General features: G+C 33.3%; 15 protein-coding genes across 23 annotated transcripts in view; 8 read left to right on the forward strand and 7 right to left on the reverse strand.

The window, feature by feature from the left end:
* Nucleotides 1-2,650, reverse strand: part of LOC146942769 (class V chitinase-like) — a 2,876-nt gene extending 226 nt beyond the window's left edge. Inside the window, exons 1-2 of the mRNA XM_085756841.1 lie at nucleotides 1,548-2,650; nucleotides 1-243 (exon numbers count right to left, since the gene is read on the reverse strand). The exon at nucleotides 1-243 is cut by the window's left edge and continues 226 nt beyond it. Coding sequence (XP_085612967.1) covers nucleotides 152-243; nucleotides 1,548-2,625 — 1,170 coding nt within the window. The 5' untranslated portion in view covers nucleotides 2,626-2,650 and the 3' untranslated portion in view covers nucleotides 1-151. The remainder of the gene's footprint in view (nucleotides 244-1,547) is intronic.
* A 5,147-nt stretch (nucleotides 2,651-7,797) lies between these two features.
* On the reverse strand, nucleotides 7,798-10,141 carry LOC146942770 (class V chitinase-like). Its single transcript, XM_085756842.1, has 2 exons — nucleotides 9,048-10,141; nucleotides 7,798-8,023 (listed from the first exon to the last, which is right to left on the reverse strand). Exons 1-2 carry the CDS (start codon nucleotides 10,120-10,122, stop codon nucleotides 8,001-8,003), a joined length of 1,098 nt encoding a protein of 365 aa, XP_085612968.1. The 5' UTR covers nucleotides 10,123-10,141; the 3' UTR covers nucleotides 7,798-8,000.
* An 11,470-nt stretch (nucleotides 10,142-21,611) lies between these two features.
* Nucleotides 21,612-26,402, forward strand: LOC146942771 (NADP-dependent malic enzyme). Its single transcript, XM_085756843.1, has 19 exons — nucleotides 21,612-21,869; nucleotides 22,372-22,492; nucleotides 22,614-22,688; nucleotides 22,781-22,932; nucleotides 23,017-23,122; nucleotides 23,256-23,321; nucleotides 23,433-23,528; nucleotides 23,646-23,717; nucleotides 23,801-23,884; nucleotides 23,978-24,076; nucleotides 24,352-24,399; nucleotides 24,484-24,537; nucleotides 24,787-24,885; nucleotides 24,986-25,075; nucleotides 25,165-25,242; nucleotides 25,333-25,407; nucleotides 25,515-25,605; nucleotides 25,866-25,994; nucleotides 26,084-26,402. The coding sequence occupies exons 1-19, from the start codon at nucleotides 21,757-21,759 to the stop codon at nucleotides 26,170-26,172; spliced, it is 1,737 nt and encodes a 578-aa protein (XP_085612969.1). The 5' UTR covers nucleotides 21,612-21,756; the 3' UTR covers nucleotides 26,173-26,402.
* A 385-nt stretch (nucleotides 26,403-26,787) lies between these two features.
* On the reverse strand, nucleotides 26,788-30,735 carry LOC146942772 (uncharacterized). Of its 2 annotated transcripts, none has more exons than XM_085756845.1 (10): nucleotides 30,508-30,735; nucleotides 30,339-30,415; nucleotides 30,162-30,239; nucleotides 29,704-29,816; nucleotides 29,533-29,598; nucleotides 28,955-29,056; nucleotides 28,366-28,837; nucleotides 27,723-27,928; nucleotides 27,473-27,636; nucleotides 26,788-27,270 (listed from the first exon to the last, which is right to left on the reverse strand). In XM_085756845.1, the coding sequence occupies exons 1-10, from the start codon at nucleotides 30,678-30,680 to the stop codon at nucleotides 27,126-27,128; spliced, it is 1,596 nt and encodes a 531-aa protein (XP_085612971.1). In that variant the 5' UTR covers nucleotides 30,681-30,735; the 3' UTR covers nucleotides 26,788-27,125. The 2 variants fall into 2 exon arrangements, with proteins under 2 accessions (XP_085612971.1, XP_085612970.1); XM_085756844.1 differs by having other exon boundaries at nucleotides 30,336-30,415.
* Nucleotides 30,736-31,445: 710 nt separating this feature from the next.
* On the reverse strand, nucleotides 31,446-33,286 carry LOC146942773 (uncharacterized). The gene is made up of 4 exons (XM_085750058.1): nucleotides 33,057-33,286; nucleotides 32,376-32,900; nucleotides 31,820-32,202; nucleotides 31,446-31,573 (listed from the first exon to the last, which is right to left on the reverse strand). The coding sequence occupies exons 1-4, from the start codon at nucleotides 33,284-33,286 to the stop codon at nucleotides 31,446-31,448; spliced, it is 1,266 nt and encodes a 421-aa protein (XP_085606184.1).
* A 3,249-nt stretch (nucleotides 33,287-36,535) lies between these two features.
* Nucleotides 36,536-48,831, forward strand: OVA4 (Nucleotidylyl transferase superfamily protein). The gene is made up of 15 exons (XM_085756853.1): nucleotides 36,536-36,694; nucleotides 36,779-36,892; nucleotides 36,981-37,068; nucleotides 37,529-37,570; nucleotides 38,256-38,345; nucleotides 38,450-38,572; nucleotides 40,019-40,090; nucleotides 40,325-40,437; nucleotides 40,537-40,558; nucleotides 40,648-40,713; nucleotides 41,766-41,822; nucleotides 43,476-43,522; nucleotides 43,708-43,789; nucleotides 44,921-45,010; nucleotides 48,355-48,831. The coding sequence occupies exons 1-15, from the start codon at nucleotides 36,648-36,650 to the stop codon at nucleotides 48,490-48,492; spliced, it is 1,191 nt and encodes a 396-aa protein (XP_085612979.1). The 5' UTR covers nucleotides 36,536-36,647; the 3' UTR covers nucleotides 48,493-48,831.
* Nucleotides 48,832-49,371: 540 nt separating this feature from the next.
* Nucleotides 49,372-55,823, forward strand: LOC146942775 (amino acid permease 8-like). 7 transcript variants are annotated; one of them, XM_085756849.1, is made up of 8 exons: nucleotides 49,372-49,565; nucleotides 52,808-52,944; nucleotides 53,522-53,755; nucleotides 53,964-54,057; nucleotides 54,357-54,574; nucleotides 54,709-54,848; nucleotides 54,961-55,188; nucleotides 55,293-55,823. In XM_085756849.1, the coding sequence occupies exons 2-8, from the start codon at nucleotides 52,866-52,868 to the stop codon at nucleotides 55,713-55,715; spliced, it is 1,416 nt and encodes a 471-aa protein (XP_085612975.1). In that variant the 5' UTR covers nucleotides 49,372-49,565; nucleotides 52,808-52,865; the 3' UTR covers nucleotides 55,716-55,823. The 7 variants fall into 7 exon arrangements, with proteins under 7 accessions (XP_085612975.1, XP_085612976.1, XP_085612972.1 ...); XM_085756850.1 differs by lacking the exon at nucleotides 49,372-49,565 and adding an exon at nucleotides 50,868-50,994 and having other exon boundaries at nucleotides 52,791-52,944; XM_085756846.1 differs by lacking the exon at nucleotides 49,372-49,565 and adding an exon at nucleotides 50,868-50,994.
* A 3,971-nt stretch (nucleotides 55,824-59,794) lies between these two features.
* LOC146942776 (amino acid permease 1-like) lies at nucleotides 59,795-70,000 on the forward strand. The gene is made up of 6 exons (XM_085756854.1): nucleotides 59,795-59,897; nucleotides 60,039-60,153; nucleotides 64,874-65,201; nucleotides 65,353-65,570; nucleotides 68,270-68,631; nucleotides 69,388-70,000. Exons 2-6 carry the CDS (start codon nucleotides 60,072-60,074, stop codon nucleotides 69,808-69,810), a joined length of 1,413 nt encoding a protein of 470 aa, XP_085612980.1. The 5' UTR covers nucleotides 59,795-59,897; nucleotides 60,039-60,071; the 3' UTR covers nucleotides 69,811-70,000.
* A 1,537-nt stretch (nucleotides 70,001-71,537) lies between these two features.
* On the forward strand, nucleotides 71,538-75,130 carry LOC146942777 (kinase family with leucine-rich repeat domain-containing protein). Its single transcript, XM_085756855.1, has 2 exons — nucleotides 71,538-74,350; nucleotides 74,427-75,130. The coding sequence occupies exons 1-2, from the start codon at nucleotides 71,689-71,691 to the stop codon at nucleotides 74,870-74,872; spliced, it is 3,108 nt and encodes a 1,035-aa protein (XP_085612981.1). The 5' UTR covers nucleotides 71,538-71,688; the 3' UTR covers nucleotides 74,873-75,130.
* Nucleotides 75,131-76,457: 1,327 nt separating this feature from the next.
* NPAP (nuclear poly(a) polymerase) lies at nucleotides 76,458-82,597 on the reverse strand. Its single transcript, XM_085756856.1, is given in 14 exon segments — nucleotides 76,458-76,805; nucleotides 76,808-76,832; nucleotides 76,835-76,891; nucleotides 77,605-77,805; nucleotides 77,900-78,613; nucleotides 78,767-78,931; nucleotides 79,013-79,342; nucleotides 79,439-79,501; nucleotides 79,593-79,706; nucleotides 80,352-80,513; nucleotides 80,600-80,662; nucleotides 81,448-81,555; nucleotides 82,159-82,236; nucleotides 82,330-82,597. Coding segments are annotated over 14 exon segments (2,274 nt in total). The 5' UTR covers nucleotides 82,483-82,597; the 3' UTR covers nucleotides 76,458-76,764.
* Nucleotides 82,598-85,717: 3,120 nt separating this feature from the next.
* On the forward strand, nucleotides 85,718-93,292 carry LOC146942779 (arginine--tRNA ligase, chloroplastic/mitochondrial-like). 2 transcript variants are annotated; one of them, XM_085756858.1, is made up of 16 exons: nucleotides 85,718-85,914; nucleotides 86,004-86,155; nucleotides 86,253-86,430; nucleotides 86,528-86,746; nucleotides 87,236-87,316; nucleotides 87,851-87,934; nucleotides 88,053-88,157; nucleotides 89,624-89,802; nucleotides 90,296-90,380; nucleotides 90,454-90,640; nucleotides 90,781-90,850; nucleotides 91,789-91,858; nucleotides 92,132-92,221; nucleotides 92,485-92,553; nucleotides 92,759-92,860; nucleotides 92,948-93,292. In XM_085756858.1, exons 1-16 carry the CDS (start codon nucleotides 85,906-85,908, stop codon nucleotides 93,056-93,058), a joined length of 1,791 nt encoding a protein of 596 aa, XP_085612984.1. In that variant the 5' UTR covers nucleotides 85,718-85,905; the 3' UTR covers nucleotides 93,059-93,292. The 2 variants fall into 2 exon arrangements, with proteins under 2 accessions (XP_085612984.1, XP_085612986.1); XM_085756860.1 differs by lacking the exon at nucleotides 92,132-92,221.
* A 1,984-nt stretch (nucleotides 93,293-95,276) lies between these two features.
* Nucleotides 95,277-99,268, forward strand: LOC146942780 (uncharacterized). Its single transcript, XM_085756857.1, has 7 exons — nucleotides 95,277-95,525; nucleotides 95,586-96,297; nucleotides 96,381-96,923; nucleotides 97,008-97,323; nucleotides 97,529-98,026; nucleotides 98,623-98,798; nucleotides 98,895-99,268. Exons 1-7 carry the CDS (start codon nucleotides 95,323-95,325, stop codon nucleotides 99,069-99,071), a joined length of 2,625 nt encoding a protein of 874 aa, XP_085612983.1. The 5' UTR covers nucleotides 95,277-95,322; the 3' UTR covers nucleotides 99,072-99,268.
* A 517-nt stretch (nucleotides 99,269-99,785) lies between these two features.
* On the reverse strand, nucleotides 99,786-103,041 carry LOC146942781 (early nodulin-93-like). Its single transcript, XM_085756861.1, has 4 exons — nucleotides 102,726-103,041; nucleotides 102,413-102,474; nucleotides 100,634-100,709; nucleotides 99,786-100,220 (listed from the first exon to the last, which is right to left on the reverse strand). Exons 1-4 carry the CDS (start codon nucleotides 102,838-102,840, stop codon nucleotides 100,120-100,122), a joined length of 354 nt encoding a protein of 117 aa, XP_085612987.1. The 5' UTR covers nucleotides 102,841-103,041; the 3' UTR covers nucleotides 99,786-100,119.
* Nucleotides 103,042-104,690: 1,649 nt separating this feature from the next.
* On the forward strand, nucleotides 104,691-110,770 carry LOC146942782 (ATP-dependent 6-phosphofructokinase 6-like). Its single transcript, XM_085756862.1, has 13 exons — nucleotides 104,691-104,908; nucleotides 104,993-105,039; nucleotides 105,145-105,184; nucleotides 105,691-105,753; nucleotides 105,846-105,983; nucleotides 106,482-106,640; nucleotides 106,796-106,849; nucleotides 108,232-108,300; nucleotides 108,433-108,562; nucleotides 108,730-108,995; nucleotides 109,554-109,602; nucleotides 109,696-109,850; nucleotides 110,163-110,770. The coding sequence occupies exons 1-13, from the start codon at nucleotides 104,804-104,806 to the stop codon at nucleotides 110,445-110,447; spliced, it is 1,560 nt and encodes a 519-aa protein (XP_085612988.1). The 5' UTR covers nucleotides 104,691-104,803; the 3' UTR covers nucleotides 110,448-110,770.
* A 1,620-nt stretch (nucleotides 110,771-112,390) lies between these two features.
* On the reverse strand, nucleotides 112,391-115,173 carry LOC146942783 (serine/threonine-protein kinase Aurora-2). The gene is made up of 9 exons (XM_085756863.1): nucleotides 115,033-115,173; nucleotides 114,514-114,636; nucleotides 114,172-114,318; nucleotides 113,973-114,068; nucleotides 113,675-113,770; nucleotides 113,482-113,578; nucleotides 113,277-113,394; nucleotides 113,038-113,110; nucleotides 112,391-112,904 (listed from the first exon to the last, which is right to left on the reverse strand). The coding sequence occupies exons 1-9, from the start codon at nucleotides 115,081-115,083 to the stop codon at nucleotides 112,803-112,805; spliced, it is 903 nt and encodes a 300-aa protein (XP_085612989.1). The 5' UTR covers nucleotides 115,084-115,173; the 3' UTR covers nucleotides 112,391-112,802.
* Between the last annotated feature and the right edge of the window lie 6,032 nt (nucleotides 115,174-121,205).

A 121,205-nucleotide genomic window follows, 5' to 3' on the forward strand; every position in this document is an offset into this window, starting at 1 on the left:
TATAATAGTGACTGAAGGATGTTTTCATAAACAACATAGTAGCTGCCGCACAACGTACAACAATATTTAACTATTCATTCTCTTTCTCTACTACTATTCTTTTTCTTCAAGTCTTCAATGGAGCTTCAACAATGTACAATAGTGTTCAATTTCAATTAGAACATGAAAAAAAAATTGGGGTAGAACCTGGTGTGATTATAGCCACAACATGCTTTACACTAGATTTGCCCCAGGCTTGAGAAGCTGCAAAAATACAGTAAATTTTTTTTTGTTAGAATGAATCATTATTTGACATACCATTAAAAATAGGTGGTAAAGGTCAAGGTTAAGTTTTGCTTTTTATATCTTTTTTTTATCTCGGCATGGAATTATTTGATATGACGTGTTTTAAACGAACTTTTTAAGCAAATTTTATTACAACTAGTGTCAAGACGAGTACATTCGCTTTTATTGACATAAATAATAAAATAGTAAAAAATACAATAATTGAAGGGCAAAATTGGAATAAAAAATTACACCAAAACACAATATTTTTTAATATAAGATAAAAAATAAGTTATTTTTTACGGTGTCCAATATTGCTTCTATTGTTGTGGATCATTCCATCGATTGTTGTGAGTTCCTATTTTAATGACATTTAATTAAATTTTTAATTGATAATGCAAATCAATATTATAAAAAGTTAAGCACAAGCAGGGGCGGATTTGAGCAGAGCAGGGCAGGGTGTGGCAATAGGCACACCAGCCCAGGCCCAACTGTTTTTATTTTATTTTATAGTGCACTCACTCAACAGTCCAGTCCATACCTTCTCTTTCTGATTTCTATCTGTATGAGCAGGCGTTTTCTTTCTTCTTTCCTACCCTCACGTGTTTTGTTTGTTGATTTTATATTGAATGGGTAGTAATCTTTTTTTTTTGTCGTACAACTGAATTTCACTTTAGGATGAAGAATTTTCTAGTAGTAATCGAAACAAGTTTGGGCAGTAATCTATTTTTTTAACTGGACAAAGAATAATAATCGAAACAAAGAATTTTCTAAGTGGAATTTTTTAGACACACAATCAAGATGAAGAATTTTTGTCCAGTTATGCCTACAAACAAAACTAGTAGTAGTGAGAGTAATAAAATTATTGACTTTGAAATATTTAAAACAAATCCTTCCTGCAGACTTTGAAAAATTGCCCCACTAGTGTTGTGAGTCCAGGTCCGCCCTCAAGGAGAACATCCCCTTTATATATTGGTATAGAATAGATTTTATTGAATTTTTTTCAATATTCAATTAAGCATTGTTCATAGATAAATGTATATTTTTCTGTAGTAAAAATCATATTTGAACCATTGCACATATATTTACTATAAGTGATGTTGGATTTAATTTCAATTCTTTATAAACGAAAATTGTCAAGATTATATAACGAAGCCTCTAAATTATCGAGGATGACCCTTTTAGTAAAAAAACACAAGATAAATAATAAGTGCAACAAAGCTCCTCTTAAAAAAAAAAGGTGCAACAAAGCAGTGTTTAATTAGGAGAACTGATGTACTGACCTGCTTGAGAAAGAGTCCAATTGTTGTCTTGTTCAATATGCCAAGCAAAATATCCAAACAAACCATTTTGCTTGGCATAAGCAACCTTGGCAGATATACTCTGAGTGTCATCATATCCATACCAATCTGTCCCTTTGAAGCAGTAATTCTGAGCGTATGTGGAGTTGTACACAATCTGTGCCCCATCATTTTTTATATCCTTGTACTTCACTGCCCCTAATCCCTGCGTAGCTTTATCATGAATTCTATGTTTATTAGGATCTGCCAAACTCCATTTGTAACCATAGAAGGGTAAACCAAGTGCAAGTTTGCTTTTTGGCACACCTAACCCTACCCATTTTGTGATACCTTCATCTGCACTAAATTGGCCGGTTGGGTTTTTCAAAGGAGCGGGTGGTTGTGTTTGAGTTGGATAACTATCTGAGATAAAAAGGTCATAAGTCATTACATTAACCCAATCCAAGTTGTTTGCAACATCTTGACCTGGGTAGTACTTCAATGGAGTTATCTGATCAGAGCCACCCACTGCAGCAGATAACAACAGTACGGGCTTGCCGGAACTCCTAGACTCTGCGGCCACAGCAGCTCTCCACTCTGTAATGAGTAAACCAAAGTTGGTCTTTTCAACGTCTGAGGATGGATACTGCCAGTCAAGATCAAGGCCATGGAAGTTGTTATTTCTGGCTAGTCGGATTGAAGAATCTATGAACGATTTTCGGCTACTGGCTTGGCTAGCCATGTTGGCAAATTTTTGTGCCAAAGTAGGACCACCACCACCACCACCAATTGATAAAAGCGTTTTCACCGAATTACTCTTTGACTGAATGGTTTCAGTGAAGGTTGAGAAACTAGCTGCGTGTGTAGAAGAAATGGTGACTTGGTTGGTATTAGAATCAAGGTCTGCAAATGCACAAAACAAGTGGGTGAAATAAGAGGGATCAATCTCAGAAACTGCAAGGTCACTATCAGAATACCAATAGCCACCTTTAATGGCAGCGTTTGTAGAGGAAAATTGGAGTTGGAGAATCATGAGGAGAGTGGAAATCAAGAGGAACGAATGCTTTTTGGAGTAAGCCATTTTCTTTGTTGATGTGGCTCGATACAAATTGTTTCGGATACGTGAGGTAGGTATATACATTAAACCACATTTTGTTGACTCTTCTCTTGCTTGTTCAATAATGTTGAAAATATACAGTAAATATATACTTTACTAATGTGTTTGTGTTGTGAGACGAAACTTAAAACATGAAACCAAACAGTGTTTTGAAAAGTATGTATCTTATGAACCATCCAATTCCGACCAGCTTGGGAACGACAGGAGAATAAGCAAATCATCTGAACGAATTTTCTTTGACAAACTTTTTATAATGAAATGAAAAACAATGTTTTTTTTTTTTTTTTGCATTGTTCGTATCAATTGAGCTATACTCATGAGAACTTATCTATCATATCATAAAAAAGTGTTAATGCATTACAATTATATTCAAATAATTAATATTTTTAAACTCGTGTGTGTTAATAATTAATATTTTTTGTGAAAAAGCAATTAACTTTTTTTGTGAGTTATATTCATTACTATCAATTTTTGCAATAATCATTCTATAATTCAAACGACCGTGACCCAAACTTTATGTTCATTCACACCATAGACTTTCATTTTCAGAAGATGGAAAAAGACGTGAAAATTGACTTAATGCATAATACACATTAATAGCAATAAGAAAATAAATATCTATAGGTAGTCAAATGTATCTAATAAAAAATAATATTTGATCATATTTTTTAAAATGTAGTTGGTCACAAAAAACTACGGTGATCATAAACTAGATATTTTTGAGTACTTGCCTCCTTCGATAAACAGGGTCATTTCTGAAATTTTGAAGGCCTAGGACGAACTTACAATTTGGGTTCTAACTAATAAATATATATAAACATCAAACTTGATAAAAAAACTTTTAATTTTTTATTTAATATTCAAATGCTCATACAAAATAATAAATGGATACTAAGTTCATTACTAAAAAGCACACATCCCTTTAAAAGTTAAGCAATTTTTTTGGCCCTGATAGACCCCTAAAAAAATTTGGGGCCCAAATTTCGTACTTATTTTTTGGGACCTAGGGCGGCCGCCCTCTTCACCCTGTCTCAGATACGGCCCTGCCGATAAATAGGATATAGGACTCATAAAATAAAACAAACGGGATATAAGATCATCTTAAATTAGTGTTTATTTTTTATCCTTTTTATAGTATTATTATTATTATAGATTATTAAATTATGCTTATTCATTACTTTAATTTTCAATGTATTGAATACATAATTTTTATAGAAAGAATATTATTCCATCTGGCATAAATTATACTAGTATGTCACTTTGCAACAAAATTTTTTATCATAAATTATAAGTCATTTTACAATATCAATGAAATATTAATGATGTTTTTCTCATCATACTCTTAACTATTTATTACTCAATCTCAAATTATTTTTTTGAAAGAATCTCGATTCTTTTAATCTCTCTTAACAATGCCATAAATGAAGAATAATTTTGTAAAATTACTCATAATTTTTCATTCTCATACAAAATTAACCACATTTCTTTACTTGTATGAAATTGCCAAAAACAACTTATAATTTGAGACTGATGAAGTTTTTAGACTATTAAGTGAGCATCTCCAAATATTATTTATATTTAACGCAATTTAAGTAACATACACAATGATGAATCCTTAAAGGGACATAGGAAGGTCACAACCTTCCCAAAATTCTGAAGTTTTCATTCTTTTTTGTGTGAACCCTCCAATTTCTATGGGAATAAGGTTCTAATAATTCGGAGTTCAGTTACGAGGTAAGTAAAGTTTGGTTATAATATACATATTTTAGTAAATGTTATATTATACATTAGTATACACATGCACATGTATCACAAGTATTCAACGCAATCTAGCGGCAAAATGACGCTACTGCAAAAATCCTGAATTCGATTCGATCCTTGCGGTGTGTATTTTAACCTTATATATCATGATAATATTTCAAGCTCCGTCATTGACCATACACCACTATCAAGTCAGAGAGGCTCTCCTAACAGGGAGGATGTCTAGTGCTGGAATCACAATCCGTATGGGGTGTCCTCTATGAAGTTGGCGTACTCGACTCTTGCTAGGAGCAAGGACGAAACCAAAAATTAAGTAGAGGGCGTATAACTCCTCATTTGATTTAAAGTAAATTAAAAAAAAATGAGAAAATAAAAATGTCACTTTTGAAAAATTTCGACATAGCTTCCTTTCAAATATGTTGCACCTCATAACAATTTTTTTATTTGATAGAACAAATGTTGAATGCAGCTCCTTGCTGATTTTGCAAACAACGTCCAGTAGGCAAAGAGTATAAACCCTTGTATAGTTTTGAAATTAACAATGTTTCAAGTGAAAGCTTTCGGAAAAAAGAAAATGAAGGTATTACAAAATGGTACCATACACAATTCGAAATCCAATGAAAAATAAAAGTGTCCATCAAATTATACAAATTGGTTTCTTTTAATTTGCACCACTAAAACTTTGGGTCCAACTTGGACCCATTGAACCTAAGCCATTGATATATTAATAAAATATTGGAACGCATCAGATTGAATATTGAGAACCTGTCAAGCAAAAAAAATATTTTTCAATATTCAATCTGATGTGTTCAAATATTTTATTAATATTGGAACCAATAATCATGAAAAAATATTTATTCATGTAAGCATGTAATGAATAAAAAATATTTATTCATTACACCCAGGTAAGCATGTAATGAATAAATATTTTTTCTAGGTGTAATGAATAAATATGTATTCCATGCTTACATGAAACTGGGTGTAATATTTTATTCAAAAACTTGCCAGAAAAATATTTCTTGGTCCAACTTGGACCCATTGAACTAAGCCATTGATATATTAATAAAATATTGGAACACATCAGATTGAATATTGAGAACCTGTCAAGCAAGTTTTTTTGGCAGGAAAATATTGGAATGCATCAGATTGAATATTGAAAAATATTTATTCAAAAACCAATTTTTTTATTTGGTTTTTTTCATACTGGTTTTTTTCAATATTGAAAAATATTTATTCAAAAACCACATGCAGCTTTTTGAAACAAAAAAAATCTCTACAATAGAAATCTGAGCAAATCCTTTTAATGCTTAATTCACCAAAAAAAAAAAAACCTTTTAATGCTTCTGCAGCTTCGAAATGCTGAGTAGTGATATATGTACAACTCTTTGGTGCAACTTTTATGACAATTTTGGTTTTCTCTAATTTGATTGGTCAAAAATAATAGAGAGAAAAAAAGGAAGAGAGAGAATAAGAAGATAATGTGAGTATGAGAGAGAAAGTTGTCAAAAAGTTGTTAAAAAATAGTTGCCGAACTACACCCAATTTTCTCTATGATAACTTTAATTTTTTTGCTAATATTTCATCTATGATAATTATACATATCCTCTTTACATGTTTACATAAAAAATTCCTTTCCTCAAATTTAGATTTGATGTTCCAATTTCTTTTTCTGGGTATACAATTTATGTTCTAGAATAAGTTTTGTTTGGACATTGTTATTGGTCCTGCTATAAACGGGTGGAATGTTCAGAAGTTAATGGAGAAGTAAAAGGATGGAATGTTGCATATGATGTCAATAACATACTATAACATGATACACTAACATCGTTGGAAAAAAAAGGTGATACACTGAGATGTTGTTTTTAACAAGGACTTTTCATTTCCGTTTTATGTCTTGTACCCAGCTGGATTTATCGAGCAAATTCCCCATCAATTACGGATCTAGTGGTTTTAATTTCAACAAATTTTTAGAATTATTCTCAAATTCAAGATCTATTGTTTGTTGAATAAAGTTATACTGTGTTTGATGAAAGGAAGAAGAAAGAGTAAATGAATATGTTAAGATATGGGGGGTTGTGAAGAGATTATAAGAATCATTTAAGGGAGAGTTTTTGTTAGAGAAAGAAATAGAAGGAAAATTAATGTGAAAGGTAGGAAGAAGATGAAGGTGATGGAGAGAGGAAGAAAGAGAGAGTCTAATACTATACACAATACAAGGTTGGTCACCTATACTTTTTTATTTAAAATAAAAATTAGAAAAACTGATGAAAACCTTCTATATCGGGTCAATTTAGTGGTGCAAGTTGAACCCAAACTTGCACTGGTCCAAACTAAATGGACCCTAACAAATATGGAACTACAAGTGAATACAAAAATAATATTAATCCGTGTAAGTAAACAACCTAATCTTCAACTCGATCCATAACCAACATAGTATCAACTCTGCTCCACGTTCGATCTCTGTAGGTTGCTACTTACAAAAGAAGAAGGAAAAAAAAGAAACAGATGAAGAAAAATAATATAAAGGACAGATTACACATCAAGTTAAATAGGTAGGTATGTGAATTCACACAACAATATATATATATATATATATATATATATATATATATATATATATATAAAATCAAATAATTGACGAAAATAAATGAATTCACACAACAATATATATAAAAAAAAGAAACAGATGAAGAAAAATAATATAAAGGACAGATTACACATCAAGTTAAATAGGTAGGTATGTGAATTCACACAACAATATACATATATATATATATATATATATATATATATATATATATATATATATATATATATATATATAATCAAATAATTGACGAAAATAAATAGTAGATTTTTATAAAACAGTTGACTCAATGCATGATGACACTTAACCTTAATAGTGCTTCATAGAGACTATTGTTGTCAATGTTCGTAGATATGACAATCAAAGTCACACAACTCATAATTAACAAGGCCTCAAACGGTAGGTATCATCTTAGTACTCTTCGAAATTTTTATTAGAATGTTCTGCATTGATCTTGAAATAGTTCAGTAGAGTGTCGGGATAGTTCGGTTGTCCAGTTGATCATCGACAATCAATGAAACTAATTATTGAGTCATTAACAACATTATGACACCAGTCTCGATTATTTGTTATTTTCTTACCGGTTATGCTGGAAGTAACGGTGAGAGAAACTTCCATTAATTATATGAACATTTGTTTTTGGCATAAGAACGACAGCGAGGCATCAAATGATCAAAACCAGTTATATAAGAGCTGAAAGGATGTATATTTTCGCAGCAATGTATGATTATTGGTCCGTAATTCATATATATGAATATATGATTCCCATGTATGTGAAGCTAAAAATATTGGATAAAACTTCTTATTGATTAGATCAAGAGAAGCAAAGCAAGAGTACCTTTTTTATTACTATAGATCCTTTAATATCTCATTCTTATTTTTTACTATTACATGAGAGAGGATAGAAACTAATATGGTCATAACTTTATTATAGTGTAGATAACCCTCCTTTGCTCTCTTTGCAGCATAGAACTCTGTCTACTTTACATTACTAGGCCCCCCAGTTTCGAGAAGCTGCAAAAAATACAGTAAAAATTTTCATTAGAGTGACTCATTGTTAGTCGGGGATGGATCCAAACCATGTGACTCTTTTTTTGGGTGGTGTTTAGCCGTGTGACCCATTTTAAAACAAACAATAAAATCAGTGGTTTTTTTTTACTCAAGTAATAAGTGGGATGTTTAGGTTTTAAACCTAGTTTTGTTTTTACAATATAAAACGATGCAAAATAAATATTAGATGCAGTTACATGATTGATTAATTTGTTTTTTGAGGGGATGATTGATTAATTTTTTTATTAGTAATTAATTGAGTGAAATTTATTTTTTTGAAAGAATTGAGTGAAATTTATAACTATAAGGAACTAAAAAAAAACTAATAAGGAGTATTAATTAAATAAAAAATAAGTTTGAGTACTAAAAAAATTGACGCCAAAATGACTGGTTTACTTGCAACCTCATGTGCCAGCCCTAGATATAGTGTCGGTTAAGGGGCAGCCAGGCAACTCATCTCTCATCTCTCATAGTATACAAACAACACAACACTTTTGTCGGTGGTTTTTTACTTATTCAACTAAGCAAAAGGCAACGAGTGCTTCCAAGAATGAGTCTTATTTAAGCACAAGCATAATTGAACACATTCATGTAAATAGAGAAAAATAAATGTAATATTTAATCACATCATGCAATTATTTTTTCTTTTAATTTTCTCATTTATGAATGCGTGTCTAAAACATTTTTGTTTGTGACCAAGTAAATAATTCTGGTGCATCTAAATACTTTTCATAAAGATATTAGCAGGGTTTATAATTTTTTTTTGCATTCACTAAATTGAAAACTGAAGTATTTGATTTAAAAAAAAAAAAAAAAAAAACTTTTTTTTTTAATAATCCTTAAAGATTAGCAAGCCTCTTTAACTAATTACTCCTAGTTATATATGCACGAATTATTGTAAAAGATAAATAATTAGTCAAAGAAAGAAGATAAATAATAAGTGCAATGAAACTGTGTTTAATTAGGAGATTAGAACCTATGTACCGACCTGCTTCAGAAAGAGCCCAGTTGCTGTCTTGTTCAATATGCCAAGCAAAATATCCAAACAATCCATTTTGCTTGGCATAAATAACCTTGTTAGCTATACTTTGAGTGTCATCATATCCATACCAATCTGTCCCTATGAAGCAGTAATTTTGAGTATATGTGGAGTTGTACACAATCTGCCCTCCAGTATTTTTTATATCCTTGTACTTCACTGCCCCTAGTCCCTGCGTAGCTTTACTAAAAATTCTACGGTTATTAGGATCTGCCAATCTCCACTTGTAACCATAGTAGGGTAAGCCAAGTGCAAGTTTATTTTTTGGCACACCTAACCCTACCCATTTATTGATACCTTCATCTGCACTGAACAAGCCAGTTGGGTTTTTCAAAGGAGCGGGTGGTTGTGTTTGAGTTGGATAACTATCTGAAATGAAAAGATCATAAGTCATTACATTAACCCAATCCAAGTTGTTTGCAACATCTTGACCTGGGTAGTATTTTAGTGGAGTGATCTGATCAGAGCCACCTACTGCAGCAGATAACAACAGTGCCGGCTTGCCGGAACTCCTAGCCTCTGTGGTCACGGCAGCTCTCCATTCTCTGATTAGTGAACCAAAGTTGGCCTTTTCTGCGTCAGAGGATGGATACTCCCAGTCAAGATCAAGGCCATGAAAGTTGTTATTTCTGGCTACTCGGATTGAAGAATCTATGAATGATTTTCGGCCACCAGGTGTGCTAGCCATGTTGGCATATTTTTGTGCCAAAGTAGGACCACCACCACCACCAATTGATAGAAGGGTTTTCACTGAACTACTCTTTGCCTGAACAGTTTGGGTGAAGGTTGAGAATCTTGCTGCGTTTGCAGAAGAAATGGTCACTGTGTTGGTAGCAGTGTCAAGGTCAGCAAATGCACAGAACAAGTGGGTGAAATAAGAAGGATTAATATCAGAAGCTGCAAGGCCACTATCAGAATACCAATAGCCACCTTTAATGATAGCTTTTGTAGAGGAAAATTGGAGTTGGAGAATCATGAGGAGAGTGGAAACCAAGAGGAACGAATGCTTTTTGGAGTAAGCCATTTTCTTTGTTGCTGTGGATGCAATTTGTGTTGCATAAGTGATATAGATATATAGCAATATAGCAGCACATTTTGTTGACTCTTCTCTTACTTGTTTAATAAGTTGTCTCCTCCAACCTTAGCTTCTCGTATGGAACTGGAACAACTTCGGATCATGATTTCATAGTCAATTTTTTTGACGTGGACAGTTCATATTAAATTTGATATTTTTTTATTTTAATCCAAGACCATAATTATCGTGAACACGTCGGGAATGCGTCAAAAAATGACTACAAGGAATTCAATTTGATGAAACTATGGTACTTTTCGGTGTCTCGAACTGTTCTCCTATACAAAACAAAATAATAATAATAATAATAATAATAATAATAATAATAATAATAATAATAATTAAAATGGAAGATTTTGTTTTTTTTTTCAAAGAAAAGAAGATTTAGTTATTATTATACGAACAAATTTACTATATATTTCTCTGGGTTCTCTATTCATATGAATGAAAATGGATTCTGAATTTTATTGCAAAAACATACGTTTCATTTCATATCATCAAAATCAATTCTAAGTTTAATACAAAATAAAATTATTTTAGGGACAATTTTCCCAAATCATACTTGTATACATCACCAATTTTTACGCATGCATCAAATCAAATCGTTTAATGATACATTTTTGTAGTTCTTAGAATATATTTATATATATATAAATTGCCTAAATAAAATATATCTATAAATATATATAAAATGATTTGATAAAATGCATGTTCAAATTCTTTTTACGCAATCGGTGCATGAAAATTAATCTCATTTCGTTTGCCTCATCATTGACCCATATAGCTATGGCTGGATGGGAATGAGTCAAAATATATTGATAGATTGAGTAGATAAACCTAACTTGCAAAAGTTGAGATGATTAAAAATCTTAACTATTAGTTTCTGTGAGTTTAACTCAAATGATAGGATAGAGTAAATATATTATATATATAGGGGTCGTGGTTCCAACCCCAAGTATCCTGCTTATTTACTTTAAGAGATGAATTTCTAGCAACTAGGTTGAAAATCTCATATATTACGTGTGAACACTTTTTAAAAAATTATTAAAAAATCTCAATTTTTATGGGCTACTCCCTCCCCCATTTCTTTTCAAGTGCCGTTTGAATAGAATTTTATGATCCTATTTAGTTGTCGTTTTGACAATTTAAGGATATAATTTGTTAATTACACCCTTTTTAATTACTGCTACTCGCTCCTTTTCAAGAAAAGTAGTTAATGCGGTAAAAGTGAAAAATTCAAGTTATTTTTTAAAAGAAAATTTTATTACCTATAATAATGGATCAATGAAATGTTAAAATTTTATAAATAAAATCAGTAATATTGTGAATTTTTTTAGGAGAGTAGCATTGTCAAGTTAAAATTGATTAAAGAATCCATGTCATATCAATAATAACAAAATTTCGAAGCATGGTTGAAATCGAAAGATTGATTAAAGGAGTTAGAGGGAAGTTACATTTTGTTTAAGTGAAGATAAGGGTTGAATTTTGATTAATGTGAAGTATGAATAAATTTTATTTTGTTTTACAATTATTAAAAAAAAAATTGTACAACATTTAGACTATTGACGATGGTTTGTTTTGAGAGAGAGAGAGAGAGAGAGAGAGTGTGCGTGCAAAAAAAAAATATTGTTGGATAGAGGGAGTGTCTAGCTTGTTTGTTATGGGAAAGAGATAGAACATCAATCTACCCAAAAAAAAGAAGAGATCGAACATCAAAGTTTATTGAAAATAGAGAGATGTGTGCAAAAAATAGGAATTTATTGGTGGATTAAAAGGATAGTATAATTGAAAGGAAAAAAAACCTCCAAAAATCCACTTTCTCAATTTGAGTGTAAATTTTTATTTTTATTTTTTTAAAAAAGGAACTTAGCAAAGCGCTAGGCTACCAAAAATAATATATAAATATAAAGAAAGGATGGAACAACAACAAAAAGTAGAAACAATCTTCATGGTTAAAAATCTCAATTTTGTTATGTTGAGTTCACATGTCCAAACTTAATTGAAGAAAATGCCTAAATTGTTAGGTCAAACATCATGATTGTGGAGTTCAAACGCTGATTTCTTCATTTGTACATGTGAATTGGCTATTATCATTTCGTCTATCTTTAAAAAAAAAGATTTGCAAACTCGATGGATTAAATCTATATATTAATTGCACTAGTCCTTCGTATCACAAAAAAAATATATACACTTTTTGAGGGAAAAAAAAGAAATCTATACATGCGCTCATATAAAAATCGAATTGTATGGTACACAAGTCCTAACTCAACTGACAAAAATACCAAAATTATTAGGTGAATATCGTAACCAGAGTTCGAATCTCAACTCCTCCACTCGGTGTGTGTGTGTGTGTGTGTGAGAGATTCAATAGTTATTTGTCGATTCGTCTATTAAAAAAACAAATAGAGTTGTATTGTATGTATTCTCTTTATTGTCATTTAATTTCACAGCAAAACTTAATGTGTATTTTAGATTGATATACTATTACCGTGATATTGTGGACCATACAACCCTATTTAATATACCAACTTTTTATTTTAGGCCTCCTAGATTTTTTGTTAGGCTTTTAGTCTCCCAAAAGTTTTTTATCATCACTTTTGATCCATACTTATTAGTAATCTTATGTCTAGCCTTCATATTTTTTTAATGAAAATTTTCAGAAATTGATAGAATATAGAATATTTTTGGAGAGATTGTCAAAATATTTCACACATTTTTGGAAAATTTCATTGAAAATATGAAGGACAGACATGATTTGATTAAAAAGTATTGACCAAAAGTAGTGATGGGATTTTTTGAGGAACTAAAAGTCTAACAAAATTTTTAGGAGCATTAAAACGAAAAATTGGTATATTTATAGGAACCATTTAATTCATATTTTTGTTATCAATTTTATATATAATTTATTGGGTTAAATATGTTTTTATTCCCCACAAAATTATGGATTTTTTAAGTTTAGTCCCTATAAAATTTTAATGGTAATTTTAGTCCTTCAAAATATTTTAGTTTGTAAAAATAGTCCCTATTTTGATAACTTTTTACAAAAAAATGAATAATTTTAGTCCTCCAAAATAGTCCCTATAAAATGTAAATAGGGAGTAAAAACAAATAAAAACTTTGTAGGGACTAACCTTGAAAGCTTATAATTTTATAGGGATTAAAAACATATTTAACCATAATTTATTTGTCTCACAATCATGGACCTATTTATAAACTTTTTTTTTTTTTTACAAAAACAAGACTATTTAACCACCAACTTAACAATGATATATGTTAAATTATATAATTTCTGTCATTTATAATTTTTTAATCTGTTTGAAATACTTTCCCGTCCTTAAATATAAGACCATTTTGGTCAAGAGGACTGCTTTTCACAGCGACAAAAACTATCTTGAGAACTCACGAAAGCAACGTGTCATACTCATATTGGGTGTAAAAACACGTGAGACAGTTTTCAAAAGGAATGGGGCAAAAAACAAGGGTGCGAATAGAAATGGTTTCGGGATAACTTCTCGATGAATAATTCGCTTGATCTAGCATTATTATTTGGTCAAATATCAAGAATTAAAAAAAATATGGTAATAGTATTAAATTTGTTTAGGGTCTTGTTTACGAGTATTCCAATGACACTTTTTAAACATTCTATTTCAAGAAATTATCCACTAAAAAGGTCAATTGTTTCAATTTTCAATGCACAAAATACAATAATTCTCATAAAAATGTACTATTTGAAGGTCTTAAAGAGTGATTCGGGAGCACCCGTTAATTTGTTTATAATCACTATATTTTTACTTATGCTTTTAGTGAGAGAGATAGTTTATGTTTTCCTTTAAAAAAAATAGTTTATGTTTTCAACATAATATTTATTATTAATCGAAGAAAAATATGCAAAATAAATAGATGTCGGTTGATAAAGAAATTAATATAGTTAATAAAAATATACAAGTGATCTTATAGAAGAGGACCATTCGAACACTCATTCGGTTTGACATTTCAAACACTCTTTGACGGATGAAAGATGGCAAAAGTCTTTTTCATGCATTGATTACGGGTACTATTACATTTACATTTGTATGGCCATACACCAACTTTTAGATTTTTTTTTGGTTGCGTGCCTACTTTTAGATTTGAGAAAGAGTTAAAATACGTTTAGATTAGGAGAATTCTTGTATAGATGCAAACATGACAAGTGCTTCAGGAGCATCAAAATTAAACCTTATTCCATTACACACGGTTATATTGATCAAATTATATTATAACGTTGTGTCAAAATATAAAATAATTGAAATTATAATGTTTTCTCTCTCCCGTTCATAATTTTTAGAAGTGGTGAACTTGGACCAATTAAAAAAAAATTGAAAATTAACAAGTGAATCAAAGTAAAAGCAAAAACTAAAATCAAGTCATCAACCACGAGAAGGGAAAAATAATGCTCATTCTTGATGAGAGGGGCGATGATAATCGAAAAAGTCTTATTTTTCAATCCTTCAACGTATCTATCTATGTATGATGCTAACACAAGACGCGTTTCTCTCTTCTCTCATAACCTGTGATTTTTTTTTTTGGTTGGGGGTGGGGTTTCAATGTGCGGTTGGAAGAAGACAAATTAAAAAGATCAAATACATTATATTTTTTTATAATAAGTTTTTTAAGGATTTTTTTATTTTTATAAATTAGTCATGTAGTTAATGTTTTACAGAAAAGAGTAATTTTGAGTTATTTTACAAAAATATCATTCATTAATGGTATAGAAAACATAAAATTAAAAGAATTATAAAATATAATATCATCAATAGTAAATGACATAATGAGAAAACAAATAGTATTAATAATTCATTGATATTGTAAAATGACATATAATTTGGGAGAAGTGAATTTCGATAGAATGACATATAACTTGGATGGAGGGAGTGCCATTTAACATGATTACATACTCACATTTACTATCATTCTTGTTTTTGAATTCAAACCTAATTTAACAGAAACACTTATGAATCACAATTTTGATCAGAGAAGTGAATTTAGACCCACCAACTAAGTATTAAACGTATATATAATCACTTTTTAACTGAGTTGATGAACAAAGGGTAATGGTGAAAATATTTTATGACTTAATTGACTAACTTGTTAAAAAAAAACTTAAATAACTAACTTATTGAAAACATTTAACTAAAAGGATCACATAAGATATTTACCCCGTGAGCATAGCTCAGTTGGCAGGGACATGCATTGTTATATGCAGGGGTTGGGGTTCGAACCTCGAACACCTCACTTATTCACCGTCCGTTTGGTTTGAGAATTAGGAGGGAAGGGGAGCGGAGATATTTTAATTAAAAAAGTGTTTGGTTCGCAGGGGGGAGGGATTTTGAAATTATTTTACTGATTTACCCTTAAACTAAATTAAATAAGGATAATAAAGTAACGAAACAATAACAATGTAATCGATAACAACACGATGTAGATGATGGAATAATGAATTAGTAATAAAAGTTGTTACAAGGATAATATAACCTAATAATAATAAAAGATTTTACAAGATAATATAACATATAACCTAATAATAATAATAATAATAATAATAATAATAATAATAATAATAATAATAATAAAAGTTATTTCAAGGATAATATAACCTAATAATAATAAATGTTACAAGGATAACATTGAGATTTTAAATTAATTTAAGGATAATTTTGGTAGTGCAATACAATTTGCTCCCCTTCTCTTTCCTCCCTTTTTAAAAATTGAACCAAACACTTCAAATTTAAAATATTTCCTCTCTTCCCCTCTCATTCCCTCCAAAACTCTCAAACCAAACAAACCTTAAAAGAGGTGAATTATAGTCACTAGACTACTTGACAAAAAAAATAAAAACTTTCATGCATTGATTATGAGTGCTAAGTACTTTGATTTTTGATAAAAAGTGAAAGAATATGTTAAGATCAATGTTACTTCCATAACCTTATTTACAAGACCATATTTTTCAGCGTATAGTACAAAAAAATCGATGGTGTAATTAATGTGACTAATTTTTGTATGAATATTACCAAATTACTCACCGATTATCGATTCATTCAACTCGTAACTTTTTTTATTACATGACACAATGAATATATCTTTAAAAAATAAGATATATATTTGAAAAATAGAGTAATGAATATATCTAAAAAATTACTCATTCCGTCCTAAGTTATATTGTCGTTTGGAGAATTTTTTTTTACTCAAGTTATAAGTAGTTTTACAATTTCTTTGAAGCATTAATGATGTTTTTCATATTATACCTTTAACTATTTATTACTCTCTTCTTTCAATTTTTTAATTTACTTTTTCCGTATAATTTTAGTTTTACAATTTCTTTGAAGCATTAATGATGTTTTTCATATTATACTCTTAACTATTTATTACTCTCTTCTTTCAATTTTTTAATTTACTTTTTCCATATATTTTTTTTTTGAATGGCAAAATATATTATATATATAAGGAGAATAAATCCCAAGTATTACACCAACATGAGAAAATAAAACACCAAAACAAACCCCAAAGAAAACCACCAGCAACCCTCAAACTGCCGTAACCCCTAACAAAAGCTCCTCAAAAACCACATCACCAAAAGTGAACAATCAAGCACCCGATAATGATTTTGCTTCAAAACGCTCAACTTCGACCACCACTCAAGTTCCGGCCAATCGGAGGAGACATCACAATAATGACCTGAGTAACAAGACTTACTCCCGACCTCGAATCAAAAGCGATCGGCCCACAAGACTCCCAACACAAGTCAAAGAGGCAACCCTCAACTCACGAACCACCAGAGCAGACACCTAAATAGACGGAATAGTAGCGCGAAGTGAACCAACTCGAACACAAAATCAAAACAAGCCACCAAATCACCCTGCATCACCACCACCCGAATTAACTGGCGCACGCCCCAACCCTCGGCTAGACAACCACAAACCCCCACGATCCTTACGACGACGAACGATCCAGGAGTTGCGAAGAAGGAGGATTAATCATGAAGGATCTGCAGCCACCGACAACCGAGTGGCCAGGAGGGCTTAAGGTGCAACAAACGACTACTCCGTCAACACGAAGCATCTGCACATAGCTCTTTCGAACAACAACAGCCAAGCAACCAAATCTTAATCCAAGAGCAGGAGGCCTCCAGTGGCTAGGCTCCAAAGGAACAAAAAGGCAACACAAACAAAACGCAAAGCGAGCAACTCACAGAAAAACGACCCTGAGACAAAAGTGAAACACTAAAAAGCAAGGGGAGATCTAGAAAGTCTCGACCCTAAACCCTAGATGGAACACAACACCTAAAACACAAACACAGACACAACATAAAACAGTTGAACAGAAAACCACCAAGAGACTAAGGGAGATCTAAACAGTCTTAACCTTAGACCCTAGACAAAACACAACACCTGAACCAGGCACAGCAAAGAGAACACAATCAAAACAAAAAAAGCAGAGCAGTTAACTACCAAAGGGCTGAGGGAGATCAAAAGCAGCCTCGACCCTAGCCCTTGACAGAAAACCAGCATAACACACACCCACAACACAACAACCAGCTGAATACATCACAAAAAACGATCCAACGAACACGAACAATACAACAACCCGCAAAAAGGAAGAAAAAGCACAAAAGACCAGCCGAGAAAACACAACAACACCGGAGCAGGAGGGAGAGAGCACACCACCGGAGCGACGACGGACATCCGAGCAAAGGTGGTACAGCCTGGAAACGGCAGTGCACCACCACAGACCACCACTGCCACCGGCTCCACCACCACACATCAAACCACCTGAAACCACCACCGCAAAAAACGTGAACCAAACCCCACCTCAAAAACCACCAACTCGGCTCTGAACAACCACCACCTTCACAGCCAAAACCAGATGGAGAAAGCGCCGGATCTGGAAGAAGAAAACCGTCGGCCGTCGGAAAGCAGATCTGAGAGAATGGTGGTGCGGAGGGCCTAACACCACTCATCGCACCACCCATAGCAGGTTCACATGGTGGGTGGCCGCGAGCGGCGGCTTTGAACACAGGGAGGAAGAAGGCTGATTGTTAGAGAGAAGGTTGAGGATGGGTTTTCTAGAGAGAAGGTACAATAAGGATAATTTTATAAAACAACTCATAATTTCTCTTTCCCATTTAAAATTAATTACATTTCTTAATACATTTAGGATCAAGAGAGTAAAGTATTTTGTATTAAGGGACATAGAAAGGGTGAAAAAGAGTCTTGTAAATTTGCAATAAAGGGAGAAAGCCGGGACGGATCTACATTGATCATGTGGCGTAGCTGCCCCACTATTTATATATTTTGTTTTGTGTTTTTTTAATCATTTTCTCCTTTTTCCTTACTAAAAATTAAGTGATGCCCCCACAAAAAAGTACTAGTAAATAATTTTATTTGTGCATAATCAAACACATAAGAGTTAAATATGTTTTTGGTCCCTATAAATATATCAATTTTTCATTTTAATCTTTCAAAAAATTTCTTCAACTCTTAGTCTCTATAAAATTTTCAATCATCACTTTTGGTCCTTATTTTTAAGTCAATTCATATGTAGCCTATGTATTTTTTAATGAAATTGTGCATAAATGAATATTGTAAACATCTATCCCAAAAAAAATTAGAATTTTTTAACAAAACATGAATTTTAAACCTCCAAAAATATAAAAAAAATTATATTTAATTCATGGTTTGTTAAAAAATTCTATTTTTTTTGGGAGAGATCATTATAATATTAGAAATTTTTCTGCAAAATTTTATTCAAAAATATGAATTCTAATATGAGTTTACTTAAAAGGAGGGACCAAAAGTGAAGTTTGAAAACTTTTGAGGGACTAAATTTTTTTTGGAGGAACTCAAGAGAAAAGTTGATATATCATAGGGACCAAAAACATATTTAACCCAATACACAATAAGATGAGAAATAAGTTGTTGAATGATTACATAGTCACAAATAAAAAAGATATATTTAATAGTGTTAAAAATGAAAAATCCTAAAATAATTTTAAAATATGAATTCATGTAGAAATATAATATAATCCATAAATGTTTAGGTGTCTTTATTTTATCACAAATGCATTGATATGTTGTTTTGGTTGAATTGCATTATTTTATATAATATTGTATATAATATGACATCGCCCTCACTAACCAAAATTCTTGGATCCATCATTAGAAGGAAGAAATATATAGTAGTATTTCAATTTCTGTACAAAATAATGTGTGTGTTGGTAAAAGAATTACCATTGAAACATGTTTAGCTTTTTTGATGTATCAAGTTGGATGAAGAGCTTAAAAAACACAGGGTGGTGGTGTGGTAAATTTTTATCAGTAGTCATCCCAGCTATGTGATGAACTTGAGTACTTCTGTAGAAATTTCGTTTTATGTTCTACCACAAGTAAGAAGTGTCATATCTAGTATTTTAGAAGTTTGAGAATGGTAAATGTCGGCTTGGTTGCATGATGAAGTTGGGTTGGACAATGTTGATCAACTAGGAATTCTCTTTACCCAACCAAAAATGCTCATTCCCAACTGAAATGACTATAATGTCCATGCATGGGTTAACTCACGCTAGTGTGTGAGTTAACTCCCACAGGGGTATTTTTGGAATTTCAGTTGGGAATGAGCAAAATGTACATCTGTGGATCCCACCAAATCATTAAACCTGGCGGCTGCTCGCTTTTTGATCAGTGATATATTCGCCAGCCACTAGATAGCAGAGAACATCTTCCCTCGAGCAAGGAGAGGGTCTCGGAGCACATAGAGGAGCCACCGAGGCCAAGGACGGGGTCGAACCGTCATTCCAGGATAGTATCTTACTCTTTAACGGGCAACGATCAGTTTGTGTCCCTCTCGTACTAGGGTTCGGTTCCAAACCTTGGGTAAAGAGCAAAATTCATCAACTAGAGGTTGTTTGTGTTAAAATCATATGACCCAAATAGAAACGTGGGTGTCTGAATAAACTGATAATGCCCAACATTCAAAGTGGTTAGGGAATGTAATTAGACTGATATCGTATTGATTGAGAACCTGCAAAAATATTCATAACGAGTATTGATTGAGGATATATCTGTCTCTATGTGTGTCTGAATTTTCAAAAATAAAATATTAAAATAATATCTGAAAAATAAACTATAAGATAATGAAATAAGCACTAATGATCAAATGACAATTGTCAAACAAGTTTTTCTTAGTCGTGCGAATTTATTGGTCTTGCCAAACAACCCACAAGTAGAGTCAATATATGAGATTCTCAAATATGATGAAATTAGACATGGAAATGAGGAAAATTTTGAATGCGGTTTTGTTGGATCATCTGATCTTCGAAAAGCGACCTCAACGTCCTGTCCTTACCAGTTCAAGTGATTTTTTAGCGGTTCTTTAATGCTAACAATTTTGAAGATCTCATGGGACGAGAACGGATCTAGGGTCTGTTGGTTTCAGATTTTTTTTTAAAAAAAAAATTATATTTTTTTAAAGCTGAAAGAAACGCACTCCTAATTTAACTAGTCGTCTAATCCGGTTTTAGAAACATATTTTTTTAATCAACAAAATTGTTAAACTCTAATTAATTATGAAAAAGCACGAAATTGAATAGCCAAAATGTGATTCAATGTGAAATCAGTGACGGGTTCTTGAACGTGGCCTAGTATTTGTGAGACGGGTACTACAACGTTGAAACTTAAAACTTGAAAACCAAACAATGTTTGAAAAGTATGTATCATATGATATGAACCATCCAATTCCGACCAGCTTGAGTAGAAATGAACATAACGACAAGAGAATAGGACTTTACTTAAGAAATTTCAATTATTCCTTGAATAAGTAAATCTTCTGAATGAATTTTTTTTGACCAACTTTTTATAAAGAATTGAAAAGCAATAGGATGTAACTAGAATAAGTCATAAAAAAATTGATAATGCATTACTATTAAACTCATTTTTAATCAATTAATACTGCGGTTTCAAAAAAGTTTATGAATTAATCAGTTGAAGATTAGTGTTTGACTTCTCTCCAACGTTTCTTTGCTGTTTGGCTGTTGCCATTTATATTGACTTGACTTTAATAAAACGCGGAAAATCTACAAATCTTCTTCTCCCACCGCCACCACACCAGAATCATTTACAAATTAATTAAGGTGATTTCCATCTTTTATTACTACGTGAAATAAAGGGCAACGAAATAAATAACATTACTGCTTTGTATCATGTCTTCTAGAATGATGTCTCTCCTCTACTGGTCCAACAAACAAAGACAGCACATAACTAGTCGGAAAAGGACATGAAATGTTTTCTTTATTTTGGTCATTACTACACGTGCCTGTCACCATTGAAATAATCAAAATTATGAATGTTTTCCCATCACATATGCAACCAAACCAAACATTATTTAAATAACACAGACATAACACAAGGTTATATATACCAACCAACCTCACATTTTGTTTTCCTCTCATTCTGTCTGCATATTTTCAAAGCTTGTGTTTGGTTTATTATTACTTGGCTTAGGACTTAAGAGATACTATAATATTACTAATACTAATTAACCGTGTTAATTAGCTTAGACATGGCAACTGAGGATTTTGTGAATGGTGTTGGTGGTGGTGTTAAGGACCTTTATGGTGAGGATAGTGCTACAGAGGATCAACTTATCACACCATGGAATTTCTCTGTTGCTAGGTACGTACATATCTCATCCTAATTACGTCACATTACATTGCATCTGAAAAAATATGCAACAACTTACGAACTAATTATGGTAACTAGCTAGCATCAACATTTTTTTAAATGTATAGTTTCTTTGTACAATGTGCAATTTGGATCTATGCCCTGTTTGTTTGTTTTGACGATCTTGTTTTCGATCTATCTGACTTCATTATTATTATTATTTGAACAATTCATCTGTTTCATGGCATTTGCAGATTTAATGTGTTTGTTAATGAAGTATAAGTTTAATGACAAAAGAGGGCCGAATCCCGATAATGATGTCGAATATTATCTGGTCTGATTTTGAAATCTGAACCAAATTATGTATAATTTAATGAAAGCATTAATTTTGGCTAATGGTCTGAGAAGAAAATTCATGATTTTCGTGCATCATTATGGCTTGCTTCTTTCTTAAGTCGTTAATTATTATTTCATGGAGTTTGTGTGTTAATAACTAATAATGACTGTGTTACAGTGGATGCACTTTGCTGAGAGATCCACGCTACAACAAAGGACTTGCCTTCACTGAGAAAGAAAGAGATGCTCATTATGTTCGTGGCCTTTTGCCTCCTGCTGTCTTCACTCAAGAGCTTCAGGTTATTTGAATTTGATTATACTACTTCGATCATTCCATAATGTAACATAATAATAACATTTCATGTATTAAATTATTTATTTACATTCTTGGCCAACTTCGTTGTTGTTATGTGTTTTCAGGAAAAGAGGTTGATGCACAATCTTCGCCAGTATGATGTTCCTCTTCACAAGTACATAGCATTGATGGATCTTCAGGCATGTACTTAATCTGCTTCTTCTGTCTCATATTAACTGTTGTTTCATTTAAGTTTCCTTTTCTCACTGTCTTTGACATTTTTTATTTACAGGAGAGGAATGAAAGGCTGTTTTACAAGCTTATGATCGATAATGTCGAAGAATTGCTACCTGTTGTTTACACTCCAACAGTTGGAGAAGCCTGTCAAAAATATGGAAGCATTTATAGGCGTCCTCAGGGTCTGTATATAAGTTTGAAGGAAAAGTATGTATTTTTTTCTTGCAGCCCTATTTTGTTTGTTAGCTTAGCATTTTAGATGAAAAATTCTAAGTACTTGAATTTTTTCAGAGGCAAAATCCTTGAGGTGCTTAAAAACTGGCCAGAAAAGACTATTCAAGTTATTGTTGTGACTGATGGTGAGCGAATATTGGGACTAGGCGATCTTGGTTGCCAGGTAATTAAATCATCATACCATGGTTTAAAACTACAGAGATGCAGTTACGCTGCAAACCTTTATATCCAAGAAAACACGGCAAAATCCAGTTAAACCTTTATATTAACTTGATTATCTTCAATAATTTTGTTAGGGCATGGGAATTCCTGTTGGGAAACTTTCTCTCTATACTGCATTAGGAGGTGTTCGCCCTTCTTCAGTAAGAACTAAGAACTACTAAATGCTTGTTTTTTCCTTTTTCCCTATGCCTTCGCCTTCCACATATTTGATCAATTAATAAATGGTTTACTATTTGGATCTTTGATTTCAGTGTTTGCCTATAACCATTGATGTTGGCACAAACAATGAGAAGTTGCTGAATGATGAATTCTACATTGGCCTTAGACAGAAGCGTGCAACTGGGAAGGTATGATCATCCTTCACACTCACTGACATGCAAATTAATTCACAATTCCTTTTTTTGCACCATGATGTTTGTTTATTGTGGTTATTTCTAACATAGTGTTTGTTTATTGTGGTTTAGGAATATGCGGAGCTTCTAGAAGAGTTTATGCATGCAGTTAAGCAGAACTATGGGGAGAAAGTTCTTGTACAGGTTATATATCTGATTCAACATCTTCAGTGTCTTTGGTTTGATTGAATCAGCTGTTTTCCTGATTTTATAATTCCTTTTTTCAGTTTGAAGATTTTGCCAATCATAATGCTTTCGATCTTCTGGATAAATACAGCTCATCTCATCTTGTTTTCAATGATGATATACAGGTAAGGTAGCATACTTGAAAGATTTTGACTTATGTAAACAGTTTCTTATTATAACCCATGTTATTGACTCTTATTTTCTTTGGTTTAATTCAGGGTACAGCATCTGTGGTATTAGCAGGATTGCTTGCTTCCCTTAAATTAGTTGGAGGAACTTTAGCTGACCACACATTCTTATTCTTAGGAGCTGGAGAGGTAAGTTCCTAAGGAAGACTAATTTAGTTATTTTTATGAAGTCCTCACTTTTTGCATTTATGCTTTAGAAACTGCGAAACACAGACACATACACCACCGGACACCATACTGATACTAACACATCCACACTAGTAATAATTTGATAAAATAGAATAATTGAATGTAACTACATATCTTGGACACTGGATACACATTCAATGTGAAGTGTTGATCTTACATAGTTTAGAACTCTCTCTCGAAGTAAATTTCTTACTACTATCTTTTGGCTATTGAAGGCTGGAACTGGTATAGCAGAGCTGATAGCTCTTGAGATTTCAAAACAGGTATAATTTGATATTTGTAATTTTTTCTTTCTAAATTTGTTGTTTATCTCAAGTACTTAAATTAAATACTATCTTTTTGGCTAGACAAAAGCTCCGGTTGAAGAGACTCGCAAAAAGATCTGGCTTGTGGACTCCAAGGTAAAAATGCTTGAACTGTCTAGTATTACAATTCTAGATGGAAGTCGTGGATACGAGATAAATGTAGAAAATAATATAGCTAATGAAAATGTTGATTATACAGTGAGACTTATATAGCTAATGAGAACAACTAACTTCTAAGTAGTGTAATTAATTTGCAACTAACTATTATATCTGTAATTCCGATCAAAGATGAAGGGCACAATTTTCTTTTTTCCATAATCTCATAAGATATTTGCTCTATTGCAGGGTCTTATTGTTAGCTCTCGTTTGCAATCCCTTCAACACTTCAAAAAGCCTTGGGCCCATGAGCATGAACCTGTGAAGGAGCTTCTAAATGCTGTCAAGGTGAGTAAAGTGTCTCAATTTTTTTGATTGAATTCAAAAATATATTTGTTACTCTTAATTCTTATAACAAAACACCATATTTCACAATTGATTCCATCAGGCAATCAAGCCAACCGTTTTGATTGGATCATCTGGAGTAGGAAAGACATTTACCAAGGAGGTTGTTGAAGCCATGGCATCCTTGAATGAGGTACATTCATACTTTCTCTAATAATTTTTACAACACTATAAGAAGATTATATCTCTAATGTTTGTGACATTTCTTGGCATGTAATCTAGAAACCACTCATTCTTGCACTTTCCAACCCAACTTCACAATCTGAGTGCACAGCAGAAGAAGCTTATACATGGAGCAAGGTAAAAAAAAAATTATTTTTTATTTGCTTAGCTTAAGAATCATCATTATTTTATTTGACAGTATTGCTATTTTGTCTCTTCTATTTGCAGGGTAAAGCAATTTTCGCTAGTGGAAGCCCATTTGACCCCGTTGAATATGAAGGAAATTTTTTTGTTCCTGGACAGGTTTTAATTCAATACGTAACAAAGCATTTTCTCTTTCAACATACATACATACATTACCAAAATTAGTGACTGACTTTAATATTTTGTTTTGCTGCAATGCAATTTAGGCCAACAATGCTTACATTTTTCCCGGATTTGGTTTGGGTTTGATCATCTCTGGTGCAATCCGCGTGCGTGATGAGATGCTCTTGGCAGCCTGTAAGTACATGCAATTGAGAGATTATATCATTAGAGCATGATGTCGAATTAGAGTTTAATTTTGTTACAGTATCAAGGATTTTAAAAGTCATTATGATTAAAGTCAAACATTTTTAATGATATTACGATGATAATTGATCAATAGTGTAAAAAATCTTTACATTGACAATATATAAATGAGATATATTGATGTTGCAGTTGTGTGTTGTTAAGACATGGTTCTGACTTGAATGCTAACCATTTTATTTTATTTAAAACAGCTGAAGCTTTGGCTGCACAAGTATCGCAGGAGAACTATGATAAGGGACTGATATACCCTCCATTCACAAATATCAGAAAGATATCAGCCAACATTGCTGCTAGTGTTGCAGCTAAGACATACGAACTTGGTGAGTTTCCATGTTAAATGTGTTCAATTCAAACATAACTGTCTTGTTTTTTGTTGTCCTTAATTTTGTCTTCTCTGTTTGGTGTACAGGTCTGGCTTCTCATTTACCTCGACCAAAGGATCTTGTAAAATACGCAGAAAGTTGCATGTACAGCCCAGGCTATCGAAGCTACCGTTGAGAATTTGATCAAATCATATATTTATGTGGACTACATTCTCAATCTGCAGTGTTTTAGGAAGCGAACTGATTTGATTTATTTTATTGCTTACTAGAAGTGTGGTATATAAGGCATTGCCATTTGAACTTTAAATTCTTCAACCTGTTCCACAGTCGACTTTTAGAATTACCAATTTCAAAATATTGGCTTGTAGGAATTATCAATAATATTCACATTCCATTTTCGATTTATGTTGAACATGCTTTTAACATTAGCGTGAGCTATAGTTGTCTGGGGCCGTATGCATTTGTTCATAACACATTTTATTTGTTCTTATTTTTCATCCAATCAGATAAAAAAAATTACTGTTTTTTACTTCATTTTTTTTTTTTGTACAACTTTTTTTACCTCATTTTAATTAAACCAAGCATCACAATTCTATCTATTCTCTCTATTCTTTTTTACCTCATTTTAATTAAACCAAGCATCACAATTCTATCTATTCTCTCTATTCTTTACTCTAATTTTTTTATTCTCTGTTGACTCTCAAACAAAGACAAATATCCCATTCATTCGCTGCTGAAGGGAGAAATCCAATGAAAAATGACAAGGAAATCAAATAAGAAATTCTAACGGTTCACACAAACAAACTAGTTCTCTGTTTATCTTAAAGGTTGCAAAGTAAATTTGACAGATTCATATATACAGTTATTTCAGTTAATTCACCAACCTATTTTAGTTTGCACAACAATTTTTTATTTAAAAAAAATAAAAATTCCTAAAAAAACTCATTAACTTGTTAAACTATTAACATAATATAACCATGCACGTTGCTATATGAGCATTGCACTATAGATTACGTACATAACAGCACCATATAGTGCTTTATGAACACAGGTTTCCACACTAAGCTAGATTAACGCATTCATATGAACCTCATAACTACAAGGCCACTATTAATTACATCAGTAAAACTAAAGGTTTCTGCGTATTTCTTCTGCAACTTGACAGCTCCGAATACCCCAAAATGAATCAGGCCTCAGTTTTTTGTTGGTGGTTGTAAAAAGCCATCCCATTTGGGTTCTACATGTAGCACATTTAGCGATTGTCCATGCATATCTGCCAAAAGTAGCATTTTGACAAATAAGCTTATCAGATTGCACATTAAACAACTCAAGAAAATACCCACTCCCAAATTATGTAACATTCTGAGCTAATTCTCACAAAGCTTCATGGAATGCAATAGTTTCATCCTTGATACATAGTAAACAGCTTGTTACTTCCATAAAATCACAGGACATAAAAATGGACTAAAACTCACCCAGGAAACCAGCTGTATTCTGTAACTGCGTGCCCAACGAGAGATAAGCCATTGGCCTTGTAAAGAGTCATTATCTCGTGGACATAACCACCAGGATTCACATAGGCACCAAGAGGACCCTCATTTGACATCACCAACATATCACTTCGTTTTGCAATTATAGTCTACAACGTATACAAAGTCGTGTAAATTTTGAATATAAGCAATATGATGTGCAAAATTGTGGGGGCTTTGGTGAGAAAATGATTACCTGGCATATTCTACATCGGACAAGATCAATGCCATCTAGTAATTCAATTTCCCTGCGCAACCTATATGTGATGCCATCGATATCCAAAAGCTCCTGCCTTGTAGATTCAGAAACAGGTATTTTACTGGCGATATGAAATGATAAAACATCAGGCTTCTTGACGAGACTATCCATACTAGGTACCCCAACTATTTGCTTCCACATATCTACAGATTATCAACATAACAATTAGTTTTTATACTAATAATAACATTCATTTCACAATAACAAGCCGATATTTAGAGATAAATATAATATTTAAATTATTTATAAAAAACGGAGGATTGTACCAGAAAACAAGAACGTATGAGGAATTGTATTATCTGAAATTTCATTAAGATTAACAATATTTAATAAATAGTAAATGAACAGTGACATAGATTATATAGTATACTCCACATAACCATTTCTGAAATACAAGTAATAATTGCGCATGAATTTTCCATTTAGATTTTTGTTTGAATTTTAAAATCAATAATAAAAGACAAACACCCAAAAGAAAAGCACAACGTCACCAGCCCATAACAGTGATGTCATAACAAAGAAGGGGGGAAAGGCATAAAAAATATATCTAATAGAGTCAGAAGAACAAAAGTGAAACTACCTGCTGCCCTTTGTGCAAGCCAATAGGAGTCGTACATGCGATAAACCCAGTGGGGCCAGAATGCTTTTGAAATCTTATACGATTGTATATTCTTATAGCATCTATTAAGCTCTTCTTTGGATGACTGCTTTCCAGAAGTGGAACATTTTTCAATGCTCAAATCCAAATTGGATCTTATTTCCTGATCTGACTTATGCATGAAGTTAACACCGCTGCTGTTCGCTGATACATCCGCCATACCCGACGCAGAACCGGAACCAGTGGCTGATAGATAGGTTTTCCTTTCCGTTGGTGAAAGCTCACTCTCAAAATCCTCATCTGGATTTGCATCTGAATCGTTTTGTCCATTTTTTAAGCCATGTATCTTAACATGTCTGCAAGGCATATTACTTGATGATGCTGATTTGCCAAAAACGCCCCTTGGAGTTCTCAATGGTAGATCTTCCTCAATAATTTGGATCTCTCCATAAGGCTAAGAAGAACGGCCACAACCAAACAAAGAAAAGGAAGTCGTCAATCTTTAGCTGCACGGCTAAAGCACGAGTGGATAATAATAAAAAGGGAGAAAATGTAGTAATATTGTTCTAACCACTCCGTCAACGTCGTTCCAAGACCGCCTTAGATGAAATCGTTGTTGTCCACGGGTAACCACATTCAGTGAACCATCCTCTAGGCGCCCATACTGTCGAATCTGTAGATATGATATTAGAGAGTAAAATAAGCTAAAAGATATATCGACGCTGATACCTAACTAGAAAAGGACTAAGAATACTGTAACTTGAAAATACAGGGAACCGGTTTATTCATTGCTGTATTGCAAAAGCAGGCATCGTATTAACTAATAGAATGTTATGTTCATAAGAAATTAATTTAACTCTGTTGGTCCCAAGTCCACATCAACAACAATCAAACTTTATCCCACTAGACGCGGTTGACTGCATAGATATAATGGCTTCATAATTCCTAATCATGTATCAAGTTCAAAAACATAACATTATCTCTAAATATGTCTTAATGGTTTGGCCGGTGAATTTTCTCAGTCTCCATTTGCCTCTAACTATTGGACCACTCATTTTTTATTTAAAAATTATACGTGGACTCAACATTTATTAATGCAAATTATTGAGTGTGATAGATGCTATAAGTTGTCCCAATGAGATAGAATACCACAGCAGTTGTCCCAGTGCTTGCCGCTTGCATCGTAAAACTTTCGGTATCCCTGTGAACCCGAACCTGAAATGAAAATGCACATCCATGACACCATGATGGTTTTTTATGAAAAAAACTAAAACAAAATCTCAGTCAACTGCTGTGGTGTAAGGAGTTAAGTTAACCTACCACACCAATGGTGTAAGGAACGTCAACTTGACTCAAAGCTCTCTCAATAGCAGCCACAAAACGGGGAACAGTAACCCTAAGGGGAAGAGTAGCCCCGGGAAAGAGTACAACTCCTGAATATTGCAAGGAATAGTCAAAGTAAGTCATGTAATAAGATAAAAAATTATTAAAAAGGCATGATAAGGATGAGAAGATAAGTCAATCCTCCAAAATACGCAATAATATCGACAGAAGAAAATGCCTATGATTCAAATGATGGATGAAGTCTAAGAGTGTAAGTATGATGAACCCTGAAAGTACAATATCTAATTGTCTACACAGTTTCCTTCCTATCAGAGCGTATGCATGAGTATCTAGATATCATTTTGTGTGTATTGTCTAAACAAAACAGAACAACAACAAGAAGAACAACCAGTGTGGAAGCAAGATAGAAGAAAGTGAAAAATAGTGTTTAGTACCTTGGAGAGAAAAGAGTGGAAGGCTGAATGTAGCACCAGCATCCAAGAAAGCAGTTCTATGGCGCGTGTCTTCAACGTCTGCATTGATTTGATTGAGCTTAGTGAAAACTGAAAACTGAAAACCAAACAACACAATCGCAAAACAATGAATCCATAAAATTATTAATTGCGTACCACCAAGATATGTATGCAAAGAGGCGATACTTGTATTGAAAGTGAATTCATCGGATGAGGCAATGGCAATGCCATTGTTACTGCATAATAAAATTGTTTATTGTTATTTGTTAGTTGCAGAATATTTGAATAGTTCAGAATAGGAAGGTGAGTGAAGGAAAGAATTACGTACGTTTGATCTTGGTTAGTGGGAGAAGTAGATGGAGAGTGAAGAAAGGGGTGATCAAATTCTTCTTCTTCTTCTTCTTCTCCTTCGACTTCGTAGAGGAACTGATCGATCTGAAATCCCTCTATTTCGGGGGCACCCTCAAGTCCCTCCTCAATCTCATCCTCAGTATCATCCATTTTTTCTGCGATATTCGACGATGTTCAGTTTCAGCCTTGTGAGAATGAAGTCGATACGTAGGATTTGAGTGTGATGATGATGATGATGATGATTCTAGCTAGTGTCAGGTTTTGGACTCGGCGGCCCAAAATCCCCAATGCACAGTAAGGGCACTATGGTCATGATTCAATTAGTTTTTTTTTTTTTTTGACCAAATCAAAATTAACTATCATTAATCAACCATATTGTTCAATACAAGAAGGATAAGAATCAAAAATACGGTGACTAGCTCAAGAACAGACCGCCCTAGCTAAAGTATGAGCAACCATGTTCGCTTGTCTCCTAACAAACTTCACCTCGAAGTTGGAATGTAAAGATAACTGATAAATAATACTTGAAACAATAGCACAGAATTCTGAAACACCATGGTCCGGAGACGATAAAGTCTGCACTAAAGAAGCGGAGTCGGACTTGAAAACAACCCGGTCCCATCTGTTCACATCAGCAAAGTGAATGGCATCGAGTAAAGCGACTGCCTCCACCTCCAAAACTGTCATATTTGCCCGCTGCTATTTCGTTTGAGCCCGGATAAATTGTCCACGGGAATCTCTAACACAACACGCAAAAGATGTAAACTGGTTACGATCATGGAACGCGGCATCCACATTACACTTCAGCCACGTCTCGAGCGGTTTCTCCCAAACTAAACTATTACCTTGCACTAGATTCTGTCTGTGTTGCACAACCGGTGGTGAGGGATGTTTATGAACCTCTTGCCATTGTTGTCATGCATCTAGTGTCGTCCTTCTGATGCTTGTTGAAATATGATGAACATCATTCCAAATAACATTATTACGTGCAGCCCAAATTTGCCAAAGAAGTAAAGCCACCCGACCAGCAATATCTCGGCTTTCTGAACGACAAATATCAAAAACAAAATATGCTAAACTACTCATAGTTCCAACTCGCGATTGCAGCACAGTCGAAAGCCCTGCCCAATACCAACTCTCACGCGCCACCGTACAACCCACAAAAGCATGCCAATCATCCTCAACAGCCGTATCACACCAGGGACATATCACCTCGCATTGTACATGTCGTTATTGTAATCGGAGACGCGTCGGAACACACCCCCTGCAAATCCTCCATGACAAATTACGTGCTTTATGAGGGGAATTCACATTCCAAATTTCATGCCACTCTCCTTCAACATGGAACTGATTGCTGTGTAACAACTCCATCATTGCCAGCTTATAACCAGTCTTAACAGTATACCTCCCATTACATTCCATCATCCACGTTATTATATCATTATGAACCTCCGCAAACAAAGGTGTGTTGAGAATAGCTTGCACCATATCATCTGAAAACAAAGATTCAATCTTATCAATGTCCCAAACTCGTTCCTCATCGGCTATCAAATCAGACACACACAAACTATGGACACCTTGACTTTGTGGGGATTGAATCCAACTACCGTGGACACCTCGAACCCACGGATCATTCATCACGCTGACATGTTGTCCATGTCCAATTTTCCACCTACTACCATATAAAAGTAACTGACGCGAATTCCAAATACTCCGCCAAGCAAAGCTCGGGTTATTACCGAGTTTAGCACCCAAAAAAGACGATTGGGGAAAGTACCTCGATTTAAAAACTCTAGCAACCAGAGATTTTGATTTAGATAGAAAACTCCATCCTTGCTTAGCTACCATAGCGAGATTAAAAGCTTTGAAATTTCGAAACCCCATTCCCCCAAACTCTTTGGGGAAGCCACGTGTTCCCAAGCCATCCATTTAATCCCTCGATTGTTACTTCTTCCTCCCCACCAAAAAGCATTGATCATCTTCTCAATATCATCTATAACTGAATTAGGCAGAAGGTAAATACTCATTATGTATGAGGGAATAGATTGTAACACAGATTTGATCATAACTTCCTTTCCTGCCTTCGATAATGCTCGTCCTCTCCATGCATTTATTCGTCTCCAGATACGATCCTTGATAAAAGAAAAAACAGACCTCTTATCTCTACCAATCATCGAAGGTAATCCCAAATACTTTCCGGTACCTATCACACGTCGAACGCCAATAATGCGTGACAAATCCTCCTGCACCGCCCCACTCATATTGCGACTGGAAAAAACCTCAGACTTAGATAAATTAATTTCTTGGCCAGATGATGTTTCATAAGTTTTAAGAATACTGAGTAATTGATGTGCTTCCACCACATTGGCCCTACAAAACAATAAACAATCATCTGCAAACAACAAATGTGACACTACTGGTGCGCCGCGACACACCTGTACCCCATGAATATCACCTCAATTGACTACCTTATGTATAAGGGTCGAGAGGCCCTCAACCACCAAAATGAATAAATATGGTGATAACGGGTCACCTTGGCGCAACCCTCGGCCGGGTACATGGGGCCTGTCAAAGTTCATAAGCACCGAATAAGTAACAGAACTAACACACATCATCATCCACTGGATCCATTTCTCACTGAACCCCATTCGCATAAGCACACCACGAAGAAACCCCCAATCCACTCTATCATAAGCCTTGCTAATATCAATCTTGAGAGCCAGTTCCCCTTTCCAACCCTTTGTCTTCCTCTTCATTGAGTGAATTATCTCGGTAGCTAGTAACGCATTGTCCAATATGGAGTGGCCCTCTGACAAATGTTGACTGCTCCTTTGACAATTAGCTTAATCTAACACAAATTTATGAAAATATTTTATTCCAATTTTAACTTTATTTTTTATTAGTTTAGTTAATATATTCCGTCGGTGAACAATTATTTTACCTTATATACTAATTAAAACGACAAATATTGGATTTGAGAGTCACGAGTTTGAGCTCCGCGCTGAGGCATTTAAAGAGATGTAATTGTAGACTAATCATCATCACTTCATTCTAAATTTTCACTTCATTCTAAATTTTTGTAAACAAATAAAATAAAAGTATATGCATAAATGTTTGAGTATAATGGAGGTACACTATCAGAGTAAAATCGTTTTATATTGTTGTCCAACAAGAACCTATCATCGTGCTATGTAAGCATGTATTAACTGCTTTGCAAAAATAATTGTCAATTTCTCAAGTCTCACACTAATAGTGTATTTTAGTGTATTCTCTTTTTTTTTTTCTTCTTCTTTCTTTCTAAATGTTTATCATGATAGACACTTATACAATAAATTGCAAATTAAAATATTCATCCAAACAAGACTTATATGGTCTAAGGACGCCTCCAAAACAAGGTATCCTTATATGGTCATGGGTTCATTGAACCACATAAAAATCATGTATTTGACCGTTCTGGTATTACCTCAAACGTGCCAACCCACCCACCCACCCACCCCCCCCCCCCCCCCCCCCATACAGGTTTTTACACAATCTATGAATGTTTCAAATGATATAATTTAAACCAATATTAGGCATGATTTTGTGTTATAAAATCCGAAAGCACCTGGACTGTGGACGGTGACTTGGTCAGAAGGGTTGGTCAGTTTCATGCATGTCTCGTGCGTTTTTCAGCTAGTTTGACCGGTTGTTCACATGTTCAAATTTCCATTAATCTTCGTTACAGTCGATGTTTGTCTTTTGTCTACAAATACAACCACTTGTTCTTTCTAGTTTTTATTTCAACTCGCATTCTCTCCTTCTCATTCTTATGTTTCTTCTGGGGGCGATTATTATGCATTGTTTCATTGTTGGTCATTTATGTAATCCCGAAAATGGTTTTGCAGTATTTAAGGGGTTAACACGATTAGGGGTGTTCGCGGTTCGGTATGGATCGGTTTTGAGGTAAAAAATCAACCGATCCAAAAAAAAATCACGCGCGGTTCGGTTCGGTTTGGATGATTATGTTAAAAAAATCCGAACCGATCCAAATATATGCGGTTTAATTTGGATCGGTTTTTGGATATCAAAAGTGCAACATGTAATTTTTTTTATTAATATTAATATTACTCATACATCGTAAAATAATAGGTTTGATACAAAATATGACATAAATTTATTAAAAAAAGTTAACATTATACAATGAAAATGATTGATTATATTTGAAATAGAAGAAATAGTAATAATATAGATTAAATTAATGCAATATATAAGATTAAACACCAATAATAAATATATTAATGCATTATATAATACTAATAAAATAATAAATAAGTATAAAAATTTACTTTTGCGGTTCGGTTTGGTTCGGTTCGGTTTTGAAAAAGCAATCCGAAATCCGATCCGATCATAGCGGTTTTTCCAAAACAACATCCAAACACATCCAAAAATATTCGGTTTTTTGCGATTTTCGGTTTTTTTGGATCGGTTTGGATTTGAACACCCCTAAACACGATTGTTCAATTTAATTACCATCATCTTCACCATCCTGTGTTTCCGTCTTCTTTGGAGGGCGCGCGAGAAGAATAACAAACCTTCTCCCACCATGCAGGGATCATGGTTTCTGTTTCCATTCTCATATGTCTTTTAATCGTTAAATAAATTTGTAGTAGGTATATGTAATAATGATATTTTTGGATTTCTTTGATGTATATACATGCATTTATCTAATGATGATGTTAATGTAAATGTATTATTAAACTGTGGTCAATTAATAAATTTTGTTGAATTAGTAAATTTTGTTGTCGATTTTTAATTATGTCAATCTAAACTATTTCACTTTATTTAATAAATTATGTTGAATTTATAAATTGAATCAAATATGAAGAAACTAGATAAAATAGAGTTTAGATGTTATAATTTGAAATTCGTTAAATATAATAATTCAGATTATACAATTTAAATAAGGAAAACAAGGAAAACGAAGACACACGAGAAAGAAGATGAAGGGTGAAAAAAGAAATTATATTAAATTATATGTAATAAACCTTTGTTATAATTGGGCTAAAAACAATTTAATCTATTTATTTTTCACTATATGTATATATCCTAACTAGGGGTGGGAATAGGCCAGGCCAGGCTAGACTTTGATAGGCCTGAGCCTGGCCTACGAAAAAATTTACAAGCCTAAGTCTGACCTATGACCTATCATAGGCCGTTTTTTTTGGCCTAGCCTGACCTATTTAAAAGCCTGGACTGACCTGAAAGCCTACTTCCATGCCTACTTTACATTAGGGCCATCAAATAGTCATTTGACCTACTAAATATGCTAAACAGGCCTTAAAGCCTACTTAAAAGTCTATTTCACTACAAGTAAATTTTAACTAGATTAAAGCCTACTTAAAAACGTATGACAACAAAGCCTATTAAGGGACTAATAGATAGAAAAAAAATGTGTTTATATTTTTAATGTATGCAATTATTTTAATATAAAAAAACATTTTTTTTATTAAATATGTATTAATAGGCTGACCTATTAGGCTTAACAGGCTTTTCTGGAAGCTTAAGCCTGACCTTTTTAACTAAACAGGCTTTCTAAGAAGCCTAAGCCTAGGCCTATCTACTAAACAGGTCAGGCCAGGCCGTAGGCCGGCCTGACCTATTCCCGACCCTAATCCTAACATATGTATACTACTTCATCCGTTTCAAAATGAGTGTCACTTTAGCAAAAAAAATTGTTTCAAAATGAATGTCACTCTACATTTCCAATACAACTTTAATTTTTTTCTTCCAACTTTACCCTCAATAAATACTCCAACTTTTGTCTCTCACACAATTTTCAATGCAACTTTAAGTTTGTCTTGTTCTTATAAAGTAAGGTTATTTTAGTAAAATTGTTATGACATTTGACTACTTTATTCTATTCCTTAATTCGTGTGCAATTGGTTAAAGGGATGACATTCATTTTAAAACGGAGTGAGTAAATTTTTGTGGCTACGACAAAACCCTAGCCGTTTTTATCGGTCACTTTTGCACTTCTCTTGTTTCACTCTGTATCGTTAGCAACCGGTATATCCAAAGGGAGCACAAAAACAATAAAAGGTTTACACCACGAGTCGACGATAGACGGGGAAGAGTAAGATGGGTGTTTGTCATTACGCGGTTCCGTCATGCTTCGTCCCATCGCTGTACTCACTCGCTCACTTTTTATCTTTATTTCTTATCTCTTATTCTGATTTTCATTACAAGTTAGTTATAATAACAACAAACAGGTCGTGTGCAGCTTCAACTCTCTTTCGCTCTCGCTTCAGACCCACCATTCGATGCTGCACCACTCTATCCGATACCTCTCCACAGACTCCCACTCCTTCCCCGACCTCTGTAAAGTAATTCACAGCATTCGCTGATTCACATTTCAATTTCATCACCTCATCGTTTGTTTATTCAACTTACTAATGCATTCTTTTTCTGCAGGAAACGAGTTGTCTCCGGAGTTCAACCTACCGGTTCAATTCACCTTGGAAACTACTTCGGTGCCATCAAGAATTGGGTTGCCCTTCAGGTTATGCTTGTTTTATTTCATATTTCTCAATTCTCATAAATCACTTGTCAAATAATACTCTGTTTATTGTTAGCTGCTCAAAATTGTTGATAATGAATGATTTTTAGTTTATAAATTGTTATAGCTTATTTCCATAAGCTCTCCACTACAACTTATGAAAACAACTTATAGTTTATATCAAAATAATCTTACTTTACTTTTATCTCTTGCTATTGAAATACCTTATACATTAATAATTACTTATATGATAAGTGTTTATGCTATAAGCGCTTAGTTATTAAGCTGTTTATGGCCTTCTTTCCATTATCAGTGTAGTCGGATATTGCGACTCACACAAACAAGTACGGTTTGCTTATATTATATATTGGAGTTAATTCAGTTGAGTCTGTTCCAGCTCAAATCATCTTTATTCACAAAGTTGCATGACTATTTAAGAATTGACATTGATTTTATTTTGCAGCATGTGTACGATACACTTTACTTCATTGTGGATCTGCATGCGGTATGTCCATTAAATTCCTGATGATGCTTTTCTCGATATTTTTTTGTTGTTTACAGGCCTGAACTCATATAACTAGATCTTTTGGTATGCATTAGAATGTGGAAAGTTAATGGATCTTCTTCAATTTCATAATTTTCCTTCTAATTGTGCTGCTTATGAGCTTTACCGAGTTTACTATTTGGCAAGTGTGAACTTGATATTGGACCGTTCACTATTTATGGGATTAATGTAGTCGGGCTTCGTAACTAGGTCAAATGATTCGAGGTTTCTTGTCAATGAGGCTGAGCAGGCCAATCGAATTCACACATTTGTTTATTACCGAGGATATTGATCCAGAATAGTTTAAGCCACATTTTTGTCAATTTCAATGTACACTTTTGCTTCAAGTTTAAATTTCAACAAGATTTCTCGCAAATGAATTTTGTTTATAATATAAATAGTAGCTCTACTTGGTATCAAACATGGTAACTGAAAATCAAAGGACACAAACTATAGATTTTTTTAAGGGTCATACATCCGGTTACAGCTTAAAACACAATCTGGTTAATTGCATTAGTTTCTGGAGAGGAATTTGAGGACGAATTTTTGCTCTTCACTTTACTTGCTGATTAAAGCCAACTTTCCTGTTTTTTAGTCATTGAATGATAATGTCCCATTTCTCACCACTTCAGATTTTCTTGCACAGATTACATTACCTCATGACTCACAACAATTATCTAAGGATACAAAGTCAACCGCAGCCATTTACCTGGCATGTGGGGTGGATCCTTCAAAGGTTCTTTACACTTTTGCTCAGTTTTTTTAAAGAAATAATATTTATAGTGGAAATGTCAGAACCATTGTCCATTGCGGATAAATGATATTTATTTCTGCAAACAGGCTTCAGTTTTTGTCCAGTCTCATGTCCGTGCACATGTAGAATTGATGTGGCTGCTAAGTTCTGTAACACCAATCGGCTGGCTAAACAGAATGATACAGTTTAAAGAGAAATCTCGCAAGGGGGTGCGTTTATAGCTGTATGCATTTATAATTTCCATTTTTAATTAATTTATCTTTTTATCTATTTTGTATCTAGTCTGCTTTGCCTAAATTTTGTTTTTGTTCTTTCTTTCTTCCTAGAAACAATAAATTTCCTTCTTGACAGTGACCTTCTAAAAGTAAGATGGTTTTAATTAAAATATATACTTAAGACTGACTTTACTTATCTATTTTGATTATTTAGTTATATACATTTTTTAGGAATAGGATTTAAATAAGATATTTACTTCAGACTGACTTTATTTTTTTATGTTGTAAGTTCTGTGATGGTTGTGGATGCGTATTGTGTATCAATACTTACTCCTGCACATAATTTTATGAACAATCATAAAATAAAATAATTATGACACACGCATATATTCAAGTAGGGAATTAAAGCAGTTATTCATAATTCATAATCTTCTATACTATATACAAAGAAAACTGCCCTTTTCAGCACTTTTGGGTTGGATTTTTCATTCCAAAAACACTCTCAATTTTCAATACAAATAACACATGTAACAAATAGATAAGAATAAATTTAAATATTAAAACAAATGTAACAAACACGATATGAATATATATTTTTTTTTGTTTTTTTTCCTTTATCATTTAAAAAGTGTAACAAACTAGATGAATATATTTATACTTACTTTTTCATCATTCCAATTATACCTTTAAACAACTTTTTCTATAATAAAATTGTCGTTGGTGTCATTAAAAAAAGAATTTAGATTATACTATTTTTTTTTGTTATATTATTGGTGTCATTAAAATAAGATAATCATGATTAGTTTGGTTTGTTATAACTTGAAAGCAACAAACATTTATATTTTTAGTCTTAATCAAAATTTCATAAAAAAATACCGTTCATAATTTTCAAACTTTAACATAATAAAAAGAGCGGAAAGACGGGCACGTGAGTGTGCGTCTTTTCGCTAGTTTAATATAAAGAAGATTTCATTTTGAATGGAAAGAACTTGTGTGCATGCCACATTCTTTTTGAGCTTTGTCTATGCTTCAGCTCTCAATACTGCTACTTATTGACCTTTTCATTATTATGAAGCACGGACACTCCTTAGGTTAGGCGTGTCCCGATGTCAGACACGCGTCAGTGTTCGACACCGACACGACACATATGATTCCATTGAATTATGTGATTTTATCAAATTATTGTCGGTATTGGTGTGTTAATGTCCGTGAGTGTCTGTGTCGTGTCTGATTTCCGTGTCCGTATCCGTATCCACACTTCATAGCTATTGCTCTTCAGCTAAAGTAAGGCAAAAACTTATGTTTAGATATTTAGGCCTTGATGGCTGGTGAAGACTTTTATAAATTATTAGTCCGGGCCTTTTTTTTTTCTTATCTTGTCATATTGGCTTGTATTATTTATTCATCGAAATAACTTATTCTTTTGGAATTGGATTTTAGGGAGATGATGAAGTTGGGGTTGCTCTTTTGACTTATCCTGTTCTGATGGCTTCTGATATACTTCTATATCAGGTGGGTTTTGACACTATACCTCATGGAAATTCATAATTAACAGTTTATGTTCTATCTCATATTCCCCCTGATTTATTATGTAATAGACTAATAGTGAAAGTTGAAAAATCCAGGAAATATGCTAATGTTACTTAATTTGATTGTAACCTTTTTGAAACCTCTGTAAATGCATTCTTATATTATATTTACCTTGAGTTAGTATAATTCTTACAAAAATGCAGCTTGCGTCTGCAGTCTGATTTTGTCCCTGTTGGTGAAGATCAAAAGCAACATTTGGAGTTGACCCGTGACTTAGCTGAGCGGGTTAATAATTTATACGGAGGAAGAAAGTGGAAGAAATTAGGCGGGTGAGGATTTATATTGGACATAATAGCCATTCACTATTCAGCTTCATTTTTAGATTTATGTTAGGCTTAACCATTCTTTATTTTGTCCATTTATGACAGGCGAGGAGGTACTATATTTAAGGCAAGTTATATTTCATCCCACCAGAATGAGCTGATTAATTAAAAAGCATCTGAAATGTGTTTTTTCTAACAGAGTTTTATGGGATATAGGTTCCAGAGCCCCTTATACCTCCAACTGGAGCACGGATTATGTCCCTAACCGATGGCCTGTCGAAGGTTTTTTAAATATTTCCTCTTTCCCCGCTTATGTGCACGCGCGCTCACACACACACACACACACTTCTGTATATTAACTCTTCAAAATTAAGCTGCAATGTCATTTTTTTATCAGCTGTAATAAAGATATTCAGAATATGCTGCCTCGTCCCTAAACATTAGTCACATTTCAAATTACTAGACGCATTTAATATTTTATTTCAAATATATCTCCAATTAGTACTAGTAAGTGTCTTGAGAGATGAGAAGTCATAGTTCAGCACATGTATATACAAAAGATATTTCAGGAATATCCATACATAAAATAGATACATTAAATAAACTACCTACTCCCTCTGTTCTCTATTAAGCAAATTTAACTAACTTCACACGTATTAAGGAAATCAGTTAAAGTCAATTAATATTTTTGATTTAATAAAAAACATAGACATTTTCAAAAATAACCTTTCATGAATAAATATAAAAAAAAAAAAAAACTGCATCTGGTGTGCACCTCCTTTTATTGTTCTTGCCTTTACATGTTCACTCCTCAAAAACAGAAATCTCCCACTATTCTTTTTCTTTCTACTTAATTATTCTTTGCCAATTTTTCATTGAAAATTTTGATTTGTCCGTGCTAGAAGTCTTTTATATTGAACTTGAAATGATCTTTTTATCTCTCTTTTTATTCCATTGCTGCCTACTCTAGAGCTATTCGGTGCTGTAGCATGGGGAATTGTTACAACTAAAGGTGGTATTGGAAAATCAAACTCTAATTTAATGAAGGGTATTATGGGAATAATAACATAAAAAATTGTGAAGGTATTTAAAATTGTGTATATTAGAGAGAAAAAAAGTTGATGTCTTTTTTGCTTATAATAGGGAACGGAGGGCTCTTTAATATATGTGAAAATGACAAAAGGAGCTTACAATAAGGGACACACGTAGTATCATATGATAGTAACATTGCATGCTATGGATGGCATTTGCCTGGGAATTGAACTGAAGAACATTATTGTTTTTATTTGAACTTATAAATTTATTCTGACAGTGTTGCGGGTTCAATTTTATAGATGTCAAAGTCTGCACCTTCTGATCAATCCAGAATCAATATTCTTGATCCTAAAGATGTAAGTAATTATATTCACTAGAAACAATTTGCTTATGTTGTTTATTTATTTTTGTAGCTCTTGTTGCATGGTGTATAAGTTTTTTTTTTTCCTGAACTGTTTGCATTTGATCTATGTTAGAATTTTTTGTTGCTTGTAATGGTTAATGTTAGAGACATCAATTGTGATTTTTACTGCATATGGCATATCTGAGCAAGTGTGGTATCTGATCATAATCTTTGTTTTGCAGTCCGTACTCTGTAGCATTCAACTGTGAAAAAGTATTGAATTTACATTAGTATAATTTTGTAAACTTACAACTTTGATTTTTATTTCGAAATGAATGTGTGAATTTGGTTGAAAGTCGATGGATGGTTTGTCAGTTCCTATTAAGAATCCTCATCTTGGTTGTATGACATTGAATGCTGGGAAGTACAGAGTGAACCAGAAAGTAAGCTTAGTATTGCAGAGATAAGAATTTTACGATGCAAGAGTTGCCACACAAGAAAGTAAAGAATTACGAATGAAATAATTAGACAGTCAGTCGAGGTAAATTTGCTGGTATAAAGATGGGAGAGTTCGTCGCATGTATGAGAAGACCAAGAAGGAGGGTAGACTAGATGGAGGATACCTTCATAGTTAAAGGTAGAAGTAAACTAAGGAAAACTATAAGTCAACCATTAAAAGGAATTTGGATTTAAATCGTCTACCTTATGCTCAAGTTTACTAAGATTTAAGTTATCATTTGAAAGAGAAAACATTGCAATCAATTTTTATGAATTGCAGGCAAACCAAAATGTTATTGGGCCAGAAGTTGTCCTTTGCCTGAAACAACCAACTTAAGTGGGAACGAAGTCACAATTTTCTGTTATTGGTGCCGTGGCTGAGTCTGGACTATGGTTGGACAATGGGACTACCAAAACAACCAACTTAAGTGGGAAGGTCGTATGTGGCTGGTGCCAACTACTCAACCATGATTTTGGTTTGATGAAGGGACTATGATAGACTGTTGTAGTGTGCTAAGATCAATGGCCAGAGAGTCTGCATTAGACTAAATCGACAAGGTAGAAAGCGCAGTGGGATAAGAGTGACATGGCAAAAAATACTCACAAACAACTTTGAACTGGTAGCATCGTTTGGTTTGCAACGAGTCAGAAACAAACTACAACTTGTACAAAACCAAACTAGAAAGAATTGCGCATTAGATTGGACCTAAACAATGCGTACAGATCAGAAAGTTGAGCAGAAACAGACCCAAAAAACAGAGCGGATGGAGAAGAGCTAAAAACCTGATGGCCACAACACACAAAAAAAACCAGAATTGACAACAAAGAACCTTAGACCCAAAGCTGCGCAAGCAATGAACAAACCTCCAAAATTTTGATTCCATTCTCAGTTACTTATTGGGTTACATTAATTTTATTATTGGACACTTGGGTTAAAATTTACTTGTGGTCAGGCATTCCATGGCTGATTCCCTGGATTTTTGCATGTGGTGGTTTACATATTATATAAAGATTATGTGGATTTAAACTAAATGATGATTCTGTTACCCATATTGAATGAAGCATTCTTTTGCAAGTTGCATATTGATATATGGCTAAGTTTGCTATTTGCCCTGTAGATGTTAATTTTCCTTTCTCTTGCTCAGAGTTTATTTATTCTGTTTTTTAGCTTATAGCAAACAAGATCAAACGTTGCAAAACTGATTCATTTCCAAGGTTAGTATTGTTATTATCCCTTTTTAATCATATTTTATAATTATATAATGCTCACGGTTCTTGGAGGCTTCATGCCTTTGTCTTTAAATGCTCACCTTTTCTCTTCATTTACTTGTTGTCTATAAATATTTTAAAATTTGGTGGTTTTGAAGTACTTTAAATATCCACTGTGGTGAATCTAACAGCTTGGAAATCGACAATCCTGAAAGGCCTGAATGTAATAATCTTCTCTCTATATACCAGCTCGCTTCTGGAAAAACAAAAGAGGTCAGCAATGAATTATATTTCCTTTTCATTTAAAGTTGTTTAAGTCACCAACATCTTAGTGGTTTTGGAATCTTCCTTGTTCAACCAAGCGTGTTTGATGCTTTCAATGTCAAGATTTTACTCTATGGTTTTACTTTTGTGCCTGCAAAGTGTGTGCTTTTGGTATTTTGAGGTAAAAAAATAAGATTACCTACCTAAAAGGACATGAAGTTAATAAATTACACATGCCCTGTTATTTTTCCTTTCCATTTAAATTTAAATATATGTGAACTGCGCTGATAACTTCATGTATACTGGTAGTAATTTGTAGATGTTACAAAAGAATGCAAGTGACGTGTGGGATGTTATGAGAATCACCTCATGTTAATTTTGGTGTAATTGTAAGATTTTATCCACTAAATGTCGTAATGGCCATTAGGAAGGTTGATTGGGGATTGCTCATTGTAAGATTTTATACACTTAATGTCATAAAGCCCATTGAACCCATCTGGTCTCTTTCTTCCCTGGAAATTGATCCGGCTGGTCCGATCAACTTGTCAGGAGTTCAGAGATATGGGAATGAAAGAAAGATAGAAACGATCATAAGAATATGTGTTATTGAAAGAAAAGAACTATCCCTAAGCATTTCCTTCCACGACAAGTCCAAGGGATCTTTCCTTCACTTACAAACTATCAAATATACAATATACATATACGCGTACTCTTATTTATCCTATTACCCTTCTAACTTATTAACTAATTCTAACTACTTTTTTTTTTTGGTGCAACTAATCCTTCCTACTTTACACCCCTTTATTATCGTAACAGATATGTGGTTCAAGAAAATGTTGTCTGTTTTTTAATCCATGATCATGAATTAGTCTTTCTTGCAATTCCAATTAATTTTTTTTTAACTTCCTCAATATATTACTGCCAATGTTGAGGAGAATTACCGAGCATTAATTTTTGAAGTAGTTCTTTCTACTATGGCCAGTCAAAAGGCCTGAGATGGGATATTGAACATACACAGAAAGTTCCTGTTCATCAGTCTTTATTGTTATATTTCCTCAAAGCATTTTCCAATCATGTGGTGATTCTTGGCTTTAAAACATTTACCGAGATATTTTATTTGATAACCATTTTTGTGTGCAGGAAGTTGCGCATGAATGCCAAAACATGAACTGGGGGACATTCAAACCTCTTTTAACAGATGCCTTGATTGACCATTTGCAACCCATTCAGGTTCCAAATATTAAATATTAAACTTGCACATATTTACAAGTTTATTTGGATAACTTTAGTGTTTAATGACCCTTTCTGAAGGGAAAGTTTTAGACTGATGTGTGGAATATTTTACTTTTATATGAGTAAGTAGTGTTTAATTGCTTTCATAAAGTTCAATTTTGAAAATATTAGTTTATTTTTGGAATTGTTTCCATGAGAATAAGTTTTGCCTGGATAGTTTTATGTAGGCTTAATTGCACTTATGGCCCTTTTTTTTCAATTGTGCGATTTTGGCCCCTCTAGTTTCAGTTGAGCAATTTTGGCCGCCTACATTTACCCCCTTTCTGATTTTTTAGTCCCTCATTCAGCTTTTGACGTTAAATTAGCTGATGTGTCATTTTAATGCAACATGTTCCGTCGTGTTGGTTGGAGTGGATTTTTAAAAAAATATTATAAAAAGGAAGTATCTACAAAACAACAAAAAATGAAAAATGTTGACAAGAAGGTGAAGGCGCATACATAACAAGAATTTAGGAATTTGTAATCCTTAACTGCCTTAACATCAATGTGTGTGCCATTATAACCTTCAACTTGAACATCACTTTGCATTCATCTTGTCGGTCACAACATGAAACATGAGCTTCCACAATTCCTTTGCATTCTTTGTTGCCGAGTTAACACAACAAATGAAACCACTTGTCTGACAACGACACATAGCGGTAAAGATTAGGATCTTCAACTTCATAAGGAGTAGGCTTCCCCTCATCTATATACTTCATCGAGCTATCCGCTCTTTCCATCAGCCTCATTGATAGACAATGCAAGCTCTTAGGAATGGACTTGGTGGCAATCAAATTTAAGAAAGCACCCTGCTTCATTGCCTTTGTATTGTTCAACTTCTGAATCTTGAGCTAGTTATTGAAGGACTCCTTTCTAATGTTGAACGTGTTTCATTTTTTGTAAAAAATAAGTCATGTGAGGGTATTTAATATTAATACTTTTTTTTCATAATATATGTTAAAATATTCAGCAAATAGGAAAAGAAAGAAACCCCACCGACTCTCACTAACACTGTGTCCTGTCCGTCTTACAAAATTCAAACCGATTCACACAACACAAGCAATTGATTCTTAGAAGAAAGAAACCTTTGAGTGACATGGAACCGCTGCAGAGAACTCGCATCACTACAAGATTCAATCTGCGAATTCCGCATCCAAAGGCCTGCAGAGCAACAATGATGGCAATCCGTTAAACGACAGCTGAACTCATGTCGCCTAGACATCAATGATAGGAAGAGAGAATTTGATTATCTAACAATGTCGGTGTATGAAAAGAGAAAGGCTTGGAGAAAAGGCCAATGATATTGAAGATCAAGTGAAGGATCTTGAGTCCATCAAGAATAATTATCAATTACATGTGAGCATGCTTGAGATTAAAGAACAACGGTACAAACTGCTCAAGACAAAAGAGAAAGCGTTTGAAGAAAGAGAGAAGCAGTTTGTAGAACAAGGTGCGTGAATGACAAGTGAAGTACCTTGATTTGAAAGAGGGACAGTTTGTAGAGCGAGAGCAAGAGAGCCTGAATCAAGATTTGAAATCCAACGGAAGGAACTTAGAGAAAGAGAGAAGATGTTTCATTCAAAATGAGGACTTTGTTGAAAAGTTGAATGTGCTTGATTCATTGGAGGAGCAACTTGAAGAAAGAGAGAAGGTCCTTGTTTCAAAGGAGAAGTTCAAACTGCAAGTAATGCATCTTAGCGAAACAAAATCAGTTTGAAGACCAGGAGCTCTTCAATCTTGTGAAACAATATTTAAAGAGCAGCAGATACTTGACTACGTATGAACTCATGTTGTTTCACAATAGTGAAAAGCTCCTGATCTTCAAACTGATTTTGTTTCGTCTCAAGATGCATTACTTGTAGTTTAAACTCCTTTTCCTTTGAAACAAGCACCTTCTCTTTCTTCAAGTTGCGCCTCCGTTGAAACAAACACCTTCAACTTTTAATCAAAGTTTTCATTTGAATGAAACACCTTCTCTCTTTCTTCAAGTTTCTTCTGTTGGATTTTAAATCTTGATTCAAGCTCTTGCTCCCGCTCTACAAACTGCTCCTCTTTCGACTTAAGGTACTTCACTTGTCCTTCATGCACCTTGTTCTACAAACTGCTTCTCTCTTTCTTCAAACGTTTTCTCTTTCATCTTGAGCAGTTTGTACCTTAGTTCTTTTATCTCAAGCACGTTCACACGTGCTTGATAATTATTCTTGATGGACTTGATATCCGTCGTTTGATTTTCAATATCCTTGTCCTTTTCGTCTTACAACGATAGTGAGAGTCGGTGAGATTTCTTTCTTCTCCTATTGGCTGGATATTTAAAAAAATATTATGAAAAAGAAGTATTAATGATGAAACATGTTCAACATTAGAAAGGAGTCCTTTAATATAACCAGCTCAAGACTCAAAAGTTGAAGGATACAATTTTTGCTGTGAATGAACTGTTAACAAAGGCAAAGAAGCAGGGTGCTTTCTCGAGTTTGATTGCCACCAAGTCCATTTCAAAGCGCTTGCATTGTCTCTCAATAGGCTGATGGAAGAGCGGATTGTTCATCCGGAGAAGTATCTAGATGAGGGGAAACCTACTCCTGCTGAAGTTGAAGATCCTAATCTTTACCACGATGTGTTGTTGTCAAACAAGTTGCTGCATCTGTTGTGTTAACTCGGCTACAAAGAATGCGAAGGAACCGTGGAAGCACATGTTTTATGTTGTGACCGACAAGATGAATCTTGGAGCAATGCAAATTGATGTTCAACTTGAAGGATAATAGTGGCGCGCACATTGCAGCTAACGATTACAAATTTATGAATTCTTTTTACATATGCGCCTTCACCAGCTTGGTAAAATGTTGCACATTATTGGTTGTTTTGTAAATAATTCTTTTTTATAATAATCAATAATGGGGTAAGAGTGTGTGTGTGTGTGGATGGGTGGGGGGGCAAAATCGCTCAACTAAGTCTAAAACTTGGGGAGAAATCCTAAATTGCAATAAGGCTTTTATATTACTTAAAAAAAGTGTTATTATGCAGTTATTTTATTATAAAAATATTGGTATTAATTTAAATTAGCATTTCTAATAATCTTTTGTACCTAGAGTTGGTAATGCATTCTATTCATGTTTCCGAGAATTAGTCTTTGTTAGCGGATATAGTTTTTTTCATTTCCTTCTACCCCTATGTAGTCTCTTCAACTGGTTAGCAGACATAGTTTTTTTTGTTTCACTTGTATAACTATTTGCCCCTCACATATTTTCTGTGAGCTTAGGGTTTTGCATTATCACTCCATGTTTTTTTTTCCTTCTCTTTAACAGGTTCGCTATGAGGAACTCATGTCAGATTCAGGTTATTTAGATAAAGTATTAGGAGAAGGTGCTAAAAATGCAGCAGATATAGCGGATGCTACTCTTCATAATGTTTACCAAGCAATGGGATTTTCGAGGAGACAATGATGGATGATGCTAAACATATAAGCTATAAGATTGGTGAGATGACCACTTAATTAAAGCTAACTTTTATATGATTCATCATCTGCCTCATTTTGGAGTAATCATGGGCATGTATAGTTGACTGCTGGAAGTGGAAATATTATTTGACGCAAAGCCTAAAGGTTGTGTATTCCTGATGCAATAAGCTCGATTTTTTTTTTTTTTTTTTTGGTTCACTCGATGACTATCGTTGTTGCATTCTTTTAGTTTTACTTTACTTGTTTTCGGTCTCCTCCATTATTTATTTGTACTGTAATATTGAAACCAAATTGATAAAGATTTCACCACTGTATTTGATGGATACACGGCCTAGTCATCTTAAGTTGGGATTTTCTGCATTTTTTAAAAGATATGCAGAACTCTGTTTATGAGAGAAAGACAGAGGACTGCATTGATGCTAATGGTAGCCTTTTTTTATCCGATATTTTATCAAACTCAAAGATTTGCACGGTAAAGGAGGGGAGGAATCGAATAAATTTATTTATATTGTTAAGTGGATTCGAGAGATATGATAGGGAATAAGCTCGCATCTTTATTCTTCTAATGTTAATTTGCACGGTAAAGGAGAGGGAACTGGAATAAATTTCTTCATATTGTTAAGTGGATTCTAGAGATATGCTAGGGAATAAGCTTTATCCTTTTTGTCAATACTAGTTTATTTTTATTTTGTATTTATGATCTATCTACCGATATGCAAGGTCCTTTTAGCATGCATCCATGGAAGTATTGGTCCATAGCGGACCACAATTTTCAACATTGATATCTTTTTTGAAATTCTAATTAATGAATTGTCAACATCAAATTATTTTCATCTTTCCCCCATTTTCTCCTCTCCTCATGTAGATCACAATTTAAAGATAAGATAAATAATGAGGAACAAACTCAACCGCGGAGGGCGAGAATCCTTGAGTACAATTACTTAGGCTTACTAAACGCACCAAACTACATAGAACTATATTAAACTATACTAGTTAGACAGTTAGCCATTATAGTTATGGCTGTTATGGACTCTAATATACATCTGAGGCATAATTGAGGTAAAGTAACTTCTCATTTTCAATAGAATATTATGTAAACTCTCACTTTTTCTGATTCTTTGATTTTTCCTTGTTTATTTATTTTGAAAATCCATGATTTATGCAATTGATTCTCGCTGCATGGTTTGCGATGTCATCTGCAATTTTCGTTGTCATGAGCACGCTCCTTTATCCATGCTTCTTATGGAATCAATTTGTAAAGCCTAGCTTCTCTGAATCAAATGCAACGATTTCGATGTTGCTCCACTACTCCGTTTATCTGTTGAGAATCATTAGATTCATTAGAGTTTCGGTATAGATATCAATCTAACGGCTATTGTGGTCCATTATGAACCAATGCATTCATGGTCAATGTTTGCATGCTAAAAGGACTCGACGTTCAAATACACACAAATTACGTAGAGTAAACATAAATTTGGTAAAACTAAAATTTTACCTGATATAAGAGTGTTTGATCAAAGACTCATTTTTTTGGGTCAAGATCAATGACTTAAGTAAATTTCAATTGACAGTGAAATCAAGAGCACGATAATATAAAGTCTACACACAAATAGTTGAAGGAGACGCATGAATGTTGAGAGTATTTTTTAGTTTGTGGGTGGTTGCTTTCATTCCAATCAATCAAAGGCGAAAATAATTCCCTCGCATCGCATGAGTCAATGACAAATACCACATCCAGCCATTGCTTTATTTTTTTTCTCCTCTTTTCCGCAACTATTAGTACCACCACTTGCCTCTAAACATGATCATTGTTTATATCCTATCCCCTCCCCACTAACTAGTTTTAATCAAATTTCAAATCCAATACCATATATATTACCCCACCAATACCATGAGTATTATTACTTGGACACTAGGAGAACCATATATTTTGCGCTAAATGAACAATGATACTCCCATTGTCATCATTGCAGCAAGAATTAAAATGTTGTTTGATTGATTGCAAGGTTCTTTCAGCTTATGCTTTCTGTCTCCCCAAAACTACGATAATGTTGGCATTAGTAAACTCAAAGCCTGCTGATACGGCAAATAAGGATCCATTTACTTTATGAAAATGTTTTTTTTACTTTTACTATTTAAAATGTCAGTTTTACTTTTATCAATTAAAAGGAAAAAAAAAAAAAAAAGACTCACCAAAGAGACTATTTTATCTTGTATTTCCGAAAACAATGAAAATAAAAAAAAGAAAACATATTCAATTTTTCCACCGGCTTTTAACGTAACCTATAACTCACCAAAGCGTCACTTGCAATGTACCTCCCCTGTATAACTACAAATATATTATGTCATGTCTTTTGGAATAAGCTAAACGAGAGCACTAGAAGTGAAGTGAAGTAAAGTAAAGAGTGATACTCATTCATTCATTTCAGAGCAGATCGAAGTAGAACAAGAGTAGCATTAGTAATTTGCTAAGTTCACCGGAGAACAGGTATCATCAATCGACCTTCTTTGATCCCATATATATATATCAATAAATTTTTTTCAAACTAATGTTCTGTTCTGCTCACACGCACTGAATAGATGAAATCTGAATGACACGTAACACTGTTTCGGTTAATACAAATTATCTCATCCCTGTCCAAATTCCAATCGTGCCTGCCAATACTGTTTTCTTTACAGTCTTGCGGTGGTGAATTTCTTAACAATCACCCTCACCTTACTGGCCCCATGTCAATAATATTGTAATTACTTTTATTATTATTATTATTATTATTTTAATATATTTTGAAATTATTAACATTATTTTATTTCTTATTATACGTTCTATTTTTTTGACTCAAAACTATTATATTGTTCTCTATATTATATTTAAGAATTTGTGATAACTTCTCTTTTAATTTAATTTTAAAAATGCAGCCTATAAATCAAAAAGTGAAAACTCGTTGTAGTTCTGAAAAAAAAACGCGAAACTCAATTTGGTACAATGTTGTTATGAGTCTCTTTAGGAGTTACCATGTCTTGTTGATTATTTTTTTTTTTTTTGAAGGATTGATTATTAAGGATTAATTGTTCATTGTCCGACTATCATTCGGGTAGGAAACTATTCCGAATTTATTTTAGAGAATAATTTTTTTTTTCCTAAAGGATCATATCGAATTTCATGGGTTTCTTAGGAAATTATTTCTTTAAAGAATTCTCTAATATTTTTTTGTCAAGTAATCTAAAGACTAAGGGTGTGTTTGGATCACCAAAGAAAGTAAGAGGAAAGATTGTAAGAGGAAAGATTGTTAAAGGAAAGAAAGTATGAGGAAAGTGAATGGAAAGTGAGATGATTTGTTAGGTTGTTTGATTATAGTGAAAGTGAATAGAAAGTGGAAGGAAAGAATAAACTATATTTTGTAAATGACATTTATACCCTTTTATAAAAATGATATATACACACATGTATTATTTTATAATAATAAAATAAAATGATAGTAGGTATTATGGTCTTTTCACTCAAAAAGCAGCAATCTGCCCACTTTCCGTCCTCAAACTTGTGGAAAGTTTTTGAGCGTAGGTCCCACCTCAAAACTTTCTTTCCCTAACTTTTCTTTGTCCTGCCAAACGGTGGAAAAGTACTGTAGCCACTCACTTTCTTTCCCTATCCTTTCTTTCCCTTATCTTTCCATGGATCCAAACATACCCTAAAAGTTAACCTTTTTAAGATGAATAAGTGGGATGTTCAGGTTCAAATCTTGTATATATTATGCAATGTCTCTAGTATATATTATGCAATGTCTTCATCAACTGAGTTAAGCTAACATGACAAAATATTCATAATAAACCATCTACTTACCTCGTGATAATACGGAGTATATGCACCACATGTGGTCTAACAAATTCTGCACCTAACAAACCACAATGGAGGATTTTTTTTTTTTAAAAAAAAAAAAAAACACAATGAAGGAGTCGATAAGAAATTAAGAAAAAACTCCATGAGGACCACATTCACAGAGAAGGAGGGGGTGACGTACGATATTGCTGCAACGGTACATTTTGCTTTCAGAGTTTTTTGGACTAGAAATACTTAGACACGATATTTGTATGTTTGGTTTTCTGGTTTGAAACATGTTGATTAGGCAATCTGATAAGAAGTGTTCCATTAAATATGATGGGCCTCCTTAATCCAATGGTAAATAAATATTGTAATGATGCAACATCAATATTATTCCTTGTGCTTATTAGAGAGGTAATAAATTTATATCTGATGTTTTTTTCCTCAATTTTGTTTTTGATGCATAGGCTCTAATTCTTGACAGGGTTTGTGATATTAATTAGTTAATTAATTTGAGAGTGGAAATCTGAATCTTTATCTAAATGGAGGCTGAAAAGGGTGTGTCTATCAAACAGTACTCAAATGAGGAAGTGGATGATGATGGAAGAATCAAGAGAACCGGTATGCATTCATTTCATTTCAGCATCTCTTTTTCTTTTCTTGGCATTTCAGAATCATATGTCCTTTTCATATAATTCATGTGTTTTATGTCGTTGTTGATACTCAAACAGTTATGAAAAAGATAGAAAAAAAATTAAATGTTCCTTTGAAAGATGTTTTCTTTTAAAATAATTTATTTTGGAAGATGCGACATTATTATATACTGCCATCTATTGAAATTGTCAATTTCTTAGCAAAATAAATAAAGAAGTTGAAACTTGAAAATAGTCCTCTTATTTTCTTTCATGACGTCAAACGGTGTCCTTTTCTTTTTTTGCAATAAAAGGTGTCTATTTATATTAATTTTTGTGGGGATTGTGAGTTGAAGGAGTAATAGAATTTGGAATATCTGATTTTCATGTCCATATTAACTAATGCTATCATTGAAAAATTAGTATATGACTAAAATTGTTTAAGTGTAAAAACTAAAAACAGAGAACACAAACTCATTGAGCAAATAAAACAACAACCAGTTAGATAATATATTTGATGTATTTAATGGAAATAATTGGATTTGAATGGATGCTTGTGGTTGCAGGGAACGTGTTGACGGCAACAACACACATAATAACAGTGGTGGTGGGTGCAGGAGTGTTGGCTCTAGCATGGGCAATTTCTCAACTAGGATGGATAGCTGGCATACTTGTTATGATCACATTTTCATCCATTTCTATTTACACTTACAATCTTATAGCTGATTGTTATAGATATCCAGACTCAGTTAATGGCAAGAGAAATTACACTTATATGCAGGCCGTTCATGCTTACCTAGGTATATATCATAAATACATCAATTCAAATTTAATCTAATTCCCACATTTATCCGACTTGAGGGATTAATTGCGCGGTAGAAGATACCCGATTCACGCTAAAATTGTACTACGTATATGATAATGTTAAAATTTTGTCCACTATTTTTGTCAACGCTAAATTCTTGTTCTATTTCAAATGTTTTAATTAGTTGCCCATTTTGTCATTAGGTGGAACAATGCACATATTTTGTGGATTGATTCAGTATGGGAAACTCGCTGGGATTACAGTGGGCTACACTATAACTTGCTCTACAAGCATGGTGTAAGTTATTACATTGATTAACCAGAGTATTTTTGGTCCTAAAATATGTGAGTGAGGTTGTATTATTGTGGTCCTTGAATGCATTGAAATTGCAAAACACCTCAACAAATTGATTAATAGAAGACACATTTGAGAATCAAACTAACTAACGAAAAATATGTTTTGAAGACTAAACTGATTAATGAAAAAGTGTATTTATTTATATATGTTTTTGTAATTTTGATGCATTCAGTCTTAATATTTAAGAAACAAAATCATACTCCCTAATTTATGGTATTGTTAATGTATACATGTGGCAGGGCTATAAAGAAATTGATTTGCTTCCACAAAAATGGCCATGAAGCTTATTGCAAGTTTTCAAATAATCCCTACATGCTCGGTTTTGGGATCCTTCAGATTTTATTGTCTCAAATCCCAAATTTCCATAAGTTAACATTGATATCAACTGTTGCTGCAATTACCTCTTTTGGTTATGCATTAATTGGAAGTGGACTCTCTCTAGCAGTTGTGGTGTCAGGTATAACCTTCATCACTTGTGTCTTTCCAACAAAATATTAACAACATATATTCCAATTATTGGATAATTATGAAATTTGTTTGACAATATTATTCCAATTATGTATTTACTAAGGCATTTTTGGCTGTGAATAGGGAAAGGAGAAAGAACCAGTTTGTTTGGAACCAAAGTAGGACCAAGGTTATCAGAAGAAGACAAAATTTGGAAAGTTTTGACTGCTTTGGGAAACATTGCACTTGCTTGCTCTTATGCTACTGTTGTCTATGATATAATGGTAAAGTAACATTATATTATTAATTAGAAGTATAAAAAAGTAGACTTGGCATATTTGATTCATCCACTAGTCCCATTGATATCAGTTATCTCTAATCTATGTTTTTATTTAGGACACATTAAAGTCAAATCCACCGGAAAGCACACAGATGAGAAAGGCAAATGTGTTGGGGATCACTACAATGACAATACTTTTCCTCCTATGTGGTTCACTTGGCTATGCTGCATTTGGTGATCACACTCCAGGGAACATCCTCACTGGTTTTGGATTTTATGAGCCCTTCTGGTTGGTTGCTTTGGGGAATGTATGCATTATAGTCCATATGGTAGGAGCATATCAGGTAATCGAATTTCTGTTTTAGTAACTGATAGATAAAAAAGAGATCATATTAGAGACACAACTTATTAAAAACATAATTGTATGTATGTTGATATAACGTTGCAGGTGTTAGCTCAGCCAATATTTCGTATAGTTGAAATGGGTGCCAACATGATGTGGCCGCGTTCATCTTTCATAAATGAGGAACACCCAAACAAAATTGGCTCTTTGACATTCAACATCAACTTATTTAGACTAATTTGGAGGACAATATTTGTGATAATGGCCACAGTTATTGCCATGGCAATGCCATTCTTCAACGAGTTTCTTGCATTGCTTGGAGCATTTGGATTTTGGCCACTCATTGTCTTCTTCCCGATACAAATGCACATCTCTCAGAAACATATAAACAGATTTTCATTGAAGTGGTGTGTGCTCCAACTATTGAGTCTTGTTTGTTTTTTTGTTTCAGTAGCTGCTGCAGTTGGTTCCATTCATGGAATTAGTAAGAATATCACAAAATACAAACTCTTCATGTATAAACAATAGCCTATTTCAAAATGGAGCCTAGAGTTATTGTAGCTCATGTAAAATAATTTTCTTTTGTTAATCTAAAATGTAGTAATGTTGTTTCTAAGATCAAAAAACTATTAAACACATTGTTATATCTTGTCCACCAAGTTATTTTAGAATTTCCAATTATTACGTCTGAACACGCTTTAATTGTTGCTTCTATCTTTTCCATGTAAGCATTCTTTTAAGACTTACTCCTCAAAAGATTTTCACAAAAGAAAAATATCAAAATCAATGTTGATTATCCTCAAAACTGTATTATAAGAGTGTGTTTCGATGAAGTAATCAAAAACTAAGGAAATTAGAATTCTAACAAATTCAAATGCTTCAATTGAATTGTCTTCATCTCTAGTTTTTTTTTTTTAATTTGGATATGGTAATAAAATTCTTCATTCCTAAATATTTTTTTATAAAATTTTAAAATGTTGAGTGACAAATTTTCATAATTTTAAAACGTAGGGTACGATTTGGAATTTCTAAAAATTATAGGGACCGATTTATAATTTATGGATCATTTTGCAAAATTTGAAAAATTCAGGCACCAATTTTAAAAATTTGAAAGAATTAATCACAAGGACCAATGTGAGATTCACCATGTATAGAGTAAGAAAGCAATTTAAAATTCTTAATTTTCTATTTGAAATTACTTAAATTTAGCTTTGACAACATATTTCATGAAATCCTTTCATTTTGAACACTCTTCCAATTTATCATCAAAACATAGAAATTTACATAAAAGAATCTAAATTACCCTATGGAATTACATTACTTCAAAAAATTCTTCACCCACCCATACGGTATTTGGGGATTGGGTTGTGTGATCTACTATGGAGAATGTGTAGTCGTGATGATTTGAGGATGGATGCCAGAAATGAATGATTTAATAAAGAACTTTCATAAAATTTTGCTACTTTGGGTGCGTAAAGAGTGTCTCAAAGACATTCGTTATCATTTTCCTTTAATAAATGCAATAGACATGAGAACTTTCAATTGCTTACATTTCCAAGGTTTATTTAGCTTTAGGGTTTGGTCTTTAAGACACAAAGGAAATGGTCAGCCTTAATTGACATCAATAATTATCTACCTAGACTCTATAATCGTCCACCGTTATGATTAGAAGTGTATACTCCCTATGGAATAGAGATAATTTTCATTTCTTAAAATAAATGGACATCATCATCATTATAGTTTTGGTGTATAATCCTAATTGTAAGTGATTTTTTCTTTATCCCTTAATATAAGATTTTTTTACAAAATTTCACATGCATTAATGTTTTCTTTACAAAACTGTCCCTATTTAGTTCACTACTCTCTCACACACACACACACTCTCTCTCTCAATATGAATATTTATAGGGGTGAATATGTAAAACTTCTGAATAATTTCTTAATCCAATTTTTTTTCTTAATTTTCGTGATTTTTCTAAAGGTTTCTATAATAAGAGACAAAGTGTATGTGTGTGTAAAGGAAGATGTTACATGTGTGTAAGAAAAAGAATAAAATGTGTTAGAAATTAGAAAAGTCCTAAAGCTCGTAGGATTGCCAATAATCCCTAAAAGTTAATAGAAGTTTTTTTTAGAATATTCTGTCATCACTTATAGGTATCTTAGAAAAGTTCTCAAAAAGAAGATGGTCTTTGTTGATATAGGCGATCAATTCTTTTCAGTCATCCTCAACTATATAGTTCATTCATACGCAATCTCTAGATCCATCCCATTTGTGTTTTCTTCCACATAAGTGTGACAAAAGTTGTTTCTTGACCATTCCCCATAGAGTAGCGACACTTGTTTCCCTGGTCGGTCCTTCATTGTGACAATTGCAACGTTAACTCTATTTAGTAGGAAGGATATTTGTCGAGAAAAGGCTCATTTTCTCTTTGACACAAAACACAAACGAATAAATGAAAAAATCACCTATTACACACATTCTCGTGTCTTTTTTCGCACACGTAAGCACTTCGCTTGCAATAATAGGAAAATGATTAATATCATGAACAATTTACTCACAAAATAGTCTAGATGTTATATCATTGGCAGATACCCATGATTTCTAGGAAAAAGAAAGCAATTACTAAGCAATATCCATTTCTTCTTAAAATCTAACAATTGTTATTCATGCAATTAATGATGTTCTTCAAGATAAATAGCAATGTGTTCATCAAGAATGCAAATTCATTCGATTCTAACATTAACTATATTTAGTAGGAATGATATTTACACACATTCTCATGTCATTTTTTCCGCGCATGAACGCAAGCATTTCCCATACTATAATAGGACGATGGTTTTTATCATGATCGGTTTTCTCATGAAATATACGTCACACTAAATAGTCATGATATCGTATCATTGACAGGGACCAATGATTTCTAGGGAAAAAAGTAATTACTTAGCAATATCTATTTTCTTCTTAAAATTGAACAAGTGTTATTCACGACGTTCTTCATGATAAAGAGTAATATACTCGGTAAGGATTAAAATTAGATCGATTGTAACATTAACTCTATTTAGTAAGAAGAATATATGCCGGAAAAAAAAAGTTCTCTTTAACATAAAACACACATGAATAAATGAAAATGTCATCAATCACACACATTCTCATGTCATTTTTTTTTCGTGCATGTACGCAAACATTTCCCTTACTATAGCAGGAAAATGATTCATATCATGACCAGTTTCCTCACTAAATTATGTTATTTAGTAAGAAATTGATATTTAGTTTCTCTTTGACAGAAAACACACACAGATAAATGGAAGTATAATCAATATAATCACACACATCCTCGTTGCCTATTTGCGCATACACACGTTTCCCATACTATAATAGAAAAAGCTTTCTGGGTGGTGGGGGTTACCTAGCAATGTCTCTTTCTTCTTAAATTCAAACAAGTATTATTTGTGTGGTTTATGATGTTCTTTATATAATAGTTGGTAGATCCCAAAAGTCAAAGTTTGAAATTCCCCAATTGATAGGTTATTCGTAAATTACATTGTAAATTATCAATAAGGTTGGTGGTTCTCTTTAACTTGACATGAGGGTAGTTCTTCTCTAATCTTTCTTTTTTGTTTAAAACAACATTCCAAACAAAACAAATAGTGCAAGAGGTATTCAATTTAACCTCCGACAATCAAAAGGAAGACAATTCATAAGATCAATACACCACTCATAAAATAGACGGTGATCACCCTTTATCTTAGTCATAAACTATTTTCAATATTGACTCTTAACGAGTCAGAAAATATTCTACCACTTTTTTATATCTTAAATAATTGAATGTCAAATCAAAGCTAGACGTTTTCCCTTTGACCTTTCGCCCTAAAAGAAATATATACCTTGGATAAGGTGTGAAAAACATGTGGCATAACCAACATCACTATGAGCCATTTGTCTAACTCATGACAAATAAAAGAGAGATTTCACATATTGAGAACAAGTGTATTTCTCACTCTTGTAGTCTAAATTTTGTATATACAAAAAAAAAAAATTGCATTGAACGGTTAACACGCTTTGAATTTAATTCACGTGTAAATTATATTGAGGTTTTCTTTAATTATATTATTGATGCGAAGTATTCTTCAACTTTGTCGATAATTAATCTTCGTAGGTTCTAAAATATCATCTCTAGTGAGGTTACCCTTTCGTACCAAGTTTTTTTTTCCTATCCACAAGGTTTAAATTCAAGACTTTGTTTAAAGAATTTGAATTCAGTTTTACTTGGACCATTGTATTGTTAGTCAATTTTATGGGGTTTGACCAAATATTATTAGTTTTTTGCTCATATATTTTAAATGGTATAACATAATTATTTTCAACTTCACTTATAATTTCTATTTATTTATTTTGACTTGTTGAATACTCAAACTCCTAAAACAATCAAAATAAATATCTTATTTAAAAGAAAATGTCGATATAAAACAGTTATAAGGGAACGTTTATCTGAATATAAATAAATAAAATGTAGATAAAATTGAAAAAAATATTAAACTATTCAAATATACTCCTACTAGAAACAAAAAATACAATTTAATTTTATTGAACCCCACCTGAATGAAACAAAGGAAGACTAGAATAATAAATAAGAGAAGTGTGCAACGTCAATGTGATTTACTCATTCTCCCGAGAGAGTGAACGACCTACGCGTCATCGCTTCCCACAAGGTAACATTTATTTTGACTTCTTTGTCACACTATCAGTGCATTGTGTTCATCTTCATCACAAATAATTAATTGATTCACATTACATTGCTATACCTTTATAAACCTTGTTTGTTATTCATTTTCTTCTTCATAAAATTTCAGAGAGGCTTCAAACCTTTATTTTGTTTCTGAGAAATGAAGGAAATCATAGAAGTGGAATCCGGTGTTACAACTCCAAGTGCTCTTCTTGATGATGATGGGAGAACCAAAAGAACTGGTATCATTTCTCTTTCTATTCTAATTCTAATTTAGTAATTTCTCTATATTTTCTCCATGCATTTCTCATGCTTGGTTTTTACAATCTCCTTGTTATTTGGTTTTTAACAACCCGTAAATCATGCACTTTTTTTTATCTCTATACTCCGTCCAAAGTATGTATTTGGTCCACGTTTAGACGAAATATATATACATTTTTGCTTATATTTTGTTATGGAGAAGGAAATATCTATATACAAATCGAATATTCATCATGTATAATTGTGAAAATTAATTCATGAGATACTGTAGGACCTAAGCAAGCAATAAATTCTTTTTGAGTTTTAGTGTTGGTTTATGTCTGGACTTAAGTTCTAACTTAAGATCTGATTAAGCTTTGTGTTTGTAAACTATATGAAATGTAATTACAATGACAATTTGAGTTTAAAAATGAAAATTAATAAAACTACCAATTCATGAATTTGCCCTTATGATTCATCGAACGTTTCTTGCATTATTTTTAATTTTTGTGCTTCATGAATTTACCCTTTTGATCACTATACTGTCATTTACTCCACAAACTAGTACGTTAAATATCAAAAGGGCAATCACTAAACTAATAGGTAGTAATATCTAAAGACAATCAAAAGGGCAATCCCTAAACTAATAAGTATCTAAAGACAATCAAAAGGCAATCACTAGACTCATTTTTTTATGTTCTTTTACTCCCTCCGTTTTAAAATGAGTGTCGCTTTAGCCAAAAAAAATTGTTTCAAAATGAATGTCACTTTCAGTTTCCAATGCAATAATAACTTTTTCTTTTCAATTGTACCCTCCAATTAATACTCTTCACACTACTTCCAAAGTATTACTTTTAAAACTAACCAATAGTTAATAAGGATAATTTGGTAAAATAAACATTCTCTTTCTTTTAATCATTGTATTTCTTAATATGTGTGTAAACACCTAAAACGACACTCATTTTGAAACGGAGGGAGTACATAACTAATTTTTTTATGTTCTTTTACATAATCTAGTCATTAACTACTTTTCCCAACCTACAACTGTCGTGATTTAAAATTTTGATACATGATCACCAGGGGCGGTTTTACCACCCAGCTAGCCTGGGCACACGCCCGGACTCAGTCCCGGATCTCGTAGGAGACCCATAGGTGCCACTGCAGTCCTCAACTTGCCTATAACTATCATGTTATCCATAATTTATCATATATCACATGGTGTTGCAATGGATAGGCACGATCCCAAACTCCCCTGCTCCGTGGGAACCCTCCTTTTTTATTTTCTATTGTATTAAAAAAAATATTTTTATTAAAAAAAAAGGTTCCGTAAAGGACTCGAACCGCGGTTGTCCACATTAATTTCTTCGTCCACATTAATTTCAACAAAACAAACCACTGCACCAATTCACAATTTTGCTAATATCCTAAAACTGTTTAATATATATTTTGAAAATATTTTGCCCAGGCTCTGCAAAATTTCTGGCTCCGCCACCGATGATCACTGAACTATTTTATAGATTAGTTCTCATTCATGAAAGACTAATAACACATCTTATTATTCGTTTGTATTCTATTTTTGTATAAATTATTATAATTAGTTGTTTAAAACTAACATAAAAACAATGATAATTTAGATTAAAAATATATTTTATAAATAAATAGTTATTATTTTATTAATAATATCAATTATTAATCTTTTGATAGCAAGTGTATATATGGATTTATATGGGATTGCAAATGAGTCGGTTTGTGTCGAGCTTGTTTCAGCTCAACTTGACCCGAGTTTGATATCAACATTTTCTTTAAGTTTAAACTCGACTTGATTGAAGTATGCAAATAAAACAATTCAATTTGTTATAGTTCGAATCACATCACATAATTTATAAGTCAAACAATTAACAAAGATCTTTGACCTATGAAAAATATAAATGTAAATTAGATCTATGAAAAATAATTCTTTTTTTTTTGGATAAATCGTTGTGCTTCAAATGATTAATTATATGTCCTTCATAAAAAAAATATTAATTATGTGTCTACTTATATATAATTCTCGGTAGAATAGAGGGTGCGTTTGTTTCAACTTTAAAAAAAAAAAGATTTTGTGTCAAAAGAATCTAGAGATTTTTTTTTTAGAGATTTTAAAAAAAAATCTGAAGTTATTTGTGTTTGTCTACTATCCATAAAAATCCATTTTTTTAAAAAAATGAGTTCTAACATGCACATGTGTTATCTCCTTGTTGTTGAAAAAAATAGATTTTGAGAAAAGCTAATCCTAATAGCTTTTCATTTTAGGGTCAAAATAGATTTTTTTGATAAAATGATTTTTCTAAAAATCCTAAACAAACACTTAAAAATGAAAAAAGTGATTTTTTTAAGGGAAAAAATAGATTTTTTTTGGAAAAAATCTGAAACAAACGGGCCCAGAATCACCACATAAATGAATTCTGTGTGCTTTGCTTCCCAGCGAAAAAAGAAGTTTTGGGTGTTAATTTTTTTTTTTAAAGAAATAATTAAAGTTTTTTTTTTTACTTCAATTAAAGAAATAGTTAAAGTTAAAAGTATATTTTGTCAAAAAAAAAAATTAAAGTTAAAGTATATATTTTTTTGTAGTCAAAAGAAAAATTAAAATAAATAAAAGAAAGAGATACAAGAACGAGGGACATTAAACTGTACAACGCAAACGGTGATACAACAATATAAATCAGACATAGTGATCAACTCTAATATATCCTAACAAGAATTCACTAATTACGGATGCAATCCAATGAACTCGCGTACATGCACAAAACCAAGATACAAAAATATGAAAAGTGAACATTGCGATGAACATTGCGAAGAACAGTGGACCGTCATAATATTCCTAAAGGCTTAAAAGCCTTCTAGAAAGGATTCAACACTTCGCCTTGTTCCAAGACTCGTGCTTGGGGGACTATAGACCGTCATAATATTCCTAAAGGCTAAAAAGCCCTATAGAAAGGCTCAAACGCCCTTCAGAAGGGCTCCTGAGGCCTAGGCGTGCCCTCTCTAGGGCGCTGCCTTTCTTAGCTTCTAGAATCCTCTAGAAACTGCCTAAAAGACCAAAAGCCCAGCTTCGTTGGGGTTGAAGTCACGCTAAAACAAGCCCACAAGGAAGTTATAAATACCACCCTTGGGAACACTCTCAAGGCATCTCATAAACAGTCTAAACCCTAGATTCCTATTATTGTACTCTTAGCAAGTACAAACAGTTATGGTTTAATTTCAGCGAATGGATCGATTGTCAGCATGATATCAAGATCCAAGTGCTAACAGCTCCTTGAACAAATCAGCAAGCGAAAAGCTCTTTCAAGCACGAAGTACCGGCGTGTGGGCAAACAAGACGACTTGAAACCTGCAAATCTCAACATATTTAGAAACATCATAAAGTCAAAGAAGTAAGCCACCAAATGCAACCGGTTTCATATAGACGCGTAAGAACTCAGATCGAGGGATGAGTCTTAAAAATCAAACCCTTTCGGGTTAATAGAACCAGACCCTTTTGGGTTTTTGAGTCACAAACACGCAACCACTATAAAATGAGTAAGTTTAAATAACTCAATCTTGTATCGAACAACATAATAGTCGTCGAAGACCCACAAAACAAGCATAAACAAACATCCGACGACTATCAAACAAAACAAAACACACAAAGAGAATTGAAACGACAACGGAAAACACCCACTCAAACCCGAAAGAACGGATATGAGTCTACCGAACGGTGAAAAACTACTGACGAACAAGACATAAATGCCCATCAACGAACAACCGACAACTGACGAAACAAACACAATCGACGAGCAACAAAAACCACAAGAAGGAGCCTAACACCAACGCAATCCAAAAACAAACCACCTCCCGACCACAAACCACCACCATCTATCGATGCGCATGAACTCCCATTAGTCTTGCTAGAGCAAAACTGAAGGAGACCCAAAACGAGTCAACCACCCCTTTGCGGACCCAAAGTCGGATCTGGAAAAGAGGAGTTTGTTTCACAACAGATCGACGATTGGTGGAGATCTAAAATGAAATAGTAGCCACCGATAGAGGAAAGGTAAGAGGGTGCCAACTATGGTGGAAGGGACGAGAGTCCCCTGGTGGTGCGGCCAAAAGGGTCGAGCACACCACCTCTCAGTCATGACTACATCTTGGTAGTTTGGGTTTGGATTTGGGGGGAGGGTTGAAGTTTGAAATGACGACGCGGAAGTAAGAAAGAAGCTTTTGACGAAAGAGGTGCGAGCTTTTTAGGAAGAGGCAATTTTATGTCATGCAATTTTAAAAGTTAAAGTATATATATTCATGTAAAAAAAAGGTTAAAGTATATACTAATATATTTTTTTTCAAATAACTTAATAACTATATATAAAATAGTCTGAATTATATTTTTTATCTCTTAAATTCTTTTTGGTCCATTAAATTATAAACATTAAACGATTTGTCTCCTTTTTTTCTTGTCATTTTGATAACTTTACTTACAAATATTAGATATTTTGATCCTTTAAATTACAAAATTTAAACATTTTAGTCCTTCCTATTAGCTATGGACCAAAATGTCTTAATATTTCAAACTTAAGAGTGTCCAATATTTATTTATATTTACTCTTAATTCAATATATTCTTCTTTGGTGTTTATAATCACGGTGAATGCATCAATAATTAATAAAATTAATTTGATAATGGTGTTGTTTTGAACGAGAATTGCAGGAACAGTATGGACTGCGAGTGCACATATCATAAACGCAGTTATTGGGACTGGAGTGCTCTCCTTGCCATGGGCTATGTCCCAAATGGGTTGGGGTCTTGGAATATCCTGCATTTTCATCTTTGCTGGTGTTACACTCTACACTTCAAATCTTCTTGCTGATTGTTATAGATCACCTGATCCTGTTACTGGCAAAAGAAACACCACTTACATGGAAGCTGTCAAAACTCACTTAGGTGGAAAACAACACGTTTTTTGTGGATTGGTCCAATATGGCAACCTTGCTGGCTTTACTATTGGCTTCATCATAACAACATCTACAAGTATAGTGTAAGTTTTCTTTTATGTTTCATCAAATAAAAGAAAGCATAAATTATTAAAATTTTATATCCTGTAATAATTGTAGTGTAAAAAAAAAAAAAAAAATCATTTCAGTTAATCATGTGATGTATTAATGATGTTAATTGCATGTATATTTCAGGACGATACTTAAAAACAATTGCTTCCGGAAGAATGGGTTTGAATCTCCATGCCGTTTTTCTAATAATCCATACATGATTGGTATTGGAATCATTGAAATAATACTTTCTCAAATCCCCAATTTTCACAAGTTATCTGTGCTATCAATCATAGCAGCTTCCATGGCTTTCGGGTACGCATCCATCGGTGTTGGACTTTCACTTGCAACCGTTATCCAAGGTTAGTTAATCTCTCTCTCTCTCTCTTCTTTGAGTTCTTTTCGTGATAAATCTATCTTTGAGTTATATATAAAATAAAGCAAAAATTGAGATACCACTCAACACAAACATTCACTTTAATATTTTATTTTTGATACTCATTTTTTTTATTAAAAATTACATGAGTTATACCATTTAAAAAACGAGTCTCACATAAATTGATGTTAATGTTTCAATCACTACTCAAGTTTAGTTTACTAGACAACTTTATATTAGTAGAGCTTATTGCTAATTTGAGTTGAGAATTTCTTTTTCCACACTCTCCTTGCTTCTCGCGTGAGCTCCACTTTTTCCATCTTCAAATTACCCTGGTTTCTCACCAGATCAGTTTCTAAGAGCACTTGTATTTCATATGTTGACATATTTCAGATTATATAGTCCGAACTATTCATATTTTTTTCGAATTATGTTTTCCAAATTGTTTTGAAACAAGAAATGTAGGAATCAGGGTAATTTGAAGGTGTTTTATGAATTTTTTGGGGATTCAGATTAAATAATTCGAGTTTTCTACAATATTTAAGATTATATAATCCGAACGGGGATAAAATAAGAAAAATGGAGGGCGCACTAGAAAGTAGAAATTAAGAAATTCTCATATGATTTATACAATATGCGTTGGGCATATGCATGTAATTTGTTTCTTGCGTACACAATGATCACCGGGGGTAATTAGAGGATGCTTTACACACACCCGTATATTGCTACAAACTCCTATTCTTTTTTAAAAAATACCTTAAAGTATACTTTCTAGAGGTTCATGATATAGAATATTCATAGCATGGTATTAAAGGATGATAAATGATATTTTAACGCAGAATTTAATATTAAAATTCGACAATAATTTAGTTGACCAACAGAGTTCAAAGATGTGTTTAATTACATTTAGTAAACAATTAATGAATATAAGGTGTCACAACTCATTAACCCTTCATTCAATGCAATTAGCTACAATTTTAAACGATATTAACGACGATTTTCAAGTGTATATTTAAACTTAGATTGTAGTTAATGAATATCATGTATATTTGAACATTGAAGGTAGTGGTTAACACTTCAGAGTTTAAAATCGTGATTAATTGTGTTTTGTGGATGATTCAAGAATTGTGACACCTTGTTGTATTCATTAATCATTTATTGAAAGTAATTAACCACATGAGTAGTAAGTACTAACAATATTCACTCTAACATTCTATTTTTAATAGAGCAATGCTATTTGGTGCGATAAATTAACGCACGAAATTGGATGAATGGTCTAATAAAGAAGTGTTTCATGAATTTTCGGATTTTTGTCATGTTTTTAATACAAGACATAAAAAGCCACACAACATCACTAACACCTACTTAACATCACTAACAAATAGAAAATAATAATTCATTGACAGATATTAGGGCATCCAACTAATTATATATAATTAAAAAATTCTTCAACTTTTAATCTCTATAAAATTTTCGATCATCACTTTTGGTCCCTATTTTAAGTCAATTTATGTGTAGCATTTGTATTTTATAATAAAATTGTGTGGAATGTTGTAAAAATTTCTCCCAAAAGAAATTAGAATTTTTCAACAGGGCAGGCCTAAGGGCCAGGCCACCCAAGCAAGGGCTTTAGACCTCAAGATTTTGTAAAAATTTCTCCCAAAAGAAATTAGAATTTTTCAACAGGGCAGGCCTAAGGGCCAAGCCACCCAAGCAAGGGCTTTAGACCTCAAGATTTTGGGTTAAAAAAAGGCCTCGAAATAAGTCAAGGTAGCTATAAATATATTATATGACATACAATAATCAATCTTTATCTAACTTAGTTGATCAATTTTAAGGCTTCAAATCCTTTTGGTCCTAAGTTAAAATCTTGGAGTTAACAAAACTTGTTTATTATGCTTTTAATAAGTATTGTGTTATTTAACTTTTTTAATAAGCAATGTGTTATTTTTTTTAATTCCAAAAGGCCTCTTTATAAAATTTGTTTTAGGCCTCTTGACACGTTGGGCCGGCCCTGTTTTTCAACAAATATAAATTACAATCGAAGGCCCACAAGTGAAGATGGAAATTTTTTTAAAGATTAAAATTGTTTTTTTTTAAAAGACTAAAAAAACATATTTGATTTAAAATAAGACATTGATGATTGGAATAATGGGTTGTTGTGACTTGTGGTATTGGTGGAGGTAGGGACAGTAAGGATTTAGGATAACACACACAAACTAAAATAAAAGTTCCAGACTCTGGGTTGTCTCAACGGTGAGTGAGGCGGTGATTGACACAAACCAAAGAAAATTTATGAAGGGATTCTTTTATTAACATTCGTCTAATTTCGTGCGTAATTTTGTTGCATCATATAACATTTTCCTTTTTAATATTCATTCTCTTATTTTACAAAACTAATGTAAGTTTTTCTACTTTATGTGTGACCTATTTTAAAAAACGGTTGGTCCACATGAATTTTATTACTCAATAACAAATCGGGTGTCGGAAAGATAATCTTAGAGTGAGTATTGTTAGCACATCTCCAATATCATATATTTGAAATTTGTTAATCATCTAAATTATGTCTAATTTTGATGTAAATTGGTCAATGAAAATAACACAAAGGATAACATTCAGTGGCTAAAGCCTTTTGTTGTGATGAAGCTAACAATTATGAGGACTTATTAATTTGGTTTGGAACAGGGAATGTAAAGAGCACATCATTTTCGGGAAGCAACAAGGGGCGTAGTTCAACAGATATAGCATGGAATATCCTTGTTGCAATTGGAGACATTGCACTTGCCAGTGCCTACACTCAGATTGCAGTAGATATACAAGATAGTTTGAAATCATCACCTCCAGAAAATAAAGTGATGAAGAGGGCAAACATGATTGGTATATTCACTATGACAATTTTCTTCATGTTGAATGCATGTGCTGGATATGCTGCATTTGGCTCAAACACTCCTGGTAATATACTCATGAGCTCTGGCTTTCACAAGCCCTTCTGGCTATTGGAATTGGCCAATGTCTTCATAATTGTTCACCTTCTAGGAGCATTTCAGGTTTGTTGGTTAACATCAACACATTATAAAATTGTCTTTAAATTCATCATCATATATATCTGCCCAAATTCTATTTAAATTTTTTCAAATATGTCACTTTTTCATGTTTTCAAGATTAGTATGAGAAACGGTCTAAAAACATTTTTAGTTTTTATTTTATAAAGTTTGTGTTCATTTTAAATTATTAACAACAAGATGAAAGGCTTAAACAATTATGATAAAGAAAATATGTTGGAAAGGCAAGAATATGTTTTTAGAAACAATGAAAATAGTGTTTTAACAATATATCCAAAAATGTTAGATAGGTTAGATTGTGTTGGCTTTTTGAATTTGATTCACTGTTTAATTTGCTTACAATCATATTTAACCTTTGAAGTGAATTTTGGGTTTTACTTTGACTCGATGTTTTCGGTACAAGATTGAACTAGTCGGTTCAACCGATTGAAATGAGAATTGATCAATTAGTTCAACCACGCTCACTTTTTAGTCTATCTCAATCGAATCACGGTTGGTTCAACCGATTCTTTTTGTTTCCTGTCACTTTTTTGTAAGAAAATGTATTTTTAATACTTATATTTTTATTAGTCAAAGTTCAATCGTGGTTCAACCAAACCAATGGAACCATCATTTGGTAGTCTCACTAGTTTGACATCTAATACATTTTTAAAATATTTCTTTGACTAATTATTGTATTCGTTTCTTCTCTTCATTTTACCCTGTAATAATGGACACTGATCCTAAATGATTTATGGACAGGTAATAGTCCAACCTTTATTTCGTATAGTTGAAATATTGGCTGCCCAAAAGTGGCCAGACTCAAGTTTCATAACAAGGGAAATTCCTATGAACATTGGCCAAATAAAATACACCATCAATCTCTTTAGGTTAGTTTGGAGGACTACATTTATTGTGGTGGTAACTGTTCTAGCCATGGCAATGCCCTTTTTCAATGACATGATTGCCCTTCTTGGTGCCCTTGGGTTTTGGCCTTCAGTGGTGTATTTTCCAGTGGAGATGTACATTGTGAGACAAAAGATCAGAAAAGGAACAATTCGTTGGTTTGGGCTTCAAACATTGAGCCTTTTCTGTTTACTTGTGTCATTGGCTGCAGCAATTGGAGCTATTCATGGGTTGAGTCAAGCTATTGGCAAATATAAACCCTTTATGTATAAGGCATAGTGAGCGTGCTTTCTTGGTTTAATTAATGTATTATATGGATTAGGATCGCCTATCATATAATACTATATAATTATACAACTTTGTAAACCATTTAGTATGGTTACTGTCTGTGTCTGAGTTTGACGATATAGATTTTAGACTGCTTAATGAAATAAACGAAGGGAAAAAAAATTCTGCTGCAGCTAAAAGATTAAGTTACAACATGATAAAAATAACCGTGTCACGCAATTTTCAATCTCGGCTGTCAGATCTCAAAATAACCGTCGAGGTTGTTTAAAAGTGATTTTGTTATTGTAAAATTTAAGTCATCCAATTTCAAAATAATGGTTGAGATTGTTCCCAGCATGTAAATGTTTGCTTCTCTAACAGTACAGAAATGTGTATCACTGTCTGCACAAGCTGCGAGGACAACAAACACGAGTATTTGACTGCTTTAAAACTGAGTGTGTTTGTCTGTGGAAAATTGAATACTAAAGAGAGACCCTTCTAGTTAAATGATGAATTAAGGCTTTTGAAATTTTGACTAATCGAACAACACATGAAAACAGCCAAACTTGGAATAAATAGATAAATGGAAACTTTCCTAACCACTATATTTGACATTTACATTGCCACTGATGCCAGTTGGTTCATGAGTGCTACGTGATAATTGACTACCGGGGCAACTCGTGAAATGGTTTTGGGGTAAAAGTGGACAGAGTGAAATAATTTCAAATGTTTCAAAAAGTTACAATAAATCAATTGAAAATAATTTACAAAATTGAGTATTTAAAAAATCAAGAAGCCCACAAGATTTAAGGGCAGCAATTTGTTTTGATCACAGTTCATGAACTACACTACTGTAGTGTTAAGAAACCACACATCAACTCGTGTTTCTAAACAGCCCCATTATGTTTGGTTAAATATTTTTTTATACTTTAAAATAGCATGCTTCATCATTATGTTACTAATGTTGACTATACATTCTAAGCTTGGGGAGGTTTTAGACTATGCTTAGAACTGGAGTAGTGTTTTTCCAAGTTAGTCTGTCTTAAAATAGGTATGTCAAAACCTTTTTGACATAATAGGCTAAACCAATAGTAACATGTATTTTTTTCAAGACTTAAAAATCAATTTTTTTTAATCACACGGTAAGTGAAGATTCGGTGGTAATATAGGTTTCAAGCATAGATGAGATATGAGATATAACTTAGTACAAACTTTTCTTTCTATAAAAAGTACAAGAATGAGTCAATATGACGTTGAAAGAGTTGAAAACATGACTCTCTCTCATAAAAAGAATTTGAGTTTGATTCTTAGAGTTGTTCATTTGGTGGATAACAAAAAAAAATTATGTTACACTACCAACTTAAAAGTTAGTCTCATAACGAAATCTTTGAGCGTCTAGTCTATTTGGTGGATTAAAGATTCTAATTAGGATGATTAGTGAAAAAATTAAAATAATGAAGGAGAAGTAATAATGGGATGACACATGACACATATAATGTGTAATATAAACCAACCCAAGTAATCAAGTGGAAACTTCCACCAATGACGAATTGGCCATCACAGAATAATCATGCCATAAAACTCGTGTTTGAACAAAACTCTTTAGTTTAATGAATTTAATCAGTGTCACTCTCGTGCAGTTGAAGTCTATGGTTAGTTTCTTTTTCTAATGCTATACTAGTATTTTCTTCCCTACGGTTATATCAATATATAAACTAACTAAATTCACAAAACGTGTTAGATAGAACTAAAACAAACAACAAACACACTCACATATAGTCTACTACCCCACATTAGAGAAGTGAAACCAAACCAGCAGCCATGTTTGAATTTACGCAACAACAACTTTAACCATCATTTCCCGGCAAATATCGAAACCGTTTCTTCAAAATGTCTAAACTACCCCTATCCATTTCAAAATTTCCATTTTCTTTCTTCTTCCTTCTAACCTTCATAATACCCTCCAAAGTAATTTCACAATCCACAACCACCGAACAAACACTCCTCCTCAATCTTAAACGTCAACTGAATAATCCACCGTCGCTTGAATCATGGAAACCGTCGCTATCTTCGCCGTGCGATTGGCCGGAGATCAATTGCACCGGTGGCACCGTGACGGAGCTTCTCCTCTTAAACAAAAACATCACCACACAGAAACTCCCTTCCATAATCTGCAACCTCAAAAACCTCACCAAGCTTGATCTCTCCAATAATTCCATTGCCGGCGAGTTTCCGACGTGGCTGCAAAACTGCTCCAATCTCCGGTACCTCGATCTCTCCCAAAACTACTTCGCTGGTCAAATCCCAAATGACATCAGCAAACTCAAATCACTCACTTACTTCAACCTCGCCGGTAACAGCTTCACCGGCGATATCCCGGCGGCGATCGGAAAACTTCAAAATCTTCAAACACTTCACCTCTTTCAAAACAATTTCAACGGAACATTCCCGAAGGAAATTGGAGACTTATCCAATCTCGAAATTCTCGGTTTAGCTTATAACTATAAGCTCAAACCAATGGCGATTCCGATTGAATTTGGAAATTTGAAGAGCTTGATATTCATGTGGATTTCACAGTGTAACTTGATTGGAAACATTCCAGAAAGTTTCGAGAATCTCACCAATCTCGAGCAGTTGGATTTATCAACGAACAATTTAACAGGAAACATACCTAGAAAATTGTTATTGCTGAAGAATTTGAATTCTTTGTTCCTTTTCCGTAATAGGTTATTTGGTGTGATACCTAATTCGGTTCAGGCTTTGAATTTGACGCATATAGATTTGGCAATGAACAATTTAACTGGTGCTATACCAGAAGAATTTGGTAAGTTGCAGAATTTGATGTTTCTGCACTTGTATTCAAATCAGTTATCTGGTGAGATTCCTAGTAGTTTAGGGCTAATTCCAAATTTGAGGAATTTTAGGGTTTTTGATAATAAGCTGAATGGAACCTTGCCTTCAGAATTAGGAAGGTATTCAAAGCTTGTGGCTTTTGAAGTTTCTGAAAATCAACTAGTTGGTGGGTTGCCAGAACATTTATGTAATGGTGGTGCTTTGTTGGGTGTGATTGCTTTTTCAAATAATCTCAGTGGAAACTTGCCAAATTCGTTTGAGAATTGTGGTTCTGTTACCACTATTCAACTTTACAAGAACAGGTTTTCAGGGGAAGTTCCTTTGAGTTTGTGGAATTTGACAAAATTATCAACCTTGATGTTAAGTGATAACTTGTTTTCTGGCAAAATTCCAAGTAAATTATCATGGAACATGTCAAGACTTGAGATTAGAAACAACAACTTTTCAGGTCAGATATCTGTTGGAGTTTCTTCTGCTTTAAATTTGGTAGTTTTTGATGCAAGAAACAACACGTTCTCTGGTGAGTTACCAAGGGAATTAACGGGTTTAACACAGCTCACTACTCTCATGCTTGATGGTAATCAACTCTCTGGAACACTTCCATCGGAGATAATATCGTGGCAATCGTTGAATACTCTAACAATCTCCAGAAACAAAATTTCAGGTCAAATACCCATTGCCATGTCTTCTCTTCCTAACCTTGTTTACTTGGATTTGTCTGAAAATAACATAACTGGTGAAATCCCAGCTCAGCTAGTGAAATTGAAGTTTATTTTTCTCAACTTGTCCTCCAACAAGCTAACAGGGAACATCCCTGATGATTTTGACAACCTTGCATATGAAAATAGTTTCTTGAACAATCCTCAACTATGTGCTCATAATGAAAATCCCAACCTTTCAAGCTGCTTGACAAAAACCACACCACGCACTAGGAGCAATTCATCTTTGAAAACGAAAGTCCTTGTTGTGATTCTTGCTGTTGCAGTCATTGCGTTGTTGGGCGCAGCTTCTTTGGCCTTCTGCACTTTGAAAAAGCACTGCGGCAAAAAGCCTGTCGGGCGTAAGCTTTCAACATGGAGGCTTACCTCATTCCAGAGGCTTGATCTCACAGAAATAAATATATTCTCAAGTTTGACAGAGAATAACCTCATAGGAAGTGGAGGGTTCGGGAAAGTTTATCGGATAGCTTCAACTCGTCCCGGTGAGTACATTGCAGTAAAGAAGATTTGGAATGTCAAAGATGTGGATGACAAACTGGATAAAGAATTTATGGCTGAGGTTGAAATCTTGGGCAATATTAGGCATTCCAATATAGTGAAGCTTTTGTGTTGTTATTCAAGTGAAAGCTCCAAACTTCTTGTTTATGAATACATGGAAAATCTTAGCCTGGATAAGTGGCTGCATAGAAAGAAGAAGAAAACATCAGTTTCTGGGTTGAGTTCACCCACCGAGAATCAACTGGTGTTGAGTTGGCCAACGAGATTGAACATTGCCATTGGTGCTGCACAAGGCCTGTGTTACATGCACCATGAATGTTCAATGCCAATCGTTCACAGAGATGTCAAGTCTAGCAATATACTGCTTGACTCTGAGTTCAAGGCGTGTATAGCAGATTTTGGGCTCGCCAAGTTGTTGGTGAAGAATGGGGAACCATACACCGCATCTGTTCTTGCAGGATCTTTCGGCTATATTCCACCAGGTAAGTGATGCTAAATACAAAAGTTTTTCATATCCATATTGAACTTAACTGATTATAGGCTTCACTTGTATGGCAGAATATGCATATTCAACCAGGATTGATGAGAAAGTTGATGTGTACAGCTTTGGAGTTGTGCTCCTGGAGCTAGTGACAGGAAGAGAGCCTAATTATGGAGGTGAGAATGCATGCAGTCTGGTTGATTGGGCATGGCAGCATTGTAATGAAGGGAAATGTGTCACTGATGCATTTGATGAGGTTATGAGAGAAACACGTTATGCAGATGAGATGACCAAGGTCTTCAAATTAGGCCTCATGTGCACAAGCACATTACCCTCCACTAGACCTTCCACAAAGGAGATTTTGCAAGTTCTTCGTCAGTGTTGTTCTTCAAGTTCTGCACGTAAAAGAATGTCAACTGAGGTTGATATCACTCCTCTTCTTGGCAATACAACTTACATTTCCAGTTACAAGGATAGTAGGACTGGAAGTGAAAAGGAAGAAAGTTGCTTATATAGTGTGTAACATAGTATTCTATGCAAAAAGTATTTCAAAATGATGGTACGATAGAACTACTTAACTTCAAAATATGGTAAGATGGCTACGCATAAAATGGACTCATGGGAAAAGTTGTCCATGTTGAACAACAATTTTTTACCTTTAGATCTAATCATCATTGTAATACTATGCACCTTCTGCACACTATTCCCTCCCATTTTTTTCATCTATTTATTAATTAAAATAACAAATTCAATCTTGACAGCAAAAAAAAAAAATAACAAATTGATCATCAGCGGAAGTAAAAAATCCAACGTTCTTGAGTTGTTTTTATTGTTTGGTTATTTTTTTTCTTAAGGATTATTGTTTAGTTACTTGATGGGTGGATTTTTTATTTTTATTTTACATAATGGATGCAAACGATGGATGTCAGCAATGATTACTTTTTAATTTTACGCTAATGTTGTTGGATATTTCTTCTCAAGTGTTTTTAGGCACTTATCTTCCCAAATTTTTTTTGCTCTCTTTTATCTCGTGTTCATAAGAAAAAAAAAATTGTTTAAAAAGCATTTTAACTTCCCTAAAAAAAAGAATTTTAACTAAAAAAAGAAAAGAATTAGTAAAATTGAAACAAGACGTGGAAAATTCAGAATTCATAGATTAAATTAAACAACTAAGCAAGTTACCATAAGTTTAGCTAATGAGTGTAGTGGAATCATCTCCTTTCACCTCAAAAACAAATAATAAAACAAATTAAAATCACTTCCTGCCATAGTCATGAGTGGAAGAAGATAAATTGTTGCTGGAAAGAGATGAGAGGGAGCAAAAGAAAGGAAATGTTGTATGGTAGAGAGAGTACATCATAAGATCATAAAGTGTACTTAATCCAATGGTTCTCATAAATTTGTCCATCATGAACCAATACATGTAATGGTCCATCCTAAATGGCACCTGGTAAGATATCTACTAGGAAAGTCATGCTTCAAGTTTTGGATATAATTAACATCTAAATTTATAATCCAGGTTCTCCGCATTACAGCTTTATTAAGGCAACACAATTAGCAAGTCAGCGTAATCTTTAGAAACGAAATAAAGCATCGGATTGATAAAGTAGAAATAAGAAAAACATGCAAGAACACCGAAGAAAAATTAAAAGACCAGTCCAGGTGTTATTAGTTTGGATTTTTAGCCTGCATAATTTTGCAGGGTAGCTTACAACAAATTGCACATTTAATGTTCTCTGCTTCAAATGGTAACAAGTAATTTTGTGTGTCTTTGAGGTTTTGGTTGTCATGGTATTGATTTATACTATTGGTAGTTTTGCAACGTAAATATCTTTTATCTATTTTTTGCACGTCTTGTATTTGGTTTAGATTCTATTAATATGTTTTGCTTTTCAAAAAGAAAAGTAAAGACCAACGAAATCGCTGCAGATTGATTTTTTCTACCATCTAAACTTCCAAATTCAATGCCGCCAAAAATATCTGTTTTAACATTTTCTCTTAACCACTTAGCTGAAAAGACTATATATGATTACATTTACATAGCATGATGGATGTATCAATCACAGGTCCACATCCACATCGCAAGCAAACAACAAAGTTCCCACCTCTGGGTACGCAAATATGTTAAGTTTTATGAGATGATTCACAGCTCTGAATATAATGAGCCCATGTTTTATATACAATAGGGCGTGACCGCATTTTAAAGCATCTCCATCATGCTGTTCATCAATGTACACAAATGACCATTCCAAAACTCTCCAAAACCTTAATCTGATTAGCCTCCATTGTTTGTATCAGCTCTTCACTTTTTAAATATAGCCTTTGCCCATTCCCAGTACCTCAGCAAAGCAACAGCCCCAGTATAGCATAAGATTTTGCAGCAACTTCCATGAGATGCACTCCAAAATTATCCTCCTACAAAGCCAAAACCAAAGAAAAACAGTATTTACAATTTAAAAGTTGAATAGCATGCCTTTCACAAGCTTCTGCAAAAATTCTGACCTAGCCTCATCTTCAACTTATACACTCCCGAGTCTGACATCTGTCTATACACAAGATAGAAATTAGAAAGAGCAAAGTTAGGAATCCGACAAAGTAATCAAACAAAATTTAAAAATGAAACAAAAGGAAGGTCTGGTCTCGGAGCCTCTCTATACACAAAACAAGTCAGGTTGTTAAGCACAGTTACTGGAAACATAGCACGTATAGTGGTGCAAGACCTGCGACCACATATTCACTGGTCAGAAACTTGATTATGAAATTCAATTGCCATGGAAATTGATAGCCAAATTATCTTGAAGCAAAAGGGCCAGATATACAATCTAAGATCATAGTAAGACCCAACAAGATAGGAAAAGAAAAGGAACGGACCATATTCTGATTTAATAATATGTCAAGTGTTAACAAGTTATAACAAGGGAGGGGATAATCAAATCAGTTATTTCTTCTGAAAACGTGAAATATAGTATTCTTGTGAACTGTTAATAAAACAAATTTGTGAGAATAGTTTTGTTATAATATTAGATCAACTTTACCACGGAGAAAACAGAGAGATTAGAAAATTCAAAACCTTCAACTTCTTCAGCCACCATATTTTGAAATACTCTCTCTATTCAGAACTGATCAGGATCAGCCACAAAACATCACCCTCTGCAAAGTTCCCTTACTCTCACTATCTCTCAGACTTCCCAGTTTATTTTTCACTTCCATCCATAACTGTTCCTAATCTAAAAGTCCTCAAATAAAGAAACTCACCTCGCAATTGAGGTTCTGGGTGCTGGCAATTGGTGCATAATCCGTACATTCTGCCCTTGTGAAATTACAAGCTTTGTCTAGTTGTTGATCAATTCTAACAGCACCCTCTTCCCAATTTGGCAAGCTTTTTGTAGATATAGTTTCTGCCCTTTCCAAGCAAACAAAAGTCATGTCCCGAGCTTTGTCCTCATTGACTCCATTCTGAAATGGACACCAACTTCTAATTAAGGAATTTCACATGAACCAAACAACTTCCAAAGGGAAGGTTCTCCCGCTGATTCAGCAGGCTTCTTACCTCATTCTGAACTTCTAAAGTCCTTGATTTCAGCCTATCATGAGTGGAGTCAACAAAACTTGTTTCATTTATCTGCATGTCACCTACGTCAGTAATTGTACCACTTCCTGAGAGTCCATCAGATGACTTGATTTCACAATTGCTGTCGGTATCATTCGTTGTTGAGCCATCTAGCCTAACCCCTTCAATACACTCGATACTCATTTGAGGAGTACCACCCAATTTACTAGTACAACTTTCAGGTGAAACACACTCTAGCCTCTGTGGGCTAACAGATGTCCGCTTCTCTGGTTTATCTGGCTTAACATCCATCATTTCAGGGTTCTTCTTCCTCTTGATGGACCTTTCAGAAGAGCTGGATCCAGAGTTGCACTTTGTCGTATCATCACCCATTTTCTCAGCCGCATGGTTTATATGCCTAGGCATTCGAGTGCGTTTGTAACCATCTGGAAAAACAAATGCAGGGAGCTGCTTTCGACGAACATGAGAAACATAAATTTCCATTCCCGGCTTCCAGTATACATACATAATAATTTCTCGTCTGAACTCATCAACTGTTCCACGTATATCAAACTGCTGTCCCTCTTGACCTCTTACTCCCTCTTTTCTTTGCAAGCCCATGAAAAATGCAGAATGCGCACAAGGCTTGGACGTGTCTGCATACTCATGTGGATAAGGATGACACTGCAGCATCCCACTTGTATCTCGCTCTATCTGCTCATAGATAATTGAAAAGCATGTATTAATATACGGCCAAAAACAAAAGAATTTGTTAAAATGTTCAGATCAGACATCTTCAACAAATAAACCGCAGACATGAGACATGAACTAAATTCAGATGAGGAAAAGCCTCATACAAAACTGTACCTTCAAGGTTAGCTGTCTTAGCCGGGATTCTACCCAACCTCTCCACAAAAGTAAATCATCAGCATCTAATGCAATGATGTCTACTTGTAAATAGTTTTTGTAAGCCTCAAAAAAGACATATGGCTGAAAAAGTGCACTCCACTGTGATTTGTTAAGCTCAATTTCCTAACAGTAGAAGTATTAATCAAATAAGACTATCATAAAATTAAAAAAAAAAAAAAAGCTTAAGAATAATAAACTGCTTACGTTACAAATCTTGTTGCCATAGCAGAACTGTTCCATCATAACACGAAGAGTGCTTGTCGAGACATTGTAGCTGGAATTCATGCAAGGGTATGCAGGAGTAATTATTGGCATAATGTGATACCTGTCCCTATGGTTTCTGCGAGGATCCCATATAGGTAAATGCAGTTCGTTCTCTTCTATAGGGCATAGCATTACAGGGTTTGGCCACCGCCACTGTGAATAGACCCTAAAGAATCTAGAAACCAACATACTAGGGATTGCATTAGGGTAAAGCTGGCAAATTCGAGCAACTAAAATAGCCCAATTTACTCCTCCAAGGAATCCAGTAACCTAAACACATCGAAATGAGGTAACAAAGATGGAAACATAAATGCTCATGCCATTGGTTACTAAAGAAATTAGTAAGGTTGTAGGTATAGTTCTTACATTTGAATAAACACCACGTCTTTTAGCCCAAAACTTTAAACATCTCAATGTAGTTCGAAAGTGCTATCATTATGAAGGGTTAATGGAATACTAAATTAATAAACTTTGAATTGAATCTAATATATCAATGAAACCAATGAAAACATATATTAACCTCGACATTTGGAACAAGTTTAAGAATTTGATCCGCCACTCGGCAACCATTAAGACTTCGAACAGTTTGTTCATCAACATCATACAGAACGGAACCGTCTGAGATATCCAGGTCCTGTGGATAAGTGTATTTCAAAACGATATTAAAGTGAAGTCAAGTTTTAAGGGAAACTAGATTTTAAGGGATTAAAATGAATAAATGAGGAAAAAACCAAAGAAACATGTTTTTCTCCTAGGAAAAATAAGGCATAAATGGATGGCATAGCGGTAACAGATATGGTCATGATTAACAACTTTTTCCAATATAATGCATCAAACTTAACAAACTGCATAAATAAATTAAGATCAACCTCAAAACATGCATTTACCAAACTTATGTGTATTATGCGAACGTTGGCACACTAATCTAATATAGGATTACCTCAAGCAATAAAACAACTAAACCTTCCTACATTCTCTATAATTCCTAGAAGACATGCTATATAGCATGTATAGTGGGTGTCGAGGGGATAGAGATTCAAAAGTCAATTCAAGCATGCCAAAAACAGGAAAGAAATATAAATAACATAAAGATTCAGTACACAGAATGAAGACATGGTCACATTCAATTCCATACACCCCAAGAAAACTCAACTTTACAAAGGAAGAAGCACTCGTGCTACAGAAGCCCTAAATTCTTCACCCAAGAGACAAATGTTTTAATAAAATATAGCAGAACATATAAAGGTAAAAGGCCCTGCTGAATAAGAACCAAACTTACTTCTGGCACAACCAACATAGATATGCTTGCATACAGCAAATCTATAGATATTCCTTGGAATTTGAATTTCATTACTGGGACATGTGCATCAGGTACTGGTTGAAGTTCAGTAACTTCTTCCATTTCAGCAAGGATGTTGTGCAAAATGATGAAGAAGTCTTGCTACAAAAGAGATACACTAGCTAAAATATAACTGATGCCGAGGATTTTACTAAATGGAGGAAAAGAAACCAGCTGCAGTATATCACCTCTCGATTTACATAGGAAGGACCGATGCACAAAGTGTCTATGTCCACTCCAGGTCCATGAACCTGCAAATATGCTTAAATTATTGCAATAATATCCGAACACTTATAGAACAACCACTTACAAAACAAACAAAATGGTATTTTCATAAAACAGGAGTATTACAACATTTTATGCAATTCATAGAACAGGAATATTATGACTCGTTTACTGTCTGCTTCTATTTGTTCAGAACTGAACAACATTTTTTCCTGCAAGCCTACAAGAATGCACTAACCAAAATGGAGGAGGGGAGGGAAGTTGTTTACTTTCATGCAGTACGGAAGTTCGAGACATTTTATGATAAAATTGGAAGTAATATTCATTGGAAGTTGCCGCCTACCAGTCATTTGTTGACAGTGACTGAAACATGATTATTGTTACAAACAAACAACTGACATAATCATGCTTCAAAACTCTACAGACCCTGGGAATTAAATAATGTTGAGAGGTCTGTAGAGTTTATAAAGGTTGTTGGAAATAAACTCACCAGGATAAACCAAAAATATATCAGGTGTCCCGTGAGAGGTGGTATTATTATTAACCATATATAAACGTTTAAGTATATTCTCAAATCTTAGCCGTTCACAACAACAATTCTACAAATATTTCGAACATCCTCCTGCTTTAAGTTCCTACCATTATATTCAACCCATTTCACTGTCAATTTCTACAATAAATCAAAGGCAGACATATGTCGAAGTCCTCCAGACTCCAAATAATCAGGAGAAATTAACAACTGTTACATGCACAGAAGTTTTTCACAATATGCAAGCACTGGAAGGATCAAGGAAAAAGGTAACAGACTCACCCCTAGTCGGTAAGAGCCAAAAGTGAAAATGACGGCATTTGCATCCTCAATCATCTGATCTGTGTAGCCTCGTTGGCGGGTCAGCTGCTTCACCCAGCTTTTCACGATCTGCATTGCAGGTTAACCTTATCACTACAAAATTTTAATTTAGAAGAGTGCATTGAAACACCTCAGTCCACTACACGAACAAGGAAGAAAAAAAAAGGTGCCATCCCCATCGCATTATAGTACCGTTGGCGTTGGGGTTGAAGAAGAAAATGAACCCTGAACAAGCATTAATCTATCGAAGTTCCTGACATTGTTCTTCGATACACCCACCCCCACCCCGTTCGACAATGTGTCACATTTCATTTCAGACAAATTAAAAAAATATTTTTTGAAGGGTTAAAAAAAGATTATTATGCGAAGTAGAATATAATAATTCAAGAGTGGTGCAGATAGTATTAATTATTAAATAGATGCTGGAGCTGTAAAAGTAATTAGTGTTAATTTTGAAACCCAAAAATTTGTGAGACTGATTGTGGGACAGGGGGAGCAACTTACAACATAAAACAAAACGCATAGAACTTGAGAAAAATGATTACATTACCAAAACAAGAAAACGACAATAATAATAATGATGATGATGATACATGAATTAGTGAGTTGATTAATTAATTAATTAACTAACTAATTGTTGAAAAGCAGCATAAGATCTAAGAAATAAGTGACCTGATCAAGGCGGCGAAGAACCTCTTCTCTACTTGCAGCTTCTTCATTGCACTCATAAAGCCCCGAATCAACCAAAAACTGAAAGAAACAACAACAAAAAACGAATTTTTATTACTTTTTATACATAGAAACAATGTGAAAGCATGGAAAAAAAACAATGAATGAACCAACCTTCTCCAATTCAGTGTTACGATTGAGATCAGCTTCGGTGGGGCCAGCAATTGAGATAGGTTTTGTGAATCTATCTTTGTTGGCTTGTTCTTGTTGTGGCGGCGGGGGAAGCGGAGGTGTAGAGCCACCGTTAGGGCTGTCGGAAACCACCATTATCGTTGGAAGCTGATTGTTCAAGTTTGGAGATGGGATTATTCCAAACGCGTTTTTGGGGAATTGGGGTTTGGAGGAGAAAGTCAAGGGAGCGTTTGGGAACAATAAATTCAATAATGTGAATCTCAAACTGGTTTTGTTTTGTATCCCACTCCAACCAATCACACCTGTCTCTTCCTTTTCCTTTTTTTTTTTTTTTTTATCTCTCTCACTTGCATTATTTTGGTCTCTGTTTTTTACTTTTAATTGAAAACAAACAAAAATAAATAATAATTTTGTCTTGTTTTAAACTAAAACTAGAACTAGAACTAGAACTTTCTTTCAAATCACTTCCCGTGAATACTTTTCTAAAATTTTCAAATTATTTTTTTAAGGTAAGAGATTAGTTTAAAAATGTATATCAATGGAGAATTAGAAAAATGTACGTTAGATAAACAGATATTGAGAGATAAATAAATGTAGTAAGTCAAAAAAATAAAACAGAAAGTTGTGTTATAAATGTAATAGATTAGTTATTAGTTATTTTTTTTTAAAGAATTAGTTATGTTTATTAGTTGGTGTATTGATTGATTACTATGTGATAGACGGTATCATATTTGTCCTCGTGAGTTTAACTCGGTTAATAGGGACAGTGCATAAGTATATGCAAGGTTCGGGGTTCGAACCCTAGACACCACCAAAAAAAAAGACGGTGTCATATCTGAAAACAATAACAATACCATCTAACTTCATTCTATAATAGAAAACAACGCCTGGGGTCCGTGAGCATTAGTCTTTGAGCAAGAACAAGGCATTGTTATATATAGGGGTCGAGATTCAAACTCCCTATACCCACCTATTTATCTTAAAAAGTTAATTCTAACCCTTCTACTTGACAAACAAAAAAAATTGGTATTGTTGATGGAAGTTTGATTAAGTCTAAGTAGGCTGAATTTACGTGATTGAATTTATGTGACTCCATTTACTTAAAGCGATAAACGTTGACGGAACTAGAGATGGAAATAGGGTAGGTCGAGTTAGACTTTGCAAGGCCTGAGTCCGGGCTGTCAAATTTTTTGAAGGCCTAAGCCTGGCCTGCGGTCTGTCATAGGCTTACTTTTTCAGCCTGACCTTGTGAAAGCCTGATACGACTTGTTAGTCTGTTTAAAAGTCTTTTCATATGAACGTTTTTAAATAAGCAATGTGATCAAAGTTTAAATAGACTAACAAACTAATATATCAATTAGATTAAACTCTCTTTTGATAATCAACATAAGTCTTTAGAGAATTTCACTATATACTGTATCATATTTCAGTAGTTTATAATAATACATTTAAATATGAAAAAAAATTAATGTATACTAACAAGCTTGAATTACTGAAAAAGTTAACAAATTTTTATTTTAATTCAAAGTAAAAAATATAATATAATAATAAATTAATATTATTCACATTTACTTAAATAGGTCGGCCTAATAGACCTAAAAAGTTTTTTAAATAGCATATGGCCTGACCTTTTAGGCTAAATAGGCTTCTAAAAAAGTCTAGGCCTTATCTATTTAAGAAAAAAGTCTGGCATGATCTGTCATATGCTAGGTCGTAGGCCGGCCTGGTCTATTCCCATCTCTAGACGGAACCCTTCGATTGTGAATTCTCTAACTTTTTCAATAGAGCGTTAAATATGATATTTTTTTATGTTTTAGTTTTTTTTTTCTTCATGTTTTTGGGTTTTTTTTAAGGAAAGTTTTTTGGTCTTTGAAAATACGCTAATAAATGCATTAAATAAAGGATAAATGTGGAAAGGTCAAAGATAATAAAAATAAAAAGTTTATCACAATACGATCTAAGATTATCTGCAACACAGTACACCATTTTGGATGTTTAAGTGGACCATGCATGTACACATCATCTATTTATTTTTTTATTTTTTAATGATATTATATAATCTCTCCAACTCAGTACCTCAAAAAAAGTTAATAAACAGATCATATTAATAACTTAATGTGATTGTATTTCAACAAAGTTTATTGATTTGTATACAATTTATTACATATGGCCCACGAAAATGAGAGAGAGAGAGAGAGAGAGAGAGAGAGAGAGAGAGAGAGAGAGAGAGAGAGAGGGTGCTTATATAGCCACCATTCTCTATAAGCACCAAACATTTTCTCTCCACAATGAAGGTGCTTATTAATTCCGGTGCTAAATAGGCGAAGCACCCACCATTGTGGATGCTCTAAGTATTTATAACAAAGCATATTAGCCAACGATGCAGCCTACAATGGTTAGTCTTTGCTTGTCTAACCTCGCGAGTGGCACGTGCTAATTCCCTTGTTAGTGGGATCGTGGTGTCTCGTGTTCGACTTTAGTCAGCTCTTCTCGAGCGTCGACAAGATCCTTGGTGCACACATCCACTGGATATTGTGCCTTCTCCCTCGCGTCATTGTCGAGTCTCGTTATGTTTTAAAGCAGTTTTGAGGTTTCAAAGATCCACATTATGAGTCAATGTCATCGAGAAAGAATCAGCTCCCTCGCATCAAGAATGAACCAGTCTCATATGAACCACATATAATCTAATTGAATCATATTATTTTGTTGAAGCAGTCTAAATTGAACCAAACTATATGCTTGTTTAGTCTTTGGATCAAATGACTCTACTTCCACACATAATAATTATATGCTTTGTATCACGGTGAGTGTGTTTGAATCACGACAACCCGCTATGATTTTTCATAAGCTATACTTTGTTACTTTTGCAAAATTAGGGCAGATTACCTAGATCATGACATACTCGTCATGATATCAAACATATGATTGCTATTACACTTGACTAGATCACCAAATTAGTCTACGACTTTTTAGAACGCTCTTAAAATATTTATTATAACTGTTTGCTATTATGAAAATATTTGTGAAACAGTATGGGCTTGAATACCGAGTGCTTGAAAAACAAATTTGAAGTTCAAGAGTTTGGTTGACAAGACATATTTTTTAGCTTATAACTTGAAATTTTATAAGTCCTTATGATATGACTAAAAAATACACGTTTGATAACCGCTTGTTTCTCATAAACATATAGCTTATTTTCACTATGTTTTTTCTATAAACTAATTCAAGTATCTTATAGCTAAAAGCTTATAATATTTTATTTTAATTTTACTCTACAATCTTAATTAAAAAAATTAAACATTGATAAATTTAGCTTTTCATGTCATTTCATATTTATATTTATAAACCAGTTATAAATTGTTAATTTTACCCAAACATAGCCCAAACGAGCCCCTACTCCTCTCTCTCTCACTCACCGAAAAAACCCCTACCTAGCCTAGCCTCCCCCTCCATTGTGTTCTCCTTCTAGAAAAGTCTCCCCTCTCTCTGAGTTTCTTCATCCTCTCTTGCGAGAGTCAGTGTTTTGATCGAGTTGATTACAATCCATCCATATCCACCATGTTCATTGTAAGTTCATCATCAACTCCTAAATTAATCATTTCAACTTATTATTATTTCTATTATTTCGGGGTAATGAAATAATGGTGATATTATAGGAATTAGATGCTCCTGCGAGTGTGAAGAAGCAATTGGCCAAATTGTTTGGGGAAGCTCTCAAAGCAACTCTGCCCACTCAATCCGATGCCATTGTCCCATTAATTGATGCATGTGTTGCAAAAAATGGTATCAAACCTGCTGATTATCAATGGTATATTTCAAAAGCTATTCACAAATAAGCGCTTAATTAAGCTCTTTATCCAAACACCCACTTATTTGTTTTTTAAATTCATTCATTCTTGGCGCAGTAATAATGCAATGAGTCTTTTTGCTAAGATTAAAGGGAAGCAACAGGAGTTCACAAATCCACGTTCACTTGGAGAGGGCATTATGAGAAATCTCCCTTCATCACAAATGGTAGAATCGTGCTCTGTTGCCGGTCCTGGATTTGTCAATATTGTCTTATCAAAGAACTGGATAGCACAGGTCATTCATTCATTCATTCAATTTCTATTTCTAGGCTAGTGTCTCCCTAGTGTGTTGTTTGGATCATGCAATTAACAGAATAAAATTCCTCCTGCAGAGATTACAGAGGATGCTTACCGATGGTATTGATTCATGGGCACCTCGACTTCCAATCAAGAGGGTTATGGTTGACTTTTCCTCACCCAATATAGCAAAAGAAATGCATGTTGGTCACCTCAGGTCAACCATTATTGGGGACACACTTGCACGCATGCTTGAATTTTGCCAGCCTGAATGTTTGATCCGCAGAAATCATATCGGTGACTGGGGCACTCAGGTAGATTTAACCTCTAAAGTACATTATGTTTATACCGAGTTAGATTTTTTATGCTATTTCTTGTGTTGTGACTGGTGAAATTGCTATACAGTGTCAAAGCTAGGATTTTTTTATTTTTATTTTTTCATTTGTAACCATTTTTCTTTGGGATATGATTTTCTTTGTTCAGAACCTTATGTCTTTGGGTGATTCCTTTGCAAAAATCATTTAATTTCTAGTTGTATTTGGGACCAATGGCTGATGTAAGTTGGTTTTTTAACTGCTTATGCGATTGAGAATATACTCCATTCATCCAAATTAAACGAAGTCGTGCTGCTGTACCTGCCTACAAAGAAAATAGTTTACACACTGAACTATTTCAATTGCCACCAAAATAACAATGTTTGCTTATGACATATTTTCTTGAGTTATAGAACATTCATTCTATTACGAAGAATCTCATTTTGGCATTGTAGCATATGTCTTAAAGTCCATGCATTGATTTCGCAGTTCGGGATGCTGATTGCATACCTCTTTGAGAAATTTCCAAACCCAGAAGATGTTAATGAATCTGATATTGGAGATCTACAGGTGAGATAACATGTGGAAATGAACTTCATACCAGTTTTCATAGGTAGGTGTTTATTCATATGTTGGTCGGTAATTTTGGTTCAGGTCTGACGTTGTGTCTAGTTAACCAGCTGCATGGTTGTTATCATTGAATTGTATGCAAGTAGTAACTATGCGTTTTTAGATATCTAGTCTAGGAATTAATTTGTTATAAAGGCCACAATACCTCAATAGATAATATAAGCTACTACTTTCCCATGAAACAGCCAACAGCCTTGAAAAGATAAGTAATTGATTTTGTTGACAGGTATTGCTTTAATACTGTGTTCCCATTTTTTTAATTAGAAAGATGTCAAGGTGTGAACTCTGAAATAAAGGTTATGGCCTATGTTTGACCATAGATACTAGTTATTATTAGTATAAATGAACAATCAACCTTGAAGTGGCAATGTTTATTGGTCTTATAGATAGCATTTTATGTTTTGATTGTTATTTAGCTTTGATGGTAAATTATTTTACTTATTCTGAAATTATTGGAGTTGGGTGCATTTTTAGGCATTCTATAAGGCCTCAAAATTGAGGTTTGATAGTGATCCTGCTTTTAAGTTAAATGCACAGCAGTCAGTGGTCAAGCTCCAGGTAAATTTTACTTCAAGTTTTTCGTTTCATTTTTATTTCTTTCTGCCCCCTGTTTGCAAGGTCATTGCCCACGCGGAATTGGTTTTACATTTTTTGTCTGCCTGAATTTTGATTTCAGGGAGGGGATCCCAAGTATCGGACGGCATGGGAACAAATTTGCGATGTTAGTAGGACTGAATTTAACAAGGTCTATCAACGCCTTGGAATTCGTTTGGAGGAAATGGTAAGGGTTCTATTTTTATCTGTATCTCCCATGTGGAATTTCTCATCTCTTCCTTTTCTTTTAATTTATGCTTTGTTTGGTTTGAAAAAGAAAGTGAAAGTAAAGAATGTAAAAGGAACGAAAGTGAATGCAAAGTGAGATGATTTTTTAATTGTTTGGTATAAGCGATAGTAGAGAAAAGTGGGAGGAAAGAAAGATATGCATTTAATAAATGACATAAATACCCGTGCATAAAAAATAGAAGATGTTGTTTTATTTTTACAATATATTATCATATGATAAATAGAAGTCACCATATTGACGATCCCACTTGGTGAGATAAGATGGTTGTTGTTGTTGTAGAAGTGACCGTATTCATTTTTAGAAAAAAGAAAGAAAAAATGACAGTATGAAATGAAAATATAAAATTGATAAGACAGAGGCATGCATGATGCCATGTGAGAGAAGCAGCTAATTTGGAAAAGAGACGTAACCGTGAAGCATAATAAATGCTACAAGGAAAGGACCAGTCTGTCCTTTTATTAAATTGTATGTCTATTCCATGATTTCCTTACTGATTTATGAGGAAAGGTTTTTGCAAGTGGGAGCACCAAAACCATGGTTTCTTTCCTCTCTGACAGAGAAACCAAACGAGGGATGCCCACTTTTCTATAAACTTTCCATCCTATTATTTATCCATTCACTTTCCCTAGAAACAAACAATGTCTTAGGGTGTGTTTGGATTGAGGGTTTAGGAGGGGAAGGGAGGGGAGGGTTTACTTTTCTTTTTTAAATTACAGACTATATAACATGTTTTTCTAAAATAAATTAAGTGTGATTGAAGTATTATATGATTGTTTATCGTGTTAATATGTTAACTTTTTAAAAAACATTTTGTAGTGTATGTAATTTAAAAATGAAAAGTAAACCCTCCCCTCCCTTCCCCTCCTAAACCCTCAATCCAAACACACCCTTAGTGTTGGGTCTCTTAGAATTCTATGTGTGCCTTATATATGTTTCGTTTTGTTGAAATGCTGTCTGTTGTTAGTGTGGCTTTTATTGAATGCGTAGTGGCTTTGATTATGTGTTTTAGCCAATTATAACATTTTCTATCTAGTATATTGTGTCTTTTTCCTTGTTCTGTGACGGCAATATGTTTGGCTGGTTGCTTGAATTTGCATCAGGGAACTATGCGATATCTAACTCACATATAAGCTTGTTGGTTTTTTCTGTTTGAATTCTATTCTAAGTTTAAGTAGACTGATGTAATTATTATGTCTTCTCTATTTGCTCGATTGCATGTATATAGCAAGTGTAGCAACAAAAAAAAATTGGTCAGTGTAGCATTAAATTGGATAATGCATATAGTGTAGCATTAAATTGATCAAATATCTTTAATTTATGTTGTATTCATGACATATTTTTATTTTATTAAATAATAGTGACATGTTTTACTTTGTACTGATTGGTTATATATTTGGCCACAGCCAGAGAGCTTCTTCAATCCATTAATCCCTCCAACTTTGGAGAAACTGGAGAAATTAGGGCTGATTGAAGAAAATGATGGTGCTCGTGTGATATTTGTTGAGGGTGTAGACATACCACTAATTGCTGTGAAAAGAGATGGTGGCTACAACTACTTTTCAACTGATCTAGCATCACTTCGGTTAGTTTAGTTATATTTTTTTTTGGATATCTTGAAATTTGTGACGTGAGTCACACGAATATTCAAATTCTGTTATCAATTAGTCAAAATTAGTTTATCTTGGTGTGACCTTTGGTGGTTTGGGGATTGCAGTAGAAAACATATAGAAGTACTAATAAGAAGAGTATGTGATAGGTTAGGTGAAGGTCGAAGGGTGCTCCAATAGTTAGACTTAGAGGGAAAATACAAAGGAAAAATGTATCATTAATTATCACCAAGCATTTAGATTTAATTGGTTTGCTACCAGAATGATTTTGTGATAGGATGTCGTGTTTGCTTTGTGTAACTGGTCTCAGGTAGGAAAGAGGCTTTTATGATTGTTTCTATATATACACTGTATTTTCTTGAAAAGTTGGTGTACATGTTTCTCTATTTGCATGTATTTTTATCCGAGTATGCAACAGGAAATAGAAGATAAACTGTTTGGGTTACCTTAACCACTTGAACTTTGCAGGTATCGTCTGAATGACGAAAAGCTTGATTGGAATATATATGTTACAGATGTTGGTCAGTGGCAACATTTTGACATGCTTTTTAAGGTATGTCCCAATTAGTGCTACTGATACTGCAATGAGTTTAAATGTCTGACATCCCTTTTGGTTTTTCTATCAGGCCTTTAGGCGTGCAGGGTGGCTTCCAAAGGATCCAAATGAATATCCAATATGCACTCACATAGGTTTTGGTCTTGTTCTTGGCGATGATGGAAAACGATTTCGGAGTCGCAGCAGCGAGACTGTTCGATTAGTTGATTTACTTGATGAAGCTAAAAGGCGCTGTAAAGTTGCTCTTCTTGAACGTGGTAAAGTACCAGTTGCCTATTGCAATTTTTATTTCTTCCTTCATGCAAACCAGAATCAAAGAAATGAAGTTACTGTTTGTTGAAGATCTATGAAACTATCAGATTGGACGGTTAACCTTCTAAATCCTATGTTCATCTAGATAATGCTAAAGATTGGACGGAGGAAGAGATTGAGAAAACATCAGAGGCAATTGGATATGGGGCTGTTAAGTAAGTTCTTTATCTCAATAATGTTTTCCCATAATGACCAACATGCTTTCCAGCAATATGTAATTAGCTTTATTGTAGACATACTTTATTGAGTTAAATTGGAACCAGATGTATTGTCTTACTAGTTCCTGTTTACTGAATTTTAAAAGTTTATGTGTTACTTTTCATTCTGCTCTAATGTTCCGAATCTGGCTGGTATATACTTTCTTTACTTTGAGGTTTAGAAAATGTGTTCTAACTATCATACAGTTAAACAAGATTTTCTAACCGGCAATTAGTTTAATTAGATACTACCTCTTTCCCTTATTATAAGCTCCTTTTGCCAAATTCACATGTATTGAAAAAAACAGGTAGTCTATCCAATGTGTCTATTTTGTGTAGAGGTTCCTAAAATACCCTTCGTATATGAGTGTGTTCAACTCTGACTTCTTGTCTGCTAAGACAATTAGTAGTATTAATTATGGATATATTTGAAAACAATAATAAATGCATTTAGTTTTGGGGGGGGGTGGGGTGGGTGGGCTGGGGTAGCTCAATTGGTTTGAGCTAAGGGAAAAGGAGTTGGAGGTCCTGGGTTCAAACTCGGACGAAGGAGAAGATATTAATCTAGCAAACTAACTACTAACATTTTCCATTCAAAAAAATAATAATAAATGTATTTAGTAATTTGAAATGGAGATTATATTTAAGGATACTTTTTTCTTTCAAAGAAGGCTTAAATTTGGGGATTGAGGTAGTTAAAAGCCAAAGCACGGGTTGCTTTTTTTTTCCCTCTCATGCTAAATGTTCCCCATTTATCAGGATTGCTTTTTGTCTCAAATGACTCAACATATGGTTTTGGTTTGACTTTACAACATTTCTGTTGTCTGCTTATGCCTCTGTTCTTGGAATGTTGAATGAGCTGCAAACTTGTTACCCATCATGTTCATGCTTTGCAGATATGCTGACTTGAAGATCAACAGAACAACAAATTACACTTTCAACTTTGATCAGATGCTTAATGATAAGGTGCATATATTGTTATCAACTTACAATAAAAAAGCTTGTAGATTTTATAGCCATTATTGATGCCCCCCACTCCCCAGACCTGTCCTGCTCCCCTCTCACAGAAAATATTTATGAAGTCTAAAGCTAAAAAATTTGATCCTTTTGATTTACAATTGCTGTCAGAACTGCTAAAAAACATCTTTTAACAAATGTTGAGCCTGTTCTTCGTCCCCCATGAAACCTACTAATGTAATATCATAGATGTCTCACCTTTCTAAGCTTTTTGTCCAACAGGGAAATACCGCTGTTTATTTGTTGTATGCACATGCTAGGATCTGTTCCATTATCAGGAAATCTGGTAAAGACATAGAAGAACTAAAAAAGGTAAGCTTTTCTAATTTCTGTGATGACATTAGAATTATTGGAAAAGTTCATTTAATTGCTTTTTGTTTCATATAATGTTAAACATATATGTATTGTACCTAGGTTTTATGAGTAGATCATGGTTGACTTGATATGAGTCAATTAAGCACTCATCTATTATGATTGTAATATGATTCAGTAATGCATTTTTGTTTATACATATATAATAGTATGCTGGCTAACAATTTTATATGCTTCATATCTTGTTTACCAACTCGTGACAGAATGGTAATTTGGTGTTGGAGCATGAAGACGAGCGTACATTGGGTCTTCATTTACTGCAATTTACTGAGGTAAAGTGAAACATTTTTTTCATGAGATTTGTACCTTGCATGTTACACTTGTAGTGTTTTACTTTGTCAATCTGGGTCCATCTTCTTTAAGAAAAAACTGATGCGTTATATTATTAAGCAGCTATAGGTTTGCGCGTCCGTGACGATATAGATATATTACAATCCAAAAAACATATGCACTGACGTGAGTTTTTTTATCTTTCAGGTTTTTGTGGAGTCATGCTCGAATTTATTACCAAACATGTTGTGTGAATACCTGTATAATTTGGCCGAAATCTTCACAAAGAAATTTTATTCTAGTTGTCAGGTATCGAAAGTTATAATTTTTTCTGTATGAATTTGAATGCCCTCACTATTTCTATTTTCTGTGTATTAATTTGAATGCCTTTGTCAGGTTGTTGGGTCGCCTCAGGAAACTAGTAGACTCCTTTTATGTGAAGCAACACTTGTTGTGATGAGACATTGCTTCTATCTCCTTGGAATTGATCCAGTTTACAAGTTATGACCCACCATCTCAATGAGGAGTTCAAGATCAAGTTTTTTGGAACAGACTTTTACATTTAGTGCATAGAAGTGTAGGAACTTCTAATATGAAATTTTTTGTTCAAGAATCACTACCTCTTCTGTTTTGTTTTTTGTATTCCAAGGTGAAATTGGAAAATAGTTAGAGCATCTATACTAATTTTACTGACAAGGCCCCTTGAAATTTTCAGTTTATGAGGAAACGATTTGTTTTCAACTGATTGCAGATCTTTAAAAAATGTACTAACTTTAAAAAAATGTACTAACTTTTTAAGGTCCAATTTTATTTTATTTTAATTGTGAAACGTCAACTAAATTAAGTTTTATGTAAAAGATGTTCAGTAAAAACATTTAAGAAGTTTATTATGGTCTATGTTTGTGGATTCATACTAAATAGAGTACAAAATCTACTTCCAGCATCATGGGTCATCTAAAACTATACCCAGTGAGTTAGAACGAAATGCTTTAGAGCACCTTCATTGATGAACTCTACTCGAAGGTATTTTATGGATTCCATTGAGCCATGTCATGTTGAAGTAAGTCACTCATTTTTTGTTTCAATGGTATGGGTTACCACAATTTTACCCCAGCTATTAATATTTTATTCAAAGTGTCATTGAACTCGTTAAAGTAACAAAAATATTACTAAAAACATATATTATTAAAAAAAGTAACAGAAATATTGTTTTGTAGTCAAAGTGTCACATTGAAGTTCCGTCGTTGAACGCAAGGTATCGACAAGCTGATTATAATGACTAATTTGAGATTCACTTACGGTCAGGAATGAATTACAATTTGTTAGGTTTTATCTGGTATTTAAATTCGTAAAATTTAGCTTCTATAAAATACTTGTAAGATTCGTCCACAAGATTTAATTCAAATGGCAATACATATTTTTTTAGGTTTGAAACATTCTTTAGGGATTGAGCTCAAGACCTCATGGTTGTGCTTGTAAGTTTTAGTGGTGTTTGTCATTTTTTTTTCAAACCAAAAAAAAAAAAAATTCCTCAATTATGAAAGTCTCAAAATTTATCATGAAAACATATATTTTAAATTCATTCTTTTTATTGAGTAAAATTCATACTCATAACATTTTGAAAATAGATCTCGACGGTGAAATGTGTATAAATTTAATTCAATAAAAAAATAAATGTTAAAAGAGTTCTAGAAGTGTTTTTGACATTTTTCTTCTAAAATATTGCAGTGTTCCTCTCAGAAAAAATATTTTAGTGTTGATGCGACTCAAAATTAATCTCATAAAATTACATTATTACAAAAAAATAATTATTCCTGTGCAAGATATTTGGTGGACCCCAGACACACATGCAAGTTTCATTTTGATTTATAGGAACCTCAAGCTTGGGTTCTTCATCATTCTTACTTACTTCATTCACTTTCCTTTGTCAAAGAAAGGCTAGAAAATTCTAAAAAGTTTTTACCTTTTCCCCTTCTCCTGGGTTGGAGGGAGACAAACACAGAACCTAACAGAATCTGCATGCATGCACTGTAAGTAACTAATCCCACAACATTAACATGCCATGTTGTATTCATTTGTCTTTTTGCATGTCTTTTTTTTTTTCATCATTCACAAATCCCACTCTCCCAACATAATTGCATGTCTTGTGAAAACCACGAAAGCAAGATCTCTATAGTCTCTAGCAAGCACAATAAGCTAGGTTATAGTTCATTTTTAAGTTGGTATGACTAAAAAATACTCGTTTGGTAACTTTCCTTTTCTCTCGAGGTTAAAATTTATTTTTACTAGCTTATACTGTTTTTTTTTATAAGCGACTTCAAATAGCTTAAAGCTTATACCATAATTTTTTTTTTTTTTTTACATATTGATTAAATAATTTTTTATGTTATTCTATATTTATAAGCTAGTTCAACATTAATTTTATCAAACAATACAAATTCAATTAGCTACCTTGTTCTTGTCAGCTAGATTATCAATTACCTGCTATTTTTTTTTTTTTTTTTTTACCAAACGGAGCCTAATGAACATATTATTTTTGGCAATGCACATAACATATTTTTAATTTTGTTTATTTCTACTGCATGCATGATGTTGTTGTTTTCGTTTTCCCATTTTTTATTATTGAAGTTGAAACGTCTGCTTTGGAGTGATTGTTTGATTATCTAGGATTTTCTTATTGTAACCTTCTGTTTTCTTCCCAGGATATGAAGTAGTTTACACTGCTTCCAAGGCTTTGTGTAGTTCAATAACGATTATTTAAGGCTTCTAACATGTCAAACTGTTTATTTGACTCTGAATCTGATTACGATGACGAACCTGTGAGAGGAAAGAAGTTATTGTCAACTTTCAATTTGGGAATATGTAGTAGTAACTCTGATGGTTCTGTTCAGAAGAGGCTTACTACACTTCCAATTAAGAGGCCTTTTGATGATAACAACAATTCCTTCCACACTTCGGTTAAGAAGCCAAAGGTGTATGTGAGGAGGTTGGTCGATAGACCATTTTCCGTGAGGATGAAGGAGAACATAAAGAGAGAATTTGATATGGTTGCAGTTTTGATCAGGAATTGCGAAAGAATGAAGAACGTGGAGGAGCTGAAATTGCAATCCCTTGAGAGAGATGTTAAGGAGCGCTCCAACGAGCTTTTAAACAAGAAAAAGCAAGTTGGTTGTGTCAGAAGAATTAGTCAATATTACACTAAAATGCAGAGCAAAATTGAAAAATGTGTTAAAGATCTTGAAGAAAAGGAAGCACCGGTGTGTTTAATTGAGGACTTGATTAAAAATTACAAGCATGAGCTCAAGAAAAATGAGATAGAACTTCGTAAAATCGAGGCTAACAACGATAAAGATGGTGGAAGGAAGAGGAGCTCGAGACTCTTGCGCAAAAAAATTGATAAATCTAGTAAGGAAATTAAGACCAAAGAGGAAGAGTTTGATGCTTTGAAAATATTTGTTAGTGGTAAAATAGAAGAATTACAGTCAGAAATGTGTAAGTTATCAAAAGTAATGGACAAGAGGAACAAGAGGAGGACTGATCAGCATGATCAAATGAAAGACTTTGAGTCAATGAAGAAGCAATTTGAAGATCGGGTTACGGAGCTTGATTCCAAAGAGAAGCAATGTGACCGGTGGCTAAAGGAGCTTGATTCAAACGAGAAACACTTTAAAGTACAAGCGAAGGAGTTGGAGTCGAAGCAAGAGAAATTTGAAGGTCGAGTGAAGGAGATTAAATCAAAAGAGGAGGCATTTGAAGGTCGGGTGAAGGAGTTTGAATCAAAAGAGGAGGAATTTAAAGTCCAAGTGAAGGTACTTGAAATAAAAAAAAGCATTTTGAAAGCCAGGTAAAGGAGCTCGGATTAAAAGAGAAGCTATTTGAAAGACGGGTAAATGAGTTCGAATCAGAAAAAAAGGATCTTAAAAGGCAAGAGAAGGAGCTAATTTCAAAGGAGGAGCAATTTGAAGGTCGAGTGATGGAGTTGAAATCTAAAGAGGAGAAATTTCAAGGCCAAGTAAAGGAGCTGGAATCGAAAAAGAAGCATCTTGAAAGGCAAGTGAATGAGCTAAATTTAAAGGAGAAGCAACTTAAAAGTTGGGTAAAGGAGGTTGAATCAGAAAAGAAGCATTTTGAAAGCCAAGTGAAGGAACTCAAATCAAAAGAGAAACAATTTGAAGGACGGGTGAAGGAGATAGCGTCAAAAGAGCAACAACTTGAAGACCATGTAAATGCAATTGAATTGAAAGAGCACGAATTTAAAGGCAAATTGAAGGAGCTTGAATTAGAAAAGAAGCATCTTGAAAGCCAAGTGAAGGATCTCAAATCAAAAGAGAATCAACTTGAAGGTCGAGTGAAGGAGTTTGAATCAAAAGAGGTGAACTTTGATGACCGGGTGAAGGAGCTCGGTACAAAAATGAATGATTTTGAAAGCCGAGTGAAAGAGCTAGGTACAAAACAGAAGTTTTTTGAAAGTCGAGTGAAGGAGCTCGGATCGAAATTGAAGCAATATCCAGGACGAGTAAAGGAGTTTCGATCAGAGGATGAGGAATTTAAAGGCCAAGTGAGAGAGTTTAAATCAAAAGACAAGGACTTTGAAGGCCGCGTAAGGGAGTTTGAATCAAAAGAAGAGGAATTTGAACTAAATCGTTGGGAACTGCAACTGAAGGAGCTAAAATCAAAACAGAATCAATTTGAAGGGCAACTGAAGGAACTTGAGTTAAGCGACAATCAATATGAAACATTAATAAAATCTTTTGAAGAGGAAATTGAATCAGGTAAATGTTTTACATCATCTAGTTTAATGAGACAATTTCATTTCAACCTGATATGATGACATTGGTTGTTACTTCTAGTATAAAATAAAATGATATATCTATCATCCATGCATTCCAATCTAGGAGAGAGGTTACATTCTTTCATATTATATTATATTTTTTAAAATTCCTATTGGCATGTTGATTTTCCGTTCATCTTTCACAGAAGATCATCCAAGTCCTGCCATTGATGGAAGAAGCTTGCAGTTGCTCCCAGTTGAACAGACTGATGAACTTGAGTCACGTGGAAATGGCATTCTAGTCAATCTTCTAACATCCTCAGATCCATCAAAAGATGTTCTGGATATAATACAGAACCTGGATATAATACAGAACCGCATCATTCCACAGTGTAAGGGAGACAATGTTGTAACTATTAATGGTAGCCACATTGTTCTGCTTGAACAACTAATGAGAATCTCACCACATATCAAACCTCATGTACAAGAAGAAGCATTGAAACTAGTCCTCAATTTGAAAGCGTACATTAGTGAAAATACTGAAAATTCCGTGGGGGTTCTTGGTTATCTGCTCCTTATGTCAATTTATGGATTGGTCCCTTATTTTGATGAAGATGAAATTTTGAAGTATTTTGGATTTGTTGCTCAGCACAAAATAGCGGTAGAGCTGTTTGGAATGATGGATTTGACACATAAAATTTCTGGTATGTTAGCTTAAAATGTTTTGATCATACACTAGTATCTCCTTTCTTGTTTTTCTGTACATTTGAGCCATTATACTTATTTTCATCTCACTTTGAAGTGTAAGTTACTTCAAGTGGTAATCAAATGTGTGAATATTTGTTGGTAGGAAATTGAATTGATATTAGATTGGCTTCATCCAGTAGATGTAAAAGTTTAATTTTGTTCCTTCCAATAGTCATATCTCCTTTGTTATGAGAAAATTTGCATTTTTGTCTAATGCTGTGAAAATGAAATAGACTTCAAATATATATCTCTTTTATTAGTCTTTAAATTTGGAAATGATTTGTTGTTTTGTTAAAGACAAATTTGTAACGGAAAAAGTCCAATTAAAATTGGCAGTTGCAAGTAGTCAGTGTTGTTAGATAGCAGCGCCATGGTCGCATTCCGCCATGGAGTGACAGATTTTTTTAAAACAGCCATAGGAAATTCGTAAAGGAATGCCCACCATGGTCGCATTTGGTTGATATTTTAAATGGTTTGAGATGTTCTCATTTCTTCCCCCACTTATTTTGAGATGTATTCAGCTCATGAAGTGAAGTTTTCTCGCACCTTGCAGATTTTGTTCAGAATCTTATCGATAACCAGCAACATGTTGAAGCTGTTAGATTCATTTGTGCTTGTAACATTACCAACAAGAATCAATCATCCGTTGATCTCTTGCGAGAACTTGTGCAGTGGGCAAAAGTGATTTCTGAGAGCAACTGCACGAAAACCAACTCCATTGAAATCAAGGTTCGTATTTCTTATTCAAATTCCATTCTATTTTATGATACATTCCATTTTCATGCACCTGCATGTTAGTTATAAATAAGTTGGATGTGAATTCAGGATAAAGCAAGAGACCAAGAAATTGCTAGTCTGGAGACCATTCTACTGTGTGTTTCGGATAACAATATAGAATCTGTGGATTTATTTGACCAGATTCAAGGTAGAATTCTTGAGCTAAACAGACAGAAAGGCAAACAGCGTTTGAATTTGGAGGTAGGGTCATCTTCCAAATGTTAAATGTGCAAAGAGAAATTATATTTTGACATCTAAAACATCTTCCAACGTCGTATTTTGATATGGTTTTGATTTGTATATAGTTGTTTCTCTCCTTAGATCAAACAAACATTAACTCTGGAAGTATTTTGTAAGGTGTCCGACGTAGATGTCCTTTTTTTTTGTGTCAAGATAACTATGCTTATGTGCTGATGTATTAACAGGATTCTGTCTTGCTCATCTCCATGCAAATGACATGGAGATGATTAATCATTTCTATCTTGCATGCTTATTTACTATCCTTTGAATTTAAATTTTAATTTATATATGTTCAAATTATCTTTCCATAATCCTGCTTATCCTATTTGACAGTCCTACCCTATATTATGTGCTAATGTTTTTATACAAGGTTTAATATTTTGTTCAATTTAATTTGTACTATATTATTTTGACATATAAATATATAATGATACGTAGGTAATAATTAGACAATTAAAATAATTACACTTAATCAAATCATACGGGTTTCTATAGCGGAAATTGCACTCGTCTCCCTTAAGTTCTTTTTAAATGTCACTCACACCCCCTCCTTTATGATTCCTGGACAAGCTTGTTTGTAATGAATTGATCACCATGAAGATAGATTATGAAGGGCAATACCATTCTACAATACTATAAGGACACGGACACGCTTACTTGTTACTATGAGTAAGAAGGATGGGAATAAATGTTTTCATGTTTGTCATAAAGAAATTTATTCCCAGCAACAAAGTTATAAAGATTTTTAAAATCTACTAAGTAGCAAGGGGTAGATAGACAATTTCACACGTTATCATATGAACTAAATGAATACAAGACAAAATCTATTATTCAAGAACGAAAAACCTCCCACTGAGAGGATAGAGGTGGTCTCAGAAAGAAGAAAAGCTTTTGTAATAGCTCAGTAGCACACCATGGCCAAGGTTGGAATTATCACTCATTGCACATTATTCTGTTGAGATACCAAATAAAAAGAAAAAGAAAACTAGGATTGATTATCATGGGGTGTTGAAACCCAAGATATTCAACTGCATCATCTTTCATGTTTCGGAGACTCTTCTAGCAGCAGGGATTGTTTTCTTGCACAAGCCAAGATTGTTTTGTCAGCAGCGACAAAGAATGACGCAACAGATACTGCAAGTAAAACAACCAAAAACCACTATATTATCAAAATTAGAATTTCATACATAACATACATTTTAAATACAGTTAGTAATTAAGAACAAGTTGTAACTTGTAAACCAAGTAATAAGATTCAAGTGATTAATGAATTTTATCTAAGGTTGAATTTTTTTAGATGATATAGAATTTGTTAGATTTTACTGAACTTCCAACCAAACTCTCGATTAGTTGAGTCTGTATCGTCCGTGGAATCAAATCGTTAGCTAAAAAGAAGTTGCAGTAATACAAACAACGCCGAAATGATACTTTTACTCCTATAATTAAATTTGGTGGCATTTTTTTCTTGAAGTTCTCTGACTTTGATAACATATAACTGATCAGTAATCGAAGTGCTCTTGTAACACAAATTTAAGTTGAGATCGCACCGGCAGATATGATAAGCGCCTGAGCAGTATAATTGAGGTTTGCCTTTGCCCATGGAATCATCCGAACTGCAACCAACTGTGAATTTTCTAAAGCTTAACATTAAAAAAAGGGTTAATACATTTTTACCCCCTGTAATATAGGCGAGTTCCGGTTTTCCCCCCTGTAAAAAAGATTCTTTCGATTCCAACCCTGAAATATGAAGATTCCGTCGAAAACACCCCTGGTCAAATCTGGCACACGCCAGGTGCTGATGTGGCGCGCCACGTCATCTTTTTTGATGACGTGGCACGCTGACTGTATAATTATTTTTATTTTTTTAATAAGGACACGTGGCATTTCCTTATTTTTAATAAAAAAAAATATTTTTTTAATTAAAAAAATATTTTTTTTAAGTTTTTTTAAAAAAAATTTTAAAAAAAATAAAAAAATACTTAACAAATAAAAAAAATGAAAAAAAATTCTGGAAAAAAATAAAAAAATACATAAAAATGAAAACAAAATTATGGAAAATTTTAAAAATAAAAAGTAAAATCTGGAAAAATTAAAAAAATGAAAACATTATGGAAAAAATTAATAAATTTTGAAAAATTCATATTTCCAGATTTTTTCAATACCGGAAAAATGAAAAAAAAATAATATTTTTTTTCGGAAAATACTTGTCATTCAACCGTATAACATGATTTATATACCGGTGTCAATCAATATACATTGTATCCTGTTATTCGGACATGGTTTTTATAAATATGAATAATCTTCAAATTTTTGAAAATGACCAATCTTGAAATTTTTGAAAAAAGATTAATCATATTTACAAAAACTAAATTTTCGAAAAAAAAAAAGATAAAAAAAAATATGGTATTTGAGTCAAACATAATTCATATTTTTTTCGAAAAACATACAAACTGCTCAAAACATTTTTTATGTTAGTGTCTACTAGTTTCAATGGTATTTGAGTCAAACATAATTTATATTTGTTTTACTATTTGAACTTCTACTATTTAAATATTTTTTTCGAAAATTCATATTTTATTATCTTTTTTTTTCGAAAATTTAGTTTTTGTAAATATGATTAATCTTTTTTCAAAAATTTCAAGATTGGTCATTTTCGAAAATTTTAAGATTATTCATATTTATAAAAACCATGTCCGAATAACAGGATACAATGTATATTGATTGACACCGGTATATAAATCATGTTATACGGTTGAATGACAAGTACTTTCCGAAAAAAGATATGATTTTTTTTTCATTTTTCCGGTATTGAAAAAATCTGGAAATATGAATTTTTCAAAATTTATTAATTTTTTCCATAATGTTATCATTTTTTTAATTTTTTCAGATTTTACTTTTTATTTTTAAAATTTTCCAGGTTTTTGTTTTCATTTTTATTAATTTTTCCAATTATTCGGTATTTTTTTATTTTTTTCCAGAATTTTTTTTCATTTTTTTTATTTGTTAAGAATTTTTTTCGTTTTTTTTATTTTTTTAAAAAAAATTTTAAAAAAAAACAGGGGGAAAACCGGAACTCGCCTATATTACAGGGGGGTAAAAATGTAATATCTCAAATGTAACAGATAAGGTTCATAAGTGTAGTTAAAAAAAAAAAACAGAAATTCTTTAAGGATCGAAAGACATTCATATGCTTCTTAACTAAGCTATCCATGGTTTTCTCAAATCCATAATTTTCTTAAAGTTTGTTACAGCCAAAAAAATATGTATTTTTAGTCAAGAAGCATATGAAAACGCACCTAAGTTTTGTCCATTAAAAGCTTACGTACAGTAGGCACGGTACTCGCCACACATCCGATGCCGGCTGCCTTGAATCCAGCACGCACACCTTCTGCATATTAAGAAAATGACAAACGGTAAAATTCATGTATATCAGAAAATATTGTGAATTCATGTAATCTATGCTAAAAAACAAATTAGCAATTTTATCCACACTATACCTATCACCTATGACTTGATTGATGAAAATCTTGGAAAATAGATTAACATGTTTATGAAGCAAATCATAAGCTTGAAACATACACTGATGAATAAGAAAATTAAAACTGGCTTGAAGTATATTATAAGAAAAATAGTAATTACCAGCTGTACATTGACTAGACCTCAACATCTTCTGCTCTTCTGCGGGAGAAGCAATCAGCAAACTTGTGTTTTTATTGGCAATCCACATGTCCCTCAGTTCTGATGGAATTCCCATTGCTTTCACTCACTTGATCATTAATTCAAACACACTCCGTTTCTCTTTCTCTTAAACCCTTTCCTCCTCTTCAAAATCAGATCTAAACTCAAGTATAAAAAAATTGGCTTGCTTGAGTTTGTATATATAAGATATCTATATTGAGAATGGTATCTGTATTATTGCTTGCCTCGGTTTGTATAAGATATTGATAATAGTTAATTGTATTATATTACTTCATTTGCATTATTAATATGTTAAAATAGTCTCTTAATTTATAAATCCTTAATCAATTTGGCCATTTTATTAGCAGAGCTTGTATGAAGTGTCAAAATAAGTTAAGATTTAATTAGAATTTTAATTAGAAGTCATACAACGTCTCTTTCCTTCCTTAGATGACTCTCTACTTCATTATTGTTCTCTTTTAACTTTATTCTCTTTCTAAACTAAATATTAAGCAAAGTTGCAAGCATTTGTATTTGAGTAATCTCCACCAATAACAGCAAAGCAATACATCAAAATTTTCCACCTAATGCCCCACTCCACTGCTCTTTAAATAATATTTTCTAGTACTAAAATATTGCACTGCACCATGTACTGTTTTGATACCTTCAAAAGTAGCAGCCAGCACTGGCATATACCAATAAAAAAACGAAATAGCATTTTCCTAAAAAAAAACACTGACGACGGTTGTGACTAATAATAGAACGAGTTAGACTTTCACGTCGTATTCACGGTAATGAAAATCGGGGATGTAAATAGAATATTTGCAGTACATTTTGGATCGATTTTGAGGTAAAAAGTCATTCGATTTAAAATAAAAATTGCATGTGATTCGTTCAGTTTGGATGACTATTTTATAAAAGTTTGATCCGATTCAAATATATGCAATTTAATTTGTATCAGTTTTTGGATATCCAAAATGCAACATATAATTTTTTTTATCAATATTAGTATTATACATATACGTAAAATAATAGGTTTGATGCAAAATATAACACAAATATATTTAAAAAAAAAAAAAAAGCATCATAGAATGAAAATGATACAATTATATTCAAAACATATGAAATAGTAATGTATAAGATTAAAGTTCAAACCTTTCGAAACATGGACTTGATTCATATATATCTTTTGTAAATATTTTTACACCGTAATCAATCTATAATCGCCATATCATTAAAAACACTTGATTTTATTGACAATGTAATTTTTTTATAATAACATTGTGTTAAAATTAAAGTCTTTTTTTAGTACAAAAATTAAAGTCATTTTACAAAGTAAAACATAATGCACATTAATAAATTTATGAGTGGAGGAGATCTATTTTAGTTTATGAGAAAAACTGTGAGACTCAATTTAGTGTCTGAAAAAAATAAAAACAATTTTTAATTTCTAAAAGAAAAAAAGAAAATTATGTCTTTAACAATAAACCCTTGAACAATTTTTTCAATATATATCTCACCCTTGAATCTGTCTTCCCCTCCCCTCCCCCCTCCAGATTCTCAAACAAAACATAAGAGAGTAAAATAGGAAATTATTTGTAATTAAATATTACAAAAATATATGTTGTTGAAACTTGAAAATCAAGGGGCAGCATCATAACAATTAACACTTGAGAACAGTACCCGGTAAGAACGCGCCACTAGTTTTCTTTCTTCTGGTAAAAGTAAAAACAAGTACGCATACAGATTCCACATCGCACACACATTTCAACTTTTCATCTCCACCCTCCATCTCTCCACACGAACGGTCCAGACCCACCTTGACACGTCGGCAGAGCAGATCGCCGAAAAAATAAGCAAACGTTTCTTTCTTTCTTTCTTTCTTTCTTTCTTCTATAAATATTCTCATTCATTTCATTCCACTCTCTTTCCTTTCTTCTTATTTCTTTCATTCTTTCTACTTCACCGCTAATTCGAAAATCCAAAAACAAAGAAAAAATAGTAACAGAAAAATCGCGAAGATTCTTTAGAGTAAAGAAATGGCGTCAAGCGAATCTAATTCACAGATGAAAATCGTCCATGGCGACGCTGGTTACATACTCGAAGATGTTCCTCATCTCTCCGACTACGTTCCAAATCTTCCTGTATTTTTCTCTCTCTTTCTCCCAATTTTTTCAGTTACATTTGCGATCGCATTCATTTACACTGATTTTGTTTGTGATTTGTAGACATATCCTAATCCACTTCGATCTAATCCAGCTTACTCGGTTGTTAAGTAAGTTAATCACTTTGTTTAGTTTTCTGAATTTGTTATTTGACTCTTCAGAACCAAATGTGTTAGTTATTCCAAATGTTGATTTTCTACTTTTTGTGATTTCAGGCAGTACTTTGTGCATATGGATGACACCGTTCCTCAAAAGGTTCTATATCTGTTTGTGTTTATGCACTCGACCTGTTTGTTCATTTTCTTCATTGCATTTTCCTCGATCGTCGTGTTTACTATGCATACTTCTGCATTACGTGATCAATCAAACATCAACTAATTTACACTCGAATTCGTTATAGAGTTTAATTACTATGCACTGTCAGTGTAAAACATTTACACTGTCCGCAAATCACAACCATTCATGTTTGTTACTTTAAAAGTAGTTATGATTAAAGGTCAAATATTGTTAATCATCTAACAATTACAAAATTACAATTGAGTGACAGTGTAAGAAGACTTTATAATGACGGTGTATATAAATTAAATCCTTGATTGATTACTAACTGATGCTTACATTAAGGCTCGATAATAGAAAGAATAAGCTGAATGTTTGTTATTATTACGGTTGAGTTTTTACTGAAATCAGAGAAAGAGGAAAGTAAATAAGATAAAAACATTGCACTTATCTCTTATTGTAAACTTTATTGTCCCTTTCCATAGGTTGTTGTTCACAAAGATGGCCCAAGAGGTGTTCATTTTCGACGTGCAGGACCTCGGCAAAAGGTTATTTCGCTTGTTGTTTGTACACGTGTTATTAGGAGTAGATGATTCAGTTTTGATTAAATTCACTGACGACCTAGTAAATTGTTGTATAGGTATATTTTAGATCAGATGATGTCGTTGCTTGTATCGTCACATGTGGTGGTCTCTGCCCTGGCCTCAACACTGTCATAAGGGAAATTGTGTGTGGTCTTTCTTACATGTACGGTGTCGACAAAGTCCTCGGCATAGATGTGAGTGGCTAAATTCTCTTTTAACTTACTCTCATTGGTCATTACATTATTTGTTGCTCTGGATTGCACAGTCTGATTTGTGCTAGGAAGGTAAGCTTATATTGATGTGAAGTACATCTTTGTCTCTGGATATCATATTTCATTTTTGTAAATTATTCTTGGGGTAATTGATCAGATAATATTCCAACTTAGTACACATTATTATATGTTCTCTGGTTACTGGAAGCGTGCTCTTTGCACAAGTTTGGAAACCTGGACCATATCCTTTTCCATTTTTGAAAGGCATGACCAAATGGACAAAAGTAATTGAAGTTATACTTTCTTCAATTAATTGTATATTTCAAGATACATACAGATAAAGAGTGAACTAAACAAACTTTTGGTTTTCGTGAAGTCACTTTTCTCTCCACTTTACTTTTTGTCACATCGGTCTTCTTACTTGAGTTGCATTTCTTGATTCATTGGTTTCACCACTGAGCTATATCTAATTTTACACAGGGTGGTTATAGAGGTTTTTATTCGAAGAACACCATTACTTTAACTCCTAAAGTGGTCAATGACATCCATAAGCGTGGAGGAACGATTCTTGGGACATCCCGAGGGGGGCATGATACTGGCAAGATAGTTGACAGCATCCAGGATCGGGGAATTAATCAGGTTAACAGTTTACTATGTGAAGCCATATTCTACAAAAGTTTCCAATGATACTGAATGATGGAATCGTAAATTTGTAGTCTATTAATTATATCAATGTTAACTTGAGTAGGTTATTGTCATGACATGGATTTTCACTGTTTGGGTTATTGGTTCAGGTTTATATCATTGGAGGAGATGGAACACAGCGAGGAGCTGCTGTGATTTATGAGGTATGGTGATTCAGAGGTTGTCATAATAGAATATTCCTTTATTTGGATTCCAGTAAGGAAAATAAGAGCATATTTCAGTCATTGAAGAAATGTTTTTAATATGTCTTCTTCATTACAAATTCACGCGTTTGCATAGAATTTGTATGCATATTTGTTGAATTTCTTGTTTGTGTCTGAGTAGACACTTTTTCTTCACAATACAATTGATTAGGTTCTCCAAATTAATTTTGAATTCTGTATCTCAGCTAAGCAACATTTTATCTGCTTTCATATGTTCACTTTGATTGCAAGCCCTCACAGAGATAGCACTGATAAAATAGTTTCAAATGATAAAACATTTAAATAAGTTACTGACAGGCATCACATTTATGACTTATCCTTTTCCAAATTTGAGCTAAAGTTGTTGGTTGACTAATGTCTTCTGGAATGTGGTTTTTTTCATATGTAAGTTTGCATAATTTGTGCATTCTCATGTTTGCTAGCCCCCACCCTTCCCTTGTTTTTTCTTCTTTTCAAACAGTGCAAATGATGATAGTGTAGTGGAAATTGTTAGTTAACCAATGTCTTCTGGAAACTGTTTTTTTTTTTTTTTTTCATATGTAAGTATGCATACTTTCTGCATTGTCATGTTCGCCGCGCCCCCCCCCCCCCCCCCCCCCCCCGGGTTCTTTCTTATTTCCAAACAGTGCAAGCGATGATAGTTCATCCATAAAAGTGAAATTTGAATGGAAATTGTTGATCCATGCCTTCAAGTGAAAATCATATACAACCTTAATCTTAAACTTCAAATGCCTTCCGTTTCCTTGTTATATATCTACTGAAGTTATTGAACATAATCGTGAATTTGGCAATCCACTCTCCGTTTCTTTTTAATTTTTAGGAACTTTTACATATACCAAGATGATCAACAAATTTTGTTACTTTTTATAAAACTATTTATCCCCTTCTTATAATACCCCAAATCATTTATTATTTCATTCAATCTATTTCTCTTTGCAATAAATCACTGGGGGTAATATTGACAAAACAATAATTAATGTTACATTGAAATTTGAATATTACAAGGAACGGAGGAATTAAAAATAACCGAGGAACATAATTTTTTGGCAAATGCAAATATTGAAAAGGAACAGTGGGATTAGTATACTACATCAGTGCAATATGTTGGTTTCCAAAAAGGTGGTTTGTATGGTTCGGTACTACCTCAGTACCTCTGATAGGTCAAGCTTTATGTTCAAGGAACAGCTGGGAGCACATGATTGAACTTACACAAACCGTACATATGTTTTCTATTTTGAACTGCTTGATTGACTTGTTATCGTTCTTGGCATCTTTTTGACATGGGAAATAAGCATTCTGAGCATATTTTGGTTATCATACAGGAAGTTAGACGGCGAGGTCTGAAAGTAGCAATTGCTGGTATTCCAAAAACCATAGATAATGACATCCCGGTATGCTCAATCTCTATGTCTTACTCTTTTCAACCAGAACTCTAACCTTGTCATTTGAGTTACGGTTACATCTGATGAGTCGGTTATCTATGTTTGTAGAAACTTCATATCGTTTTTCTTCTGTTTGATTAGGTTATCGACAGGTCCTTTGGTTTTGATACCGCAGTTGAGGAGGCTCAACGTGCCATTAATGCAGCACATGTTGAAGCTGAAAGTGTTGAGAATGGCATTGGTGTTGTAAAGCTAATGGGTCGTTATAGTGGTATGTATACTTTACATTTATGTTGATATCTTATATCTTATAAGCCTCTGAGTTTAATTGAACCCTACTTCCTCCATCCAAACGTAATGACTAAAATATTTCACTGTATGCTATTCTCTTAAATCAAACTTTTTTTTTTCGTGTTGTAATGGATACTATAACTGCAGGTTTTATTGCGATGCATGCTACTCTTGCTAGTAGAGATGTGGACTGTTGCTTGATTCCAGAGTCACCCTTCTACCTTGAAGGGAAGGGTGGACTTTATGAATTTATTACGAAAAGGCTGAAAGAAAGTGGACATATGGTCATAGTTATAGCTGAGGGAGCAGGACAAGATCTTCTTACAGAAAGCATGCAAGACATGGACCAGAAGGATGCTTCTGGAAACAAGCTACTTCAAGATGTTGGTTTATGGATATCTCATAAGATCAAGGTATTAACTTGTATATAAGAATATTGTCAATAAAAACTTGTATATAAGAAGATTCTTAAAACATGATCCTCTTCCTAAACAAATTATATAGCATAATGTTGTTTGTGTATATCTACGAGGAATTAAGAACTCAAGGAGGAGCTCTCACCAACTACAGGTTAACTAGTTAAGTAGTGCTAGAGAAGATTCATTGATGCCCCTATTTGGATTAGTTTTTTTAGCAGATGGGATAGCTCAATAAAAATTAAGATGTAGAATGGAATTTTGAATTTCAACTTATACAAGAAGCTGTTTTTTTAAAGTTTTAAAATAAATAAACTCAGTTATTGCAAGCCTTCTCCACTTTCAGAAGATACTAAATACCTCTGCATACCATTCAATGCACAAAAAATACTACATACATGGCTTCCCTGTAGATTATCATAGTTGCATTGTTTGTCCAGTTTTTTTATATTTATTTACTGCAAGTCTGTGTGTTGATAAAAGTCCATCTATCAAGAACAGTCAATTTGTACAACTTGCTCACCCTTTTAATAAACATTCAACTTGCTGAAATAGGATCATTTTGCAAAGGAGAATAAGATGGCCATTGTTCTTAAATATATAGGTCAGTTCTGCTAACAGCATCCTCTTCCATTTTGATCTATTCGTTGTATCTTAGACTACTATGGCTAGATTTCTTAACTGGGTTATCTGCCAGATCCAACTTACATGATCCGGGCAATTCCAAGCAATGCATCAGACAGTGTCTACTGCACACTTCTTGCTCAGAGTGCAGTTCATGGTGCAATGGCTGGGTATACTGGATTCACTGCTGGACTTGTGAATGGCAGACATACTTATATTCCATTCAACGTAAGTTACTAGATGTCCTCGCACAGTTTTATAATCTGATTCTCTCTTTTTTGTACTCTAACTTTCTGTTATTGATATATATCAAGTGGTTGTAAATAATGTATGTCTATAAAGTATAAATATATCAGATATGCTACTGTTGTTGAGATGGAAAGATAAAATTCCTGTATAAATCAAGTTCGTTTTATGTTTTCACTACATCTGTGCACAATAACAAATGCTTAAGGCACCTATTTGCATCCAATTTTTTATTTTTCTAAGATCATAATTGTTCTGACAATAGAGAATATGTGTTCAAATTTTGATACCCAGAGAATCACCGAGAAGATGAACAACGTTGTGATTACTGACAGAATGTGGGCAAGAATGCTTTCTTCAACAAACCAGCCAAGCTTTTTGAAACCCAAAGATGTTCATCAAATAAAGAAAGCAGAACAATCCCTGACTCAGTTGTTAGAAGGGAGCAATTGCAATGGTGGCAGTGAGGATGCGAAGAAAGTAGAGCAAATTCCCACTCAGTTGATAGAAGGGGACAAGAGCAAAGATAATCAAAAATCAAGAAACCTCGCTGACAGTGACAGTTGCATCAAGAAATAAAATTAGATAAGGCCTTGTATTCCAAAATTGTATTTGGTGGAGTTTCTAGTGACATGATGAAGTTTTGCTGGAATGATTAGGCTTATTTTTGTAAAATTTGGGGTGTGTCTAATTAAAGTACTGGATTCATATAATGAAGTTTCATAGGAATGATCGATATGTTTTTATTTTCCCATTTCATAAAATGTCTGTAATCATGAAACTCAGCCTTCACACAAGTAGTCTCTTACTCAGCTGATTAAGTTTGGCACAAGGCAAAATTTGAGTATGAGCTATTTTAGTTTTTATCGTTTTGTGAATTTGAGATTGAGTTGTGTGTTCAAGTATGACCTTATCTCTACAAGAGTTTTAGAAAAAGACATGCGATTGCAATTTGAGTATGAGCTGCAAATGAACCGTGGATTTAAAGAAATTCACTTTTTCATAGAATTTCTTTTTTGATACATTGAAACTTTTGCCTTTTTGCATTAACAAGCTCGTTCGTGCAATACAGCAATCACCATGCAATGTTGAGAAGATGTTAAACACTAAACACTTCGTGATAGGTGATGCTGCTTTATTTTTTTGAAGGAAGGTGATGTGTTTCTTATAACGTGCTTCTTATAATTAGGACTGAGCATAAAATCCGAACCCGCCCACCAACCGAGATAACCGAGTCACCCATGGGTATACGGGTCGGATTGAAACGGGTCTCGGGTTAAAAAAGAGGGAAAATCGAGTATAGATGAGTTTCTACGGTCGGACTCGGATGCAAAATGTTTGTCTATTGAAACCCATGACCGACCGAAAGAGTGATAATATTCTCTATATTTATACTGTCACGTGTATAGCTTCCTGTCTAATATATGTCTGCATTAGAGTATGGTCACATCAATAGTACAGTATAGTGCAAGCTGTCCACTTTTTACTAAAATTGTGTTGTTCAAACAATTAGAAGTATAACAGGCAAGCTTAACTGCTGCATTTTAACTTTTCCTGTTACATTTTTTCAAACAAGGTTCTCTCTCACAATTATTTTAGTAAGATCAGTTCAGTATCATAGATGAAACACAACATACAAGTTGCCAAGACTCCATGAAAAACCCAGTACTTCTATTTTCCTTCTATTTTCACGTTTATGGAGCACTAGATGGACGAAATGCAACAAGATGAACTCAGTGGTGGCTAACCGAGAGAATCCGTCCGTTCAAACCGCTGCTCCACTCAACCCGCACCCGACTAAACCGATGGCTTGTTTGGTCGGAAGTGGATGCATATTCCTGCTTCACGGTTTGCTGCATATCTGCCATTTCCGGACCGAAACCGTCCGATGCTCACTCCTACTTATAATGCTACTTAATTTCAAATGAATGCTGCCGCGAAACAAATGGAAATGGAGGGGGTTTAGAACATGATGCAGTGAGTTTCTTATACATAACCAACCACGTGAAGTTTATTGTTTGGATTTACTAAATCCGATTAAGAACAAGATGCATAAGTTTTCAATTAGTTGGAGCTAACAATGAGCATTTCAATTTTGTATAAAAAAATCAGTTTGGTTTTAGTTTTTCCAAACTCCTACAAACCCACTACGAATATACCTAACTGTAAATATCCAGATCGATATCTTTTATGTTTATGCAACTTCAACATAGTTGCAATCAACTTCAACATAGTTGCAATTGAGGTCGGTCGTACACATCAACATTTGACTGATACTTTGTGATATCAACGATCTAAAACGTTCAATTAATGCTTTTTCTATGAGGAATCACCTAAAATTATTGATATTTTACAAGATTTAGTCAAGTTTGTTAAAATGTTGCCATCTAACACGTCACGAAGAACGTAACTAATGGAATATATGAAAGCAGTGAGCTAATGAACAACACAATTTTAGTAAAAAAAATAGGAAGAACAAGAAAAGAAAAAACCTAGTCTTTGAAAGAGCGCACACCAGGTGATGAAAGATCAAAACCCAACATTATTGTTTTGTTGGAGAAAAAAAGTAAATACACATACAGATTATAGAACAATGGCACATATTATCCAAAACACTACAATGTATGATGATAATAATGATAATACACATAAAAATTGGATATAACACAAATTGGTTATTCTGTTTCTGAACAAGACATCTATGGGGGATAAGATCGCATGTGAAAAAGGATGTGGTGAATTGATTCCTCTCACACAAATGCTCTTTTATCAGATGCTTCAAGCAAGCATCAGTCAACCAAATGGTTTTAAATTTTAAGTTTACAAATCTTCAAATAATTTTTGCATCATCTCAACATCAGTCAATTATTTTGAAGAAGCTGGCTGCTATTCTTGTGATTTCCTTTAAGAAAAGAAAGTAATTGGCAAGGCAGACTAGCTCCTGTATATACCGGAGGGCTCTGCATTCTGAACAATCCAAGGGTGTTCTAGGAGTTTGTGCAATGGTAGTCGTTCAGAGGAATCCTTTACCAGCATCTGTTAGTTTAAAAGATGAGAAGGAAAAAACACTCAGGAAGAAATGCTTTAATAAAATAAACCATGAAAAGAAAATTCTCGAGAGAAGTTCACAAAAAAAAAATTCCATAGTGCATTGAACAGATGTAAAAACCTGGCTGATGAGGTCTTTGGCAGCAGAAGAAACGATTGGTTTAGGAGGGAACTTGAGATCCACTTGAATTATCCTGGTTACAATATAAAGAAGCAATATTAAGCGCGGCAGAGTCAATAGCATCTTATAGTCCTGTTCAATGGTTACTTCCTTTTACTTTCAATTAGTTCATTCTGATACAAACAAAAAAACTCATACATGATGATCTATAAGCTATAATTCAAATGCTGAGTGCTTACCTCCTATAAGTATCAGAATGTTCTTTAGCCTCAAAAGGGGGAACTCCATAAAGAAACTCATAGCAAAGGACACCAAGGCTCCATATATCCACACTCGCATCATGTTCTACACTCTCCACTGTTGAAACCTCAAAAAATTTAGGCTCATCATATTATAGATAGACTAACATAAAAAATGTGAAAAAATCTTGCCAACTGAACATACCCATCTCAGGTGGAAGGTAATCCAGTGTGCCGCACATGGTCCGCCTGCGATTGAATGTGTGCACTGACCACCCAAAGTCCGCTATCTTAAGTTCACCCTGATAATGAAGAAGATTTTCACATGATCAGCACAAATTGAAAACAACAACCAAAAGAACCATAAAAGAAACAATAGTCTAAGTATGGGGGATCACCTGTGCACCAATAAGAAGGTTCTCTGGTTTAATGTCCCTGTGTATGACATGCTTTCCATGGCAATATATAAGGGCTCGAGCCAATGATGCAACATACTGCCTCAACCACAATAACAACATAGGCTTATCAGTTTCAGAAGAATACACACTATGTTATTTGTGTCAGAAGTGATATCATGTTATGTTTCAGTATTTACTAGGTTTGGGATGCGTACAAATCACCAATTAAAAGTTACATCAGCTGATACTTTAGAGATTCACAAACAAAAGCATGTGAGGAGGGGGAATTAGTACTTACAGTAGCTGCACGTCTTTCACTGAAATATTTGCATTTCTGCAATTCCTTGTAAAGTTCACCTTTGGGTGCATACTCTAAAATCAAGTAAACTCGTTTCTGCAACGAAAAAGTAAATATCAGTATGTGTATTTAACCTTCTTCAGCAGCAATACATGGCTAGACTCTAAGTGCATCAGCAGCACAGGTAAGAAGTATATACCTGATCATAAAAGTATCCATAAAGGCGCAAGATATGAGGGTGACGGAGATGGCTCTGTATTTCAACTTCTCTGCGAAGCTGATGCTCAACTTGGGATTGTTGCAATTGGCTCTTAAAGAGTACTTTCAACGCAACAATATGATTACTCTGTATCATACATAATCACATTTCACATTTTAATAAACACAATTATAAAAACATTGTAAATAAAAACAGAAAAATAACCAGCACAAATCAACAACAATAACAAATGAAATTACGATCATTTCAGATTCATAAATTCAACATCAGCCACATGTAATTGAGTAATTTTGAATGGGAAGAAGGAAAAAAGAAGCTCACAGTTTTTTCTCTGGCCAAATAGACATGGCCGAATTTGCCCCTACCAAGAGGTTTTCCAATATCAAAATCATTTAGAATCCACCTTCTTTGATCCTTAGCTGAACCTGATACCTCCGAAGAAGCCTGCAACGAAAAATGAACATTATGATACCATCAGATCTTGTTGAATTGAAAATAATCACAATTTGATATTAACAATAGGAAATATCTATGAATCTAAACAATAGGATGAGATCTTGTTAACAATGAACACGATTTTAAGCATCAACGTCTCTGGCTAGGTTTTCAACCTCCTTAGATTTGAAATTCGTAGCTAATTGTTGAGAAATTCAATACAATTACGAAGGTGAAGGGGAAAAATTCGTTTCATATGAAATCAAGAATAATAATAATAATAAATCGAAGCTTGAAGAATACAATGCGGTTATTAATTAATTAACCGAATGATAAAATAATAATAAAAATAAAAGAGGGGAAAATGGAAAAACCCTAGAAATGAATGAATGAATGATTGATTACCGTATGGTGTTGTTGATGAGGCTGAGGTTGAGTCTCTGTTGCGATGGCCATATCGATCTCAGAGAGAGAAAGAGAGAGAGAGAGGTTTTTGTTGAAATAGAAGAAAGCGATGAAGATGAATGCAGCTCCTTCTTCTTCAATGCTTCTTCCTTCGTTCATTCATTCATTAATTAACACCCAGCACATTTTTTGTAACGGTCGAATAACGGATACCTGCCACGTGTTCCAATCCAGCCTCCCTCTATTCTTTTTCAAATCCTTCCGTCCTTCTCTCTTTTTTGTCTTTTCCTAACAAGAGAGCGTCACCCTCAATAATCTACATGCCAAACAAGGGTGGGAATAGGTCAGGCCGTCCGACAGGGGTCTACGGCCTAACCTATTTAAAGTTTAGTTCGGCCTAGCTCGTTTATTAACAAGGTCAGGCTTAAGCTTTTTATAAGGCCTATTTAATTAGATAGGTCAGGCTAAGGCTTGCAAAAAAGCCTATTAAGCCCATAGGGCCGACCTATTAAGCTTTTCATATATAATATATCTTCCATTATTGATATTTTTGAAGTTTTTTTTTCCATAAACACGAGCCTTCATGTGATTGGTTATTTAGTAGCTGGTATATTGGTGTGATTAGACCTTCGTAAGAATTCATTATTTAGTAGCAAACATATTTGTGTGTTTTAAGCCTTAATAAGTTTTGGCCTATTTAGGAGTAGGCTTACATGTGTTGTCAGACCTTGGCATAAAATAGGCTTTCAGGCTTCATCAGACCTTTAAAAAGGTCAGGACAGGCCTCGAAAATGAGCCTATGACGGGTAATAGGTCAGGCTCAGGCCTAACATTTTTGAAGTAGGCTAGGCTTAGGCCTTACAAAGCCCGACCCGGCCTAGCCCATTTCCACCCCTAATGCCAAATCGACATTATTTATCTACTTCCATCTTTTCCTAAAAAAAAAACTTTATCTACTTCTACCTACTAAAATAAAATAAATAATAATAAAAATATATGAAAATTGAAGTCCAGCAAATTTACCTAATTGTCCTAAAATTTAAAACTAATTCTTTTATCTTTCAAAAAAAAAAAACTAATTCTTTTATCTACTAAAATATATCGACTAATCAAATTTCATAATTGTTCTTTTTAAAACTCATGATCTTTTTAATTTTATGTGTCTAATGGTCATTTTGTAAAATATAAAATCAATTATAAACTTGTGAGCGTGGAACAATGCATTAAAATATTTATGGATCTGGATTCGAATTAAGGATTTTTTAATATTCACTTTTAAGAAATAAATTTGTTTTTTAATATTCACTTGTAAGAAATAAATTGGTTTTTCTCAAAAAAAAAAGAAATAAATTTGTTACCGCTAAATTATTTGATAAAAAAAATAAGTAAAAAGAAATAAACAAGTTTAAAAAGTGGTATATTTTTTTCATGATATTGATACTCAAAGTTTTTATTTTCGCTTAGCAATCACTAATCTCCGTTAGAAAATGTGTAAGTCATTGTCATTTTGATCAAACCATTGCTGGTAAAAGTAATATAATTTTGTTGCATTTAAAATAGTGATCTTTTATTTTTCAATCATTAATTATTTGAAAATTTTGCCTATCTTATGCAACTTTTTTATTTTTAGGGAATGGTAACTTTTTTATTTTATTTTCAAGGGAATGGTAATTTTTTATTAAAAACAACAATTATTCATTACAAAATTATGTATATAATATAAAATGCATAAGTTTTATGCTGAATTGACTATTTTTTATTTCTTGTACTATACAGATTTGCAAATCATAAAAAATTCTTATTTGAATAAATATTTGACTTGATCATTAAATTATTATTCTCTCACCGATTTACTTTATAAAAGATAAAAATATATTAAATAATTTTTAAATAGCCGATCTCTCTTCTTTTTTTAAAGGAGATGACGGACTAATTCAATAGATTGATAGTAGTTTAGGAACTATAAATTGTATTTATGTTGTTTCATTACTCTTTCAATAATTGATGACATGAGAATTTTTAAAATGTGCTCAATTTCTCAAAATAATTAAAATGTTCTATTTTATATATATATATATATATATATATATATATATATATATATATATATATATAGATTTGCATAGAATTTAGATAAAATGTAACTGATAAAAATTCCGTTGTAGATGTGTCCAAAAAATAACGATCAATAAAATATATTTTTCTTTTATGAATAAAGAAGTTGAAACCTATAAAGAAAAAATAAATACTTATGCAACTTTACTTAGGGATACAGATTTTCAATCAATCTATATAATGTAAAGGACTAAAACAAACATGATATTCCTCCTGTTTCCTATTATTGTCTAAATTTGTCTACTATTGTCTTCGAGTTTTAAGGACATTGTTAAATTTCTAATGCTATTTCTTTTTGTAATTTTGGGTGGATAGACATTTTACTATTTTAGTAATTGAAGTTATAAAGGTTGGTTAGTTTAGTGTACATATATACCTGTAATTTAATAGTAATTTCGTCCATTAAATTGAAAAATATCATCAATTTAGTCATTTTTTCAAATTTTGCATCACAATTTTGAAGGTTATATACTTGTTTTGACGCGGCAAAAGACTATTTAAGTCAATATGTGTATGTTTTATTGGTTTTGATGGATGTTACAAAAGAAATATTTTGGTGAAGTGAAGGGACTTAATTGATTGGTATTTTTCAATTTAAGAGACTAAATTGACTGACTTTTACAATTTCAAGGACTATAATATTTATTTATTGTTCAAAATGGCCACTAGGATTGCAGAATGTTAATTAAGTTCGTCATTCTGTCTAAATTTATTATCAAATACATCTCTAACACTATTCACTTTGATTAAACTCAAAGATAGCAATACAATCCATTTATGAATATATCTTTACCAACAAAAGATGAGGAGATGATCCAAGCAACTGGAACTGTATTTTGCGATGAATCGAAAAAAGTAAATAACATACCGGATACTGCCAGGGACAACAAAGGGTGTGCATTATTGATCCATCGTTGTTTATTCGCTTCAATCTTCATCGCTTTCTCTGCTCGTTTGTCCCAACACACAGTCTCTTTCTTTTTAAACCTTAAACAAGATATCCCTCTCTCTCTCTCTCTCTAAACGCTAAGCAAAATCTAATTTCTTCTTCGTGTTTTAGACCTTGGATTCTCTCCCTCACTCTTTCTCAACTCTAAACATGATCCCATTGCCGTCCTTCGTTCTTCTTCAACCATTTATCATCCTCTGTTACTATTCCAAGTGTTTGTTCCTTTTTATATTGAATTAAAATGAACAATGAAAAATATACAACAACGTTCGTTGTTGGAGACCACCGAATGGCCTAATGAAGTCAAAGATTCGTAAAAATTTAAAATAAAAAAAAAAGGAAGAAGAAAACCAGCCAACGAAGATGAGTGATAAGGGGTTGGAAAACGATAAAAGACGAAGAGAGAGGGAGAGGTTAGAGATGTAAACTAAAAAGACAAAACTGCTAAGAGAGAGAGAGAGAGATGAAGAGAGAGACAGGGGAGGGGAATGGTCGAGCAATGAAGATAATGATTTGGGTAGGAGAGGGCAAAATAAGTTTCTAATCATGACATGATAACTCTAACCCAACCCATATTTAAGATCGAAATTACAAAGGCAAGTCAAAATATGATTAACAATAAGATTAATATAACACGTCTCTTTATCATGACCATCAGTCGACCTATTAGTTGATAGTACACTTAGTATAGTAATAATTTTCTTGTTCCTCCACTCTTCTTTAATTAAAATAGTTTTATATTATTGATTTTTCTTGTCTTTTGTGTGCACCGTTCTTTTATCAATTGTTTTTTTCCTATTAATTCCACCAACCACAATTGTTTGTTTAATTGTTAAATCTCTAAAATAAACTAAAAAACATCATTGAGAGTTATTCCCACTCTCTCGCTCTCTTCGTAACCAACAACCGACCGCCCATTCATCAACGTCGCTACGCTCACCATACACATCAATCATAAGAAATAATATCATTACTCGTCGATCATTTGTTCCCTCTATCGCTCACTGTTATTGGCAAACATCTTGTTGAACCTGTAAGTTCATTGTCGTCTTCTCTTTATTTATGGTATGTCATCTATTCTTTTAGCATACTTAGTTTATGCTTATAATACAAAAAATCATAAAATTCTTATTAAAAACAAAATTATATTGAAACCCTAATTCTCTTTTCAGTGCATTCCGAAAATTTTGTTCAATTTGGATTTAATTTTTATCGTTGATATATGTTTAATTTGATGTCAATTATGATTTTGATGTAGTAAATCACAAAAACCAATTTCAATTTGGAACCCTAATTATCCTCGCTATTTAATCCGAAACTTAGGTCAATTCTTTATTTTAATCGTTGAAATTAATTCTCTTAGTCTCTTTATTGATTTAATTATCCTTGTCTTACATTGACTTTATTTTGAAAACTGGGACAAATTTGGAGTATAAGCTTGAATCTCAATTTGCATTATTTATTTCACTTCAGAGTTGAATCACATTGAATTCTCTAGATAGCTGGGGTTGTTGTTATCGTCGTATTAATTTATTTATTTTTGCTATGTTTTGGTATAACCAATTTGTCTAAGTCATTAGGGATCTTGATTGCCATGTGCATTTGTTTTCGGCACCCATCATCCTCTTGCGTTGTATCAAGACCGCTAATGACTTATTAAAGATTATTTGTGACATAGGTCTAGAGAATTATCAGACAAAGAGTAATAAATCAATCAGACAAAATTATCATTATCAATTACATAAACTAGAGTTTTAGATGAATTTATAAGAAACTAAGATTCACACCCAATACTTACTTTTTTTTTCTTCTCAGTGGAAGGACAACCTGAAATGGAACAAAATATTCCAACAGAAGAAATAATTGAGGTGGTACAAAATATTCCAACAGGAGAAATAATTGAGGTGGAACGTTGCAATGGTATGATTCTTCCATTTAACTCTCTAACCCTTTTTACATCATCATAATATTTAACCACATTTTATTTATCTTTTGTTTTTATTATTCTTTTAAAACGAGTGTTTCACTGTTATGTCATCAACATGAATGCTATTCAATCCAACCAATTAATACAACCACTCATGGTGGGAGTTTGCACGGTGGGAGTTTGCAATTAAGTACATGGTGGGAGTTTGCACGGCCATGGACGAGTAAATAAAAACATATTAAAAACAATAACAAAACATATAATCTCTTTTTCAAAATTATTAAGAGTCACAATAACCTTCAAATAAATATCATTTTTAGTCCATTTGATCGTACTCCATACGACAATCAAGAGTAACAATATACCATAACATGTTATATTATAGTTAGGGCTTTAGAATGACAACATAATATTAGAGCATAGGTTGTCATGGCCAACCCCTTAGTAATTACTTGGGAGACAACCTTCGCCCATACAAAAACCAAAGGTGGCTGCAACTGACCTGTAGGGGGTGTGTTACGAGCGTCACGCCTCTGGGATTTGCAACACATCATATTTTCTAGATATCTTTATCGGTGTCTCTGCAAACAATCAGTTCAAAATTCAATTTATAAGTTGAGATTTTCGTTGTTTTTTTTAGCGTTTTAAAAGTCCACAACTAATCATTTTGTAATATTTTGAAATGTTTAAAGTTTATTACTTTATAATACTTAGCAACAACTATTCTTACATCACAAATTCATTAAATTGATTTTTGTATGTGTCTTATAAACGATGATAAAAGTAATTATATATATAGTAATTACAATTTAATATAAAACCATGCACATGATACATATTTGTTATTTATAAATCTAAATGAAAAATCCAATATTCGTCTCTCACACACACACACAATTATTTTTTGACAATTTTCTTACTATTACTCAGATTATGTTTTGACTTTCTCTTTCTGTTGCTCTGGTTTTTGGGCCAATACCTCGACTTCTTTTTTAATCTATGAATTTCCTATAAGTTGTCATACAAACGACTGCTTAAATAACACAACTCATATAAAAACACGTAACACATTAACACCATTTAGATTTTTTATCTTGAATCAACATCATTTGAATTATTAATGTGATCTCTATCATTTTCTAATATTTTGACATGTTTTAGTCATTCACTTTGTAAATTTAA

The sequence above is a fragment of the Medicago sativa genome, chromosome 3 (genome assembly GCF_051527215.1).
Source record: "Medicago sativa cultivar Bolivia chromosome 3, Bolivia_mono, whole genome shotgun sequence".
Classification (NCBI taxonomy): domain Eukaryota; kingdom Viridiplantae; phylum Streptophyta; class Magnoliopsida; order Fabales; family Fabaceae; genus Medicago; species Medicago sativa.

What these genes read in the sequence shown, in the direction of transcription:
- LOC146942770 (XM_085756842.1), bottom strand. Translation starts at nt 10,122, where the DNA reads ATGGCTTACTCCAAAAAGCATTCGTTCCTCTTGGTTTCCACTCTCCTC. An exon ending in CTGGGCTCTTTCTGAAGCAG is followed by an intron (nt 8,024 to 9,047) that starts GTCGGTACATAG and finishes TATTTTTTGCAG; the next exon opens with CTTCTCGAAACTGGGGGGCC.
- LOC146942771 (XM_085756843.1), top strand. Translation starts at nt 21,757, where the DNA reads ATGGCAACTGAGGATTTTGTGAATGGTGTTGGTGGTGGTGTTAAGGAC. An exon ending in TCTTCACTCAAGAGCTTCAG is followed by an intron (nt 22,493 to 22,613) that starts GTTATTTGAATT and finishes ATGTGTTTTCAG; the next exon opens with GAAAAGAGGTTGATGCACAA. An exon ending in TATTCTTAGGAGCTGGAGAG is followed by an intron (nt 24,077 to 24,351) that starts GTAAGTTCCTAA and finishes TGGCTATTGAAG; the next exon opens with GCTGGAACTGGTATAGCAGA.
- LOC146942772 (XM_085756844.1), bottom strand. Translation starts at nt 30,680, where the DNA reads ATGGATGATACTGAGGATGAGATTGAGGAGGGACTTGAGGGTGCCCCC. An exon ending in GCACTGGGACAACTGCTGTG is followed by an intron (nt 29,057 to 29,532) that starts GTATTCTATCTC and finishes TCATATCTACAG; the next exon opens with ATTCGACAGTATGGGCGCCT. An exon ending in GCTTGCACAAAGGGCAGCAG is followed by an intron (nt 27,929 to 28,365) that starts GTAGTTTCACTT and finishes GATAATCTGTAG; the next exon opens with ATATGTGGAAGCAAATAGTT.
- LOC146942773 (XM_085750058.1), bottom strand. Translation starts at nt 33,286, where the DNA reads ATGAAGAGGAAGACAAAGGGTTGGAAAGGGGAACTGGCTCTCAAGATT. An exon ending in AAGCTTTTAATCTCGCTATG is followed by an intron (nt 32,203 to 32,375) that starts GTAGCTAAGCAA and finishes ATATGGTAGTAG; the next exon opens with GTGGAAAATTGGACATGGAC. An exon ending in GAATTCCCCTCATAAAGCAC is followed by an intron (nt 31,574 to 31,819) that starts GTAATTTGTCAT and finishes TTTGTCGTTCAG; the next exon opens with AAAGCCGAGATATTGCTGGT.
- OVA4 (XM_085756853.1), top strand. Translation starts at nt 36,648, where the DNA reads ATGGGTGTTTGTCATTACGCGGTTCCGTCATGCTTCGTCCCATCGCT. An exon ending in AAGAGAAATCTCGCAAGGGG is followed by an intron (nt 38,573 to 40,018) that starts GTGCGTTTATAG and finishes ATTGGATTTTAG; the next exon opens with GGAGATGATGAAGTTGGGGT. An exon ending in CTTCTGGAAAAACAAAAGAG is followed by an intron (nt 43,790 to 44,920) that starts GTCAGCAATGAA and finishes TTTTGTGTGCAG; the next exon opens with GAAGTTGCGCATGAATGCCA.
- LOC146942775 (XM_085756849.1), top strand. Translation starts at nt 52,866, where the DNA reads ATGGAGGCTGAAAAGGGTGTGTCTATCAAACAGTACTCAAATGAGGAA. An exon ending in TCTAGCAGTTGTGGTGTCAG is followed by an intron (nt 54,575 to 54,708) that starts GTATAACCTTCA and finishes GGCTGTGAATAG; the next exon opens with GGAAAGGAGAAAGAACCAGT. An exon ending in CTGTTGTCTATGATATAATG is followed by an intron (nt 54,849 to 54,960) that starts GTAAAGTAACAT and finishes GTTTTTATTTAG; the next exon opens with GACACATTAAAGTCAAATCC.
- LOC146942776 (XM_085756854.1), top strand. Translation starts at nt 60,072, where the DNA reads ATGAAGGAAATCATAGAAGTGGAATCCGGTGTTACAACTCCAAGTGCT. An exon ending in TGGGAGAACCAAAAGAACTG is followed by an intron (nt 60,154 to 64,873) that starts GTATCATTTCTC and finishes CGAGAATTGCAG; the next exon opens with GAACAGTATGGACTGCGAGT. An exon ending in ACCTTCTAGGAGCATTTCAG is followed by an intron (nt 68,632 to 69,387) that starts GTTTGTTGGTTA and finishes ATTTATGGACAG; the next exon opens with GTAATAGTCCAACCTTTATT.
- LOC146942777 (XM_085756855.1), top strand. Translation starts at nt 71,689, where the DNA reads ATGTCTAAACTACCCCTATCCATTTCAAAATTTCCATTTTCTTTCTTC. An exon ending in TTTCGGCTATATTCCACCAG is followed by an intron (nt 74,351 to 74,426) that starts GTAAGTGATGCT and finishes CTTGTATGGCAG; the next exon opens with AATATGCATATTCAACCAGG.
- LOC146942779 (XM_085756858.1), top strand. An exon ending in AAACCTGCTGATTATCAATG is followed by an intron (nt 86,156 to 86,252) that starts GTATATTTCAAA and finishes TTCTTGGCGCAG; the next exon opens with TAATAATGCAATGAGTCTTT. An exon ending in CAAAGAACTGGATAGCACAG is followed by an intron (nt 86,431 to 86,527) that starts GTCATTCATTCA and finishes TTCCTCCTGCAG; the next exon opens with AGATTACAGAGGATGCTTAC.
- LOC146942780 (XM_085756857.1), top strand. Translation starts at nt 95,323, where the DNA reads ATGTCAAACTGTTTATTTGACTCTGAATCTGATTACGATGACGAACCT. An exon ending in TCGGTTAAGAAGCCAAAGGT is followed by an intron (nt 95,526 to 95,585) that starts GTATGTGAGGAG and finishes GAACATAAAGAG; the next exon opens with AGAATTTGATATGGTTGCAG. An exon ending in TGAAGAGGAAATTGAATCAG is followed by an intron (nt 97,324 to 97,528) that starts GTAAATGTTTTA and finishes CATCTTTCACAG; the next exon opens with AAGATCATCCAAGTCCTGCC.
- LOC146942781 (XM_085756861.1), bottom strand. Translation starts at nt 102,840, where the DNA reads ATGGGAATTCCATCAGAACTGAGGGACATGTGGATTGCCAATAAAAAC. An exon ending in TGGCGAGTACCGTGCCTACT is followed by an intron (nt 100,710 to 102,412) that starts GTACGTAAGCTT and finishes GAAAATTCACAG; the next exon opens with TTGGTTGCAGTTCGGATGAT. An exon ending in GGCGCTTATCATATCTGCCG is followed by an intron (nt 100,221 to 100,633) that starts GTGCGATCTCAA and finishes TTTTACTTGCAG; the next exon opens with TATCTGTTGCGTCATTCTTT.
- LOC146942782 (XM_085756862.1), top strand. Translation starts at nt 104,804, where the DNA reads ATGGCGTCAAGCGAATCTAATTCACAGATGAAAATCGTCCATGGCGAC. An exon ending in GCTAATGGGTCGTTATAGTG is followed by an intron (nt 108,563 to 108,729) that starts GTATGTATACTT and finishes CTATAACTGCAG; the next exon opens with GTTTTATTGCGATGCATGCT. An exon ending in ATACTTATATTCCATTCAAC is followed by an intron (nt 109,851 to 110,162) that starts GTAAGTTACTAG and finishes TTTGATACCCAG; the next exon opens with AGAATCACCGAGAAGATGAA.
- LOC146942783 (XM_085756863.1), bottom strand. Translation starts at nt 115,083, where the DNA reads ATGGCCATCGCAACAGAGACTCAACCTCAGCCTCATCAACAACACCAT. An exon ending in CTCATCAACAACACCATACG is followed by an intron (nt 114,637 to 115,032) that starts GTAATCAATCAT and finishes TTTTCGTTGCAG; the next exon opens with GCTTCTTCGGAGGTATCAGG. An exon ending in TTACCTTCCACCTGAGATGG is followed by an intron (nt 113,395 to 113,481) that starts GTATGTTCAGTT and finishes AGGTTTCAACAG; the next exon opens with TGGAGAGTGTAGAACATGAT.